This window comes from Papio anubis, chromosome 18 (assembly GCF_008728515.1).
Source record: "Papio anubis isolate 15944 chromosome 18, Panubis1.0, whole genome shotgun sequence".
Classification (NCBI taxonomy): domain Eukaryota; kingdom Metazoa; phylum Chordata; class Mammalia; order Primates; family Cercopithecidae; genus Papio; species Papio anubis.
Window position 1 is genome coordinate 45,743,290 of NC_044993.1, and position 124,986 is coordinate 45,868,275.

General features: G+C 50.9%; 7 protein-coding genes and 3 non-coding genes across 17 annotated transcripts; 5 read left to right on the plus strand and 5 right to left on the minus strand.

Moving 5' to 3' along the window:
* The first annotated feature begins 7,145 nt into the window (after nt 1-7,145).
* ZNF629 (zinc finger protein 629) lies at nt 7,146-15,995 on the plus strand. Its single transcript, XM_003916771.5, has 3 exons — nt 7,146-7,389; nt 9,929-10,034; nt 10,190-15,995. The coding sequence occupies exons 2-3, from the start codon at nt 9,962-9,964 to the stop codon at nt 12,733-12,735; spliced, it is 2,619 nt and encodes an 872-aa protein (XP_003916820.1). The 5' UTR covers nt 7,146-7,389; nt 9,929-9,961; the 3' UTR covers nt 12,736-15,995.
* Nucleotides 15,996-19,956: 3,961 nt separating this feature from the next.
* RNF40 (ring finger protein 40) lies at nt 19,957-32,613 on the minus strand. Of its 3 annotated transcripts, none has more exons than XM_003916768.5 (20): nt 32,503-32,613; nt 32,186-32,388; nt 31,588-31,755; nt 31,314-31,455; nt 30,475-30,681; nt 29,800-29,921; nt 29,535-29,681; nt 29,363-29,437; nt 28,581-28,700; nt 28,305-28,484; nt 27,987-28,122; nt 26,858-26,979; nt 26,346-26,773; nt 26,140-26,257; nt 25,889-26,038; nt 25,478-25,690; nt 25,276-25,401; nt 23,206-23,346; nt 22,990-23,091; nt 19,957-21,236 (listed from the first exon to the last, which is right to left on the minus strand). In XM_003916768.5, the coding sequence occupies exons 2-20, from the start codon at nt 32,315-32,317 to the stop codon at nt 21,060-21,062; spliced, it is 3,006 nt and encodes a 1,001-aa protein (XP_003916817.1). In that variant the 5' UTR covers nt 32,318-32,388; nt 32,503-32,613; the 3' UTR covers nt 19,957-21,059. The 3 variants fall into 3 exon arrangements, with proteins under 3 accessions (XP_003916817.1, XP_003916819.1, XP_009194544.1); XM_003916770.3 differs by having other exon boundaries at nt 32,465-32,566; XM_009196280.4 differs by lacking the exon at nt 32,503-32,613 and having other exon boundaries at nt 31,876-32,304.
* A 174-nt stretch (nt 32,614-32,787) lies between these two features.
* On the plus strand, nt 32,788-37,314 carry CCDC189 (coiled-coil domain containing 189). The gene is made up of 9 exons (XM_021931883.2): nt 32,788-33,308; nt 33,626-33,657; nt 34,202-34,267; nt 34,422-34,591; nt 35,478-35,548; nt 35,746-35,862; nt 35,957-36,026; nt 36,103-36,192; nt 37,083-37,314. Exons 1-9 carry the CDS (start codon nt 33,102-33,104, stop codon nt 37,259-37,261), a joined length of 1,002 nt encoding a protein of 333 aa, XP_021787575.2. The 5' UTR covers nt 32,788-33,101; the 3' UTR covers nt 37,262-37,314.
* Nucleotides 37,315-37,373: 59 nt separating this feature from the next.
* On the minus strand, nt 37,374-46,944 carry PHKG2 (phosphorylase kinase catalytic subunit gamma 2). Of its 3 annotated transcripts, none has more exons than XM_003916772.3 (10): nt 46,832-46,944; nt 46,331-46,443; nt 44,245-44,420; nt 43,912-43,966; nt 41,739-41,804; nt 41,479-41,642; nt 38,457-38,547; nt 38,209-38,362; nt 38,014-38,139; nt 37,374-37,925 (listed from the first exon to the last, which is right to left on the minus strand). In XM_003916772.3, exons 2-10 carry the CDS (start codon nt 46,423-46,425, stop codon nt 37,632-37,634), a joined length of 1,221 nt encoding a protein of 406 aa, XP_003916821.2. In that variant the 5' UTR covers nt 46,426-46,443; nt 46,832-46,944; the 3' UTR covers nt 37,374-37,631. The 3 variants fall into 3 exon arrangements, with proteins under 3 accessions (XP_003916821.2, XP_009194546.2, XP_009194547.2); XM_009196282.4 differs by having other exon boundaries at nt 46,760-46,879; XM_009196283.4 differs by lacking the exon at nt 46,832-46,944 and adding an exon at nt 44,562-44,722.
* A 3,174-nt stretch (nt 46,945-50,118) lies between these two features.
* TMEM265 (transmembrane protein 265) lies at nt 50,119-54,913 on the minus strand. 2 transcript variants are annotated; one of them, XM_009196274.3, is made up of 3 exons: nt 54,587-54,913; nt 53,387-53,557; nt 51,011-51,507 (listed from the first exon to the last, which is right to left on the minus strand). In XM_009196274.3, exons 2-3 carry the CDS (start codon nt 53,552-53,554, stop codon nt 51,346-51,348), a joined length of 330 nt encoding a protein of 109 aa, XP_009194538.1. In that variant the 5' UTR covers nt 53,555-53,557; nt 54,587-54,913; the 3' UTR covers nt 51,011-51,345. The 2 variants fall into 2 exon arrangements, with proteins under 2 accessions (XP_009194537.2, XP_009194538.1); XM_009196273.3 differs by lacking the exon at nt 54,587-54,913 and having other exon boundaries at nt 50,119-51,507; nt 53,387-53,676.
* Nucleotides 51,011-98,642, minus strand: SRCAP (Snf2 related CREBBP activator protein). 3 transcript variants are annotated; one of them, XM_009196276.4, is made up of 35 exons: nt 98,536-98,642; nt 96,968-97,041; nt 95,749-96,011; nt 92,555-92,806; nt 89,242-89,427; nt 88,890-89,030; nt 86,871-87,093; nt 86,478-86,755; nt 85,756-85,849; nt 85,515-85,604; nt 84,858-85,031; nt 84,442-84,767; nt 84,159-84,336; nt 83,796-83,932; nt 83,230-83,399; nt 82,897-83,089; nt 81,026-81,162; nt 80,749-80,935; nt 76,863-77,032; nt 76,217-76,482; nt 75,719-76,006; nt 74,909-75,073; nt 74,447-74,632; nt 73,962-74,228; nt 72,110-73,608; nt 66,716-66,981; nt 66,377-66,579; nt 62,174-62,343; nt 61,826-62,022; nt 61,616-61,730; nt 60,991-61,110; nt 58,908-59,102; nt 58,674-58,757; nt 53,387-58,250; nt 51,011-51,507 (listed from the first exon to the last, which is right to left on the minus strand). In XM_009196276.4, exons 3-34 carry the CDS (start codon nt 95,800-95,802, stop codon nt 55,572-55,574), a joined length of 9,690 nt encoding a protein of 3,229 aa, XP_009194540.2. In that variant the 5' UTR covers nt 95,803-96,011; nt 96,968-97,041; nt 98,536-98,642; the 3' UTR covers nt 51,011-51,507; nt 53,387-55,571. The 3 variants fall into 3 exon arrangements, with proteins under 3 accessions (XP_009194540.2, XP_031514163.1, XP_009194542.2); XM_031658303.1 differs by lacking the exon at nt 98,536-98,642 and adding an exon at nt 98,248-98,358; XM_009196278.4 differs by lacking the exon at nt 98,536-98,642 and adding an exon at nt 97,765-97,902.
* On the minus strand, nt 85,938-86,066 carry LOC116271370. Its single transcript, XR_004179932.1, has one exon. It is a non-coding gene; the product is annotated as a small nucleolar RNA SNORA30/SNORA37 family (small nucleolar RNA).
* Nucleotides 95,188-95,289, plus strand: LOC116271436. Its single transcript, XR_004179987.1, has one exon. It is a non-coding gene; the product is annotated as a U6 spliceosomal RNA (small nuclear RNA).
* Nucleotides 98,643-98,663: 21 nt separating the features above from the next.
* Nucleotides 98,664-99,299, plus strand: LOC101019631 (protein Tob1). Its single transcript, XM_009196279.4, is given in 3 exon segments — nt 98,664-98,811; nt 98,814-98,866; nt 99,072-99,299. Coding segments are annotated over 3 exon segments (351 nt in total). The 5' UTR covers nt 98,664-98,688; the 3' UTR covers nt 99,247-99,299.
* A 22,969-nt stretch (nt 99,300-122,268) lies between these two features.
* LOC116271430 lies at nt 122,269-122,370 on the plus strand. The gene has a single exon (XR_004179982.1). It is a non-coding gene; the product is annotated as a U6 spliceosomal RNA (small nuclear RNA).
* Nucleotides 122,371-124,986: the final 2,616 nt, after the last annotated feature.

Sequence of the window (124,986 nt, forward strand, 5' to 3'; positions counted from 1 at the left end):
TGGCGGTGAGGAGAGGGCCAGGGGCTGGGCGGTGGACATCTAGGGATTTTGGAATTGGCCACACTGAGATTTTTCAGGAAGAGAACATAAGGGAAGGGCTCAGGTCTGAGCCTTGGGAAATGCAGCTGTTAGCAGGCACCAGGAGGACAGGAAGTCTGATGTGTGAAGCATTAGGGAGACATGGTAGGTTTTGGGGCAGTGAGTGACTGATCATGAAATCCCAAGGTGGGAGGGGCCTGCTAGCTCCTCAGCCTCAGCTCTTGCTCCACATTTAAGGACTGCAGTCCTGAAAAGCAGCCACCAGCACACCTGTGGCTCACACGACTCCAGGAAGGAGGCCCACCCTGGCCTGACAGCGGCCTTCGTAGCCTCCCCTGGCTGCGGTGAGACCTTCTCCAGGTGAGGGGGTGCCTCAGGTGTGGAACAGCATAGGTCCCTCCAGCATCACCATCCTGCCCTCTAGAGTATCCCTGGCCAGACAGCAGAGCTTGGAGCTTATGATGGTGAGTCCTCACAGGTTAAACACTCCCTGTGTCATCTCAGGACGTGGCTTTGAGAATCCTCCATCTCCTACCTACCCGGCCAAGGGTTGTGAGCTCAGACAAGGAAGTGTGAGGCCAACCCGGCTCCGCTGGTCACCACCTTTGGGAGAGGGAACACATTCTTCCCAAGTGCTCAGACACACATTATCTCATTTACCCCTCTGCCCCTTGGGTACCAAGGCTCATCTTCTTCCCAAGAAAGAGGAAGCTGAATCTCCAAGAGTTGCCCAACACCACACCAGCCAGTGAGGATGGTGCAGGGTTTGTGTTGGGATTCAATCAGGCTGGTGGGAAAAATATTAAAGAGAGATAGACACAAATCTTGGAAGGCCAAGAAGTTTGCATTAGCTTCAGTAATAGATATGGTTGAAGGCAAGCTGATCTTTACCTTTAAACAAATTAAAGTAGTAATAAAGGAAGGCAGAGTAGTTTACCTAGCTAGCTTGTTTACTCATACTATCTTAAAACTAACCTATGATGTACCAGGTGCTTAAGTGCTTTTTACTCAGGAAGTCCACAATGTCAATTACCTTCTAATGATGTTGACTCAAGCTTTTGTTAATTAATATTACTGAATAAATGTGAGTTTGACTAGCTGATCAGGGCCGCAGTCGCAACTGTTTATAGGACTCAGCAGGCAGCCTGTAAGCAGCTTGGACCCTCAGCTGGACTGGCAGAGCAGAGTATCTGTGTGCCATTATACTTTATTCATCCATTGCCAGGTCAGGGGTCTGCAAGGGACAGACTGCCCACAGCCAGTGCCCCCTCGAAAGGAGTGCTGCTGCAGGTTTGGACCCGGGTCTACCTCCAGGACCTCACTTTTTTGTTTTTTGTTTTGAGATGCAGTTTTGCTCTGTTGCTCAGGCTGGAATGCAGTGGTGCGATCTTGGCTCACTGCAACATCTGCCTCCCGGGTTCAAGTGATTCTCCTGCCTCAGCCTCCCAAGTAGCTGGGAATACAGGCACCCGCCATCATGCCCAGCTAATTTTTGAATTTTTATAGAGATGGGGTTTCACCATGTTGGCCAGGCTGGTCTCAAACTCCTGACCTCAACTGATCTGCCTGCCTTGGCCTCCCAAAGTGCTGGGGTTACAGGTGTGAGCCACCAAACCTGGCCAGGAACTAACTGTTACTGCAGCCCCTCGGGGTACAAGGCCCATAACTAAGAAGAGCATTGGGCCGGGTGTGGTGGCTTGCGCCTGTAATCCCAGCACTTTGGGAGGCCGAGGCAGGCAGATCATGAGGTCAGGAGTTCGAGACCAGTCTGGCCAACTCCAGAAACCCCGTCTCTATTAAAAATACAAAAATTAGCTGGGCGTGGTGGTGTGTGTTTGAAGTCCCAGCTAGTCGGGAGGCGGAGGCAGAAAAATCCCTTGAACTCAGGAGGCAGAGGTTGCAGTGAACCGAGACTGTGCCACTGCACTCCAGCCTGGGTGACAGAGCAAGACTCTTCTCAAACAAACACAAAAAGAGAAGACCATTGGGTGAGTTGTTCCTGACAGGTGTGGGGGTGGGATCCTCTACATCCCTGCAAGAGCAGGTTGACGCCATGGCTGCGATGCCAGCTGACTGAGGGCAAGAGGACATGGCAGCCTTTATGTCCCTAGGAGCAGGACACCCAGACTCTTCCTGGAGGATGTATTGGCCCAATGGGGGTGCCCTGCCCTTCCCAGCTCCTCTCTCCAACTCTGAGGGAGAGGACAGAGGGACTGAGAGGCTCATCCTTGGGTCCCAGACACGCTTGGGCCCATCTGAGCAGGAGAGGTGTGTTTAGGATCCACGGTGGCTCTGAAGTCACCATGCGTGGTTTTAATCCACTCCTGCCACTGGTGACCTGTGTGCAAGTGACTTACTCTTTCTGTCCAGGGATGATGATAATGTTGGTGCCATGAGTTGTGGAAGTTTAAGGGGTTGTTACATGCAAACACTTGCAACAGTGCCTAGTGCATAAGTGCTCAATAAATGTAACTATGTCAGCAGGCACCACCCTCATGTGTTACTCTGGAGCTGGGTGTGGTGGCTCATGCCCACAATCTCAGCACTTTGGGGGGCAAAGGCAGGAGGACTGCTTGAATCCAGGAGTTGGAGACCAGGCTGGGCAATATAGTGAGATCCTATTTCTACAAAATAAAAAATCATTCAGGAAGAATTAGGAACAAAATATTTTTAAATTAAGTTAGCCAGGCATGGTGGCATGCAACTGTAGCTTCAGCTACTTCAGAGGCTAAGGTGGGAGGATTGCTTGAGCCTAGAAATTCAAGGCTGCAGTGAGCTATGATCGTGCCACTGCACTCCAGGCTTGGTGACAGCAAAACATTGTCTCTAAAAATAAAAGATTACTCTGAACCTTGGAGACACAGACTAAGGGGTCCAGAATCTATACCTACAGTTAAACAGGGGTTGGAACATCAGCAGTGAAGGACCATTCATATCATGAAGCCACCTTGGCCTCAGGGTTGGGGACACAGAGGAGTGACAGGGATGGTGACCGGCTGGCAGGTCAGTGCCCTGTAAAGACACAAGCTGCCCAGCAACAGCCAGTTACTGACATGTGAAAATGTGGATCATGTTGCCACATCTTTGGATTTTCCAAAGAAGCAGGAAATTCAGGCTGGGCACGGTGGCTCAGGCCTGTAATCCCAGCACTTTGGGAGGCTGAGGTGAACGGATTACCAGGTCAGGAGATCAAGACCATCCTGGCTAATACGGTGAAACCCTGTCTCTACTAAAAATATAAAAAAATTAGCCAGGTGTGGTGACAGGCACCTGTAGTCCAAGGTACTCAGGAGACTGAGGCAGGAGAATGGTGTGAACCCGGGAGGCAGAGCTTGCAGTGAGCCGAGATCGCACCACTGCCCTCCAGCCTGGGCGACAGTGGGAGACTCTGTCTCAAAAAATACATAAATAATAAATAAGCAAGAAATTCAATTTTTAGGTTTTTTGTTTTCTTTTTGAGATAGAGTCTTACTATGTCACCCAGGGTGGAGTGCAGTGGCGTGATCTCAGCTGATTGCAACCTCCGCCACCTGGGTTCAAGCAATTCTCGTGCCTCAGCCTCTTGAGTAGCTGAGACTACAAGTGCATGCTACTACGCCCAGCTATTTTTTTTTTTTTTTTTTTGAGACAGAGTCTCACTCTGTCACCCAGGCTGGAGTGCGGTTCACTGCAACCTCCGCCTCCCGGGTTCAAGCAATTCTCCTGCCTCAGCCTCCTGAGTAGCTGGGATTACAGGTGTGCACCACTGCGCCCAACTAATTTTTGTATTTTTAGTAGAGACGGGGTTTCACCATGCTGGTCAGACTGGTCTCGAACTCCTGACCTCGTGATCCACCCACCTAAGTGCTGGGATTACAGGCATAAGCCACCATGCCTGGCAATTTTTAATTTTTTTTTTTTTTCGAGACGGAGTCTCACTCTGTTGCCCAGGTTGGAGTGCAGTGGCGAGATGTTGGCTCACTGCAAGCTCTGCCTCCCAGGTTCACGCCATTCTCCTGCTTCAGTCTCCTGAGTAGCTGGGACTGGGACTACAGGCGCCCGCCACCAAGCCTGGCTAATTTTTTGTATTTTTAGTAGAGACGGAATTTCACCGTGTTAGCCAGGATGGTCTCGATCTCTTGACCTCGTGATCCACCTGCCTCGGCCTCCCAAAGTGCTGGGATTACAGGCGTGAGTCACCACGCCTGGCCTAATGTTTTTTGTTTAATTATTATTACTATTAATTTTTTTTTTTGAGTCAGTGTCTTGCTCTGTTGCCCAGGCTGAAGTGCAGTGGCACAATCTCGACTCACAGCAAGCTCCGCCTCCTGGGTTCACGCCATTCTCCTGCCTCAGCCTCCTGAGTAGCTGGGACTACAGGCACCCACCACCATGCGCAGCTAATTTTGTTTTTGTATTTTAAGTGGAGACAGGGTTTCACCATGTCAGCCAGGATGGTCTCGATTTCCTGACCTCATGATCCATCTGCCTCGGCCTCCCAAAGTGATGGGATTACAGGCATGAGCCACCACGCCCGGCCAATTATCATTATTATTATTATTTTTTGAGATGGAGCCTCACTCTGTTGCCCAGGCTGGAGTGTAGTGGTGCAATCTCGACTCACTGCAAACTCTGCCTCCTGGATTTTAAGCGATTCTCCTACCTCAGCCTCCTGAGTAACTAGGATTGCAGGTGCACGTCACCATGCCTGGCTAATTTTTTGTATTTTTAGTAGAGACAGAATTTCACCATGTTGGCCAGGCTGGTCTCGAACTCCTGCCCTCAAGTGATCTGCCCACTCAGCCTCCCAAAGTGCTGGGATTACAGGCATAAGCCACCTCGCCCAGCCATCTTTTTTTTTTTTTTTTTTTTTTTTTGAGACGAGAGTCTTCCTCTGTCACCCAGGCTGGAGTGCAGTGGCATGATCTTGGCTCACTGCAGCCTCCACCTCCCAGATTCAAGAGATTCACCTGCCTTAGCCTCCCAAGTGGCTGGGACTACAGGTATGTGCCACCACCCCTGGCTAATTTTTTGTATTTTTCGTAGAGAGGGGGTTTCACCGTGTTAGCCAGGATGGTCTTGATCTCCTGACCTCATGATCCGCCCGCCTTGGCCTCCCAAAGTGCTGGGATTACAGGCATAAGCCACCGCGCCTGGATTTTTTTTTTTTTTTTTTTTTGAGACAGGGTCTCACTCTGTCACCCAGGCTGGAGTGCAGTGGTGCAATCATGGCTCACTACAGCCTCCACCTCCCAAAATTAAGTGATTCTCCTGCCTCAGCCCAAGCAGCTGTGACCACAGCCATGTACCACCACACAAGGATAATTGTTTGTTTTTTGTTGTTGTTTTTCTTTTCTTTTCTTTTTTTTTTGAGACTGAGTTTTGCTCTTGTTGCCCAGGCTGGAGTGCAATGGCGCGATCTCAGCTCACCACAATCTCAGCCTCCCAGGTTCAAGCGATTCTCCTGCCTCAGCATCCCAAGTAGCTGGGATTACAGGTATGCACCACCACGCTGGGCTAATTTTTGTATTTTAGTAGAGATGGGGCTTCTCCATGTTGGTCAGGCTGGTTTGGAACTCCCGACCTCTGGTGATCCACCCACCTTGGCCTCCCAAAATGCTGGGATTACAGGCATGAGCCACCGTGCCCTGCCTGGCTAATTGTTTTTAAGTTTTTCATAGAGGCGGGGTTTCACTATGTTGACCAACCTTCAAACTCCTGGGCTCAAGTTACCATTCTGCCTCAGCCTCCCAAAGTGCTGGGATTACAGGCATGAGCCAACAAGCCTGGCCTTTAGCAATTTCTTTTTTCTTTACCCCTTCCTTCCTTCCCTTCCTTCCCCCCCCCCCCCCCCCCCTTCCTTCCTTCCTTCTCCCCCCCCCTCCCTCCCTCCTTTTTTTTTTTTTTTTTTTGAGACAGGGTCTTGCTCTCGGCTCAATGCAACCTCTGCCTTCCGGGCTCAAATGATCTGCCTGCCTTGGTCTCACAAAGTGCTGGGATTACAGGCGTAAGCCACTGCACCCAGCTAATTTTTGTATTTTTAGTAAAGACATGGTTTCACCATGTTGTCCAGGCTGGTCTCGAACTCCTGACCTCAAGTGATCCGCCTGCCCTGGCCTCCCAAATGGTTGGGATGACGGGCGTGAGCCACCGCGCCCAGCTGCCTGTAGTAGTTTCTGACCTTTGGTTTACTCTTCCCCCAGGCCCCTCAGTCTCTGGACAGAGCCCTCCACACACTCCCAGGATTCCTCTGTGTCTGTAACACATACACAATACCAAACTTCCCAAGGGTAGAAAGCCCAATTTCCATGCATCTCTGAAGTACGCCCGCCTTGGTGTTAACCACAGTGTCCAGGAATAATAATGCAATGTGTCGAACTGAAAGAATTAGGTGGCCTTAAGTACACCACTCACTTCTCACACCTTGGTTTCCTCACCTGTGAAACAGGGATGATAGGCAACCTTATCCCATGGGACTGTGATAAGGAAGACGAGAAAGAAAGGCTGTAAAAATTGCGAGCATAGATAACTTGGACCTTGGGAGGCCACCAGTGTTCCTGGGTTTTTAAAGGTTTCTTCTGCTGTGAGCTGGATGCCTTCTGAGCTATGAGGAAAGCGGTTCTCCCTCCTTGGCAAGGGAACCCCCACTGATTTCTTTCCTGCCACCGTGAGCCTCAGTTTCCTCCTCTGAGGGGAGGTGTCTGGGGAAAAGGGGCTGGGACACAGGCTATTGCAAATCCTTCCCGGCTGTGTTTGTCCCTGCAGCCCCAACTCCTGCAGCCATGACTTCCACCAAGCATTAAGGCCATGTTTAGTGCATAGGGTATTCCCCCTCAGGTCTGCCCTGCCAGCTCCTGCTCCCACCCCAGCCCCATCCCAGGGTGAATCCAAACAAAGGCTGGCCTCAGGGGATCAGCAGCCGCCAAATCTGAGATAGGGCTTTCCTGGCCCTGCCGGTGGAACCTCTGCGAGATGAAGAGCGGCCAGAAGCCCAGGGACCCTCGCAGGCATCGGGGCTCCCAGATGCCCACGCTGCCTGCTCCCACTGGAGACGGGGACAGGGGCGTCATCCCAGCCTCCTTCCTGCTCCCACTGCTGTCCCCTTTTTTCCCCAGGCTGCGGGAGGCAAAGGGTTAAATCCCATAGAGCTGATGCTCTGACTCCAGGCTAGAGGGGCCCGGGAAGCTGGGGTCACTTCCTGCTCCGTCCCAGTCACCCTGAACTGGTCCCCGGGTCCTCAGCCTGGAATCACCCCTTGAGAAGGACCCTAGAGTCCTCGGCGCCTAGTCCGTCCCCCAAGGCAGGGCACTGAAGGGGTTAAGTCCCCTGGGGCTGGATTCCGCCTTCCGGCTTTTCCCAGACCCCAGAGCCGTGAGTTGGGGACGCCTGGGTTCCCAGGGGGTGGCCTGGAGGGCCCGGGACGGCCGCCGGGGAACAATGGGGCCCGGGAGGGGGGTGCCGGGAGCCCGGGCCTGAGCCCCCCACCCGCGCCCGAGGCTGTGGCCGGGGTGGGGGCGGGTGGGGGGCGCGGAGGGCCGAGGATTCTGGGAAGCGCGGGGGTCGGCGGCGGGGGAGGGGAGCCTAGGGATTCTGGGAAGAGGGATCGGCCGGGGCCGGGGGCCGGCGCTGCCAGCGCAGCCCTGGAGGAACCTGGCAGTGCTTGAAGGAGCCAGGACCCCGGGGGCCAGGGCGGGGGCGGATGCCCACGCTCTGGATCAGCAGCGGGACGGGGGTCGCGGCTCCGGGGGAGCAGAAGCCCGGGGCCGACGGTGCAGGCGGTGGGGGGGCCGGGCCGGGCGGCCGCATTCCCGCCGCCTCCATGTCAGGGTCACCCTGGGCCGTTCCCCACATCTCTCGGGAGGCGGCTCCTCCTTCCCTCCCTCTGCAGCAGGGCCATCGCGAGGTCTCAGGCTGGCGTGCCTGGCGCCTGGGCTCCCAGCGACTCGGCCTCCCTCGGTCTTCCCACGTCCATGCTCTGTGTCGGCCCTGTCATTAACCCTTTCCCTCCTACTCTGGACCACTGGGGGAGAATTTTTTGGAGACCATCGAGGTCCACAAGCTCTTACCTGTCCCCAGCAAACACAGCAGGGCATCCTTCCCGGACCGGACATCAGGCAGCCCCCAGTGTGGCAGAGGTCTCCGCTTCCACCACCTCAAAGACACTTACAGGCGGGGAGGGGGGATTCTCGGAGCTTAAGTAGCTGCAGAGATGAAGAAATTAATTTACTTCCTAAACGCTAACTTCTGTCTCTCCTACCGCTCTTTGGCAGGGTGCAGCCAGTCTTGCTTCACCTTGGTCACCTCTCGGCTGCCTCCTGCCATGTCTCTCTTGCCCCACTGCCCCTGTGCACACAGCACCCACCTCACACAGCCATCCAAAGTTTCCAGGCCACACCCAGGGATTCTCTGCAGGGTGTAAATGGTGTGGGACCTCCTTCTAGTGCTTTGTTCATGTGGCCCCGTTCCCTCACCCTGGACTCATCTCACCATTTTTGGAGTGACAGCTGGCTGTTTTTTTGTTTGTTTGTTTTTACCAGGGGGCCACTTGGAACTCCTGCTCTTTTGCTGCCATCCCCTTGCAAACTGATCTTTAAAGGCATTAGACCAAACAGGTGTTCCAGGGGCCAGGGACATCTCATTCATTCATTCATTGATTCATTCATTGATTCATTCATTCAACAAAGTTCCTGGAGCACCTATTCGGTGCCAGGCGCAGTCCTAGGCTTGGGAAACAGCCTCAACAAAGCAGAACAGAAGGAGTAGAAGGAGGGTCCAGGCGGGAGTGGGAATAGGAGGGCTTTGGTGAGGAGTATAGTTCCAGCTCATTGGTGCAGACCAGCAGGCCTAGTCCCTGGGTGCAACTCCTCCTTTTCTAGCCTGGGAACCCTCTGGGTCCCAGGAATTTCTCCAGCCTATTCTCACTGCCAGCAGGCTCCCCATGAGCTGTCCTCATCACCTGTTTCCTGCCAGCCTCCCACGAGCATGAGTCTCACATGACTCCCAAGGTCACCTCGTGCTCTAATAGACAGGGGTGAGCCAGACACGGAGCCCTGCTTTTGTCATCTTAGCTCTGCCACTTCCCAGCCTTGACCTTGGAGAGGTCTCCCCAGGCGTCGATGTACTAATCTGTAAAATGGACAGCCAGATTTCTGGGTCTCCTCACCATGCTGTGGGAGGACTGGGTGAGAGAAATGACACCATGGCAGGTGCTGGGTCCGCTGCAGGTGTTCACACAAGCATCCATTCTCCCCTTCTCCTTACTTTTTCTCTTCCTCTGGGCGGTTCCTGCAGATGCTCCTGGCCGCTTTAAACTGCCCCTCCCCCCACCTCCAGCCTGACCTTCTTTCTGTGCTTGGATAACGGAAAGTGCCCCCATCCTTTTAGAGGGCCCCTGTCTCCTCTGGGAAACTGGGGTATTTTTTCTTAACCCTTTAAGTGTCTCCGGCAGCCTGCGTTCACTCTGGGGCACAGAAAAGTTTATTGGTCTCAATTAGCAGCCCCATTAGAAGGAAAATTAGAGTCTTAATGAGCTTCCTCTGATTAGCAAATAACAGGTTTCCCAGCCTCTGGGCATCATAGGTGTGGGGTGAAAACCTCCTTCCCCTGTGGATGTCAGAGACCGTTCCAGCCCCCAGTCTGGGTTCAAAGGCTTATGAGTGATGAGTTTTTAATTACGCTCTTAAATTCACCTGCTTGCTTAGTTGTGCTCTTAAGATCTGGAGCGAGAATCAGGCCTGCAGGGGAAAGGGGCCACAGCAAGAACCCGTGCCCAGAAAAAATGGGGTTGGAGGACACTGAAGCTCACACAAGGAGGACTGGGGTGGGGCAGGGCGGGAGTGAGGTTCAGGGGGAATAAAGCAAAGTGCGAAATCAGCTCCCAGTGTGCGCTCATCGCTCTCTTCCCCCGCAGGGTCCCTGGAACGCTGCAGTCCTGAGCTCTGGGATGGAGCCCGAGACTGCGCTGTGGGGCCCGGATCTGCAGGGTCCGGAACAGAGCCCCAACGATGCTCACAGAGGTGAGGGGCACAAGAAGGGGCTGCGGTCCCGGCAAGACGGTGGCCCCAGCTCAGGGAGGGGCCTGGACTCTGGGGGACACCCAGGGGAGGGAAGAGAGACCAGACCCCGTGTTCTGAAAGGGGCTGGGGGCTGGAGACTCCCTTTCTCTCTGTAGGTGCCGAGAGTGAAAACGAAGAGGAGAGCCCTCGGCAGGAAAGTTCTGGGGAGGAGATCATCATGGGAGACCCGGCTCAGAGTCCAGAATCCAAGGACTCCATAGAGATGTCCCTGGAGAGACCGTCCCAGGACCCCTCTGTCACCCAGAACCCCCCAACCCCACTGGCTCACTCCAACCTCTTGGACCACCAGACCCCCCTGGACCCCCCAGCCCCGGAGGTTGTCCCTACCCCATCTGACTGGACCAAGGCCTGCGAGGCCAGCTGGCAGTGGGGCGCTCTCACCACATGGAACAGCCCCCCGGTCGTCCCCGCCAACGAGCCTAGCCTGCGGGAGCTGGTGCAGGGCCGCCCGGCGGGGGCGGAAAAGCCCTACATCTGCAACGAGTGCGGCAAGAGCTTCAGCCAGTGGTCCAAGCTGCTGCGGCACCAGCGCATCCACACAGGAGAGCGGCCCAACACCTGCTCGGAGTGCGGCAAGAGCTTCACGCAGAGCTCGCACCTGGTGCAGCACCAGCGCACGCACACCGGCGAGAAGCCCTACAAGTGCCCCGACTGCGGCAAGTGCTTCAGCTGGAGCTCCAACCTGGTGCAGCACCAGCGCACGCACACGGGAGAGAAGCCCTACAAGTGCACGGAGTGCGAGAAGGCCTTCACCCAGAGCACCAACCTCATCAAGCACCAGCGATCCCACACGGGCGAGAAGCCCTACAAATGCGGCGAGTGCCGCCGGGCTTTCTACCGCAGCTCCGACCTCATCCAGCACCAGGCCACGCACACGGGCGAGAAACCCTACAAGTGCCCCGAGTGCGGGAAGCGCTTCGGTCAGAACCACAACCTCCTCAAGCACCAGAAGATCCACGCGGGCGAGAAGCCATACCGCTGCACCGAGTGCGGGAAGAGCTTCATCCAGAGCTCGGAGCTGACGCAGCACCAGCGCACGCACACAGGCGAGAAGCCCTACGAGTGCCTGGAGTGCGGCAAGAGCTTCGGCCACAGCTCCACCCTCATCAAGCACCAGCGGACTCACCTGCGCGAGGACCCATTCAAGTGCCCGGTGTGCGGCAAGACTTTCACCCTGAGCGCCACCCTGCTGCGGCACCAGCGCACTCACACGGGCGAGCGGCCCTACAAGTGCCCCGAGTGCGGCAAAAGCTTCAGCGTCAGCTCTAACCTCATCAACCACCAGCGCATCCACCGCGGCGAGCGGCCCTACATCTGCGCCGACTGCGGCAAGAGCTTCATCATGAGCTCCACCCTCATCCGCCACCAGCGCATCCACACCGGCGAGAAGCCCTACAAGTGCTCCGACTGCGGCAAGAGCTTCATCCGCAGCTCCCACCTTATCCAGCATCGCCGCACGCACACCGGCGAGAAGCCCTACAAGTGCCCCGAGTGTGGCAAGAGCTTCAGCCAGAGCTCCAACCTCATCACCCACGTCCGCACGCACATGGACGAGAACCTGTTCGTGTGCTCCGACTGCGGGAAGGCCTTCCTGGAAGCCCACGAGCTGGAGCAGCACCGGGTGATCCATGAGAGGGGGAAGACCCCAGCGCGGAGGGCCCAGGGCGACGCCCTGCTGGGGCTCGGGGACCCCTCCCTGCTGACCCCGCCGCCGGGAGCCAAGCCGCACAAGTGTCTCGTGTGCGGAAAGGGCTTCAACGACGAGGGCATCTTCATGCAACATCAAAGGATCCATATCGGAGAAAACCCCTACAAAAATGCAGACGGCCTCATCGCACACCCAGCCCCCAAACCTCCTCAGTTACGATCCCCGAGGCTCCCTTTCCGAGGGAATTCCTACCCCGGGGCTGCCGAGGGCAGAGCCGACGCCCCGGGACAGCCCCTTAAGCCGCCAGAGGGTCAGGAGGGCTTCAGCCAGAGGCGGGGACTGCTGTCCTCCAAGACCTACATCTGCTCCCACTGCGGAGAGAGCTTCCTGGATCGCTCTGTGCTCCTCCAGCATCAGCTCACCCACGGCAACGAAAAGCCCTTTCTCTTTCCTGATTATAGGATTGGCCTAGGGGAAGGCGCAGGGCCCAGCCCCTTCCTAAGTGGGAAGCCCTTTAAATGCCCTGAATGCAAACAAAGCTTTGGCCTCAGCTCTGAGCTGCTGCTGCACCAGAAAGTCCATGCAGGCGGGAAGAGCTCCCAGAAGAGTACAGAGCTGGGGAAGAGCTCTTCCGTCCTCCTGGAGCATCTCAGGAGCCCCCTGGGGGCCAGACCCTACAGCTGCTCAGATTGCGGGGCCTCCTTCCTCGACCGCGTGGCCCTCACCCGGCACCAAGAAACCCACACCCAGGAAAAGTCCCCCAGTCCCGAGGACCCCCCTCCAGAGGCAGCCACCCTGTCCACAGGCCAGGAAGGTGAGGGGGAAGCCCCTACCCCCATGGGGAGCAGCAGCCATGGGGAAGGGGAAGAAGGGGAAAGCCCCAAAACCCGAGTGGAAGAAAAGCCCTATCTGTGCCCCGAGTGTGGAGACGGCTTCACAGAAGTCGCGGCCCTCCTGCTCCATAGGAGCTGCCACCCAGGTGTCTCCCTGTGAAATGGGTCTGGAGACCAGGGGCCTCGCTCTCTCCAGAGAGGAACACTGGATTTTTTTTCCCCCAAAATAATTACATGGGGAAGGGAGGATAACCCTATCAGATGGTAGTGGAGTGGAGGAGAAAGAACCCTGGGGAAAAAATAGTGCTTTTACATCAGTGATGAGAAACCCTATAAAATTGTTGGTGGGAAGCACTTATAAGGCAGTGGAGAAAAACTGTTGGGTTAGAAGCCCTATAAATATGTAGGAAAAAAAAAAGCCCTTTAAGTCTGTAGCAGAAAAACCCTATAAACCATAGTGGATAAGAGCCCTATTAATTGTAGGAAGAGGTCCCAATATGTCTCTGAACAACCCTATAAAACTGTATCAAAATCCTTAGGAAAATCCTGTAGGGTCGGGGAAGTGCTGCGATGGCACTGACCCGGGAGGAGCGACCCTCAGAAGGTGCAGAAAAACACCTGTCCCTCGCTGTTCCACAGGGTTCTCTCCCAGCGGCCCTGGACAGTTCCAGAGACGAAGACGCTCAGCTGGGGGAGTGGTGTGGGAACTGTGTGGAACTGCAAAGGAAGAAAACAGGAGAAAAATAAGTGACCAGGAGCTCTGGGGCCCCCAGAGAAGATAAGACAGAGACTAGGAAGAGAAGGTCCCATTCACTGCACTGGGGTTCCTTGGGGTTTGAGGCCAATGTTAGATGAATTGTGTGTGTTAGGGAAAGAGGCCTGTGGAATCCCTTATCAAAAAGAACCCCAAAATGGGGAAGAAAAAACAAATTGGCAAGCCTTTTTAAAGGCTGAAGTTTGGGGTGCAGAAACATGGTCAGTATAAGAATACTGAGAAACCACCGCAAAAATTAGGGGGAAGCAGGGGTCAGTTCCTGTTAGATTACTTTGAGGGGAGCAAACCAAGGTGGGGAAACTGCTCACATGGAACTCAGCTAACTCCAGGCCCCTTCTTGCTTCCGGGAGCTTGTGAAACTGCAAGTTGCAGGCAGGTCCCAGCTCTCAGGCTGCAAGGGTTCTCCCCACACCAGGCAGGACCACCCTTTCTACCTGCCCAGCCAGGGACTTCTACTCTGCAAGGCCTCCAGGGACGGCGGTTGCCTCCCACCACATTCTCAGGTCTCACCGTCAGGAGGTTTTTCCTGAAACCTAACTGCCGCCAGTGGCAGCTCATTTCCTCGAATTCTGTCCTCAGTGAAGAGGGAGAACCGCTGCTAGTCAGACCTCCAAAGAATAAAGCCCTTCAGAGACTTAGGGCCTGCATGTGGGCCTCCCTAGCCTTCTCCAAGTCAGCAGGGCCACAGAATTTCTTAGAAAGCTTTGATTAGCCAGCAACTTGATTTTAAACTTCAGCCATTCATCTTTGTTGGTAGCAAGGCTGCCTCGCAGGAGAAGGCAGCCGCCCTGGTGGGGATCCAGGCATCCCACGGACTGAGCCACAGGTCCCTGAAGAGTCCGCAGAGGCCGTACTACCCTCCTCACCCTGGTACCTGGAGCCCTCCAGGGTTGTGATGATCCAGCCCAATCTCAGCCTTGGGATGGATGGGAGGGATTCCACCCATTTGGCTTCTCTCCTTAGCCAGAAACCTTCAGAGGGAAACAAGGATGAGAAAGGCTCCCTTGCCAGGCCCATCTCACTTCCCACACCACACAGTTACATGTTCATAAACTCAGCCAAGCCTGCTCACAGGCCTGGGCGTATGTGGCGGGGGAGAGACTACTGCCCTGTGAGATGGTGGAAGAGAGAAAATTCTTGAATGAAACATCTGTAACAAGAATCCCATTCCCTAATCCTGGAGACCCCTTCAAAAGGAGAGGAGTCTGCTCAGCGCTGGGTCGGAAAGGAAGTGCAGGCCAACCCCAGTAGTGCGCTGTCCTGGAGTAAGGACTGAGATGCCAGCTGCGGGGCCTGTCAGGAGTCGTGTCTCAGACCGGGGTGACCGGGATTTTTGCAAAGCTGTGGAACAGACCTCTAATTCCATGACCTAAAGGTTCACACAACCTTTATGCAAATCCTTCCTCCTTCATCTATCGTGGCCCCAGCGGAATGACCCTAACATTTAAAAGGATCGAAATCTCAAACATTGCGGGAGGAAAACACCAGGCCTGCTGGGGAGAGGGAGAAAGCAGGCCTCAGGATTGTGCAGAGAACCTTGTTGCCATCTGCGTAATGCCCCAGCCTACCCAAGTGCCAGGAAGGGAAGCACTACTGAGGGAGGGGCTGCCTGTGGGTCTCCCTAACAGAATGCCGATGAAGGGGTGTCCCTGTAAGACTGAGAAGTCCGCCAAGTCTAAGCAGATTTCCCTGCCCCCCAAGATGGTAGCAGAAACTGAAGTTGTAGAGACAAACCCCTCGCAAAGCCAGAAGCAGATGCCCTCAGAAATGGGCCTAAGGAATCTCCCCAGAAGAGAACTGAGGAGCAGCTTTTGGGGCTCAGAGGCCAGTCCGAGGGGAGGCAGGCGGTGTGGCCGAAGGCCGGCGCAGGCCTGTTTCGGACTAGGGTGTAGCATATGTAGTAGGATGCTCGCATGTTGTAGGGATGGGTGAGGGCTAAGGGGCTTGGCTCTGGTACGGGATGGATGATGTGAGCACAGTTTGTGGGGTCAGGCATTTTGCAGTAGGAAGGGGGCAGGGTCGGAGACCTCTGGGGTGTGGCCTGTTCTTTCTTGCCTACCTCCCCAAGCTCCTTTAACCAGGGGCTTCCCTCCCAGAGTGAGCTACGTCTCGGGAGGATCGAAGCAGGGAGGTGGCAGTGGCTAGAGTTGCTCAGATCGGCTCAGATGAAGGCCCAGAGGTCAAAGCATTTGCCCACCAGAACTGAGTCTGGAAGGCACTGTGCAACCAAACCCTCTTGTCCAATCACATGCAGACCCCAGGCCCCTCAGAAACACCCTGGTGGAGGGAGGAGCCCAACAGATAGGGTCAGGGAGTCAGTGGGGAAAGCAGAGGGGAGAGCTTAGAGTGAAACTCGAAACTGCTGTGGACATGGAGGTCAGATGGGAACTTGGAACTGGGCATGAATCCTGAATGGTGGGGAAACTTGAAGCCATCACAGCCAAGAGGTGGGGTTCCGTGACCCGCCCTGAGGTCAGCAGCTCCCAGACTCCTTTGCCCCCACTAGGGAAGCCCCAGTCACCTGACTTGTCCCCTTGGAGTGAAGAGAGGCCCCACTTTTGAGTGTTGTGTGTCCAAAACAGTGTTGTGTCACCGGTGGTCATGTTGCTTAGTTGAAGAGAATAAAGGGAATAAGATTTCCTGGGTGTTTCTTGTTTTTTTATTTCAGCCTAGAGTGAGCTGAAAGAGCATGGCCTCACCTTAAGCCGGAGCCCAGGAGTGACTGCAAAAGCTCAGGCCAGCCCCAGGCCCACACTTCACCCAGGGGCCCTAAAATCCCCATCCAGTACTGGCTTGTGGGAAGCTGAGGAGTTGATGAAGTTTTAAGCTGCACACCCTTGGTATGGAGAGGGATGAATCTGATGAGATGGCAGCAGAGCCAAGCTGTCCTCATCAGTGCCTGGCCTCCCCACCAGCAAGACTGTAGAGTGGCCACCTGGCGGCTCTGGCGCTGGCCAGCTCAGGCCCAGCCGTGCAGCCCCAGGGAGGCCTCTCTGGCCACCATACCCGCACCCTGCCACGGGGAAGTTCTGAGGATCTAGTTTCAGAAGCTGGCATCCACCACTCCTGGTTCACTTGGGGACCCTGGGAGAGGTGGGTGGAGACCTGGCTTATCATCTCACTCCCAGGATGTCAGCCCTTGTGCCCTTACTGTGTGGAGAGGCTGAGGCTCAGAGAAGGGCAGCCACTTGCCCAAGATCCACAGTAAGTCCATGAAGGAAACCAGAATGGCCAGGAACTCAAGCATGTTTTGCACCCACTCCATCCCAATGTCAGGCCTGCCTCAGTGCTCAGTCTCTTGGGCTCTGGGCCTGGCCATAGGGGGTTGGGGGGGAGGGTCTGCCCCAGCCAGGAAGTGTCTCCCCACCTTTCCTGTACCCCTCTGACCACACCCCAGGGCAAGTTTAGTGTCTCCTTCCCTTCCCCACCTGGAAAGGGGGTTGGGAGGAGAGGAGAAGCAAGTAATGAAGGCTACTCCACGTTCTCTGTGTGCCAAGCCCTGGGGACAGTGAGGTCCATCAGGAGTCCCAGTGCTGGAGAAATCTGCAGAAAAGTGACTACAGCGGAAGAGCAGGCACAGGCAGTGACTGCTTCAGACATTTCACAGGTCTGTGGACCCAGAGATGGTGCCTGCCACAGCGGAGGGCCAGGAAGCTTTCCGGGGAAAGTGACCTGAAGGATGAGGGTTGCAAGAAGACCCTAGAGTAGGTATTATGGGTTGGGGGTGGGACGGGGGACAGGGGTGCATAACAGCTGGGTACGGGCTTAGAGCAGAGAGGGGACTCTGGGAAGACAGAGGCAGAGAGCAGAGCCCACAGTGTGGAGCCCCTGGAGGAGCTCGGGGAAGGTACCACTTGGGGATATTTGAGAGTGACATGATCTCTCCTCTTGCCACAAGAATAGGTGATTCTCCAGGTCTGGAACTCAGGAAAAGAAAGTGGCGGGCCGGGCGCGGTGGCTCAAGCCTGTAATCCCAGCACTTTGGGAGGCCGAGGCGGGTGGATCACGAGGTCAGGAGATCGAGACCATCCTGGCTAACATGGTGAAACCCCGTCTCTACTAAAAATACAAAAAAATAGCCGGGCGAGGTGGCGGGCGCCTGTAGTCCCAGCTACTCGGAGGCTGAGGCGGGAGAATGGCGTGAACCCAGGAGGCGGAGCTTGCAGTGAGCCGAGATCGCACCACTGCACTCCAGCCTGGGCGACACAGCGAGACTCCCGCTTAAAAAAAAAAAAAAAAAAAGAAAGTGGCTGGAGCAGTTAGGTCTTTTCAGCTTAGCTATAGCCATAACCACACCAAGAGTGGCAAAGTAGAAGGTCTAGCTTAGAGGTGGAGAAAGAATAAACACACCCAGAGTGGCAAAGTAGAAGGTCTAGCTTAGAGGTGGAGAAAGAACCAGCAAAAGACGGTATAAGAAAAACCAGGACAGGACAGCGTAGCACCGCTGGATGCAAGGCAAGTTTTGAGAAGAGCGGTCAACGTCAGGCAACTCACTGGCCAATCACAGGCAGTGCCCAAGGTCTGGCTGAAATGGGCATGTCCACCACTAATGCCAACATCTGTTCACTCCCAAGAAGACAGCCAAGGTCAGGGTGGGCCCAGGAAGAGTTTTGGTCTGCCAGTCCCTGGGCAGTGGCCCAGGGTACCGCTGCCACTGGGACCACTAGGGGTGGTAAGCAGTCAAAAAATTAAGGCAAATCCTCCGGGCACCAGAGCCTCATGGGAAATGTTTATTAAGAGTTTGGTTCCTGGCCAGACGCGGTGGCTCATGCCTGTAATCCCAGCACTTTGGGAGGCCAAGGCGGGCGGATCACAAGGTCAGGAGATCGAGACCATCCTGGCTAACACGGTGAAACCCCGCCTCTACTAAAAATACAAAAAATTAGCTGGGCACGGTGGCGGGCGCCTGTAGTCCCAGCTACTCGGGAGGCTGAGGCAGGAGAATGGCGTGGGACCAGGAGGAGGAGCTTGCAGTGAGTCGAGATCGTACCACTGCACTCCAGCCTGGGCGACAGAGTGAGACTCCATCTCAAAAAAAAAAAAAAAAAGTTTGGTTCCTGGCCAGGCGCAGTGGCTCACGCCTGTAATCCCAGCACTTTGAGAGGCCGAGGCAGGCGGATTACAATGTCAGGAGTTCAAGACCAGCCTGGCCAACATGGTGAAACCCATCTCTAAAAATACAAAAATTAGCTGGGCGCAGTGGTGCACGCCTGTAGTCCCAGCTACTCGGGAGGCTGAGGCAGGAGAATCGCTTGAAACCGGGAAGCGGAGGTTGCAGTGAGCCGAGATCGTGCCACTGCACTCCAGTCTGGGAGACAGACTCCATCTCAAAAAGAAAAAAAAGGTTTGGTTCCTGCCACATCAGTGGTTGCTGCCCCACTGACATTCTGGGATCTTCACCCCATTCCCTCAGACTTGACCTTGAGAAAGTGGTTTGATGCCGACTTTTATTAGGTATGAAGACCCAAGAGGAGAGTTTTGCCCCTCTGATAGGGAAACCGAATGGCCCTTAGAGCATATATCTAGGGAGACAATGCGGAGTTATTTGGCATTTATAAAGAGCCCAGGCGAAGGCGACTCCTGGAAGGGAACTGCGCTTAAGGAGGCCTGGCTGACCTCCACCCGTGACCCGTGCGGCGCTCCTGAGACTGGCGCTGTACAGGGGAGCAGGTGGTCGCGTCTCTATGATGCAATATCCTGCGTTTTTCCCACCCTCGCATCGCTGCCCCAGGCCATCCACGCTTCCTCGGTGGTCTGATGTCCTTCCCCGCCGCGGGCCGCGCTTCCACCAGCGTGCAGCGTGCCCGCCGCCGCCGGCAGCCCTGCCCCGAGGTCACCATGGCCCGCGTCTCCGTCTCCAGTCCGTCCTGGTCCAGCAGCGGCGGCCCCGCCCAAGCCCCGGGCGCCAGTGGAGCCCGAAGGCGGACAGAACCGCTAGTCCTCGCGAAGGCGCCACTGCTGAGAGACACGCAGCCCCTGCCGTGGCCATGGCCCTGTCGCCAGCGCCGGAAGCAACACCGCTTCGCACGAGCTCTGGCGCCCAGCCCCAGTCCCGCCTCGGTGAAGGATCCGTCCGGTGGGCCCGCAACGCGCTGAGCCCAGGGGCGCCGCTCTGTACGCGGCGCACCACTCCCAAAGCCGATTGCAAAGCAGTAAGTCACCCCGCTGAGGTGTCCCGATCTGTGCGAGTGGTGTCGGGGTGAAGCCGCTGAGAAGTGGCCCGCAGGATCCAGTTCAAGCTGGCCTTTGGCCAGCGGAACCGGGAAACCAGCTCTCCCTCCAAGAACCTCCTCCTCACGTGCGAACCAGGAACTACACTTCCCAGGATGCAGCCCGAGGCGTCCCAGCATCCCCAGGCCGATGACAGCCGGGGGCGTGGTCAGCCCGTGGTCCGTGGGAGCAAGACAGGCGGCTCCGCGGCCACCACCACCACGCTCTCCCCTTCGGGCCCAGTCCGGGACCCCTGCCGGCCCTTAAGTCTGAGCACAGCCTCGCTGTTGTGATGGGCAGAAGCGGGGTCTCATATTGGCACAGGCCCCCTCCCAGGCTCACACCAAAAAAAGCAAAGTGCTGCTCAGCTGTTGCAGCTAAAATCGGGGGACTACATTTGGGGTGCAAGGCCTGGCTACTCTGGCTGCAGGCCGAGGGTTGAACGTTTATTCATCACAATTAACAGCCTATACAAGCATCTCTAGAGTAGAGGCTGTGGGTCCAAACGGACCCCTGCAGCTCCAACCCTCTGGCCTCTCCAGGCGCTGCCCTCACAGCCCATGGAGCATGCCTGGGCAGGCAGACAGGACACAGGCTCAGTCACAGGGTGTCAGGGGAAGCTCTTCTAGCTGGAATGATTGGAAGTTGGCCCAGCAGCTGGGGCTGGTCTGTCCCTTCCCCTCCTGGGAAGTTCCACCTCCACTGTAGTTAAGGCCACCAGGATGAAAGCAGGGTTAGGTCCAGGGACCCAGTAGAGCCTTGGGATGCAAGAGGCGGGAGTAAATGGACTTGGGAGAGAAGTGGAGATTGGGAAGGGGCCCGATTAGAATAGAAACTGATGATGTTGGTTCAGCACCTGCAAGATGAGGAAGGTGACTGCAGCAACCTTAGAGCTTCCCAAAGGAAGCAAGTGATGTCCCTGTCTGCCAGGAGGGTACCTCCTTCAGCCCTTGGCACAAGAGCCAGACCAAGGTGTCCAGGGAACTCCACAGGACAGAAGCCCTGCTGAGGTGAGGGGGATGGTGGGTGAAGGAAATTCTTCTTGGGGCTTGTAGCCCAGTCTCAAACAAGGAATAAGGACGTGGCCCACAGGTCCCCATTTGTGAGCCAGTAGGCAGGGAGCGAGCCTTCTCTAGGGTAGGAGATCACAGCCTAGGGAATTTTCCTTAGGGCTAGGATGCATCCATGGAGACAGACAGGTTAGGGCCAGTTTCCAGGAAGCTCAGTCGAGTGCTCTGGGCTCCTCAGGCCTCTCAGGCAGACCTTTTCTGTAGGGCAGTGCCCCCTAGGCTGCAGCTCTGACCTTTAGGAAAGATGGAACGAAGCTTGGCTGATCCCATGCCCACTAGCACGCACCAGGGTCCCCAAACCAACTAGGTGGGCAGGGGCTGGGCCCATAGGGTCCGGAATGGAGGGTGGGGTCACTAGACCTGGGGTAGGGAGGGGCTGGGGGCACAGCCCCCAGGGTCCATGGTGTTCCAGAGTCCCGAGTTTCAGGTTCAGCTGATGTAGATACGATGGAAGTCGTGGGCACCAAAGGCCGCGTTGCACTTGGGGCACTTCCTCTGGCGGGCCTCATAGCGGCCCCGCACACACTCGAAGCAGAAAACGTGGAAGCACTTGGTAAGGACTGCATCCTTCTTGCGGGTATTACAGCAGGGGCAGGTCAACCGCGCCTGGGCCAGGCAAAGGCATCAGCTTGGGAACAACTCTGACAGTGCCCAAACCCCAAGCTGACAGCAGGAGTCCAAGCCAAGCCCACCACACAGGAGACTGCACCTCATCCTCCCATAACCCTGGAGGTAGGGACGAGCACTCTATGAATGAGCAAACTGAGGCGCAGAGGCCAAGGTCTCAACACTAGAAATCAGCAGAGTCCGGATTAATCACTGGGCAGTGATGCCCATCATGTGTCCCCTCAAAAGGACAAGGACCCACAAGCCCAGCCTGGACTCTGCCTTGGGGCTTCATCTCCTGCCCCACTGGCCTTCTCTGGTAAAATCTCAATCTTGTCTACCTCTTCACCTGCACTTACAAAGTCACAGCTGGAATGGCAATGCAACTAGAAATCTGTTCTCTCTACCCTCAACTTGGCCCAGCCTCGGCACTGGCCAGAGACCGTGCTGTGAGTCCCTTCTTAGCCTGAGACCTCTCTTCTGCTACCAGGAGGGTCTCACCTCCAACTCCAGACATGGATTGACTCAACTCAGCATATCCCAAGAGTCCTCCTCCAGCCTGTTAAAATCCCAGCCCAGCCTGCTGCCTCAGCAGCCTCCCAGCCATCACTCCTGTCTCCCAGGACCCTACGCTCCAGCACTGAACAGGCTCCCAAGCCTGCCTTTACCCCGTGGCTGCCTCCAGCTGCCTCTGCCCTTCAAGGTTCAACTGCTTCTAAGGGGTGACCAAGTCATATGTGGCTTCCACCTCTGCCTCTACTGACATTCCCCAAGCCCATTCTCCAGCCCAGCCCTTCTGCCTTGAGTACCTTCCCAGCCTCCCAAGGGGTCCCACAGGCTCCTTCTCAGCATCCTTTAACACCATCCCATAGACCCTGCTCCCCTGCAGGTCTCCTAACCCCCTAAATGGTACTGGCCATCCACCTAGTTTCTCAAACCAGGAACCCAGGAGTCCTCCAAGTGTTCCCTTCCCCTCACTCCATGCATTCAATCCATCCCCGAGTCCAAGCAATTCTGCCTCTGAAATGTCTCCTGAACCTATCTACTGTGGTTTCTGCCTCAGTGACTGCAACACCATTAACAATTTCCCTGCCTCCAGTCTACCTCTTCCAGATCAAATCCAACAACGAATCCAACTACATCACTCTCCTGTTTAAAACCCTTTGAGGTCTCAACCTGGCGTACCACACCCTTCAGGAGGTGACACCACCCAACCTCTCCACATTGGCTCCTCCGATTACAACCTCCGGTGCCGTGCCCCCAGCAACCCCTCTGCTCAGGCCTCCACATCTGCTGTTCCCTTTGCCTACAGCCCCTCACCCTCATTCCTCACAGCCACTTCTGGCCTATTCTTCAGGTCTGCTGTGGTGACACTCACTCCAGAAAGCCTGCTGACCCCAGGGCCAGGGGAAGGGCCTCCCCTGAGTCCCCTCAGCCCCTCTGGCCTCTGCCATCACATTACACATCTGGGATGAGAGAATTACTTGGCTGCCTCCTCCTCTGTCAGTTTCAAGAGGTCAGAGACCAGGGTCAGTTCCTAGTTTCCCAACCCATACCCAGCCAAGCACTGTGCCTGGCTCACGGTGCATGTACAGCAAACACTCGGTCAGCATTTGACTCTGCAACCACTGTGCTGCCCCCTTTGTGCTGCCCTACATTACTTCCAGGGTTCCCAGACTCTCTACTACAGTCTCAGCAATCCTGTATCTACAATTCCCAGGTGGACAGGGCACAACTTGGCCCACAGCCCCACCTTATACTCCTTGATCTCCTCCTGGAGGATTTCGTCAGCATCTGCATAGACCTCCACCTTCCTCTGCTTTTCCAGCTTGCGCCGCAGCCGTGAGATGTCCTCCTGGGGTAGGAGAGGCCTGGCTAAGGGCAAGGGTCCTCACCCTTGAGCCATCTGCCCCCATGATAGGTCCGTGACCGTGGACCACCCTAGCCTGGCCCCTCACCCTGCACGCACCTGAGCCCTCTTGAGGTTGAAACTCTCTTTCTCACGAGCAGCCCGGCTCTCTGCCAGGCAGGGCTGGATCTCCCGCAGCCGAGTCTGCACGTGCTCCAGCTGCACCTTCAGGTCCTCGGCCAGCTGGGCGGCTTCTACAGCCTGAGTGGAGTGGAACAGGAAGGAGGCACTGGTATGAGCCTGGTGACAGGCATGTGGAGCCATGGCCCAATGCTTGTGTCCAGTGCCCCAGTGACACCTGCCCTGGAGCTACTCCTGCCTCCTGATCCCTGAGCCCTTCCCTCCTGTTCTCCCTCTCAAGTTCCTCCCCTGTGTGATGCTGTCTGGTTTTTGAGGCTTCACAAGGCTCTCCTCTTTGCTCCCCTCAACTTCCCCAACACACGCACAGCTCCCCGGGCCTCAGCTCAAGACTCACCTCCTGAGAGGCTCCCCTTTTTTCTTTGACAGCACCTCAGATTCCTGCATAAGGCATACTGTGACCTGCACTATTTTATTTGGGGGATTACTGGCCTGCTCTGCCTGCCAAGACCTGAAGTTACAGCTTTGACTGGAAGGCAGGGACCTTCTAGTTCCCACCGTCTCCACAGCAATCAGCACAAGGCCTAGTACATAGCAGGGGTGTAAAATATACTGCTTAAATGGGCTGGACGCAGAGGCTCACGCTTGTAATCCCAACACTTTGGGAGGCCGAGGCGGGCAAATCATGGGGTCAGGAGTTTGAGACCAGCCTGTCCAACACAGTGAAACCCTATCTCTACTAAAAATACAAAAATTAGCTGGGTGTGGTAGTAGGTGCCTGTAGTCCCAGCTACTCGGGACACTAAGGCAGAAGAATTGCTTGAACCTGGGAGGCAGAGGCTGCAGTGAGCTGAGACCAAGCCACTGTACTCCAGCCTGGGCAATAGAGCTAGACTCCGTCTAAAAAAACAAACCAAAAAAAAAAAAAAAAAACCCCACAAACACACTGTTTAAATGAATGAACTAACTGGAGAAGAAAACAGCTTCAGAGGAAATGGAAATCAATGTTAATCTTAAGCTTTTAGCCAAAGCTAGACATTTCTTATATTTAATATAACTATGTGACAGGGCACATCATCCCCAGTTTACAGTTCACCAGTGAGTGGTTAGAAGGTAGAGCCTGGAGTCAAGGAGGCTTGGACCCACATACCAGGGCCACTCCCTCTTGAGCATATCAGTCCACCTCCCTGAGCCTCAGTTTCCTTATTTATAAAATGAGGTTAAAAACAAAATTCGGCCAGGCGTGGGGGCTCATGCTGTAACCCCAGCACTTTGGGAGGCCAAGGTGGGCGGATCACAAGGTCAGGAGTTTGAGACCAGCCTGGCCAACATGGTGAAACCCCGTCTCTACTTAAAAAAAACACAAAAATTAGCCGGGCACGGTGGTGCGCACCTGTAATCCCAGCTACTTGGAAGGCTGAGGTGGGAGAATTGCTTGAACCTGGGAGGTGGAGGTTGCGGAGCCAAGATCGCAACACTGCACTCCAGCCTGGGCGACAGAACAAGACTCCATCTCAAAAAAAAAAAAAAGTCCACCTTTTATTTTTTTCCTAGGGACAGAGTCTCATCCTTGTCACCCAGACTGCAGTGCAGTGGTGTGATCATAGCTCACTGTAGCCTCAACCTCCAAGTGATCCTCTCACCTGTCGGCCTGTCACTTGAGAAGCTGGGACTACAGGCACATACTACCACAATCAGCTAATTTAAAAATTTTTTTGTTGAGATGGGAGTCTCACTATGTTGCCCAGGCTGGTCTCCAACTCCTGGCCTCAAGCAAACCTCCCGCCTCTGTTTCCCAAAGTGTTGGGATTACAGGCGTGAGCCCCCAAACCCGTAAACACCATCTTGATAGGATTAATGAGACTGAAATGTGACCAAGCATGTCAAGCACTCAGCATGTGGCCTGGCGCATGTAAATGTTCAGGATGTGTGAGCTGTTCTGTGACAGCCTGGCTTCATCTTAGGCTATCGCATCGGGTGCTCTGAGCAGAACCGGAAGGTGAGGAAGTGAGCCAGCAGCCCAAGTTGTGTGTCCCCCTGGCCCAGCCTCACCTTCCGCTTGTTGAGCTCCAGGGCTTGGCTGCGCAGCGTCAGCTCCTTCTCCACACCCCCAAGGCTGCCCTGCAAGGCCCGCTCCTTCTCCTCCAGCTTCTGCACAGTCAGCAGCTGGGCATCCACCTAAGGACCAGAGGAAGACTCAGGGGCATGACCCCCGCCTCTCCAGCTCCACCCTATAAGCTGGGGGCGGCCATACCTGGGACTTGAGGCCAAGGACCTGCTCGCCCAACTCATCCTTCTCCTCCCGCAGCAGCTTGTGAATCTGATTGGCCTTGATCCGCTCTGACATCAGCTTAAAGTTGGCATCGTCCTTTTCCCGCAACTGCTGTAGCAGCCGCCCATTCTGTTCCTGCATGTCCTCAAAAGCCTGACCTGTCACATCCATCTCTGAGAGCAGAGCCTCCTCCTCCTGCAGCAAGTGGGAGGAGACAAGATGGAACGTGGGAAGTGGACAGGATGGCTGTGGGGGAACCATGGGAAAACACAGCAAAGCAAAGAACCACAGAGGGGACCCAGATCATCAAGGTGCTGCAGGCACTACAGGCACCCAACAGGGTTTGAAGGGATCTCTCTGCATTCAGAGGCGAGGGCAACACAGGGGCCGCACCTGCTTGGTGGCACCCAGCTTGCGCTGCAGGTGTTCTATCTGCTCCTCTGCCTGCCGAATGCGCCGCAGGGCATCCTCATCCGCGATCTTCTTGCTCTCCCTTCGATCCCTCTCCTCCAATTCCCGGATGCGGCTCCGCAGCTCATCAACCTACAGCACAGGGAAAAAGGAACTCTCTTGACACTGCTTCCTGCTGACCTAGGACTCTGTTCTGCCTTTCTGCATGTCCCACAAGCCCCAGCTGCCCTCACCTCGGCCTTGGCCTTGCGTTCTGCTGCCATGAGCTGCACCTTATCCCGCTGTTCCTTGGGTGCTGACTTGTACATATCCAGCAGCAGTTTCATCTCCTTCTGGCTCTCCTGGGCCTTCCTGGCAAGGAGGTACAGGAGGAAGTCTTGGTGAGTGGGACTGGAGGCCACCTGGCAGGGTCAGGAAGGAGACAGGAACACAGCCTCACTTGAGCTCTGCTCGGAGACCCTTGAGGAGTTCTGATTCCTTCCTCTTGGCTTCTTCCACCTTGGCCTTCTCCCGATCGGCCCTCGAGAGAGCGGAGGCTACAGGTGGAGGACCCAAGCCAGGACCTTCTCGTTCCCGAAGCTCCCGCTTGGGCCTGGCCTCGGGTTCTCGGCCCCGGGAGGAAGGGCCCTGGGCCCCAAGGGTTAAGCCCTGGACATCCTCTTCAGAGGGGACCAGCTCCTCCTTCTTCACTGAAGTGGTAGTGGTGGTGGTGCCAGGCACTGGAGCCATTTCCTTTCTGTTGTCGGGGGTACTGACAGAGCCTGGCCCACCCTCCTCTTTCCCTGGGGCTGGGGCACTGAGGCCAGAGTCCTCTGGGTGGCCCAGGTTGGGGGTGGAGTGGGTAGAGCCACTGGCCTGGGCCCGGAGCTGCAAAGGCAGAGAGGAAGAGGGATGAAGTCAGATGTTCACTGGAGTCTAGCCAAAGCTTTTCCCAGGCAGGCCCCTTCTTACCTTGCCAATCTCAGCTTGTACTTCTCGAAGCTTCCGCTTGTATCGCTGGGCGTCCCCTTTTAGCTGGTGGTTGTGGTTTTGAAGACTACTAATCAGGTGGCGCATCTCACGGTTGATGGGCCCTGGAGGAGCACCAGGAATTAAGGGTGTCAGAACCAGTTCCTGGGTTAGGGCTCCAACCCCTCAGTGGGGGAAGAGGCTATGCCATCATTCCCACTGTGCAGGAGGGGAACACTGCAGCCTCAACTGAGCATGAACTCACCAAAGTAAATAATGCTGACTTCAAGGAAACTCACCCAAAAGTAACTTGACACTGCCTATTCAGATGACTTTTGCTAATGTAGAACATGTTTTTTGTTTTTTTAAAATAGAAACAGTGTCTCACTTTGTTGCCCAGGGTGGTCTCAAATTCCTGGCCTCAAGTGATCCTCCCACCTTGGCCTCCCAAAGGGCTGGGATTACAGACATGAATCACCATGCCTGGCCTATGTTTTTTCTAATACATCCAATTCCCTTTAATAGAGAAGGTAACTGTAACATTCACAAAAGTTAGTCAACTTTTTCTAGATTCTTAAACATCACCTTCCCAGTTGCATTTCCCTAGCCACCTATCCAAAATTGCAACACCGTTTCTCCTGATACTTCCTATCATCCTTTTCTGCTTTACTTTCCTTACTGTATTTGTCAGAAACTAACACATTTTCTACTTTTCTTCTACTAGTTCATCTTTCTCTAGTCTGTCTTCTATCAGAATGTTGCTCTACATGGTAGGAATTCTGTTTTGTTCACTGGCATAACCCCAAACCCTAGAACAGAGCCTGGCTCATAGGTGGCATCTGATAAATCTTTGTAACACAGGTATCTGAGAAAGAGACATCATCAGACCAGAAGACTGTGGACAGGGCTGACAGCTCAAACTCTGCATGTGCCTGCTCCATCAGCCATCCCAGCTGGCGTGACCCTCACTGTGCCTGGGAGCCAAGCAGTGCAGGCCCTGTTTTGCATAGGAAGCCCAGGCTCTGTGAAAAAAAAAGGCCTTAGCCTCTTGCATCTGGATAAGCAGCAGCCCCACACCAGGGCCCAGCACTCCCAGATAAGGCCCCACCTCCGCCCTATCCTCAACACATACCCGCCTGCTCGTTGGCCGCCAGATTCTGCTCAAACTCGATGCGCAGCATCTCGTACTCCTTGCGTACCTGGGCCAGCGTGTCCTCCAGCTGAATGACCTCTGTGCGCAGCTTCTTCTGCAGCCCCAGCTCGTCGCTCTGTGGATTGACGTGTTAAGGACCCACACAGTCCCTCGGTCCCACCTCAGGATTCAGTATCTTAGGAAAAATCTATTCCCCAGGGACCCCTGGCTGGCACACAGGGCCTCTGAAGCCACCAACACCTCAACACTAAGGGTCTGGCCCTTAGCCCAGTCCCCACGCCTGTTCCAGAGCCATACCTCCATGTGCTCTATATGTCGCAGGTGGGAGTTTTTGGTGGCCAGCAGCAGGCCCCGAGCCTCGTCCAGCTGGGTCTTCACTTGCAGAGACTCGTTGTAGAGCAGTGAGAACTGGGCCTGCAGCATGCGGTACTCCCCTGTTTCCCGCACTACCTCCTCGGGAAGGCTCCGCAAGGCCACCTGGGGCAGGGATGCCCAAATGGGATCAGCAAGAGGATTCAGGGCTCAGTCCCTCCCTTACAGGCACAGGCCTTCTCAGCCCCTACGGCAGCCCACCTTGAGGCGCTCATTGGTCCGCACAGCCCCCTGAAGTTCAGCCTGCAGTTTCTCCAGCTCTGCCATGCGGCTGTTGGCCAATTCCTGGTTTTCCTCCAACTCTGCATTCAGCATCTCAAACTAAGGAGTGGGAGGCGGGGCCATGGGAGGCAGGGCCAGGTGTGGCAGCAGGCTTCCCTTACATCCCCAGCAAACACTCCAGCCCAAGCACTCCGTGCAGGGCAATGACCGATTCTGATGCCCCAAACCAAGTACTTTCCTAAGGGCTCCCAGACAAATGGGAGAAAATTCAATACTGCATGGTTGGTGTTGAGAACTAAGGCTCTTAACTGATGGGGAATCACGGAAGCATTCCAGGAAGGCCTAAAGTGCCAGTAAAGGGAAAAAGGGCACAGTGACCACCAGATGCCAACTGACTCCAACTCACTCCTCTCTCGCTCTTCTGTGCTTTATCTTTGTGGTACTCATAACACAATGATAGGCTATTTTACTGATTTCTTGTTTGTTACAACAAGCAGAAACTAAAGATATATTCTTTTATTTATTTCTTGTCTGGTCCATGAAAGTTTTAACCTCTATTTTGTTCTCCCCAATATGCCTAGTGCCTAGCACTAAGTGTTCAAAAATGTACTCAAAAAGTATATGAATGCATGAAAGAAAGAGCAGCAGGAGTGACCAAGAAGGGCCTTGGAGATGGACGTTTGTCCTTCGTCTCAAGGGGAATTTCAAGAGCGCAACACAGAAGAGGTCATGAGAAGGGGTGGGAGGAAGACGCCGCTCACCTTCTGCATGCTGAGTGTGATCTGGCCCCCCTGGAAGCCTGAGGAGCTCCCAGACACATAGTAGCCAGAGTTCAGCTGTGGAGAGAAAACAGACAGGCAAGGGAAGTGGAAGGGAGGAGCTAGGGCCCAAGGGCCCAGCCTTGCCTCATTTGCCCCAGTACCCCTGCCCCACCTGCTCTAAGGCCTCTGCCAGGTGCTTATTGAGCTTTTGCTCTCGTTTCCGCAGCTTCTCAATGTCCCACTGCAAGTCCTCCACTGTTGTCTCCATCTCCAACACCTTGGTCTCTGCCGACGTCACTTTATCCTGGAGCTCGGAGTACTGGGAACAATGAGGGAGCAGATGCTTGGATGGGGGACTTGGTCCCTGAGGGCCCATCTAACCCAAATCCTGCCTGATTCTAATCCCACTCCCACTCCCAAAGCCCCTGGCTCCTCACCTCCAATGAGATGCGGTGGTGTTTCTCCTGCAGCTGGGTGGCCAAGTCCTGCAGTCGCCGGTTCTCACGGCCCAGCTCTCGGGTGCGTGCCCGAGCCACCTCACTGAGGGGCTCACTGTCCCCTGGGAAAGCAGGGCCCAGGTTAAGAGTCCAGCTCAGGGCAATGGGGCAAAGAACTAACTCATTCTGGAGTCTGCTATGTGCCCAGTGTGATCCCCCAGCTGTCTTGCCAATTTCTCATGACAAAGCTAGGAGTCTTTATCTCCACTGCACAGAGGAGGAAACCAGCTCAGAGAGGGGAGCCACTTTCCCAGCATGTCCAGGTGAGGGTGGCAGAACTGAGGTGGGAGAAGCCTGTCAATCTACAAGGCCTGAGCCCTTGAAGCTATGCCTTGTGGATCTGCAACCCACACAAAGTGCTCCAGAGGGGCCTCTGGACAGGAGGCTCTACCAGCATCAACAGCTCCTCCAACCCATCTCTCTAGCATTCAGTCCAGGAATCAAAGTTGGAACCCCCATCTACAGCCTAACCTACCCCTCCCAAGAACGTGGCTGATATATTCCTTGGGGAATTCTGGCCGCCCTTGGACTTGGGCATTAGGGGAATTGGGAAGGGGTGCCATCAAGATGCAGGTAGGGATGGACACCTCTTGGGTATGGGCACAAAGAACCCACCTCGGCTATACACTCGCTGACAGAGTTCCTCCACCCGGCGCTGTAGGCGGTCTGAGGCCTCTACCACATGAGACACAGCTGCCTTAGAGAACTCCATTCGGCCTTGCAGCTCCAGCTCCACCTCCTCACTGCTGCTGGCACCCAGTGCCACCACAAAAGCCAAGGCCGGCTCACTGAGAGGGGGCCGCAGCTGCAATGGCAAGGGCTCTGGAAGGAATGGACAGACCCTCATGAGGATGATAGCAGCAGTTACCACCACTCTGTACTAAGTTCCAGACTGAGCCCTTCAATATTCATGGCTCACTTAATCAACACAACCTACAGTGCACTATTATCTCCATCCTGAAAGTGAGACAAATGAGGTTCAGGGAAGTAAAGTAATTTCCTCAAAGCTACAGAGTTGCATATCACATCCTCAGGGATGCCTCCTGTACTTTCCCAATAAAAATTAGAATCTCACATACACACACGTGTGCACACACAATTATTCCCTTTCAGGAGCCCCAGTACTTTCTGCTTACTATGTTTGTAATTTCCTTCCTCATAGCAAATGCAATGAGCAAGTACCCATTTCTAGAAAGCGTCAAATACATAGTTAACACTCAACCGTAATACTGTTTTCAAACAAATGGGTGTCAAAACATGAATTGCTCTATAAACCAAGTTAGTCAGAGTCCAAAGCCTGTATTTTTGTGCACTGCACTTTACCACCCAAACATGAAATCCATTTCGTGGGGAGTAGTAAGGCAGGCAATTCAGAGGCCCAACACCAAAGTCCCCTCCTCCCCAGGACTTTTCCCAGTACTGAAGCTCCCTAGATTTCAGAACTCTAGTCTCACCCCTCAGCTCTGATGTCCCCGGCTCTGGGAGAGGAGTCCCATCACATGTGGGCCCCTCCTGGGTCCCAGGTGCTTCAGGCGCTGAAGACAGCTCGCCCTGGCCCTCATGGCATCGTAGAAGGGCTTCCACAGTTTCATCCAGCTGGAAGGAGAAAGCATCAAAAATGTTATGAATCCCTTAGTGCTTTCCAACATTATACTCCTTTTCCAGCAGGGGAATCTGGGGATTGGCAGCTGAATCAAGGCCTGGTCTTGGAAAGCAGAAGGCATCCACCTGGGCCCAGTAGCGATTGACGATGAGGAGTGTGGCATCATCTGTGGCCTGCCGCTTCTCCAACTTCTCAATTCGTTCTCGGAGTTCATCTTCACAAGCCTGCCGTTGTTCCAGCCGCTCTGCCAGTTTTTTGTTCTTGAACTGTAGTACCTTCAGGTCCATCTCCTCCTACCAAAGGAAACAAAGGGGCCGACGAGAATATCAAGCAAAGCCCAGAAACCAATCACACAGAAAGAGAGGAGCAGAGCATCTGGAATGCATGGGAGATGGGGGTATTCCCACACTAACCGCTAACAGAATCTAAGGAGGCTCAGACAACCCACAGCGAAAGTGTCTTGGTTGTGAGGAGGCTCACGTTGTTTCTGCCTGTCCCCTTCTAACTCCTTAGTCTTTGACAAGTCACACGCCCCCTGGGAACCTGTTTTCCTATCTGTAAAGGGAAGACAGGCGTCGTGTTCTCGGCTTCTTTCAACAGAGTATCCTGTAACGCGGACCTTGCTAAACTTGGGGAAGTGGGTGTAAGATTCTGGACAATTTGGCCAGAGAACAGAGGGAGGGCTCTGGGAAATTCTGAGGGTTAAGGCAAGAGCCCAAGAACCGTGGAAGAGATGCCTCCAAGACGAATGGGCTCGATAAGAGTGGTGGTGGTCTTCTCCTCACGACTCAGCTTCTTCTCCGGGGGCCCTGAGCCCCCGTCGCCGGCGGCGCGTTTGTTGCCTAGCCCAGACATGGCCGCGGCGGCTGGAGCGGCGCAGGGTCCCCTGAGGGGCGTCAGACGGGAGGAGGCGGTACTTCCGTCACCTGCATAAGACAGAGAGCAGAGATGTGGGAACGGCTGGTGTTCCACAGCCCCAAACACCCTCCACCCCGCACACACCTGCTGGATCCCGTCCCCGCCGGCGCCAGAGCCCTCACCAGCAACGGGTTCAGCCTAGCGCCGCCATCTTGGATTTCACCGGACGTCACTGGACGTCACTGGCCCCCCAACGGTGCGCAGGGCGCAGGCGCCGGAGGCAGCCCCGGATGTGAGGAAACTTCTTTATCTTCTGCTTCTATTGGTTACGCTTGGTCCCGCCTCTCGGGTCCTCTGGCTTCTTCCCAAACACCTTCTCTTTCTCTCGGTGATTGGCCAAGAGGCAGTTCCCATAGTAACTGACACCAAGCTCCCACTTCCCGGCCTTGAGGACAGCGCCGGCCCTCGTATTAACAACTTGGAAAAGAGGGTGCTCAGGTGGGCACTCGCAACTTCTTACGTATCTGCGCGTTCTCTTCGCACCCACTGGCGTGAGCTTGCGGTTCCCGCCTTCCTTCCTTCATAAGCCCCCTTGGCAACCGTCGCCGTTGAGACGGAGGGAGACGCCCCCACGGATTCGCTCCGCCGCGCCTCTCGGCGCGCAGATTGGCCGGAGCAAGGCGAGCGGGCCCGGCCTTGGTAGCCGCAGACCGAGCGCTGGCTGTCCTGGAACCGAGGCGGCGGGAGCCCGGGGCGCGCCGCGGCACGGAAGAGCGGCGAGATGCTCAACCGCAAGACCAGCCACTTTTTGGGAATGAAGGTGCAGTCGGAGCTTGAACATCTCTCCGAGCTGCGGCGGGAAGCGGGGAAGGATCGCATCTCAGTGCGTGGGTCGGCCGCGCGGACGCGAGCGAGTGTGCGGACCCAGTCGACGGCGGCGGCGGCGGCGGCGAAAGCGGATGAAGACCCCGGAGCCAACTTGTTCCCGGTGAGGGCGGGACAGTCTGGTCCGCTCGTGAATATTTATAAACGGGCTCCCCCGCAGGCACCAATCGTCATTATGCTTACTAACGTTCGGGACGTCTCCCGCGCTGCTTGGGCGAGGAGAGGCAGGGGTGTGTGACCCTGGTGGTTATTGTGCTCGCATAGAGCACCTAGGGCCTCCTGAAGCCCGCCCTCGCCCGCGCCTCTCCTTCTTAGTCGTTGAGATGAGATGGCAAGTTACAGCGAGTTCTGGGGCCCGCTGCAGATTCGCGACGGCCAGGACACCACAGCTGCCTTCCCCAATTCGCTTTCTTTCCGCAGCCGCCGCTGCCCCGACCCCGGATCTGCATGTGGTGAGTGTGAAGAGACTTGGGGAAGAGTTACACTGAATATTTGCGTTCTTCCTTTATTGCCTCCCCAACAGTCCTGTCTGTGGCCAGGGCATCCCCATTTTTACAGATGAGGAGACTGAGGCCCAGAGATGCAATTACTCCAGGTGACTGGAAGCCAGCTTTCCAGCATCCCCAATCCAAAGAGGAGACAGTGTGAGAAAAAAAGAGCCAAAGACAGGATGTAAAGGGAGTCTCATGACTGCTATGGAGTATTGTACAGAGGGGGACACTGAGGGCCACAGGGGGATTTGACCAAGGTCATACAAGGTAGTGGCAGAGCAGAAAAAAAGAATTCAAGTTTCCTAACCCTAGGCTTTAGAAATGGAGAGGCTCATAAGAGTTCATTTAGGCCCAGAGAGCTAACGATTTGCATAGTTAAACAGCAAGTTGGCAAAAGAGCCCAGCTTCACACCAGTGGCCCAACTCCCAGTCCCACGCACTAGCTGTCACAGCCCTGTCATGATAGATAATGGCCACCAATACTCTTTTTCTTTTCCTATAACAGGAAGTACCTGGACATCCATTCCATGCACCAGCTGGAGAAGACTACCAGTGCTGAGGAGATGAGGCAGTAGGGACTGAGTGGGGGCGCGGGAAGAGCTCTTGGCAAAGGTCGAGGGGTCAGGTTGGGAAGACATGAGGAATGGCTGACTCCAAAGCATGTGGTGGGTTTAGGGTGATGAAAGGAGGCTCCAGTTGTCACTCACTACTCTCTCCCTCCCAAGGGTGTTGGCTGAGCTGCTGGAGCTAGGGTGTCCTGAGCAGAGCCTGCGGGACGCCATCACCCTGGACCTCTTCTGCCACGCGCTCATCTTCTGCCGCCAGCAGGGCTTCTCACTGGAGCAGACTTCAGCAGCTTGTGCCCTGCTCCAGGATCTTCACAAGGCTTGTATTGGTGAGAGGGGGCAGCTACCAGGTTTGAGCCCCAGGGAGAAGAGGAACTGGGGCTGGCACAAGTGACGATGGGAAGCAGAAGCAGGGGATTTCTGCCTGGAATATGTCATTATTAACAGCATTATCACACATAAGCCATCACCTTTCCAATCCACTGCTTCCTTATCTAGAAATTAAGGATAGAGGCCAGGCATGGTGGCTCACGCCTGTAATCCCAGCACTTTGGGAGGCTGAGGCAGGCAGATCACAAGGTCAGGAGTTCGAGACCATCCTGCCTAATACAGTGAAACCCTGTCTCTACTAAAAATACAAAAAAAAAAAAAAAATTAGCCAGGCGTGGAGGCGGGCACCTGTAGTCCCACCTACTCAGGAGGCTGAGGCAGGAGAATGGCATGAACCCGGGAGGTGGAGCTTGTAGTGAGCCCAGATCGCGCCACTGCACTCTAGCCTGGGCGACAGAGCGTGACTCTATCTCAAAAAAAAAAAAAAAAAAAAAAAAGAGAAATTAATGGTACAGCACATTTTACAGGACTGTTCTGAGAAATAATATATGCAAATATATGCATAGTGCACAATAAAACCTGCTTTAGAATATTTAATAGCTCATGCTTCAGAATGTTTAATAGCTGAAATGAGCTATTTCTTGGTTTATTGTGTCACTTCTCCTAGAATATAAGCTTCGTAAGAACAGGACCTTGTCTGTCTTGAGTGCCTAAAACAGTGGGCATATAGTGGGTATTCCATATTTGTTACATGAGTTAAGGAAACAAGCCAGGGCTGAAACCCAGATCTGCCTCTGAAGCTCATGGTCATAAAGAGCTATTGAGTGAAGTGAATGAATGGATACCAGAGAGGGCCTCACTGCCGCATCTTGCTTTCCCTACCAGCAACCCCCTTGGGCAACGTGGAGGAGTGCTACCACTACTTCACCAGCGTTCTTTTTTGCCATGGAGTCAGGGTCAGTTCCCCTGGAACATTCTGGAACCTTTACCCATCCCCAGACAAGGTCTAGCCCAGTTTCTCTCACATTCATCACCCTTATCTTCCTGTGAAGACCCCAGTGGGCTCCCCTTGCTCCTAGATTGCTAGGCTTTTGGAGGCAAAGCCAGGGCTCCAGGAGGTAGTCAGGGTTCTAATTCCCAGTCACCACCACAGCGGCCTCCTTTCAGCATCGACCTCTTCAAAGAGGAACAACTGCTGGCCCTGGAAGACTACGTGGTCAACACTTACTTCCGCCACTTCAAACTCTATAAATACGTCTTCACACCCCAGGTAGGGGGTGGTGGACCATGAGGAGCCATCCTCAACTCCACATCCCCTCAGCGCAGGTGCCCTCTTTTCAGCCTCCCTCTTCTTTGCTTCTCAGGTGCGGCTGGATCTGTCTTTGACTTACATGGGGCTACAGCCACCCAAACTGTGGCCAGAGAGTGAGACGGGTAAGGGAGAGTGCCAGGGCAGGGCTGGACTGGGCCAGGCCTGGGGCCACAGTCTCTTCCTGCTTCTGGTTTGCAGAGAAAGAAGCAAGCAAGGAGGTGGAGGAGCAGGCAGTTACGCCGCAGGAAGAGGAACTAGAGACAGTAGCCCCGCCAGAGCCGGAGCCAAGTGAGGATCTGGAGGGGGCAGGCTGCCCTGTCCCTCTGAGTGGGTGTAGAATGAAGGGTTTGGATCACATCAGGACTTCAGACTTTTTGTTTTTAGTTATAGAGTCCTTTCTCTAACTGATCCCTTATGCAGAAGTCCAAGATGACAGATAAAAGCATAGCTGTAGGCCCGGTGCGGCGGCTTATGCCTGTAATCCCAACACAATCTGAGGTGGGTGGATTGCCTGAGCTCAGGAGTTTGCGACCAGCCTGGGCAACACTGTGAAACCCCGTATCTACTAAAATACAAAAAAAACAGTCAGGCGTGGTGGTGCGCTCCTGTAGTCCCAGCTACTTGGGAGGCTGAGGCAGGAGAATTGCATGAACCTAGGAGGCGGAGATTGCAGTGAGCCGAGATCTCACCGCTGCACTCCAGCCTGGGCCACAGAGCGAGACTCTGTCTCAAAACAAAAAAATGCACAGCTGAGGTGGCTCCAGAGAAATGATCATTAGAAAGCCAATGACAGTAACAGCCAGCACATACTTGGCAATAGGTGTGCAGTGCATGCCCTGCTCTAAGCATTTTATATAAATTAACTCATTTAATCCTCCCTCAATCCTATGTGCTAGGTACCACTATTCACATTTCACACAAGGAAACTGAGGCATGGATAGGTTAAATAACCTGCCTAAGGTCACACAGCTATTGAGTAGGGATCAGAATTTGAATCTGCAAAGTCCAGCATAGCCACCCTACCCAACTACCTTTCATACAAGGGCTGGCTGACATTTCCTAAAGGGAAACAACATTGCCACCTGTATATCCCCCAGGGGAAATTTGGGGGCTGTGTTTGCCCAGCTAGGGACCATCCCCATTGCCAGACAGCATCTCTCCTCACCCTGCCCCTTCAGGCCACGTCCACATCCTCCGAGCCTACATCAAGACCCAAATGAACAAGGAGCTGGAGGAGCTCCAGCGGCTGGTGGAAGAGCAGCTCAAGGCCAGCGAGGAAAGGCTCAGCAGCAAGTTGACTGCACTAGAGCGGCCCTTCCAGCTACCTCCGGGTAAAGGCAAGAGCAAGACCAAGTGACCCCCAGCATTTTCCCCAATAAAGGTCTGGGCCAGAATGGCCCCATCCCTGCACCCTGGTATCTTCTGGGCTTTCCTGCCCAAGCCAGACAGCAGACACAGGACACCCGCTCTCCCTGGTGTGTAGTGGGTTTTATTTCATATGCAGCGCAGGCAGCACTGACTGGGCCAGGCGTGGCGTTCAGAGTGGCTCCCTTCCACCCCAGCTCTGATCTCAGAGCCCTGGCTGGTGGGAAGACAGGTACCAGGCTGGTCTTTAAGAGGGTAGCAGGATCAGTGGTAGGCCTGAGGCTAGAGCCCAGAGGAGCTGGAATGATCAAAGCCCTTCTTCTGGAGAGTTCTGCTTCCTGAGAATCCCTGGGGTTGAGGTCCTAGCCCAGTACCAGCACGGCCTCATCCTCAGTTATAGCAGCAGAGTCTCCCTCCTCTTCAGGGCCCATGATGGGAAAAGGCCCAGGGGGCCGGTGCTGAAAGAGAGCTGCCCGGTTCTGCTGCTCCCCTTTCTTCACCCAGTGCCCATAGAGCCGGAAGGCACAGTTGTCGATGAGGCGCCGCACTGACCGCAGCGCATAAGGGTCCCTCAACAGTGCGTTCTTAGTCAGTGGCCGTACACGATGGGTGCTTAGGGCCACTCGTCCAGCAGCCAGCACTGTCCACACTGCCACCTAGGAAGGGGGGCAGGGTGAGCTCTAGTGCAGGGGAAAGATCACGGGACAGAGGAATGGGCCCAGACCCTGACACTCTCAGGCTTACCCGGAACCGCTGGCGGGGGTTGAGGTTCCAGGATTGGCTGCCTTCACAACGCTCAAAGAAGGGGTGCTGTAGGGCCTGCTCAGCTGTCAGGCGTGCTTCAGGATCCACCTGCAGCAGCCTGGAAATCTAGGAAAGACCCAGAGCATGAGGGGCAGCTCTTGGGCCTCCCCTACTGTCCTCTCAGCCCCAGCTCACCAAGTCTTTGACAGTGCTGGAACGGTCGTCCCACTCAGGGGAACTGAACTGGTACTGGCCCTCCATGATCATGCGTAACATCAGGATCTGCCGCCGGTGCCAGAAGGGTGGCGAGCCAGCCAGGAGTGTGAACAAGATCACCCCACAGGCCCAGCTGGGAAAGAGACTGGAGTCAGGCGGGACTGGGTGACAGGCAGACCCGGCAAAGGACAGCAAGCACAGGAGGGAGAGGGAGACCAGGAACTCACAGGTCGACCTCCTTGCCGTAGCCTGGGTGGGTTTCATCCATGGAGCATTTAAGGATCTCTGGCGCTAGATACCCTGGGGTCCCACACAACTCTGGGGAGAGAGGACCAAGATTGAGGGGATGCCACCAGCCCCTCCAGGGCCCCTAGCACTGGATCTCTGCTGAAGCCTCCTCAACACCACCAGGACTACCAGTGTTCCCATCCTCCTCCTGCCTGCCTTCTGCCAAGTCTCCGCTGAGGCACTATCCCTGCTCAACAGTTCAGATACCCATCATGGCTCCTGGTGGTCTTCCTAGGAAAACCTGGGTTTTGGATTGATTTCAAGGTCCTTGTTCCACCATATCATTTGCCTCCTCCAACCCTACCTACCCACTATCCAAGTCAACCTATCTACTCCTCACAACTTGTTACCTTAGTTTTATATATATCATAAAGCATATGGAAAGATTATGTATTTTTACATACATCACAATACATATGTAAAAAAAATTTTCTGCATTCCTATCTGCCCAAACCTTTCTCCTCCTATAACCTCCAACCATCACTCAACCCAAGGGGAACAAGCGGAGATATGGAATTTCTTTTGTTTCTTTTTTTTTTTTGGAGATGGAGTCTTGCCCTGTCGCCTAGTCTGGTGTACAATGGCATGATCTCAGCTCAATGCAACCTCCGCCTCCCAAGTTCAAGCGATTCTCCTGTCTCAGTCTCCTAAGTAGCTGGGATTACAGGTGCGTGCCACCACACCTGGCTAATTTTTTGTCTTTTTAGTAGAGACGGGGTTTCACCATGTTGGCCAGACTGGTCTTGAACTCTTGACCTCGTGATCCACCCGCCTCGGGCTCTCAAAGTGTTGGGATTACAGGTGTGAGCCACTGCACCCTGTGAGCTATGGGATTTCTTAAAGCACATAGTGGTTAAGTCCCTTGTTTAAAACCCTTCCCTGATTCCACATCATGACACATGATCAAATCTACAGTTCTAAAGCCCAGAGCCCTCCAAAACTTTATGCAAGTCTGTATTTTTATATTTATTTATTTTTAAAGACAGGGTCACTATGTCACACAGGCTGGAGTGTGGTGGCACTATCACAGCTCATTGCAGCCTTGGGCTCCTAGGCTCAAGTGATCCTCCTCCTTCAGTCTCCCAAGTAGCTGAGGTGACAGATGCGTGCCACCATGCTTGGCTCAAGTTTGTATTTTTAGTTTTTTTCCACCACTCGGGCACCAATTCTTCCAGTAATTTCTGAACTGTGTTCCATGGCACACTTCCAGGAGATTTTAACAGCCCCGAATTGAAACTGACTTTCTTGGGAAATTCATTCCTATACCAAGTATTTATTGAATGCCAGTGGCATTGATTTGCCAAGTGGCAAATGAGATGTGTCCTTAGCGAGCTCACTGTCTACCTGAAGGCAAGCGGGAAGTAACAATAGAGTAAGAGGTGTTGTAAATGAAGAAGATAGGAGAACAAAAAGCAAAGGGACCTAAGCTGCCCTGGAGGTGTAAAGTGAAACTTGAATTACCCAAGCCAAGAAGAGGATGCAGTGGGCAGAGGCAAAGATGATTCCAGAAAGGGGAAAAGTACATGTGGAAGCCCAAAGGGTTTTAAAGCACAACATCCACCAGACATGTAAGTCCACAGGTTAAGAGTATGAAATTTGGGCTCAAGCCTGTAATCCCAGCACTTTGGGAGGCTGAGGCGGGCGGATCACAAGGTCAGGAGATCAAGACCATCCTGGCTAACACCGTGAAACCCCGTCTCTACTAAAAAAATACAAAAAACTAGCTGGGCGTGGTGGTGGGCGCCTGTAGTCCCAGCTACTTGGGAGGCTGAGGCAGGAGAATGGCGTGAACCCGGGGGGCGGAGCTTGCAGTGAGCCGAGATTGCGCCACTGCACTCCAGCCTGGGGCACAGAGCAAGACTCCGTCTCAAAAAAAAAAAAAAAAAAAAGGAGTATGAAATTTGAAGTCAGACTGTCCAAGTTCAGTCCTGGCATTAGGACCCTGGAGAAGTCATCTCACCTCTTTGAGCCCTTCTGTAAAAACAGAGACACAAATACTATCTGTCACACAGGGCTGTGGAGAGGATTTAGGGGAATAAGCCATATAAAGATTGGTGCCGGCCAGGCACAGTGCTCATGCCTGTAATCCCAGCACTTTGGGAGGCCAGGGCGGGAGGATCACTTGAGGTCAGGAGTTCGAGACCAGCCTGGCCAACATTGTGAAACTCCATTTCTACTAAAAATACAAAAATGAGCCGGGCATGGTGGTGGGCACCTGTAATCCCAACTACTCGGGAGGCTGAGGCAGAATAGCTTGAACCCAGGAGGTGGAGATTGCGGTGAGCGAAGATCATGCCGCTGCACCCCAGCCTGGGTGACAGAGCAAGACTCTGTCTCAAAAAAGAAAAAAAAAGACTGATACCTGCCTCATAGGTGAATGCCCAGTAAACGGTAGCTTTTCATAAGTCTAGTGCAAAGCCATTGAGGGAGAGAGTCAGTGGCAGACTAAAGGCTCTGAAGAATCCCACAGGTGAATTTTATTTGAAGTTTCCCATTTGCAGTAGAAATATTACTGTCCCGACAAATGTATTCACATCAGGTGAACCTGAGGCCTAGGGCCCAGGTGGGAAGTGCAGTCTGGACACATCACATCAGGCTCCCGTGGTCCTGCACTCCAGACCCCAAACATGTGGCTGAGCATGACTCTGCCCTGCTCCCTTTTTTACCTCTTCTGTGGGGCTCAGGCTGAATTGGGGTTCCTTCCTCCGGGCTCCCCTGGCATGGCCCTCTGCCCACCATGCACCACTGTCTGTCAGCCCACTTGTCTGTCTCCATTCTCCCCAGGTCAGAATGCCCACTCTGAGGTAAACACAGGTTTTGCGCCCACAGGGTAATTGGCAAGTACCCAATGACTTCTCCCTTTTTCTTGGCACCAGGGACTTGGTACTCAGACCCAGCCAACCAATCTCATCAGGCCTAGGTCTCCCCTCCCAAGCCTATAAGGGCACTAGATCCCCTCACCTCGAAGCTTCTCGCCAGGTTCCAAGTGGCAGGAGAACCCGAAATCTGAAAGTCGGATCTGCATATTGTCATCTAGGAGAATATTCTCGGGCTTCAGATCTCGATGCACAATGTTGTTGGCATGGAGAAAGCTCACTGCTTCCAGCAGAGACCGCATGATGGACCTGAGGGAAGGGAAGGCGGGTGCAGTCTCCTCCTTGGCTCCTTCCTGCCCTGTCCCACCCCCTGCTCACCCCTGGGGCTGCAGGCTCAACCCTTACCTGGTTTCCTTTTCTGAGAGGGCTACCTTCTCTGTGAGATAGTCAAACAGCTCTCCCTTCCGCATCCTAAGGGAAGGAGGGGCATAGGAGGCAGCTGCACCCCACATTGGGGGTTGAGAAAACAGACCAGTGCTCATACAAGATATCATGGAAGAGGCCACTAAAGACAGATTCCTCTGCGGACAAACCAAAGGGTCTAGAGACACAGCACTCCAACAAGGCAGTTTGGCCTGGTGTGTTGGCAGCTGAAATACCTGCATTATGCCATGATGGCAATTATAGCAAAAATAAGAGACTTCTTGTGGCAATATAATTTATAGGAGTTTCTTGTTGTTTGAGAATAACTATGCCTGAAAAAGGCCTCTCAAAGTGAATCTATAAAGAAAATGGACCAAAATTTCAGTTTTTTTGTGGCACAAAGGTTGAATAGGACCTGATTTTGAAATTTTGTCTTTAAAAGCTGAGGTTATGATTATGTGTCAATTAAAAATAATACTTTCAAAATTGAGTTATACTTGCAACTCTGCATCAGTCCTCAAAGTAACTTATCAGGTACTGTTTTGGGGAGTGTAGTCACTCTGCACAGCTGGAGGATGGCATAATAGACATCCTTACGTCCCCTCTGACTTTTGCAGAGGGCTATTTCTGTAAAAATATGGAAGCCTTCATGAATTTTTTCCAAGGGCCTCTCTTAAATCTTTGGAATTCAAATCATTCTCTTTTGAAATACCTTTGCAATTGGTTTACATTATACCATGTAACATCTGACATTCAGATTCTGACCAGAAAAAGAACAGATGGGCAGAGACAGACACCAGAGTAGTTAGTGTGTTAAACAGCACGAGAGGCTGATGAGCAAGGATCTATTTTCTTTTTCTTTTTTTTGAGACGGAGTCTTGCTCTGTCGCCCAGGCTGGAGTGCAGTGGCGCGATCTCTGCTCACTGCAAGCTCCGCGTCCCAGGTTCGCGCCATTCTCCTGCCTCAGCCTCCCGAGTAGCTAGGACTACAGGTGCCTGCTACCACTCTCAGCTAATGTTTTTTTGTATTTTTAGTAGAGATGGGGTTTCACTGTGTTAGCCAGGATGGTCTCGATCTCCTGACCTTGTGATCCGCCCGCCTCGGCCTCCCAAAGTGCTGGGATTACAGGTGTGAGCCACCGCGCCCAGCTGCAAGGATCTATTTTCTAAGTGGTCAGTCCACTGCTGAACACTTTTTTTTTTTTTGGAGATAAGAGTCTCGCTCTGTCACCCAGGCTGGAGTGCAATGGCACGATCTCGGCTCACTGCAACCTCCACCTCCCGGGTTCAAGTGATTCTCCTGCTTCAGCCTCCCAGTTAGCTGGGATTACAGGCACCCACCACCACGCCTGGCTAATTTTTTGTATTTTAGTAGAGAGGGGGTTTCATCATGTTGGCCAGGATGGTCTCGATCTCTTGACCTCATGATCTGCCCACCTCGGCCTCCCAAAGTGCTGGGATTACAGGCGTGAGCCACTGCACCTGGCCACAATCTGTTCAGGCCGGGCGCGGTGGCTCACACCTGAAATCCCAGCACTTTGGGAGGCCGAGGTGGGCGGATCATGAGGTCAGGAGATAGAGACCATTCTGGCTAACATGGTGAAACCCCGTCTCTACTAAAAAAATACAAAAATGAGCCGGGCATGGTGGCAGGCGCCTATAGTCCCAGTTACTCGGGAGGCTGACACAGGAGAATCGCAATAGCATGATCTCGGCTCACTGCAGCCTCTGCTTCTCGGGTTCAAGCGATTCTCCTGCCTCAGCCTCCCGAGTAGATGGGCTTACAGGCGTGCACCACCACACCTGGCTAATTTTTGTATTTTTAGTAGAGACGGGGTTTCACCATGTTGGCCAGGCTGGTCTTGAACTCCTGACCTCAGGTGATCCACCCGCCTCAGCCTCCCAAAATGCTAGGATTACAGGCATGAGCCACCAAGCCTGGCTGGTCACTATTACTTTTAAAGAATTTGCCTTAATGATGGCACCGAGGGAGAAGGCCAGAGCCATGGGCTAGCAGGCAGGCCCAGGTGATAGAGAGCCCCAGCTGGAGCAGGAAGGTGTAAGCAGGGTGGGTCCAGCCCACTGAGCAGCAAATGCTGGGCCATACATGGAGGTGGGGAGGAGGCTTCTCAGATGGTGGCAGGGAGATACTCACAGGTCAAACACCAGGAACATGAAGCTAGAAGACTCGTAGGAATCGATGAGGGTGACTAGGGAGAGAGGAAGAGAGGCAGAGAGACAGAGATGGAAAGGAGTGGATACACATTGATGGGGCTTGGTCACCCTGGGACAGCAGCGGGCTGTTACTGGGAAGAAAGGAGAACCAGAGGAGGCAGTGGGGGCCCAACGGATGGCCACTCTTTAGTGGAATGAAGCCAGGAGGAAGGGAGGAGAGGCATGGAGGCAATGTTGGGGGAAGTGGGCTGTGGGCAGGGTCAGCAAGAGGTGGGGGGTCGTCTGCTAACAGGAGCAAGGAAGACAGCCTCACTGATGTGGGGGTGGCCGGCGACCTGGCGAAGGATGTGTGTTTCTCGCCGTGTGGCTTCCCGCACCTCCTCCAGCTGCTCAGGACTCAGTCGCTCAGCTGTCACTTCCATAATCTTCACGGCAAACTCGTGGCCAGTAGCTCGATGAACACAACGGCGGACCACAGAGCTCACTCCTCTGCAAGAGCCAGAAAATAGCACAAGTCAGGGCATCTGTGCTCACATTTCTGCACAGGCTGGGGCTTCAGCATCCTCATGCCCGCTGTGCCAGACCATGAAGACCCATCTGGATCACAGGGCAACAAGCTTAGGAGCTCACCCTGGCTTCACAGCAGCCTCAGGAACCTGGGTACCCAGCAAGGCACAACACAAAGCTCACAGGGAAGGCAGGTAGGGCCTGGGTTCAAATCCAGGCTCTGCCACTTCCTCCATGGGAAAGCCTAGGCAAGTCCTTCCCACACTGAGCCTCAGCACCTGCTCCTTGAAGGAAGGGGGAAGAAAGATTTAAGTCTCCCTCCATATTCCACTTGCACTTCCCTGATTACCCCATCCAAATCCCAAAGTTCCCTCAAGTGTAGGAAACTCCAAATAAATATGAAGCCATTGACTAGAAGACCAAAGCTGAAAATCAGACCTTAGAGTAGACCCCAGATTTGCTACTAATTAACCTAAGTGGTCCCCTGACATAAGGTCCTTGGGCTTCAGCTCCTGCAACTGTGAAATGTGGCCAACAGCATCCTGAAGGGATGTTGAAGGGCATTCATGAGGCACACACAAAGTCCTAGATAAGGATTTCCTTGCTCAAGCTATCACCAACTCCATATGACCCTACACATTCCTGAGACTAAGGAGCAAATCCCTCCAGGATCAGGCCTCAAATTCCATTTCTTATGCTGGTTCCCTCGCTGCCCTTCACAGAGCCTTACTACTATGCTCTGTGGGGCCTCCTGGCCTCACATAACTCACTTGGGAATTCGGTCACCCACATCTAGTTAAATCAAGGGATGTAAACTATTGATCCATAGGTCAAACACAGCCCTCCGATGTGGTACGTTTTGGCCAGTGCAATTTTTTTTTTTTTTTTTTAACAAATCTGAATTCACACATCATAGGTGGGACATGAATCCTCCACCTTACACAACACTTCCTACTCTGTTACTCTTGGCCACGTCATGGTTTTAATTTCCCGCGCAACCACTAAGGGCATCTGAGTTTGCAGCCATATTTTAATTATGACCCAGCTTTAACGAGCCTCTTTGAGAATCTGATGAAAGTTGTAGACATCTACCACACGCATACATTTTTATGATTTTAAAGACCCCCCTGAACTCCTACTCATACCTCAAGACCCAGCCCAAAGGTGACTCCTGGGAAACTGTGTTTTTCTGGAATCCCATAACACTTGATACAGACCTCTACCTATCTAGCCTGATGCCTTTTTAACGTTCACTTCAGGTGGAGTACCTCAAGGGCATAGGTATCTTTTCTACCCTCCCCGTGTTGAGCTTTGTGTCTGGCACAGTAGGTGCGTCAACCATCGGTGTGTGTTGAAGGCATAAATGAATGAATCCGTGAAACATATGGGGTTGACCCACGGTAACAGTCTAGTCACCAGGTGTTCTCCACTTACCACTGATTCTTCCCATTTAGAACTATTCAGTCATCCGGGCGCGGTGGCTCACACCTGTAATCCTAGCACTTTGGGAGGCTGAGGCTGGCAGATCACGAGTTCAGGAGTTCAAGACCAGCCTGGCCAATATGGTGAAACCTCCGCCTCTACTAAAAATACAAATTAGCCGGTGTGGTGCCGCACGCCTGTAATAGCAGCTACTAGGGAGGCTGAAGCAGGAGAATCACTTGAAGCCGGGAGGCAGAGGTTGCAGTGAGCCGAGATCTCGCCACTGCACTCCGGCCTCGGCCACAGAGCGACACTCCGTTTCAAAAAAAAAAGAACTATCCAGTCCTCTCCTGAAAACCTTGACACACACACACACACACACACACCCCTACCTCTCCAGCCCTCAAACGGAAGCGGGACTGCTGGGGCCCGACCTCTCTGGACCTCCGTTTCCCTGGCCGCGGTCTCACCTGCCGATGACGTCCTTAGGGTCGTACTTCTGGTAAAACTCCTTGGCGGCGGCCCAGTCGGGCAGCTCATCCTCCGGCCCCACGTCCAGCGTCATCCTGAAGGAGGCGGGGGCCTGCGCGGAGGAGGACGGCAGTGAGGGCAGGGAAGCCCACAGGCTCTGAGACGATCCGCATCGCGGCTCCCGGGGGCGCAGCCCTTGCGGCTGGGGCGCCGGGGGCGGGGGGGGGGGGGGGGGGGGGGTAGGGGAAGGACCCGGACTGGGGAGACCCCGCAGAAGAGCCTGGGGGCGGGAGGATGGCAGGGCAGGAAAGGGAGTGGGGAGAGGTGCCCAGGAAGCTGGGGGAAGGGGCGCAAGGGCAGGCGGCTGTTGCCGCGCAGGCGCATTCGGGCGGGCGCAGGAAGGGGACGGGGGTCTAGCGCAGGCTCACCCGCTGGGGCAGGCAGAGGAGCCAGGGTTGACGCGACCTGCGCTGTCGCCGGGTTCGCCTGCAGTCACTCACCTTAACCTCGGGCAGCAGGCGACGACCCAAGGCTCCGCCTCCATCCTGCCCGCCAATGGCCAGCGCCGCCCGAAGACTGAGGCTCAGAAGCTCTTCCGATTGGAAACCGGCCGCCCAATAGGGGCTGGTGCGGGCGTCGGAGCTCGGCGTGACCTAAGGACGCGACGCGACGCGACGCCGGGGCGCGGCTTCAGACACGGCCAATCACCGAGTGGCATCTACGGGCCAGCGGAGGGCGGAGCTTGTTGTCAAGTGGGCTTGGAGGCCTGGAATGGGACCCGGAAATTGGGTTTACTGGGAAACGTGATCGTTGGGTGGCGGGGAAGCAGGACCTTCCCGCGCCTCTAGTTCCCAGACTTGAGCAGGGGAATTCCCTCGGTCTTCTCCAAGCATCCCTAACTGCATTCAGCATTTTCTCTTTTTTTAGACAGGGTCTCGCTCTGTAGCCCACGCTGAGGCTGCAGTGTAGTGGCGCGATCATAGCTCACTGCAACCTTGAACTTCGGGGCTCAAGCGATCCTCCCGCCTCGGCCTCCCAAAATGCTAGGATTACAGGCTTGAGCCACAACGCCCAGCAAGCTCTTTTCAATATTAGCCTTGCCCAAAGCGCCTGTCTTGAGTACACTCCAGCCCTTAAAACATTTGGACACACGCAGCTTGGACCCCCAGCTTGGCCTCTTAGTTCGGACTTAGAAGGCCAGAAGCAGCCTTCTCTTTCTGTGGCCGCTTCAATCCCTCCTGAATACATCCAAAGCCCTAGCGTTTACTATCTGGGATTGTTTATACACTTTCTCCATCTTCCACCCTCTCCCAAAAGCCTTGTATCACACTGTTCTAAACCCACAAGGTTCTTCTGCCAGGAGCTTTTGCCACCAGTCGCTTCTGCCAGGAGCGACTCAGTGCATAGCTCAGACCTGGCATTCACTAACAAATTTTTATGACCATCTAAGACCTAGGGACTAGACTGAGACAATGAAACACACACACACCCCTACCTTGTGGAGGTTATGTTCCAGCAAAGAGGAAAAGAATGAACTTATCTTCCAACAGCTATCTTAGAAATGACACTTTGGGATTACAATTATATGAGGGAAGAAAAATGAATTCAGGTAACTTTTTATAGAGTACTTTGACTCTATATCATCAATCTAAAGGCAAAATTGCAAAGAAATCTTTAACTTTACTTAGATTTGTTGTTTGGTAATATAATGGAATGATTATTCTGAAGCTGAGTAATCAACATATTGACGTGACTGGAAGCCAAGGTTCTTACTGTGGGAATCTGGAATCTGGAAGGGGAAAGTGGAGAAAGAACCCTATGATTGACTAGAATTTTTCAAACGATTTTAAAAATATTTAAAATAGATAACATTAATTATTTACTGGCTCTCAACTCTGCTTTCAGAATGCCCCAAGCAGTAACATCACAGTAGAACGCCTAGTGTCTAGATGCTGATTTCTCAACAACAGTCCCCGATAAAAGGAACCAAGGCTGTTCAGGAGAAATGGCCAATTTCTAGGCTTCAGCAGGGAAAGTACAAGGTGAGTCTGGAGCGATTGGTGCTAGAAATTACTAAAGAGGGGGCTTATCACAAGGACACAGGAACCAGATTGAAGAGGTTTCCCTTAAGTCAGTATCAGGGATAAAAATAATGAGGAGTATGAGGGAGCTTGCTGATGTGCTGCAAATGTTATATTCCTATAGGTGGTGAGTGAGTGACTACACAGGTTTATTTATGTTAAAACATTCATCGGCTGGGCACGGTAGCTCACCCCTGTAATCCCAGCACTTTGGGAGGCCGAGGTGGGCGGATCACGAGGTCAGGAGTTCAAAACCAGCCTGACCAACATGGTGAAATCCCATTTCTACTAAAAATACAAAAATTAGCCAGGCGTGATGGCACGTGCCTGTAATCCTAGCTACTCAGGAGGCTGAGGCAGAAGAATCACTTGAACCCGGGAGGCAGAGGTTGCAGCGAGCCGAGATCGCACCACTGCACTCCAGCCTGGGTGACAGAGTGAGACTCCATCTCAAAAAAAAAAAAAAATAATAATCATCAAATTGAACACTTAAGATCTGTGTGTTGGGCTAGGCACAGTGGCTCACGCCTGTAATCTCAGCACTTTGGGAGGCCGAGGTGCGTGGATCACGAGGTCAAGAGATCTGACCAACATGGTGAAATCCCGTCTCTACTAAAAATATGAAAATTAGCAGGGCGTGGTGGCTTAAAACCTGGATGACAGATTGATGGGTGAAGCAAACCAGCATGGCACACATATACTTATGTAGCAAACCTGCACGTTCTGCTTGTATCCCAGAACTTAAAAGTTAAGAAAAAAAAAAAAAAAACGAACAGGTCGGGTGTGGTGGCTCACACCTGTAATCCCAGCACTTTGGGAGGCCAAGGCGGGTGGATCACAAGGTCAGGAGATCAAGATCATCCTGGCTAACACGGTGAAACCCAGTCTTTACTAAAAATAGAAAAAATTAGCCAGGCGTGGTGGTGGGTGCCTGTAGTCCCAGCTACTCAGGAGGCTGAGGCAGGAGAATGGCATGAACCCAGGAGGCAGAGCTTGCAGTGAGCCGAGATCGCACCACTGCACTTCAGCCTGGGCAACAGAGCGAGACTCCATCTCCAAAAAAAAAAAAAAGAACAAAAAACAAAACAACATTCTAAAATGTGTTACCCTTTTTTCCTGATTTAGAAATTTCACAGTGAACCCCATCAAATCTTATCTGTAGAGCAGTAGTTCTCAAACTATGTGCACTAGAATCAATGGAGAAACTGTGAAATCCTAATGCCCAAGTTGTACCTCACACCAATTAAGTCAGAATATAGTCTGGGCAAAGCCCAGGCCTAACTACTTTTTAAGGCTCCCAGGTGTTCCATTGTGAAGCTATGTTGAGAACACTGCTCTGTATATGGCTTCTACCCACTGTTGTAATTCTAACTTCTGAGACCACCAATCAATTCTCTTCCTTCTTCCTGGAGCACTTGGGAACACTGAGGACAGCCATCATGTGCCTCTCTTTCCCCTCTAGTCTCTCTTCAGTGTGCAACATCTCCAATTCCTTTAGGCGCTCTTCTGGACTCTGAATTATGGTAAGGTGCTTGCCAGGACACGTGCACTCCAAAAGGCATGACTCATAATAACCCCAAACTGCAAATATCCCAAAGTCCACCAACAGAAAATGGACAAATTGTGATACATTCATATGACTGAATACTGCACAGCAATGAAAACTACACCTATGCCAAATATTGACAAATTTCACAACATTGTGAAATATGAAAAGAATACATGATTCCATTTATATAAAGTTCAAATGCAGACAAAATTAAACGACACTGCTAGAAGTCAGAATGGTGGTTACCTGTGGGAAGAAAGGAAGTAGCAGTGATTGGGAGGAGTATAAAGGAGGCTTTGAAGTGTTGACAATGTTCCAATTTCTTTACTGAATGTGGTTATTCATGTTTGCTTTGTGTTAATGAACTGTATACATACTTGTTTGGGGTATTTTCCTATATGTATGATATACTTCATAATTTAAAAAAAAATTTAAAATATTATGAGGTCCAAGATAAAAGATATGAAAATCCATTTTAATCATTCAAATCTCCATGTACAGGATGGTTGTTGCTGTTACCCAACTCTTTCACTCCTCTCTCAGCTCTGGAACCAAAATTGTTTGGGTTCAGTCTCAGCTCTACCATTTAGTAGCTGAGGACCTTGTGCAAATCTGTCTTATTTCCTCAAGTATAAAATGAGAACACTGTCATTTTAGAACACTTCCTCCAGTTTTCACTCAGATAGTTGATACCTATCATATGTGACATATTCATATGATGGATATGATAGTATAGATACCTACTGAGTGACTGAAAACTGGAGGAAGTTAAGAAATATAAAGTGCTTAGAACACAGCCCGGAATATAGTAAGTCATAAATAGTAGCAGCTGCTACTGCTCTTGGCCTCAGAGTCTCTGTGGACGTACAAGAGAGAAGCTGGGGTCTTTCCAAGAAGGAAAACTTCCAGAAGAAGAAAATAAAAATTGTTTCCTTCTCTTGAAGCTCCTGGATGAGGTGGATGCTGGCTTCTGCTATCAGTCAGATGTTCAGGCTGGCTCTCACCAAGGGCCCAAAGTAAAGCAGGGGGAGAACAATTAGACAGGAGTATTTCACCACTAAAAAAGGCTTTTATTACAAAATGAATTCTAATAAAACCAGGCCTGGTCTTCAACCCCTCCCGCTGGGTAGAGGCCTAGGGTGGGCTTGGGTGGGGGAGATAGGGATGGGAGGCCCTGAAAGAACAGAGCAGGCTGCCCTCCTCTCATCAGTCTCAGCTGCTGCCCTCCTTTTACAAAGGGCTAGAAGAGCTCTTCCGAAGCCCCTTGAGAGTCCCCATCCTTCCAACCAGGATCCTTCCAACCACTGCTGTCACAGGACCTTAGCAATGCCGCATTGCAGGATCCAGGAGGTCTCAGCTGGCTCTCAGCAGAGGCCATCCAGGGTCACTCAGCCTGAGCGATGGCGTAGGAGAGCAACCACAGCAGCAGGGGACCCAGAGTGAGGACAGCAAGCCAGACAGCAAAGCTGGCCAGGATGAATTTCCGGGCCCGGGCCCCCCAGCGCACTGCCTCCTCGGACCGGCCTGCTTTATGCCGCTCTTCTGCCTGTGGGGGCAGGTTCTTGGTTAGGTTCTCCCACTACTTCTGCCCCAAGGTGTCCATTTCCCCACTTCACTCCCCCTTCCCTGTCACAGATGAAAATCTCACATCCAAACCCTCTACCTCCTTTCCAGTTTCTGATTCTAAACTCTCATCTGCAAAATAAGGTACCCATCTCTGCGCCCTGCCTACTTCTCAGAGTGGCCACAGTTAGCTCACAAGATCGCATATGGTAAAGTACTTTCCAATTCTTTTATTCCCCATTCTTTCCAACCATCCAAGATTGATTCAGAATTTGTAACTATTGGCAAGAAATAGTGAGCCTGGAGTATTTCATTCATGCCCAAACACCACCTCATTCTCATAGCCTGATGGGTATCTTTTCCATCTTTTTTTTTCTTGAGACAGTTTCACTCCTGTCGCCCAGGCTGGAGTGCAATAGTGTGATCTCACTGCAACCTCTGCCTCCCAGATTCAAGCAATTCTCCTGTCTCAGCCTCCTGAGTAGCTGGGATTACAGGCGCGTGCCACCACACCCAGCTAATTTTGTATTTTTAGTAGAGATGGGGTTTCACCATGTTGGTCAGGTTGGTCTCGAACTCGTGACCTCAAGTGTTCTGCCCACCTCGGCCTCCCAAAGTGCTGGGATTACAGGTGTGAGCCACCGTGCCCAGTCTCTTTGTCATCATTAAGGGCCCTTTTTAGGATTTTGCCCTAATGGAACCCAGGAGTTCTTACAGTAAGTTTCTGACTGTTAAAATATGTCTAGGGTTGAGAAAATTCCAGCATGAAGTTTAACTTAACCTGTGTAGCCTTTCCTAAAGGACATGTGCTGTTTCTTTTTCTTTTTTTTTTTTTTTTGAGACGGAGTCTGTCACCAGGCTGGAGTGCAGTGGCACTCCACTGCACTCCTCGGCTCACTGCAACCTCCGACTCCCTGGTTCAAGCAATTCTCCTGCCTCAGCCTCCAGAGTAGCTGGGATTACAGGCACGCACCATCACGCCCAGCTAATTTTTGTATTTTTAGTAGAGACAGGGTTTCACCATGTTGGACTGGATGGTCTCAATCTCCTGACCTCGTGATGTGCCCACCTCGGCCTCCCAAAGTGCTGGGATTACAGGCCTAAATCACCGCGCCCGGCGGACATATGCTGTTTCTAATAGGCTTTTTGAAATGGTGAAGCCCTCTCAAAAACCCAGTAGTGTCTTTCAGACTCCTAAAGATTGTGCTTATCACCGTTCAGCAGCCTCTAGCCTTGCCCCCTCCAAGTCACCCTCGATGTAGGCCTTGAGAGTGGATCTTTCTAAAACTCAAATCTAACCACGTCACTTTTCCCTGCAGGAACCACTCAATGCCCCCCTAGTACTTTCCAGATAAAGTCAAAACTCTTAAGCACAGAACTGGAGGCCCTTGGAAATCTGGGTCCTCTAGCTTCATCTCTCACTATTCCTCACTGGTCCAGTCGTGCCCCACAGGCCTTTGTACACACTGCTTCCTTTATCTGGAATGCCCTTCCACCCTTATTCACTCACACTTTAAGGTTAATTCCCGTCACCTCTCCTAGGATGCCTTTCCAGTTACCTACTCTACCACATACACATATATAATTATATACATAGATCCTCCCTGGCTCCCAGACTGTCGTGTGCTTCCTGTATTATGGTACTGATGAACTGCATTCTATTAATTATCCTTTTTCACTGTCATCTCTTTCATTAGACTATGGGTCCTCTGATGGCAAGGAACCGTGTCTTACTCTTATTTCTGGCACTAGGCCCAGAGCACTGATAGGTATTCAGTGACTAATCAATGTAGATAGATCAGATACATGAAACCATTGCCTTATACCCACCCCCCTGTTCCCATGGGAATTGCACTCCTCACCTTGATGGCAAACACCAGAGCCACGACTCCCAGGCAAGAGCAGCCACAGATAATGCTAGTAGCTGCCAAGCAGCGGAGGCGGAGCCAGCAGCAGCGGATGGGGGATGGAGGATGAGCAGCTTCCGTGTTGCCCATCAAGATCTCCACTGCCTTCTCCTCGTCCTCCATCACCTGTGGGCGATAGTCAAGGTACTTGTGAGCCCAACTACTGAGCCCTTGGCCTTGCTTGCTCAGACTCCACCCCTCGGAGCACTCTGTTCTCATGGCATAGCCTGGCACTCAGGAATGCTGCCTTACTGGGGAATTCCTCTAGTGACTCACAGAGCAGAAGAGGAAATGTGATGTGTGGCTGGAATCCTTTTACCTGAGTTTGAGGTTCTGAGTCTTTGAAAGCAAGCCAATGTAGACAAGGCATTATCTGTATTATTTAGTGTTACAACAAGTGGGAAGAGGCCAAATGACAGGTGCACACCAAGAAGCAGGAGAAATACAAACTCTTGAAAGCTGCTATGAATCTGTTATTTTAATCTGTATTTCAAAGGACCCTACAATTCCCCCAGATTCCCAAGAGGCTGCCCCTTGAGTACTATAGATGTCAGAGAGCAGAACCCTAGGTACTGCACCCCACTTCAAGCAAAGCAGCCATTTTACATGAAAACAGTTATGGGAATGGAGAAAGGTAAGGAAAATATACCCGAGTAAGCCCTTTTTTACCGCTGAAACCAAACACCAAAAAGACCTTACTTCCCTAAGTCAGGTCTTCCTCTGCTATGCTGCCTCCCTGCCACCTCCTCTATTTTAACCCAGGCCACACAACACAATCAGACTAGTACACTGAGTCCAAATGATCTCATTATCACACAGAAACCTGCATAATGATGCCCTACTTAATTATTTCTCGTCTCCCTACTTCTCAGGTCCTCTAGGCCCTGGCATCAAACCACCTTTCTACCCTTATCTCCAACCATTCTCCTACAACCCATACAAAATGAAACCACAATGGCTCCCTGAACCCAAGTAACAAAGGATAGGAAAGGTGAAAGGGGTGAGACAAGCAGAGAGCAAAGAATGATGTGTGCCAAGAAGCTGCAGGGAAGTAGATACAAATAAATAACTCGGATGAGGTAAACAGAGTCAACAGGAAGACACAAGGAGGGCCCAAGGAGTAAACAGAGAATATAAAATGAACAGGGCTCTTACCTGGCTATAGGCTTTGAGGGACTCTGAGTTTCGGCTCCTGCCTCAGCTTTGGTTTGGCTTGGGTGGTGATGGAGCTGACTCAGGGCTCCAAGCCAAGCCCAGGGGTGGGGTTGAGTGGCCAGCCACCACCTGAAGAGCTCAGGGAGCTGGGAAGGGGTGTGGCTGACTCAAACCAGTTTGGCTAGATGAAGAGCAGGGGAGGGCCCAAGGGATGGACCAACTGGAGCTAGGACACCTGCCCTCTGGAAAAAGGAGTGAAAGGAAGCACCTGAGCAAGAGGGATAAAAGGGAAAGGTCTGAGGCATCAAAGAGCTCTGAGGAACGTCTAGGAACCGAGGGAAAAGAAAGGAGGAAAAGGATGTCTGTGACTTCAAACTGACTAGGGAAAGGCACCCTACCACATCAAATTCACCAATCTTCCCTTTTCTTGGGTAGGTTTCGACTTGGAATATACAGTCCTAGGCTAGAGATCAGGTGCTAGGATCTTTGCAAGAGCAAAAGGGAAGAGAAAAACGATGCCCAAGTTCCCACCCAACCCTCCACCAGACCAGAAAATCAGAAGCCTCCTTACGCGGATGCTCGTACAGAAACTAAGTTTATTATTTTTTCTTCTTAAAAAAAAAAAAAAAGAAAAAAAGAAAAAAAGAAAAAAACCTCATTGTAGAGAAGCCCCTCCCCTTTCCCCTAAGGGTGGGGGGCTGTGAAAGACAGCTGGGGAATCAAGTACAAGGGGGTGGGGACAGAGACTATCTTGCCACCCTTAACACTGCCCAGCCACGTGGGGTGAAGGGGAGGGGGGCTGTGATGATCCCCATTTCCATGACAACCAGTTGCCTACCCCCTACTTTGGTGGGAAGAAGGGAGAAGGCCCCTATGTCTCCCTGGAGGCTTTCCCCCTCAAGACTTCAAGTAGTGGTTAACAGAGTCAGGCCTGGTCATGGAGGGAGCGGCCACGGTGGAAAGCCTAGGTGGAGGGGCAGCCCACTCACGTCTTGGCCTTGCGGCCTCTGTAACTAACAGTAGGGCCAGCCAGGGAGGGAGGGGCACTGCTGCGCAAGATGCGCTGGTCCCCTTGGTTGGTGGTCCCAACAAGCCGGCGGGGACCAGGACGTCGGCGTGGGGTCCCATCCCCTTCCTCCTCCTCACCTGAGGCTTCAGCCTCAGACTCCTCTACCGAACCCTCAGGCCCCAGGGGACTTGGGGGCTGCAGGCGGCCCCGCTTTGCCAGCCCAGGACCCCCACCAACTGGGGCCCCTGCTCGTTTGCGAGGCACCTTCTCAGTCTCTAGTGGGGGGACTAGAGACCCTGGACGCAGCCGGGTCGAGCGCAGTTTTGGGGCTAATGAGACCACAGGAGGTGTCATTTCCAACCCGCCTGGCCCGCTATCTGCTAAGTCCAGGTCATCCTGAATTACAGCCACCACCATGGACCCTCCACTCTTCCGTCCTCGCATTCCTTCTGCTTCAAGCCGAAGGCGGGCCAGGCGGGTGAGGGGGCGGCTTCCATCCTCATCAGAGGAACTACCCTCACTCTCCCCTTGGCCCTGCGGTTGCCGTCGCCTCCCCAATCCACAGCTCTCGAGGACAGAAGTGCTGTCACGGTCCAACACAGGGAGCTGGCTGGGCCGAGGTGATGGAGGATTCTTGGGAGGTCGGCCCCTCTTCCGTTTGGGTGGGGACGTTGAAATGGTGACAGTGGTGACAGTGTTGGCAACAGTAGCAGTGGGACAAGCTAGCAGTGGTGGGAGTGGGGTTAGGGGTGATGGGTGTGGGGGTGGCTGTGTCCGACTTTCGGAGTTGCCATCCCCTGGAGAGGAAATGGTCCCAGGGATGGGCAAATCTCGTGCCTTAGGGGGTCGCCCTCGCCTTCTTTTCTCCACAGGTGACAGGATAGGATTGGGTCTGTGAAGTGGCTGGGGTCCAAGAGGCTGGGGCCCAGGAACAAACTGTGGTTCCAGGACAGGCTCTGCAACAATTAGGGTCTCAGGCCGAGGGACTGGGTCAGCCCCATTGGTTTTTCCCTTCAAGGTGGATGAGGGTGCCTCATCCACACCTCTCCCAGCATCTGCTGGAGACCTGTTCTTCTTGGGGGGCCTCCCCCTCCGACGTTTCACAGCAGGTGGGGTGATGGCAAGCAGTGCTCCGTCTCCATTCTCTGGGGTGCCACCACCAGTCACCCCCAGCTCAATGTGACGGCGAGCAATGAAGGGCTGCTGGGGCGGAGTGGGCAGTGAGGATGAAGGAGCAGCTTCACAAGGCCCACCAATGGGAGGGGAGGATTCTGGCCCTGACATGCTGCGGACAGACGGGCTTCCTGGGCTGGCGCTAGTCTCAGAGACCCCAGGCACTAGGGTGCTGGCAGCTCCCCGCTGCTGCCGCCGCCGCCGCACCAGTTCCTTTTCCTCTACCACAGTTACTAGCCGTCCTGGCAGCTTTCGAAGCACTTTGGGGCCTGGTGGTTGTCCTGGCCGACCAGTCCCTTGACCCCTAATTTCCACATCAGCACTGGTGCGACGCCGAGGAGGTCGGGCAGGTGAAGGACCCTCAGGCGAGGAAGTGGCTGAAGATGAGGTGGATGGAGCTGCAACCTCAGGTGTAACAAGTTCCTGTGGCTTCTCTGGGCTGGAGGTTGGGGTCTGGGCCTCTGCCAGCTCTTCCGAGGTCCTGTCAGCTTCCAGTGGCTCCTGAAGTGGCTCATCAGATGCTGCTGAGGGTGGGAGCTCCAGGCCATTGCTCTCACTCACACACAGGGGCAACTCCTCACCTTCAGGCAGCACTGTAAGGGTGGTGCCCTCAGCAGAATCTGGTGCCTCCTGTTCTTGACCGTTAGGGACACTGCCAGCCTCCAAGGTCGGGCTGGGTGCAGAAGGGGTGAGAGAAAGGTTCTTCTCTGACACAGGCAGGATCTCCACAGCAACTGGCAACAGATCTTTAGGGGGCACAAGAGTAAGTGAGGAGGTTTCTGAACTGGCCACAGAAGCCAGCTCCAGGGACTCTGGAGATGCCAACGCCTGGGCACACAGTTCTGCCTCAGGCCTCAAGCCCAAGGGGAGGTTGGTGACTGGGGGAGAAATGGGCACAGAAGGTGGACCAAGCAAGAGAGGAGAGGAAGGAGTTAAAAGACAGGTTTGGGCTGGAGGCGGTGTATGAGCTGGTGGAGGGGTACAGGCGGGAGGAGGGGTGCAGGCAGGAGAACAAGGAGGAATCTGTGGAGGGGGAGGAGAAGGCAATATATGGACAGGGAGAATGGTTATTGGATTTGGGGTTGAAATGGGTACTGGGGCAGAGACTGGGACAGGAACAAGGGCAGGAATTGCAGCTGGAGCTGAAGCTGGAGTGGGTCGAGGCCTAGGTGCTGGCCTGGAAACTCTCTCCCTGGCAGGACTGCAGCGGGGCGGTGTGGTGGTGCTGCGAGTTTGATGGGCGGATATGACAGGAGTGTGGTTTGCCCCTTGAGTCTCAGCCCGGGCTCCACGAAGACGCTCACTGACACGAGTCCCTGGCCTCTCAGGGGCCTTGGCCTTTTTACTGCGCCGGTGGGTGCCTCCACCAGTCCCACAGGAACTCTCATCCCCAGCCCCCGGCCCCTCCTCCTCCTCTTGGGGTAGGCGGAACACCTCCTCCTTGGCTTGGTCCAGGTCTTTGCGGGCAGCTTCCACTTGCTCCTACAACAACAGGGCCCACAAGTGGTCAGGAGGAGGCAAGCAGAGTAGAGAGTGAGTAGAAATTAGCAGCTTCCAGGCCAGGCGCAGTGGCTCATGCCTGTAATTCCAGCACTTGGGGAGGCTGAGGCCAGCGGATCACCTGAGGTCAGGAGTTCAAGACCAGCCTGGCCAACATGGTGAAACCCCGTCTGTACTAAAAATACAAAAACTAGCCAGGTGTGGTGGCACACGCCTGTAATCCCAGCTTCTCGGGAGGCTGAGGCAGGAGAACTGCTTGAACCCAGGAGGCAAAGATTGCAGTGACCTGAGATTGTACCAATACACTCCAGACTGGGCGACAGAGTGAAACTTTGTCTCAAAAAAAAAAAAAGAAAAAGAAATTAGCAGCTTCCAACTGCCAGCCCCATCCCTGGAAATACTCACTTCTGCCTGTTTGAGCTCCTCTCGGCTCACCTCCTCCAGTGAGGCCTCCAGGAATTTCATGGCATAACGCTCAATGGGGGTCAGCTGCAAGGAGGAGCAGTGATGATAAACGTAGGAAGCTGGTACCCAGGGACCCACCACCCTTATTTATTCCCAGCAGGGAAGACAGAAGGAGGGTCACAAGCCTAGGGGAAGCAGTAAAGTCAAGAACTAGTGGGTCCAACACTGACTGACCTGTTCTACGAGGGCAGCAATTTCCTGCTCAGCCCGGGACATCTCCTCATCCTCAGCCCCAGGCCGGCCAGCCTCCTCTCCCTCACAAGCAGGAAACCCATCGTTCTCATTAAATTCTGCAAGCTCAGCCACCTGTTCAGCCTTGGCCTGGGTGGCTGCACGGATATCCTCTTCATCTTCTGCCCGACACAATGCCTACCAGGGTGTATAAAAGGAAACAAAAACATGGGACTACAAGTACTTTACATCATGTGATTTGATTCAGGCAAGACCAGGCATACACCAAACTAGGTTTGCAATAGAACTCAACAACCTCCTAGGCCTCCAGAGTTACCACAACTCAGTGGTCCACAAAGGATGGAACGGATTTTACCAGGACACCCACTAGGGAAAAATGAGTATTTTAGAGATTGCTCGCTCTACCTCCCTTCCTTTAAAGCCAGCCTCAGCTCTCAAAAAACAAAAAAACAAACAAACAAAAAAGCCATCACAGAAAGATGTGAATAGAAATGCACAATTCACCTGGGCACGGTGGCTCACTCCTGTAATTCCAGTACTTTGGGAGGCAAAAGCAGGCAGATCATGAGGTCAGGAGTTCAAGACCAGCCTGACCAACGTGGTGAAACCCCATCTCTATTAAAAATACAAAAATCGGCCGGGCGCGGTGGCTCAAGCCTGTAATCCCAGCACTTTGGGAGGCCGAGATGGGCGGATCACGAGGTCAGGAGATCGAGACCATGCTGGCTAACACGGTGAAACCCCGTCTCTACTAAAAAATACAAAAAATTAGCCGGGCGAGGTGGCGGGCGCCTGTGGTCCCAGCTACTCGGGAGGCTGAGGCGGGAGAATGGCGGGAACCTAGGAGGCGGAGCTTGCAGTGAGCTGAGATCCGGCCACTGCACTCCAGCCTGGGCGACAGAGCGAGACTCCGTCTCAAAAAAAAAAAACAAAAAAACAAAAATCTGCTGGGCGTGGTGGCACGTGCCTGTAATCCCAGCTACACAGGAGGCTGAGGCAGGAGAATCGCTTGAACCCAGGAGGTGGAGGTTGTAGTGAGCCGAGATCGTGTCACTGCACTCCAGCCTGGGCGAAAGAGCGAGACTCCATCTCCAAAAAAAGTAATATAATGTCAAAAACTGCAATTATTTTTGCATCAACCTAAATACTTCTCTTAAGTGGAAATGCTAATGAAAAGGAAATAATTTTGAGGATTAAATGGTGAGGTGGATATGCTTTGTACTTAATGCTTTTTTTTTTTTTTTTTTTTAGACGGAGTCTCGCTCTGTCGCCTAGGCTGGAGTGCAGTGGCGCGATCTCGGCTCACTGCAAGCTCCGCCTCCTGGGTTCCCGCCATTCTCCTGCCTCAGCCTCCCGAGTAGCTGGGACTACAGGCGCCCGCCACCTCGCCTGGCTAATTTTTTTTGTTTTTGTATTTTTTTAGTAGAGACGGGATTTCACCGTGTTAGCCAGGATGGTCTCGATCTCCCGACCTCGTGATCCACCCGTCTTGGCCTCCCAAAGTGCTGGGATTACAGGCTTGAGCCACCGCGCCCGGCCACACTTAATGCTTTGTACTTAATGTGAAACGCTGTTTCAAACACTTATACATAATTAAATCACATTTGGAAAGGTTTTTAAAAGATTTATTCCTTGGCCCTCTCTCAAAATCTATCATAATTTTGGGGTGCTGGGTTTGAGCATTTGTGTGTTTTCAAAGCTTTCCAGTTGGGAGCCTCAGCCTCCCAAAGTGCTGGGATTACAGGTGTGAGCCACCCACCATGCCCTGCCCACATTACTTTTAATAGGAAGTGAGGTTCAAAAGAGTGAGGATTGTAACTTGTCTTAACACTAAAGAAGCATTACTGAAATTCAAACCTAAAACTAAGGACTCCAAAATCCTGTCTTTTTTCCTACTAAATCATGTGAACCAATAAGCAATGTGCTTACAACTATCAAAGGCTGACTGTAATCTGGGAAGCAGAAAAAACATCTCTTTCCCCTGGACAAGTTCAACAGACTAACAAAGGACAAGATATGCTGTAAGAATTAGCTCAACTTTAGGAACTGCCCACTCTTTTTTCACCTGCTCCAGAATATGAGTCTGCTTGCTGGCCACAGTCTCTTCTTCCTCTTCAGGGGCAGAGGGCACAGATGAGCTAGAAGGTTCCTCCAGGGGCATATCAAACAGCTCTCGGATGGTCTGCTATCAGATAGAACAGAGGGAAGTGTCAGAATCAACAGAATGCTAGTCTTAGGTCTAAGCTGTAAGGCTCTAAGTTGTAAGGCTGATGGTTCTTGGAACTATCAGGGGTGCCACTGGCTGAAGACACAGGTCTGTGAAGGCCAAAGCAGTCCTTTTTGTTTTTTCTTTTTTGAGACACTTTTGCTCTCGTCACCCAGGCTAAAGTGCAATGGCGCCATCTCAGCTCACTGCAACCTCCGCCTCTCAGGTTCAAGCGATTCTCCTGCCTCAGCCTGTCAATCAGCTAGGATTACAGGCACCTACCATCACGCCTGGCTAATTTTTGTATTTTTAGTAGAGACGGGGTTTCATCATGTTGGCCAGCCTGGTCTCGAACTCCTGGCCTCAAGTGATCCGCCTGCCTCAGCCTCCCAAAGTGCAAAGCAGTCTTTTTTAATAAACAGGAGGAATTCCTAAAGGCACAGCAGTTTTCTCCTGCATAGGCTAAAAGATCTTACTTAAGTACCTGTTTAAAATAGGCTGTGGTGAAGTTGCCTCCCTCAATGGCCATGTCTCCCAACATTCTCTTCTGATTTGCCTTTTTTAGGATGTTCTCCTCCACTGTCCGTTCACTGATAAGCCTAGGGGGTGATGAAGGCCATGTGTAAGCAGCCAAATATATCCAGGAAACCCCATCAGTAAAGGGGAAGTAAGGTGAGGGAAGACTAGGCAATACCTATATATGTGAACATCCCGGGTCTGGCCAATTCGGTGACAGCGGTCCTGGGCCTGAGCATCCATGGTGGGATTCCAGTCGCTGTCATAAAAAACAACAGTGTCTGCTCCTGTCAGGTTCACGCCCACACCCCCACTCCGAGTTGAAAGGATGAAGCAGAATATGCGTTTGTCTGCATTGAACCGTTCCATCAAGGCCTAGAAGGAAAGGGAAAAAAAGATGATACTGGGAGACTTATCCCCCGAAACAGGTCTAAGGCTTAGTGGCACCCCCTCTGGAAGCCCAAATCCTGGGAAAAGAAGAGAGAAGCAGAGGTGAGCCTCTAAGGGCTGCAGAAACCTGGGTTACCTGTCTCTGTTCAACTCTAGTAGACCCATCCAGGCGCAGGTAGAGATGGCCATGGTAGGTGAGAAACTGCTCCAATACATCCAGCATTCGGGTCATCTGGGTGAAGATGAGCACTCGGTGGCCCTCTGCCTTGAGCTGCCGCAACAGCACTGCCAACGTCTGCAGTTTTCCTGAAGAGACATTAAGGGATACAGGGAGCTAGCTACAAGCTGCAACGGGTAGAATGCTTAGCAATGTAAGGCTGGGGTTAAAAGGTAATCAATGCTCTAGGCCAAAGTTTCAATTAGCCTAGCGGATCAAAAATGTTTAATTACAGCGGGACATGGTGGCTTACGCTTGTAATCCCTGCACTCTGAGAAGCCGAGGCAGGTGGATCACTTTAAGTCGGGAGTTCGAGACCAGCCTGGCCAACATGAGACCCTGTCTCTACTAAAAATACAAAAATTAGCTAGGCGTGGTGGCAGGCACCTGTAATCCCAGCTACTCAGGAGGCTGAGGCATGAGAACTCAGGCTTGAACCCAGGAGGCAGAGGTTGCAATGAGCTGAGATCCCACCACTGCACTTCAGCCTGGGCGACAAAGTGAGACCCTGTCACAAAAAATACATATCTATATTTAACGCCATACAAGTTCTTCCTTTAAGGGCTTCACCTCTTCGGTCTGCTCCGGCCTAGAATCTAACTTCTTTGAGTCTAACTAAAAGAGTAGGGGAATACACAACATCGAGGGAAGAACAGAATCCTCAATGCTTTATGAGCAAGGGATTCTTAAGTATTACAACAGTCATACCACCTGAAATCCAGAACAGATTCACAAGATAGATGTCAATAAATCCATTGTCACAGCTTACAGACAGGGATTTAAGGTCACAGTCAGAACCATAAAGGCTCTTAGAAGGTTATCTAGTTCAACCTTCCATCAAACACAGAAACAACTTCAACATTTCTGGTAACTCAGTTTGAACTTTTTTTTTTTTTTTTTTTGAGATGGAGTTTTGCTCTTGTTGCCCAGGCTGGAGTGCAATGGTGTGATCTCAGCTCACGGCAATCTACGCCTCCTGGATTCAAGCGATTATCCTGCCTCAGCCTCCCGAGTAGCGGGGATTACAGGCATGTGCCACCATGCCTGGGTAATTTTGTATTTTTAGTACAGACAGGGTTTCCCCATGTTGGTCAGGCTGGTCTCGAACTCCCGACCTCAGGTGATCCTCCCGCCTCAGCCTCCCAAAGTGCTGGGATTATAGGCCTGAGCCACCATGCCCAGCCTGAACACTTACTTTATTATTTCATTTTTTGAGACAAGGTCTGGCTCTATCACCCAGGCAGGAGTGCAGTGGTGCGATCTCGGCTCACTAAACCTCTGCCTCCCGGGCTCAAGCCATCCTCCTGCCTCAGCCTTCCAAGTAGCTTGAACTACAGGCGCGTGCCACCATCCTGGCTAATTTTTGTATTTTTTTGTACAGACAGGGTTTTGCCATATTGCCCAGGTTGGTCTCCAACTTGTGAGCTCAAGTGATCTGCCCACCTTGGCCGCTCAAAGTGCTGGGATTATAGACATGAGCCACCGGACCCAGCCTTATTTTATTTTTGAGACAGGGTCTCACCCTGTCGCCCAGGCTAGAGTGCAGTGACATGATCACAGTTGACTGCAGCCTTGACCTCCCAGGCTCCTGCAATCCAGCCACCTGAGTAGCTGGGACTATAGGTGTGCACATCCAACTAATTTTTCAATTTTGAGGAGAAAGGGTTTCGCCACGTTGCCTGGGCTGGTCTTTACTTGCCTCAAGTAATCTGCCCACCTCAGCCTACCCAAGTGTAAGCCATCACACCCGGCCTTGAACACTTTTAACCAAGACTTTCAGTTTATCTATTCTGAATAGTTTCAATTGTAACAAAAACACTTTTTTTACCAAAACATTTATTGAACACATATTAATAAAAATTTTGATTTTCTTCTATTCTAGAAAATTTAAGAAATCCTGACACATGTTACTATAGAAATGTCTGTGCAGGGTTGTGGAAGAAACAAGTCACTTACCCAACAGCCATTCTTGGGTAACAGAACCTGATTAACACTGGACAGCTGGCAGAAGTTCCTTGCTCCCAGGTGAAGGAGGCCCCAACCCAACCCCAGAAAATAAATAAGTTGTAAATAAGCCAGAGGCCTTTTTTGCTATTCCCCTTTGTCAGTGATTGTTCTAGGTATGGGCATATAGCTCAGTTTGAGCCAATGAGTTATGAAGCAAAGTCAGCTTGGAGGTCTTTTTTTTTTTTTTTTTTTTTTGAGACAGAGTCTTGCTCTGTCGCCCAGGCTGGAGTACAGTGGTGCGATCTCAGCTCACTGCAAGCTCCGCCTCCCAGGTTCACGCCATTCTCCCGCCTCAGCCTCCCGAGTAGCTGGGACTACAGACGCCCGCCACTACACCCGGCTAATTTTTTGTATTTTTAGTGGAGACGGGGTTTCACCATTCATAGGATGGTCTCAATCTCCTAACCTCGTGATCCGCCCGCCTTAGCCTCCCAAAGTGCTGGGATGACAGGCATTGAGCCACCGCGCCCGGCCAGCTTGGAGGTCTTTTGTTCCCAGAAAACTTTCTCAGACTGTTTTGTCTCAACCCCTTGTTTCTTGTTTAGAGGACTGGTGTATACCCTGGAGTTATGGCAGCCATCCTAACATGAAGAAACAAAAGCATGAGACTAAAAAGATAAAAGCTAAAGATGGTACAGCAGGGTAGAAAGATAAGGTCCTGGTCCCTTAAGGCTGGGTGCAGTGGCTCACGCCTATAATCCCAGCCCTTTGGAAGGCCAAGGCAAGGGGATCACGAGGTCAGGAGTTCGAGACCAGCCTGGCCAACATGGTGAAACCCTGTCTCTACTAAAAATACAAAAAACTCACCCAGGCGTGGTGGTGGGCACCTGTAATCCCATCTACTTGGGAGGCTGAGGCAGGAGAATAGCTTGAAACAGAGCAAAACTCTGTCTCAAAAAAAAAAAAAAAAAAAAAAAAAAGGCCGGGCGCAGTGGCTCACGCCCGTAATCCCAGCACTTTGGGAAGCCAAGGCCGGCGGATCACGGTGTCAGGAGATCAAGACCAGCCTGACCAACATGGTGAAACCTCGTCTCTACTAAAAATACAAAAATTAGCTGGGCGTGGTGGTGCACGCCTGTAATCCCAGCTACTCAGGAGGCTGAAGCGGGAGAATCACTGGAATCTGGGAGGTGGAGGTTGCGGTGAGCCGAGATCGAGCCACAGCACTCCAGCCTGGGTGACAGAGCGAGACTCCATCTCAAAAAAAAAAAAAAAAAGAAAGAACGAAGCACAGGTCCTAGTCCCTGAAAATATCGTTAAGCTACTGAAACAGCTACACACCACTATTCTCAGACTGGCTCATTAAGTAAACAATAAATGCTCTTGTGGTTTAAGCGACTGTTAGTTGGTTTTCTGTTACCGCCAAATAATTTTAGCCAACACAAAAAGGTCATTGTCTTTTCCAAGACCAAAATTTACTGTTCACTTCCTGTGCAGTCTTGTACCACCAGACATCTTTTTCCATACACCTAAATGAAAACTCTATGCTGCACTGTCTTACTTCCTATTGTATCCCAAATGATCAGTAAAATGTAACAGATGTTCACAAAATGATCACTGAATGAATGAGTTAGCAGCACATTTTCAACTGTCATGAAAGTCAAATTCATGGCCGGCATGGTGGCTCATGCCTGTGATTCCAGCACTTTGGAGGCTGAGGCGGGAGGATCACTTGAGATCAGGAGTTCGAGATCAGCCTGGCCATCACGGCGAAATACAAAATTTACTAAAATCTACTAAAAATACAAAAATTAGCCAGGCATGGTGGCACATGTCTGTAATCACAGCTATTCTGGAGGCTGAGGTGGGACAATCGCTTGAACCTAGGAGGCTGCAGTGAGCTGAGACTGCACCACTGCACTCCAGCCTGGGCAACTGAGTGAGACTTTATCTCAAAATAAAAGAAAGAAAAAAGAGAAAGTCAAATTTATGAATGTCAAGAATCTAACATGAGGCTTACATTTCTCTATCTTGCCCATAAGCATAACCTAAAAAACCATCTAAACCTTTACAGAAATAGCGAGAGACCTTAAGCGCAGCATCCCTCTGATGTAACAGTCTTACTAGTAAGAAAGGAAGAGAAGCCAAGGGTCCCACATTAGCCAACAAACTCACCGCAATCATACTGGATGAGTCTCAAGTCGGGGAACTGGGTGCGCATGTTACACACAATACGGTGCAAAGGACGAGCCCGGGGCCAGAGCTCAGAGGCCAATTGCTCCTGGAAGGCTGCCTGACGTGGGGCCAGCCAAGGAGGTGGGTGGCAGGCATGCAGGGAAGGGGGAGGTGCCTCCACAGGAGGCATGACAAAGATGAACCTGTGGAAGGAAGGCAGGCAGTGTAAAAGATGGCACTCTGAAATGCCCCAGAAGTTAACACCTTCATCAGCCCTAAGCACTACATCCACTCTGAGGCCCCAAGACCCACTCCCCATTAGCACTTAGCCCTGCCAACCTCTCAATGATTTCTGACAGCTGGTCTAGTCGCTGCTGGGGAAACAGTACAGCCCGGTGGGCAGCCTCGGTATAAGTCCAAAAGGTGGGGTGGCTGGGGCCAGGAGAACGAGGGCCGATGGGGCTGGCAACAGGTTGGGGTAGGGTACAGAAATCCAGGACTTCAGTCCCATACACAGGTGCCAGGGCCCCATGAGCCTCACTAAGTTGGAAAATCCGTTCCAGGCGTTCAGATCGCTGCCGCTTCCGCTTTTCCTCCAGGGAGTCCTGGAGGTGAGAGAGAAACAGAGAAAGTAATCAGGGCCCTCAGAGTCCACATCAAAACCTGACTGTTCTTCCCAGATAGAAATATACAGAAAACATGAGATCCAAAAATACACTATGCTTTTTGTAGTTTTCCAAGTTATCAATGACAACTATTCTTTTCACAATATTAAGTAACTTCTCTGTAAGAGAAAACTGATCTTTCCTTGCATGCTACCAAAGCAGAATGACTGAATATTCAAAATTAAGATCTATAATTCCAACAAGTTTACAGAATGGACAATTTATGGGTATTTTCCTATGTAACACTCAACTCCAGGACTACAGCCTTCTTCAAATCACTGACCAGGATACAGAAAGGCCAATCAAATCCAGACGAGGTTTTTGCCAAAGGCCAGACTGGAATGGGGTGGAATGGGAACAGCTAACCAGACATCCAGGTCTCGTCACTCTGAGACAGAAAATGGGCAACCTGGCAGTAAGGAGACCAGGATGACTTTGACCCAATCCTTTCCCATCTTTGTGCTTCCAGTTTCACAGTTTGTAAAACTTCTTTGTATCACTTATTATGCTTGTAGTTACACATTTGTATGATTATTTGACTAACATCTGTCCACTACACGGTAGGCCCCATATAACATGAATTATGCCTTGCTCACCATAATCACCCAGTAACTAGCACAATTAAGCTTCCAATACATCTATCTGTTAACAAAATGAATAAATGAAAGAGACTAGACCCCAGGAGATAGTTGTGAAAAGAGGAGTGTTCCAAATCTCCTTCCTGATACCAAGTATCACCTCTTGGTTTGAAGTGCTCTAAGTGATGGAAAAAAAGTGTCCTAGCAGAGGGAAAAACCAATAGACTCAAAGAACTAGTTCCTTTTGAGGCTAGCTCTCAACAGTAACAAAAAGAGAAAATCTGGCCAGGAGCAGTGGCTCAAGCCTATAACCCCAGCACTTTGGGAGGCCTAGGCGGATGGCTTGAGCCTCCTGTTCAAGAACAGTTTGGGCAACATGGCAAAACCCCATCTCTACAAAAAAATACAAACAAGGGCCAGGCGCGATGGCTCACACCTGTAATCCCAGCACTTTGGGAGGCCGAGGTGGGCGGATCATGAGGTCAAGAGAACGAGACTATCCTGTCCAACATGATGAAACCCCGTCTCTACTAAAAATACAAAAAAAATTAGCTGGGTGTAGTGGTGCGAGCCTGTAGTCCCAGCTACTCAGGAGGCTGAGGCAGGAGAATCGCTTGAACCTGGGAGGTGGAGGGTGCAGTGAGCCAAGATCGCACACTGGACTCCAGCCTGGTGACAGAGTGAGTCTCCGTCTCAAAAAAAGAAACAAGTAGCCTGGCATGGTGGCACGAATCTGCAGTCCCAGCTACTTGGAGGGCTGAGATGGAAGGTTCACTTAAGCCCAGGAGGCTGCAATGAGCAGAGATTGTGCCACTGCACTCTAGCCTGGGTGACAAAGTGAGACACTGCCTCAAAAAAAAAGACTATTTGTAAACCATACATCTGAAAAAGGATCTGTAACCAGAATATATAAAGAACTCTTACAACTCAATAATAAGAAGACAACCCATTTTAAAAGGGCAGAGGATCTGAACAGATAGTTCTTCAAAGATACACAAATGGCCAACATAATATTTCAACCACATGAAATAAAGCTCAACATCAGCCAACAGGGAAATTCAAATCAAAATCACAACGAACTACTACTTCACACCCAGAAGGATGGCTATAATCAAAATAAGTGTTGATGTGCCTCAGCCTTTGGGAGGCTGAGGCAGGCAGATCACTTGAAGTCAGGAGTTCAAGACCAGCATGGCAAACATGGTAAACCCCATCTCTATTAAAAATACAAAAAAATCTGGCCAGGCACAGTGGTTTACGTCTATAATCCCAGCACTTTGGGAGGCCAAGGCGGGCGGATCACCTGAGGTCAGGAGTTCGAGACCAATCTGGCCAACATGGTGAAACCCTCTCTCTACTAAAAATACAAAAACTAGCCAGGCATGGTGATGCCATGCCTGTAGTCCCAGCTACTTGGGAGGCTGATGCAGGAGAATCGTTTGAGCCTGGGAGACGGAGGTTGCAGAGAGCTGAGGTGGTGCCACTTTACTCCAGCCTGGGCCAACAGAGCAAGACTCTTGTCTCAAAAATAAAATATCGGCCGGGCGCGGTGGCTCAAGACTGTAATCCCAGCACTTTGGGAGGCCGAGACGGGCGGATCACGGGGTCAGGAGATCGAGACCATCCTGGCTAACCTGGTGAAACCCCGTCTCTACTAAAAAATACAAAAAAAACGGCCGGGCGTGGTGGCTCAAGCCTGTAATCCCAGCACTTTGGGAAGCCGAGACGGGTGGATCACGAGGTCAGGAGATCGAGACCATCCTGGCTAACACGGTGAAACCCCATCTCTACTAAAAAATACAAAAAACTAGCCGGGCGAGGTGGCGGGCGCCTGTAGTCCCAGCTACTCGGGAGGCTGAGGCAGGAGAATGGCGTGAACCCGGGAGGCGGAGCTGGCAGTGAGCCGAGATCCGGCCACTGCACTCCAGCCTGGGCGACAGAGCGAGACTCCGTCTTAAAAAAAAAAAAAAAAAAAAAAAAACTAGCCGGGCGAGGTGGCGGGCGCCTATAGTCCCAGCTACTCGGGAGGCTGAGGCAGGAGAATGGCGTAAACCCGGGACGCGGAGCTTGCAGTGAGCTGAAATCTGGCCACTGCACTCCAGCCTGGGCGACAGAGCGAGACTCCGTCTCAAAAAAAAAAAAAAAAGAAAATATTAAGAATACAAAAAAATTAGGTGGGCATGGTGGCACATGCCTGTGATCCCAGCTACAAGGAAGGCTGAGGTGGGGTCATTGAACACCTCAATGACCCCAACCTCAGGCAGAGGTTGCAGTGAGCCAAGATCATGCCAATGTACTCCAGCCTGTGTAACAGAGCGACACTCCTTCTCAAAAAGGAAAAAAGGCCGGGCGCGGTGGCTCAAGCCTGTAATCCCAGCACTTTGGGAGGCCGAGACGGGCGGATCACAAGGTCAGGAGATCAAGACCATCCTGGCTAACACGGTGAAACCCCGTCTCTACTAAAAAAAATACAGAAAACTAGCCGGGCGAGGTGGCGGGCGCCTGTAGTCCCAGCTACTCGGGAGGCTGAGGCAGGAGAATGGCGCAAACCCGGGAGGCGGAGCTTGCAGTGAGCCGAGATCCGGCCACTGCACTCCAGCCTGGGCGACAGAGCAACACTCCGTCTCAAAAAAAAAAGGAAAAAAAAAAAATATGGACTCAAATGTGGAGAAACTGGAATCCTCACAGACTGCTGGTGCTAATGTCAAATGTTGCAGCCACTTTGGAAAAGTCTGGCAGTTCCTTAAACAGTTAACACCTAGTTACAATATAACCCAGCAATTCTTCTCCTCAGTATGTATCTAACAGTAACTGAAAACACCTGTCCATACAAAAACTTGTACATGAAATGTTCACAACAGCATTGTTCATAATAGCCATAAAGCAGAAGTAATACATGTTTCCATCAACTCAAGGAAGGATAAAATGTGGTATCCATACATTATTATTCAACATAAAAACAAATGAAGTACTGATATATGCTACAACACAATAAACTTCAAGGAACATTAATCTAAGTGCAAGATGCCAGTCACAACAGACCACACATTATACATTATGACTCCATAGGCAAAACTAGAGACAAAAAAGTAGGATGGTGGTCATTCAAGACTAGGAGGGATGGAGGGATTGAGGAATGCTAGCTAACAGGTGCAGTGTTTCTTTTTGGGGCCATGGAATGGTTCTGATTCTGTTGATGATTGTACAACTCTATAAATATATTTAAAAACGGCCGGGCGCGGTGGCTCAAGCCTGTAATCCCAGCAGTTTGGGAGGCCGAGACAGGTGGATCACGAGGTCAGAAGATTGAGACCATCCTGGCGAACACGGTGAAACCCCGTCTCTACTAAAAAATACAAAAAACTAGCCGGGCGAGATGGCGGGCGCCTGTAGTCCCAGTTACTTGGGAGGCTGAGGCAGGAGAATGGCGTAAACCCGGGAGGCGGAGCTTGCAGTGAGCTGAGATCCGGCCACTGCACTCCAGCCCGGGCGACAGAGCGAGACTCCGTCTCAAAATAAAAATATATATATATATATATATATATTTAAAAACTATTATACAGTTTAGGGCCAGGCGTGGTGGTTCACACCTATAATCCCAGCATTTTGGGAGACCAAGATAGGAGGATCACTTGAGGCCAGGAATTCGAGACCAGCCTGATCAACACAGTGAGACCCCCATCTCTATTTAAAAAAAAAAAAAAAAAAAAAGCTATTGTACACTTTAAATGGGTAAATTGGATAGTATATGACTTACAGCACAAACTGTTAAAAAAAAAAAAAAAGTGGCAAGAGGCTATTATCTACTTGCAGAGCAATCAAAATTCAACGTATCATCCAAGATGGGGGAAAAAAAATTCAGCACAGACTACACGTCGTCACTCTTGGCTTTTCTCCCTCTACTCTCTACTTCCAACCAGCCATGACCAACCTAGCGGCTGGTCAGGTAAAGACCAAAGGTGGAGTCAATGGCAATGGTGGAGGGTGGGGGAGTAAGCGGGAAGCAAAGACTAAGCAGCAGCTCTGATTATAGTGGGGAAAACCCAGAGGGCCTGGAGGGACCCACTGGACCTTCCTTCTCCTTAGTTCTGGGTTACTTAAGCTGAAAACTGTGAGTTTAACTCAACTACTACACAGACATGAGCCTATATACATAGTACAGGAAAGAAATGGCTACCAGAAATCATAAACGGGACAGAGAAGAGTTCCTTTTACTGCCCATTTATTACCATGCAGGTTAAAAAACGGGAAAAGAGGCCGGGCGCGGTAGCTCACGCCTGTAATCCTAGCACTTCAGGAGGTCGAGGCAGGCGGATCATGAGGTACACACCCAGGGAAGAGAAGGGACTTGTCCAAATGTCACTCAAGTACTTGGTCCATAACATTAAGCTTTGTAATTCACCAGGTTAAATGTGACATCGTTCCATCCACCCTACCAATACTCCAAAGAAACTCAACTTCCTGTTCCCTCTCGAGGAAGTAAAACTTACCAGATAAAAAGGGGAACGAGGTGGTGGGGGGGGCTGGCGTCGAGGCCGGGGGCCACCAAACGAGGTAGCAGTGGAGGGAGGGCTGGGGGGATCAGAGCGCAATGTCAGTGTGTCAGGCTCATCCTTGGAAACAGGCAGCCGGGATACCATGGTGACAGGCAAGGGAGCGGCACCAGATGCTGAAACCGCAAGGGAAGATGCCTGGGAAGCTGGGGACTGTGTGGAGGCTGGGGCCAGCGCCAAGGTCTGAGCTGCAGCCGGGCCCAGCGTAGGAACTGGGGCAGGGCTCAAGGTCAGTGTCTGCACTGAAGCTGGGGCCAGGAGTGAAGCAGATGACGATGCTGGAGTCAAAGTCAGCGTGTGAGCTGCGGCTGGGCCCATCGGAGAAGCTGGAGCCAGAGGAGGTGCTGGAGCCAGAGACAGCGTCTGAGTTGGACCCAGTGGTGGTCCTGGTGCCAAAGACAGTGTCTGGGCTGGAGTTGGTACCAGGGATGATGCTGGAGTTAATGACAATGTCTGAGTTGGAAAGGGTCCCTGGGGGTTCCCCGTGCCCAAAGAGAGTGTCTGAGATGGAGATGAGCCTCCAAGAGTGGGTGCTAAAGCTGGGGCTAGGGCCAGTGTCTGTGTAGAAGCCGGGCTCGGGAGAGGTGATGGAACCGGGGCTGGTAGCAAAGTTTGAGTTGATGATGAAGCCAACACAGGGGTTGGAGCTGGTACCAGTGAAGCTGAGGCTAAAGAGGTTCCTGGAGTAGACGATGGAGCCATAACTGGAACCGGAGTCTGTGATGAAGCCAGGACAGGAGCAGGACCTGGCGATGGTGCCAGGACTGGAAGAGGAGCCAGAGGAGGAGCTGGAGAAGGAGCCAGAATTGCTGTCTGTGGAGATGCCATAGGAGCCAGAGGGGTGGCTAGAGCCTGAGATGCAGAAGATGCTGGAGCCAGAAGGGAAGCCTGAGCTGGAGCTGGATTTGGTGCTGCCGGAAAAGGACTGGCCAGAGCTGAAGCTGGCACCAGGACAGGTGAGCATGCTGGGGCCACGGTTGAGTTCAACCCTGGAACATGTGAAGAGGTGGGAGCCAACAACAGAGGGTGACCAGGTGTCTGAGATGAAGACAGGGACGGAGCTGTGGCCAAACCTAGAGTCAAGGCTGATGCTGACGGGGAAGCACCAGATGGTGCCAAGGATGGAGGTCCAGGAGCCGCTGGGACAACAGGTGCCAGTGGTGGAGTCACACTGGTCAACAGAGCTGGGCCCGAAGCGGAAACAGGCAAGGGGGCTGAGATGGGGATGGTGAGTGGAGCCGAGGCTGGGGCAGGAAGTGTGGTGGGGACAGAGATGGGGAGTGAAGATGACGCTGGAACTGAGACTGTAGAGGACACAGGACTAGCAAGAGGAGAGGAGTTGGGAATTGGCATTGGAGAAGAGGCTGGCCCAGGGAGTGAGGATGGCACATGGAGAGGAGAAGAGATGGTCAAGGGGGCAGTTCCAGGGGTTGAAGCTGTGGAGAGAGAGAATGAGTTAGCCCCAGAATAACTTCCTGACCCTTTCCTGACTCTGTCCCACCTTTCCCTTACCCCCAAGCTTCCCATTTCCCCGAAGGCATTCACTCCCACAACATGAAGTCAAACATTCAACTAATCTGACAACTTTAGATTTTCTTTCCCTCCAAGATTCCAGCAAATGTATCTTGAAATTAGGTCAGGGCTCAGGCAGCCCAGTTCTGGGGCCCCCTACATATCAAGGCAGTATGCTGATATGAAGAAACTTGCACTAAAACTAAGAAACCTTCGGGCAACCCCATCTCATCTCCATTCCTGGCAAGGATTTCTGGCCTCAGCCACCTGGACTCACCACTGACTTCAGGTGAAGGACTGTGGACCAGCTTGAGAAGAGGCCTCACCAGAGTGGGTGTGGGCATGGGGGCTCGGGCAGTACCCAGAGTAGGTGTGGGTAGCCGGCCAGGGGTTAACGTGGGGCGTGGATTCAACACAGCTGGAAGCCCAGAGCTCGGAGGCCGGGGTGCTGGGGCCAACGGAGGAACAGGAGTCAGTCCATCCCGAGGGGCTTGTCTCACTACAATCTTCACCACGCCTGTATTATTCACCATGGTTGGTGGCACTGCAAGAGGAAGCTACACTGAGAGGAAGGTAGAAAAGAAACAAGAGACCCAAAGGATGGAAGAAGTCCAGGGGCAGGAGAAGGTGGCAGACAGGTATCGTAGATATTCGTAAGGGAAAACAACACTAAGGAAAGGCTGGACAGACAGTAGCCCAGCGCATGCCTGGAAGGACCAAGGCCAGCAAGGGCTAAGGAATTAGGAAGGCCAGGAGCCTCACCCTGGTTAGCAGCAAGCGGAAGGCTGAGGCCAGTGGGGGCAAGGGTGGTGCTGGGGGTCGAAGAAGGCAGCACAGAGACAGGGGTAGGGCCAGGGGTCGGGGCCACGGCCTGGATGAGGGCCACATGGGCAGGCTGGCTGATGAGGTGGTGCTGCCCCCCTGCTGACACGAGGTGCACCACATTCCCTGGGTTAAGGGAAGAGAGAAAGAGAGAGAGAGAAGCAGCTATCAGCCTGAGGAGGGCAGAGGCAAGGCAAGAAGAGAGGGAAAGAACAGAGGGAATAAATTCTCTAGAATGACCTCTTCCCTATCTTTATCCAAGATCCCTCCAACCATGCCCGTTGGCCCCACCCACCAAAAGCTTGGGAAAGAAACATTAAGGCTGACATTTAAAAAAGTCACAAAAACAAAGAGACAGGGAAGAGGAGGAAAAAGGCAGGACAGGGGGTGGGTTTTACCTACTTTGCAGCGGGCGGGGCTGCCCCACAGCAAGCTGGCGCACCTGGGCACCAGTCAGTGTCAGCTTGTTGCCCTGGATTTGGAAGGTGAGAGGTTTGCTTCCCCCTGCATTAGCCACTGGACGTTGTGCCAGTGAGGCTAACTGCCCGATGCTGACCACTTCACCTGCTAAAAACAGAGGCGGCCTTATTGTACACAAGGTTCATCCTGCTCAACACCACTTCACAGACTCCATGAAGCACACCTCTCCCCTGAGTGTCCAGTCCAACCAACCACGCCTTTCCCACAATTTACTGTGTCCCAACAAACTCAGTCTCCACCTACAGCCTTTGAGCTTTTGATGTGCTACTCCTTCCAATCCCATTTGCTTAGCAATCTCCTTTATATTCTCTAACACGGCCTGCCACAAGACTGAGTTAACCACCACCCTCTGCTCTACACTGTCCTTTTACCCCAAATACTTTTCTACCGCTAGGCTTACCACTATTTATTCACCTATGTGTCATCTCCCTATGTCAATTCCTTAAGGGCTCTTAATTATGATCTAACAACGTCTGGTGTAATACCTAACATGCTAGCTGCCTCAATTTTTTTTGACACAGGGTCTTGCTCATGATTGCAGTGGCACAACCATGCCTTACTGCAGCTTCCAAACTCCTGGCTCAAGCAATCCTCCAACCCTGGCCTCCCAAAGCGCTGGGATTATAGACATGAGCCATTATGCCTGACCCGGCTGCCTAAAATTTGATGTTGTCATAGTCCTGAGCTTTCCTCCCATCTCAAGTCCCTCACCACAGAGCCCTGGGAACTTACAGGGCAGGCGAGCTTGCATATCGGGAGATAGAATGAGGCGCTGTGGTGCAGGAGTCGGAACTGGCACTGCTGTCGTGGTAGCAGTTGCCGTGGTGGTAGAAGTGGTGGTGGCAGCAGCAGGAGGGAAGGTGTAACCTGGTGGCACTGTCAGGGGCTTCAACAGGCTAGAGGAGCCTGGAGGTGGGGCTGGGCTCAGGCGAACTGGGGCAGGTGGTGTTGGCTTTAGGGACAAGGTTGGCGTGGGAGGCCGTGAGGTCCCACTCAGGACTCCCAGGGGGGATGGCAACACTGCAGACACAAAGCAAACACCTGTCAGATATACCCTGACTAAAGCCTTGGCCTAGTCCCAGAAGCCTCCATCCTCCCTTCCAGCCCATCAAATACTAGACCCCTGTCCCCAGCCCAGCTCCTCAAACCCTTTAATTTCACTACTTCTTCCTCAGTCTGAACAACTTTTCTGAAGCACCACGCATCATCCTTGGCTCCCTTTCAACTTACCCTGAGTGAGAGAACCACTGTTTGGCTGCAGTGGAGGCAAGATGACAGGGCCAGGAGGCCGAGATGCAGGAATAAGTGGGGGCCCAGCAGGTGAGGCTGAAACCATCAGTGGTGCTGGCAGCACTGAGGGGGCTGGGCCAGGGGTGGGCTGGGCTGAGAGCTCAGGACCTGGAGGGGGTCGAACCGGGACAGGGCCCAGGGGCGTCCGTGGGTTGTTCACTACGACCACTGTCCGGCCTTCTTGCTTAGGTACTGGCTGCAGCATCCTATGAGGAAAAATTTAGGGAGTGGGTAGGGAGAGAAGGAGAATAAGAGGTAGCAAAATCAAAGAAAAGAAGAAAATGAAGCAGGGAGACAGATTATAAAAGCAAAGGAAAGGAAAGAGACCCAAAGGAGAAAGAGGAATAGGAATTTAAGATAATCAGAAAGCACAAAACAGACAGAATGGGAGAAAAAGTGACTAACACAGAAGCCCATCCCAGCACCCTCTTCTAGTTATTCTCTCCCCGATTCCCTCCACGTGTCTGCACTCCCATACAAATATTCCAGTCTTGTATCCAACTCTTTTCTTCCCATCCCAGGCCCCTCCGGCCAGCTTTCAGCCACTTATTCTAGGAACCATCCCCTCATTCCTTAGTCCTTGTACCTGTTGACCTTCATCTTGACTGGCTTGGGCCGGGGTGGGGGATCAGGAGCAGTAGCCACCTCTAGCAGTACCCGGCGAGAGAGGCGGTGCCGGGGCAGAAATGTGTCTGTCTCATATCGAGAGACACGACCTTCCAGGCCAATAAGGTCAAATCGACCCATGTCTATCCGCTGCCACAAGAAAGAACACAAAGCACAGTCACAAAGAACAAAATCACACATCCTTTGAAATGTAGATGTAGCTGGAGGCCATTATCCTTAAGTGAATTAACACAGAAACAGAAAACCAAATACCACATGTACTCAGACACAAGTGGGAGCTAAACATTGGGCACGCATGAACATAAAGATGAGAACAAGACACACCAGAAACGACTGAGTGAAAGGGCTGAAAAACTACCTGTTGGGGACCATGCTCACAACCTGAGTGACAGGATCAATTGTATCCCAAACCTCAGCATCATGCAATATACCCCATGTAAGAGACCTGCACATGTACACCCTTACTCCAAAATAAAAGCCTGGGCGTGGTGGCTCAAACCTGTAATCCCAGCACTCTGGGAGGCCAAGATTGGGGAACTGTGTGACCCCAGGAACTTGAGATCAGCCTAGACAACATAGTAAGACCCTGTCTCTACAGAAAATAAAAAATTAGCCAGGCATGTTAGCACGCACCTGTAGTCCCAGCTACTCAGGAGACTCAGGCAAGAGGATTGCTTGAGTCCAGGTGGCTGAGGCTGCAGTGAGCTATGATCATGCCACTGCACCCCAGCCTGGGCCACAGAACAAGACTCTGTCTCAAAAGAAAAAAAAAGTAAAAAAATAAATAATAGGCAGGGCACTATGGCTCACACCTGTAATCCTTCTACTTTAGGAGGCCAAAGTGGGCAGATCACTTGAGGCCAGGAGTTCGAGACCAGCCTAGCCAACACGGTGAAACCCCATCTCTACTAAAAATACAACCAGAGTGGTTGTGCACACCTGTAGTCCCAGCTGCTCAGGAAGCTGAGGCACAAGAATCGAGAATCACTTGAACCCAAGAGGCAGAGGTTGCAGTGAGCCGAGACTGCACCATTGTACTTCAGCCTGGGTGACAGAGTGAGACTCGGTCTCGAAAAGAAAAAAAAAAAAAAAAGTAGTAATAACAACACAATGCACAGTGTCAAAGATGCCAATTTTACAATAATTTATTGGATATGATGCCAAAAGCACAGCCAACAAAAGAAAAAAATAGATAAATTGGACTACATCAAAATTTGTAACTGAGGGCCGGGTGCAGTGGCTCACGCTTGTAATCCCAGAACATTGGGAGGCCAAGGCGGGCAGATTACCTGAGATCAGGAGTTCCAGACCAGCTGAGCAACATGGTGAAACCCCATCTCTACTAAAAATACAAAAATTAGCTGGGCATTGTGGCACTCACCTGTAGTCCCAGCTAGTTGGGAATGAGCCAGGAGAATCACTTGAACCCAGGAGGTGGAGGTTACAGTGAGCTGACACTGCACCACTGTACACCAGCCTGAGCAACAGAGTGAGACTCCATCTCAAAAAAAAAAAAAAAGGGGTGGGGCCAGGCACAGTGGCTCATGCCTGTAATCCCAGCACTTTGGGAGGCCGAGGCAGACAGATCACCTCAGGTCAGGAGTTTGAGATCAGTCTGGCCAGCATGGTGAAACCTCATCTCTACTAAAAACAAAAATTAGTTGGGCATGGTGGCACATGCCCGTAATCCCAGTTACTGGGGAGGCTGAGGCAGAAGAATTGCTTGAACCCGGGAGGTGCAGGCTGCAGTGAGCTGAGATCGCACCGTTGGACTCTAGCATGGGCAACAAGAGTAAAACCCAAAAAAAAAAAAAAAATTTAAAACGAGGTGTGGTAGCTCACGCCTATAATCCCAGGACTTTGGGAGGCCAAGGTGGAAGGATCACTTGAGGCCAGGAGTTCAAGACCCATCTAGGCAACATATCAACACCCGATCTCTACAAAAAAATTAAAATAAAAAATAAAAAAATCACTCAAGTATAGTGGTACATGCATATAGTTTCAGCTACTTGGCCCAGGAGTTTGAAACCAGCCTGAGCAACATGGTGAGACACCATCTCTACAAGAAAACTCAAAAAAAGGCCGGGCGCGGTGGCTCAAGCCTGTAATCCCAGCACTTTGGGAGGCCGAGATGGGCGGATCACGAGGTCGGGAGATCGAGACCATCCTGGCTAACACGGTGAAACCCCGTCTCTACTAAAAAAATACAAAAAACTAGCCGGGCGAGGTGGCGGGCGCCTGTAGTCCCAGCTACTCGGGAGGCTGAGGCAGGAGAATGGCGTGAACCCGGGAGGCGGAGCTTGCAGTGAGCTGAGATCCGGCCACTGCACTCCAGCCTGGGCAACAGAGCGAGACTCCGTCTCAAAAAAAAAAAAAAAAAAAGGAAACTAAAAAAAAAAAAAAAATTAGCGAGGCCGGGTGCGGTGGCTCATACCTGTAATCCCAGCACTTTAGGAGGCTGAGATGGGCAGATCACGAGGTCAAGAGATGAAGACCATCCTGGGAAACATGGTGAAACCCCATCTCTACTAAAAATACAAAAATTAACTGGGTGTGGTGGTACACGCCTGTAGCCCCAGCTACTCAGGAAGCTGTGGAGAATTGCTTGAACCTGGGAGGCAGAGGTTGCAGTGAGCCAAGATGGCACCACTGCACTCCAGCCTGAGGTCAGAGCGAGACTCCGTCTCAAAAAAAAACAAAAACAAAAACAAAAACCAGGCATGGTAGTGCATACCCATGGTCCCAGCTAGTCAGAAGGCTGAGGTGGGAGGACTACTTGAGCCCAGGAGTTCAAGGCTGTAGTGAGCTATGATTGTATCACTGAACTCTAGCCTTGGTGACAGAGATAGACCTTGTCTCGGAAAAAAAAAAAAAAAAAACCGCCAAAAACAAGTGTTTGCGCATCAAAAAACACTATCAACAGAGTGAAGACAACTCATGGAATGTGACCAAATATTTGCAAGTCATACATCCGGTAACGGGTTAATTTCCAAAGTATATAATGAAGTCCTACAGCTCAACAACCACCACACAAACACCCAAAATAAACAAGTCTTCAATAGACATTTATCCAAAAATATAGACAAGGGGCCAATGAGCACATGAAAAGATCCTTGACAGCCCTCATCATTAAGGAAATGCAAACCAAAACCACAATGAAATACCAATTCACACTCATTAATATGGGTGTAATAAAACAAAGAACAGGTAATGGCAAGGATGTGGAAAAATTAGAACCCTTGTGCCCTGCTAGGGTGGAAATGTAAAACATGCAGCTACTATGGAAAACAGCGTAGAGGTTTTCCCAATATGCAGAAATCGAATTACTGTATGTTACAGCAATATTCCTTTTAAGTAAATACCCAAAGTAAAAAGCAGAGATATTTGTACATCCATGTTCACAGCCTTATTCACAAGAGACAAAAGGTGGAAAGAATCCAAGTGCCCACTGATAGATGAATGGATAAACAAAATGTGATGCAAATGCTCCCAGACTTACGATGAAGTTACATCCCAATAAACCCTCAGCAAATCGAGAATTTAATGCCCTTTAATACCCTTGACAAGCCCATCAAAAAGCAAAAAACTGTAAGCTGAATCATTCTAAGTCCAGATGCTCCTCAATTTACAATGGGGTTACATCCTGATAAATTCACAGTGAAGCCAAAAAAATATTAAGTTGAACCATCGTTAAGTCACATGACTAGAGTACAATAAAACTAAGGGAACGATACTTAGGGGAGTAATAAGGATGCAAAAGTCAGACCCCAGTCTAATGAAAAGAGGTACATTGTTGGGGTAATGCCAATAACCTTTATATTTCACATTAATGGAATCATACTTACCTGGAGGGGATGGACATCCGTGGCCCTTAGCACCAGAGAGGCGGTGCTGAAGCAGATGCCTGGGGTGATGAAAGGGGAGGTAACCGGTCGAGGGTCGAACAGATTTGGATGATTGCAAACTTTTCTCAGCTGCATCAAAATGTTGATGACGCTCATGAAATGGCCTGTGGCTAGTGTCTCCTTAGTTCTAGGGAAAGAGGAAAAATAAATGGGACGCCCTAACAGCCACCTACACTTCAATCTCGAGTCCCAGGGCCCACCCTCCTTCCTCCCTTACGTGGTTTGTGCCATGAAGTCATCATAGAGACAGCGTTGACGCTTGGAGAGCCTGCAGCGGATAACATGCTCATACTTTTTGGGCATCTGCTTCTCAACATCCACCTTAACTCGGCGCAGTAAAAAAGGCCTCAAAACCTAAAAGCAAATTAAGCAGGAGGCTAAACAGGAGAACTCAGGCACCAAACCCCAGCCTAAGCCCCTCAGTAAACACGAATGGAGCCATACGGCACACCATATTAGACACCAACCACACAGAGATGAGTCAACTGCAAGCCCTCAAGGGATCTGCCGTCTGCTGAAGGAGACAGACACAAAATGATACCACGACATAGGAAGTGATATAAGGAAGCACTGTGGGCAGACCAACTATGCAGGAGAGAAAACTCAAACTAGATTTTGAGGAGTGATTGTAAGTTTACAAGATGATGCAAATAAATCTAGAAGATGAGGAGAACAAAAACTGTGGCCTTGACGGGAAATAAAACGAAAGGCAAATCTGAAATCTCAGAAGATAAAATCCGATAGGACACAGTCATCAATGTCTACAGTGACATGGAAGAAGGAAGGGAGGTAAATGAAGGAAAAGTAACAGTTAAGGAAGACTTCCTGTTTTCTAGCTTAGTTTACCAAATGATAGTGATTGACCAAGATGGCCTTATAACAGGCTATAAGGCCAGAGATGTCTGGCTTAGAACAGTGTTGAGTTCAAGAGGAACTTTCAATTAATGATACCAAATCAGAAATCTAAATACAGGTCAAGTGATCTAGAAAGTCAAGGACTTTTAGCACAGATTGGAGAGTCTTTATCACATAAGAAATAGTCAAAGCTTTAGGAACGAGAAGGCCTGTGAGATATGTAGACTGAGAAGACAAAAAAAGTAAAGATTGGAATGCTGAAAGATGTTGTGATTTAAAAGCTGGGCAAAAAAGGAGAGCCAAAGAAGACCAGAGAGAGAAACACCAACAATATGAAGTTGACGAAATCCAGGTAAAGAGAAATCCAAGCAGGGACCAATCAGCAGTACCATTCTACTCAAAGACAATAAGGACAAAAACATCACCATTAAAAAAAAAAAAAAAAACCAGGCTGGGAATGGTGGCTCACGCCTGTAATCCCAACACTTTGGGAGGCCAAGGGGGACAGGGCGGATCATTTGAGGTCAGGAGTTCGAGACCAGCCTGGCCAAGATGGCGAAAACTGCCTCTACTAAAAATAACAAATATTAGCTAGGTATGGTGGCGCAGACCTGTAACCCCAGCTACTCAGGAGGCTGAGGCAGGAGAATCGCTTGAACCCGGGAGGTGGAGGCTGCAATGAGCCAGATCACGCCACTGCACTCCAGCCCGTGGGACAGAGCGAGACTCTGTTACCAAAAAAAAAAAAAAAAGGCCAGGCGCAGTGACTCACGCCTGTAATTCCAGCATTTTGGGAGACCAAGGCAGGCGGAACAAGAGGTCAGGAGATTGAGACTATCCTGGCTAACACGGTGAAACCCCATCTCTACTAAAAATACAAAAAATTAGCTGGGCGTCGTGGCGGACGCCTTTAGTCCCAGCTACTCGAGAGGCTGAGGCAGGAGAATGGCGTGAACCCAGGAGGCAGAGCTTGCAGTGAGTGGAGATCGAGACACTGCACTCCAGCCTGGGCAACAGATCGAGACTCCGTCCAAAAAAAAAAAAAAAAAACAGAATGGATGACTAAGATGAGGTCATTCAATCTGGCAATGGGTAGTCACTAAAACATTGCAGCTTGACAACTGAGTGAGTTCAGCCTGGCACTGACTTCCCTCTCCCCAAGGGTTTCCTGGGCATGCCCAGGAATGGTTCCTCACCATTCCCAATACTCTGACAAACTGTTGCAGGCCCTACCTTGTGGAGGCGTTTGACAAGACCTTCATTATACTCTTGGCTGCCCTCAATCATGCCAGTTAGGGGATTAGAGAACCACTCCTTGAACTCGCGATGAGACTGGAAGACATGGGGCATCAAAAAGTGCATCAAGGACCACAGCTCCATGAGGCTGTTCTGCAAGGGAGTTCCCGTCAGGAGCAGGCGCCTCTGGCTGCAAAGAGACAGAGAGAATCAGAGGGAGGATGGTCAGCAGCTCCCAACCTTCTGAGCATTCTGATACATTCCTCAACCCAGGCAGCCCTCCCTTCAAGCCAAGTCAACCCTCCCATGAATCCCCATCTCCATCTCCACCTGTTGAAGTTGAGGAGTGACTGCCAGCGCTGTGACTTGAAGTTCTTGATGTTCTGCGCCTCATCCAGAATGAGATAGCGCCAGTTCTTGCGGCGGAAGGCCTGGTGGTCCTGCAGCACCAGCTTGTAAGATGTGATACAAACATGGAAGGCATTGGGCTTGGTCCAGCCCTGAAGGATCAAAGACAGAAAGTAGCAGATAGTGGGATGAAAAGAAAAGAGAGCCAAGGGAAGACATGCTAAACTCCTCAAAGGACAGAAATCAGGTTGGAAGAAAAGAGAAAGTCCCAGCAAAAGAATGGAGCGACAGAAAGAGGAGGGGCCTGGGCATGGTGGCTCACAGCTATAGTCTCAGTACTTTGGGAGGCTGAGGTGGGAGGATCTCGAGCCCATGTGCTCAAGGTCAGCTTGGTTAACATAGACCCATCTCTATCTTTGCAAGAAATTTAAAAATTAAAAAAAAAAAGAAAAGAAAAGAAAGTGGAGGGAAAGGAATTCAACTGAAAAAAGGGCTTAAAAACAAAGGAGGCATCCATGGGGGGAAAGTGACCACATGAAAGATCGAACCTGCCGCTTGAGCTTCCTCTCTTTCTGGGCTCCATAGTAAGTGAGGATTTTAAAGCTGGGGCACCACCGTTTCAACTCCATTTCCCAGTTCAACATCACACTGGTGGGAACAATGATTAAATGGGGACCCCAGTTACCTGTTTGACAAAAAAATGAGAGATGGTAAGGAAATGTAAATTCTGTGGTTCCGACTCCTCAGTTATAACCCTGACCACCCTTTGGCCCTTCCTAGGAATCCCTCCTCTCTATACAGTTAATGACCAGAGTCAATGAAGCAGGAGTCAATGAAGCCGGAGTCATCACTAACAAGCTCCCCAGGGAGCTAGACTAGGGGGCACAAAAGAAGGGGCCTTGCCTACTTACCTTTCTCACAAGCCAAGTGGGCAAGCAGGGAGATGGTCTGGATGGTCTTCCCAAGCCCCATCTCATCAGCAAGAATGCCATTAAGCTTCTTCTCATACATGGTAACCAGCCAGTCTAGGCCAATGTGCTGGTACTCCCGGAGCTGGCCCCGCAGAAGCAGGGGGATGGGCGTCTTTACCTGGCAGAGAGGAAAAAGAGGTAACACAATGGAAATGAGGCATTTATCACGGGAACATGAGAAAAGTCAAGACAAGAGAAAGGAGAGGCCAGAACCTGGGGATACCTGGGTAGTGGCCAGCGTGTAACCCTTGGGCTGGAGACTTTCAGCTGCTGCAGCAATGTCAGTAATTTCTTTCTTTGGACCTAGAGTAGTGGTGGGCCCTGGAGTGGGAGGCCCGCTGCCTGCATCTGCCTCACTCCGCTCTTCATCCCTGGCAAGCAAGTACTCCACCCCAAAATCATCATCTTCCTCCTCTTCATCTGCTTGGCTCTGTGATTGGGCATCCTCAGACTCTTCAGACTCAGATTCCTCTGATGCCGAACTTCCACTTGTTTCTTCCTCTTCTGAATGTTCATCTTCCTCATCCTCACTCTGGTCCTCCACAGAGTCTAAAGTGTAAGACCAAGGCTTACTGCTCACAATACCTGCTCCTCCAATGGCCACCCTCCCCGGCTCCTGCTTCATGACCACATATTCACCTGACTGACTGCTACTATCCTCCTGAGGAGCTTCTTCCGCTTCCACGGCCCCCTCTGGTTCACAGTCAGAGCTATTAGCATCAACCTCATCTTCATCCTCATCATCACTGCTCCCAGAGCCTGGGGCATAGGCTCCTGCATACTGCTGCAATAGCTCCTCCATGGAAAGCTCACCTGGAAGAGAAATAAAAGTGAAGCTTTTGGCTACTCTGACGGGAGGGAGACGGGGAGGTCTGAGTGGTACCAATTAATTTTACCTAAGTCTCTGTAGATACTGCTAGGCCCAGGTCTGAGGGGAGGCAAAATAGCTTACTTTCAGCATCAGCTAGCAAAACCAAGCCCCACAACCTGGGGGATGTACCATGGGAAGTGGGAAGAACATTATCAACCTGGTGAGCCTCTCAAGGTCCATGTCAGATACTGCCAACATCTTCTTACATTAGCTCTTCCCTCCATTTCACTCCCACATCACCATTTAAACTTCTATCATAATCACTTATCACTTTCTAATCATTATTCGTTTACAAGTCTGTCGTAGTCATTAGACACAGAATTCCTCCAGAGTGGATACAAACTGCCTTATTCATCTCTTTATCCTTGGTACTGCACAGGGCAGACACCAAGTGGATGCTTAGTAAAATGTCTGGTGAATGTCACCTTCTCGAGCCAACTCGCTCAGCTCCACGGCATGATCCACCTCCCCTTCCAACTGTTCCTCAGCTGCTATAGTGTCCTCTTCATCCTCCGCTAGGAAAGAGACAGAAGCAGGATCAACAGGGATAGAGGCTAGAGGCACAGGACACAGTCCAAATGAAACAGATGAGAAAGCCTGAAAGGTTAGGTCCAGACAATTCATTCAAGGGGTAAGTGGCAATAGGACAAACAGAACAGCCCTGACCTTCCTCCTCATTGGCAGTAAACTCTTCATCATCTTCATCTGGATGCCAAGGCCGTTTGTTTCGCTGTGTGACAGCAGAGGGTGGGGGCTTTACCTGTATGGCAAAAGATAAAAAAGGAAAGGGTCTAAGGTTAGAGTAGCAGAAGAATGGCACAAACTTGAAAAAGATGTCACAGGAGAATCTCTATCCCATTGAGTGACAGCTGCCACTGGTACAATCCCAGGGCAAGAATACAATCAAGGGTTTTCTCTCAGCACCAACTACCAAATCCTGGCCCCACCGCCTGGGGAAAGACCTGTGAAAGTACCAGGTAACAAAGAAAGGTACCCAACATATCTCCATGCACTTGGGACATATGGAGAAAGAGAAAAGATTTAAGGGTACCATGCCAGCTTCCAACCTATAAGGCCAATGAGGGAATATTAGGGCACGTTCAGAGAAGTGGCAAGAACAGTCAGAGCAAGTACTTTTTCAAGACCACATAGCAATTTAAAGAGTAAAGTACAATACACTCTTCCACTATAGTGCCAAAACCTGCCAATCATAATGTGCAACTTGCCCCAAAGATTCTTCCCCAGTCATCCCCAAAGAAGAGCCCAAATGTCCATCACTAGGTAGAACTCTCAAAACCCATAACCAACCTCATAGCGCCGAACTCAGACCCTGAACCTCTCCCTCTGCTCCCCCTCTGAACCCTCCCCTCTGCTCCTTCTGCCTATACCTCCAACACCTGAGGGGGCTCTTCTTCAGCACCTTCTTCAGGCCCATCTCGGGTGTCACTATCATGAGATGAGGGGGTTTGAGAGGGGCTGGAAGGCCCTTCCAGTAGTTGAGGGGGAAGGGAACGGAGCAGCTCTTCCAGTGGCAATTCTCCCTCACGGCGAAGCAGCTCAATCTCACGCCTCTGGGCCTCTGCATCATTGCCCTCCTGTTGTTCTTCTACCTCAATCGTTTCCTCATCATCCTCTTCCTCCTCCTCTTGGGGTTGAAAGTCCCCATCTATAGCAGGAGAACAAGGTCACAAAGTCCACGGGCCCTGCAAGCCACAGGGTGGGTTTTTCAGCTCTGGAAAGGGTACACGAGGAAGAGTAACAGGGCCAAAGAGAACACACACCTTCATCATCCAGGCGGGAAGCAGGGGGTGGAGGACTGGAGGCAGCTGAGGAAGAGCCGAGGCAAGGGGAAGAGCCTGCTTTGCTGCAGGCTAACGGCTGGTTGAGGCTCTGAGACAGAAGGTCCGAGTACTTTTCAGTTTGCCCGACAATGAAGTCCAAATGCAGGTCAAGGGCTTTTTTGCGCTTTTCCTCAAGCCGGGACTGTTGCTTGAATTGCACCACCTGCCACAGATGTGAAAGGGACTGCTCACCAAGATAACCATTTATTTAGGTACTTTTACCCGATGTTTAGGGAGGCCTTCTTTAACCAGATCCTGGCTGGCCTCTTGGGAGAGTAAGGCTAAATAACCTTCGGGGCTTATTATGGTCTAAAGGAAGCACAAAGGGAGCATGCAGGAAGAAGAGCCAGCTTAGCCTCAGTTGGAGGGAAGATTTGCAATCTGATTTTTTTTTAAGAGATGAGGTCTCACTATGTTGGCCAGGTTGGTGTCAAACTCCTGGGCTCCAATGATCCTCCTGCCTTGCCCTCCCACACAGGTGGAACTACAGGCATGTATCACCACACCCAGCTGGAATTGGATCTCAAAAAGTAGTCAGGTGGGCTGGGCACAGTGACTCATGCCTGTATTCTCAGCACTCTGGAAGGCTGAAGCGGGAGGATCACAGGAGGTCAGGAGTTCGAGACCAGCCTGACCAACATGGTGAAACCCCCATCTCTACTAAAAATACGAAAATTAGCCAGGCTTGGTGGTGGGCGCCTGTAATCTCAGCTACTCGGAAGGCAGAGGCAGGAGAATTGCTTGAACCTGGGAGGCAAAGGTTGCAGTGAGCCCAGATTGAACCACTGCACTCTAGCCTGGGAACAAAGCGAGACTCCATCTCAAAAACAAAAAAAAAAAAACAGGTAGGTGAAGCCAGGCATGGTGGTTCACACTTTGGGAGGTCAAAGCGAGAGGATCCCTTGAGCCTAGGAATTCAAGATCAGCTTGGTGTGTAACAGCGAGACTTTGTCTCCACAAAAAAATATTTTTAAGCCAGCTGTGGTGGCTCACGCCTATAATCCCAGCACTTTGAGAGGCCGGGGCAGGTGGATAACCTGAGGTCAGGAGTTCAAGACCAGCCTGGCCAACATGACAAAACCCTGTCTCTACTAAAAATACAAAAATTAGCCAGACATGGTAGCACATGCCAGAGTAGTAATCCCAGCTACTCTGGAGAGTGAGGCAGGAGAATCACTTGAGCCCAGGAGGCAGAGGCTGCAGTAAGCCAACATTGCGCCACTGCCCTGGGTGATGGGGCGAGACTCTGTTTCACAAAAAAATTAAAAAAAAAAAGAAATTAGAAAAAATTTTTCTTAATTAGCAAGATGTGGTAGCACGTGCCTGTAGTCCCAGATACTTGGGAGGCTGAAGCAGGAAGATCACGTGAGCCCAGGAGGTTGAGGATGCAGTAAGCCGTGATCGTACCACTGCACTCCAGCCTAGGCCACACAGCAAGACCCTGTCCAAGACAACTAAAAAATAGGTAGCTGTTCCCTAAGTACACATGAGGAAAAAGGCATTCTCAGCAGCATAAAGTCCATGTGTAAATGGCCAGAGATATACAAAAGAAAAATGGGTGTGGTGTGAAAGGGAGAAGGAAAGAACATGGCAGGAGGCAAGACCGAGAATATAGACGGAATCCAGGTAGTACTTAAGAAATAATTACAACTTACTATACGGGCAGTGAGAACTTTGGCAGAATTTAAGCATGTAAGTGGCACAAATATATTTTAGTAAACACATGCTAAATGCCCTGCAAGGGACAGGTGGCCTAGAGCTGTCAAGGAGAACTATTAACAATCCCCAAAGAAAGAACTCATATTTTGCCACTATACTTTTTTATCCACACAACATAAGCATCATTAGAGTTGCCTGAAATTATATTTACTCCCTCAAGAAGTTTTGATAATTCCTACTACCATGCCATCTACCAATCTAATCCAAGGCCATTTCCCTTTCCTGATCCCCACTGTCCACCTTCTCCACATTGCTCCAGAACTGCCTGACATCCTTGGCCATGGTGGAAGCGATTCGACGCAGCTTGGCCTGCTCCTCCCTCCGCGCCCGTTCCTCTTTCTGCCGCTGCTCCTCGTGGTGCCGGATCACCATGCGCACCACCTGTGGGAATGAAAACCCAGGGTGAAAACACTCAAAGCCAGACTTCCCCACCCAAAGGCAAAGAAAATAATCAAGGCCAAGAAATCTGGAAAGTCAAGAGCTTGCCTCTTAATGCCTACATTCTGTTTGGTCACCTTCCAACTAACTCACCTTTCAACGGAAAGCACAAACCTGAAAAGGAAAAGGAAGGCAGTCCCAGTGGAAGACCTACCTTACGGGCCACACCCCGTTTCCAACGGCGCTCCTGAGCAAAGTCAGCAGAGAGCCACTGCATCTCTTCGCACAGATAGTCCCAGTGACCTTTGGGGCGAGGGGGCTCTGGCACCTTAGGCAGCCTCTTCAGTGACCAGAAACCCTCCTTCCGCAGCTCAGCAATCCGAGTCTCGATCTCAGCCTCCTAATCAGGGAGAGCCAGATCAATCAACAGTTCTAAACACACAATCCGTCTCACTGCCACGGCTGAATTCCTGAACAATAAGTGGGCTGATTGTGTTATGCTTATGCTTAGTCCACATACCAAACCTACAGGGAGGTACCATACTCTCTTCAGAAGAGGGAAAATAGATCAGGGAGATTAAGTGATTTGCCCAAGATCACACAGCTAGAAAGTAATAGAAGATGGCAATCAAAAATAGGTCTGACTCCTCCAGACAGCAAATTTCATGCGCTTTCCATTATTTAACACAATCTCCACACCCCATAGACATAGAAGAGACTTGGGAAAACATATCCCAAGGAGAGCTTCCCAGAGGAGTAAGGAACACATACTTCCCTCTTGATTCTAGATACAAGGGATTATCATCATCACAGAATTCTACTTAGAGTATGTTCATGATGCATTAAGCTTAGAAATACGCTATAACTGGCACACTGTTGTTTATAAAAATACTACTTTTGTAAAAATGCATGTGTTTATGTAAAAAACATGAAACATTATACATGAATTGTTTAACACTGGTTAGGTGTAAAAAATTGGTCATTTTTACTAAAGTTTCTACACTGATTGTCTTTTATAAAAAAAGCATTTAAAATATTTTTGACAGATGACTCAAAAAATTTAGGACAACTGCCTTATTTCTTTTTCTGAAATCTCACTCAGAAATCTGAGTGAGATTTTTCTGGGTCTCACTCTGTTGCCTAGGCTCAGGTTATCTTCCCAACTCAGCTGCCCAAGCACCTGAGACTATAGGCATATGCAACCCATGCCCAGCTAATTTTTTTTGTATTTCTTGTACGGACGAGGTTTCACGATGTCAAGGCTGGTCTGGAACTCCTGGGCTCAAGCAGTCCACCTGCCTGGGATTCCCAAAATGCTCAGATTATAGGCAAAAACCACCGCACCCAGCCTCTGCCTTTGTTATTCTGTCCTCTCCTGATAAAAACTAAATCAGAGAAAATGACAGCCAGAGATGAGACAGAACTAAATGGCCTGATAGTGAAGGAAACATCAAGAAAGACGTGCATATTAGACCAGCTGCTCTCAAACTTGAGCAGACACCAGAATCATCTGGAGAACTTTTAGAAACAGATTGCACTCACGCCTGTAATCCTAGCACTTTGGGAGGCCAAGGTGGGCAGATCATTAGGTCAGGAGATCAAGACCATCCAGGCTAAAACAGTTAAACCCCATCTTTACTAAAAACACAAAAAATTAGCTGGGCGTGGTGGCAGGCGCCTGTAGTCCCAGCTACTCAGGAGGCTGAGGCAGGAGAATGGTGTGAACCCGGGAGGTGGAGCTTGCAGTGAGCCGAGATCATGCCACTGCACTCCAGCCTGGGCAAAAGAGCGAGACTCCATCTCAAGAAAAACAAAAGAAAACAGATTGAGGCCAGGTAGAGTGGCTCACGCCTGTAATCCCAGCACTTTGAGAGGCCGAGGCTGGCAGATCACAAGGTCAACAGATCGAGACCATCCTGCCAATATGGTGAAATCCCGTCTCTATTAAAAATACAAAAAATTAGCTGAGTGTGGCAGTGCACGGCTGTAGTCCCAGCTACGAGGGAGGCTGAGGCAGGAGAATCACTTGAACCCAGGAGGCAGAGGTTGTAGTGACCCGAGATTGTGCCACTGCACTCCAGCCTGGAGACAGAGCAAGGCTCCATCTCAAAATAAACAAATAAATAAAATAAAATAAAATAGGCCGCGCATGGTGGCTCACGCCTGTAATCTCAGCACTTCGGGAGGCTGAGGTAGGTAGATCACGAGGTCAGGAGATTGAGACCATCCTGGCCAACATGGTGAAACCCTGTCTCTACTAAAAATACAAAAAAATTACCCGGGCTTGGGGGCGGGCGCCTGCAGTCCCAGCTACTTGGGAGGCTGAGGCAAGAGGATGGCCGTGAACCTGGCAGGCTGGACTTGCAGTGACCTGAGATGGTGCCACTGCAGTCCAGCCTGGGTGACAGAGCGAGACTCCGTCTCAAAAAAAGTAAATAAATAAAACAAAATAAAAAATAAAAACAGATTGCTGGGCCCTACTCTCATAGTTTCAAATGGGTCAGTGGGTGAGGAGTACCAAGAATTTGCGTGCGTTTTTTGTTTTTTTTTTTTTGAGGAGGAGTCTCATTGTTACCCAGGCTGGCGTGCAGTGGCATCATCTCAGCTCACTGCAACCTCTGCCTCCCTGGTTCAAGCAATTCTCCTGCCTCAGTTTCCTGAGTAGTTAGGACTACAGGCCTGCCCCACCACGCTAGCCTAATTTTTGTATTTTTAGTAGAGACAGGGTTTTGCCACGTTGGCCAGGCTGACTTCCGGTGATCCACCCACCTCAGCCTCCCATAGTGCTGGGATTACAGGCATGAGCCATCACGCCTGACAGAGAATTTGTGTTTTTAGTAAGTTCCCAGGTGATGCTAATGCTGCTGGCCGAGACCACACTTACCACTGGATAAATGTAACACACTGCAGGACAGAAATAAGTAGAAACCAGCAAATCTTAAGAGCATCACAGCTTACAAAGTGCTTTCATGTCTATTTTCTCCTTTTTTCCCTTTTTTTTGAGACAGGATCTCACTTGGCTGCTCAGGCTGGAGTGCAGTGGCATAATCATGGCTCACTGCAGCCCTGACCTCCTGGGCTCAGGTGATCCTCTCAACTCAGGCTCCTGGGTGGCTGGGACTGCTACAGGCATGTGCCACTATGCCCAGATAATTTTTTGTACTTTTTACAGAGATGGGGTTTTACCACATTGCCCAGTCTGGTCTTGAACTCCCGAGCTCAAGAGATCTGCCTGTCTCAGCCCCCTAAAGTGCTGGGATTACAGGTGTGAGCCACTGCACCCGGCCTTGCTCCTATAATTTAAACCTCCTAATAGCCTACAAATTATTATATCATTCCTTTTTTATTTACAGCAAGGAAAATGAGACTCAGTATTCAAGCAATCTGCTTACAATCATATACGTTAAGGCAGAACCTATACCCTAAATCCATGACAAAAAAGAAAAGAAACCTAAAATACTCAAGAGGATGTGGGAGTTTAGTGAAGATGACTCCCAAGAATCTTCATGAGCCTTCCTAGTACGTACATGCTTGGCCTGTTCCGCGATTTCGGCATGGCTCTTCTCCCACTTCGGGCCCTTGTTAGCCAGGTCAGCAGCCTGGGATAAGCTGAACCCCTCCAGGGGCACTGTGGCACCATCTGGGGGTCCTGGAGGTCCATCCAGGGAGGAATCTTGAGCTATGTGCTGGGGGGAGATGCCGCCTGCCCCACTAGAGGCTGGGGAACTGGATGAGGCAGGGGACACAGGATTGCTGCCTGTCATGCCGTCCGACACCATCTAGAAAAGTGGAAAACGATGGCAAAAATAAATGCTTAGCACTGTGCTGAGTGTTTCAGGTACATTATTTCATTCCATCTTCACAAGAAAAAACTATGTAGAATAACGTGTAAATCTTATTTTCATAAACACAAACGTTTGGGATAAAGTTTTAATAAGGGACTCCGATGGCAAAGCCAAGTTTATAGATGCTTGACATGAAAGAATTATGTCCTGACATTTACACAGTCCCCAAACTTAAAAACATGTATATATGTATGTATATGTATATACGTGTACATGTACATGTATGTATATATACACACACACACACAAACCCATATAGGCCGGGGATGGTGGCTCACAATTGTCATCCCAGCACTTTGGGAGGCCGAGGCGGGTGGATCATCTGAGGTCAGGAGTTTGAAACCAACCTGGCCAACATGGCGAAACCCCATCTCTACTGAAAATGCAAAAATTAGCTGGGCATGGTGGCGGAAGCCGTAATCCCAGCTACTCAGGAGGTTCAGGCACAAGAATCGTTTGAACCTGGGAGGCGGAGGTTGCAGTGAGCCGAGATCACGCCATTGCACTCCAGCTTGGATGACAGAGTAACACTGACTCGAGGGAAACCCCCCCACACACACACACACAGCATATGATTTCAAATTCTGATCCTTTCAGAGCCTCAGTGATTTCATTCACATAAACAACTCCCTATTTTCCCTCCATTTTCACAAGTGTGGCAAATTCACTTATGCAATAAATGTGAGCTACCACTAAATTCAACAGCCACCAACAAAATCCCAAGCCACCTTAACCTCTTCACTGGACAGGCAAGGGCTGGAGGCATAGCCACTGTTCTCAAATACCCAACACGTCACTTTACAAGGTACTCCAAAAGCATTAAGAAATGGAAGCCAGGCTTAGTGGCTCACGTCTGTAATCCCAGGACTTTGGGAGGCCGAGGCGGGTGGATCATGTGGTCAGGAGTTCCAGACCAGCCTAACTAACATGGTGAAACCCCGTCTCTCCTAAAAGTACAGAAATTAGCCAGGCGTGGTAGCGCGAGCCTGTAATCCCAGCTATTCACGAGCCTGAGGCAGGAGAATCGCTTGAACCAGGAAGCAGAGGTTGTAGTAAGCCGAGATTGTGCCACGTTTGGACGGACGGGCGGATGAAAGGAAGGCAGACATGGCTGGGCACGGTGGCTCACACCTGTAATCCTAGTACTTTTTGAGGTTGAGGCGGTTGGATTACCAGAGGTCAGGAGTTCGAGACCAGCCTAACCTACATGGTGAACCCCATCTCTACTAAAAATACAGAAAATTAGCTGGGCGTGGCGGCGGATGCCTGTAATCCCAGCTACTCAAGAGGCTGAGGCAGGAGAATCACTTGAACCCAGGAGGTGGAGGTTGCAGTAAGCCGAGATCGTACCACTGCACTCCAGCCTGGACAAGAGTGAAACTCTGAGCCAGGCGCAGTGGTTCACACCTGTAATTCCAGCACTTTGAGAGGCTGAGGCGGGTGGGGATCACAAGGTCAAAAGATCGAGACCATCCTGGCAAACATGGTGAAACCCCACCTCTACTAAAAACACAAAAATTAGCCAGGTGTGGTAGCGTGCACCTAGAGTCCCAGCTACTCGGGAGGCTGAGGCAGGAGAATCGCTTGAACTGGGGAGGTGGAGGTTGCAGTGAGCCGAGATCATACCACTGCATTTCAGCCTGGTGACAGAGCAAGATTCAAAAGAAAGACAGAAAAAGAAAGAAAAAGAAAAAAAGAAAGAAAAGAAAGGAAAAGGAAGGAAAGAAGGAAGGAAGGAAGGAGAGAGAGAGAGGGGAAGGGAGGGGAAAAGAAAAGAAAAAAAAAAGAAAAGAAAAGAAAGGAAAGGAAAAGACAAGAAAAGGAAAACAGGCCAGGTCCGGTGGCTCACACCTGTACTCTCAATACTTTGGGAGGCCGAGGTGGGTGGATCGCCTGAGGTCAGGAGTTCAAGACCAGCCTGGTCAACATGGTGAAACCCCATCTCTACAAAAATATAAAAATTAGCCAGGTATGATGGTGGGTGCCTGTAATCCCAGCTACTCGCGAGGCTGAGGCGGGACATCTGCTTGAACTTGGGAGGCAGAAGTTGCAGTGAGCTGAGATCGTGCCATTGCACTCCAGCCTGGGTGACGGAAAGAGACTCCATCTCATTAAAAAAAACAAAAGAAAAAAATGGAAAACAAAGTCCTACTAAAATGTGGATATTCAGGGAATTCACAAATTCACTCCAGGACATAAGCCTTACACTGCGCCACTCAAATTCCAACCTCAGCTAAACGACAAGACTGTCACAAATTTCCCCAATTTCTCAGAAAAATTATAACTATCAAATTTATAAACATGAAAAGCTTACTGTACTGCTTACTTTAGCAACACATATACTAAACCTGGAAGGATACAGAAAACATCAACATGGCCCATATGCAAGGATGACACAATAAAGAAATCCTTTTTATAAAAAAGTTTAAAAAATTAAAACAAAAAGAAAGCTGATTGTACACACACCTAGATGTGTGTTTAAAAGCCATGCTTTTTTTTCCTACCCCACACCCTTCCTTGGTATGAGAAAGGAATGAACACTACACATCATCCATAGGCTTATCCTACTCCAGTTCTGATAGAAGTTAAACTATTCTCAAAGTGTATGGTCTTAAAAGCATGGTGCCCAGACCTCCATTTCCAACCTAGCCTAATTCAACCTCTTTCAGGTAATGAGGAGTTTTTGCACTCTTGGACATATTACACTAATGTTAAATGGAATATGAGTATCCAACAGACCTGACACACTACAGCCCAGCCCCGAGTACCAAAGATTCTCCAAAACTCTCCACAAATATTCCCGTCACATTTCTTCTGCCTCACACCCAACAATCCACAAAGCAGAAGCAGAAAAGGACCTCTCCCCACTTTCAAACCTGTGTCTGTAGGACTGGGAGCTGAGGGTGAGCAGGGGAGGGGCTGCTCTGCATGGTCCCACTCCCAGGCTCCTCCTTGGATGCCTGAAGAATGACTGGGTCGTTATCACCACTGCTGCTGGCCGAGGGGCTGGCGTCCGGCTGCAGGGCATGCTGGGAGCTGGCCTCATTCTGGGCCACCGGCCACCGGGACCCGCCTTCCAGGGCCCGGGGCCCACCAGGGCGTCCCAGCCTCCGCTCAGGTCCACCAGCCTCTGGAGCACCTAAATAGGATAAGACGACGACAGAAATGCAGTTAAAGGGGATGCAAAATTATTTTTAAAAAACCAGAAATAACACTGAATAAAGAGAAACACAAAAATTACAGGCTACATTTCTTCAGCACTTAATATGTATGAGATACTTTTAGTACCTGTTTGATGTATTCTATAATCCTCATATCTACCTTAAAAACCAAGTGCTGGCTGGGCGTGGTGGCTCACACCTGTAATCCCGGCACTTTGGGAGGCCGAGGCAGGTGGATCACGAGGTCAAGAGATCGAGACCATCCTAGCTAACACGGTGAAACCCCGTCTCTACTAAAAATGCAAAAAATTAGCCGGGTGTAGTGGCGGGCGCCTGTGGTCCCAGCTACTCGGGAGGCTGAGGCAGGAGAATGGTGTGAACCCAGGAGGTGGAGCTTGCAGTGAGCCGGGATCGTGCCACTGCACTCCAGCCAGCGTGAGAGCGAGACTCCGTCTCAAAAAAAAAAAAAAAACCAAAAAAAACAAAAAACCAAGTGCTTCTCACAGCATAACAAATATTTACTTCCTCCTACACACAACGGATAAAGCCACGCAGAAAGGATTCCCAACCTAAACGGAGCTTACATTCTAATATAATCTGTTTTATAAGTAAAAAAGTTTTAAAACCTTATGATTTGCGGAAGGTCACACAGTAAAAAAGTGGTAGGAGGACTTCAATCCACATAATCTTAATGCCAAAACCATGGAAAACCTGCTATTCTTCCTGGTAGAGCCAGGTTGACCATGTTTTCCTTAACCCACAGCCTCAGTAGTTGTTGCACTACTATAATCAAACCCTCCACAGAAAAATCACATGCAAACATTCCCGTGTTTCTCTAGAGTGAAAACCCCCAATACTGACCTATAATTGTTTTCATTATCTCAAACATTTCTCCCATTAGCATCAGCACACAAAATGGTAGCAGATCCCTCACCTGTGTGAGCTGAGACCACACCCCCTGTGAAAGTCTGCACTTCCACGGTGCCGCCGTACTGAAGGGAATCACACCTGAAACAGAAGAACGGTGAGGAACTCTTCCACATTTGCCAACATCCATCAAAGCGTATTATGTACTCCAGTTTTTTTGAGACATTTAAACATACCCAAATCAGTTCAAAGACTAGAAACAGAAAAACAACAGTAGGAAAAGCACATATTTCAGGGAAATGCAAATCATGTTTTGTGAAGACGAATCCTGTTTTGCGAATTCTGTAGGGACATACGATCCTGCCTAGGGGCAGGAGCAGGAAAGGAGTTAAGCAAGAAAGTTCAAAAATTTTAAGTGTGAAGGCTCCAACCATAGAATGGAAAACAAAACCAAAAAAAATTACAGCAAAAAAAAGCTGTCACATCCAGAACCTCAGAAAGGTGCTACCTGCCTGCGTCTTTCCAGTGAGGGCTGGACGCAGAAATGAAGAGTGGAACTCCCGGGAGAGTCAACAAACATGCAGGTGACAGGAAAATCCGCCCAGGATTCAGGGCAGAGCACTGTGAATCCCATACCTGCGCCATTAGACACTTCCCCAAACACAAGAACCACAGCAAATGGGAGACTCAGGAGCAGTCAAAAGCGAGAAGCCGCACTGCCAAGAACCACGCGCCGGAAACAGGCAGTGTGAACCCGCAGGAGGCCCGGAAATGCTTCCCCTGTGTTTAAGGAAATTCCTAAACCACGGTGCCGCCTTTGATTCACTCCCTCCTCCGCCACACGTTCCCAAGACCCGAGCTCACCAGAAGCCAACAAGCCTGAACTCTTGACTCCAGGTTTCGTGACCGTCTCCTTAGCTCTCCCGGCGGACTGACCTCGCGTGACCCCTGACCTCAGCCCAAGTTGCCACTAGCCCTGAGATAGCCCCGCCCCCTCCAGACTCCCACCCCACCCAACGTGCGCGCCGGGCGGGGGAGGGGCCCGCGCGTGCGCGGCTGGAGGCGGAGAGAGCCGGCTGCGCGCACGGCCCGGGGGCTCCCGCCAGAACCCGAGCCCACGCACACAAGGGTCGCGGGGCTGGGAAGCCCCTCATCCGAGCCCGTCAGGGAGCCCCCCCCCATCACCCGACCGCGAAAGGCTGAGAGAAGGGAGGGTTCGTGCCACCAGGTCCTGATGCCCCGGCTGGATGTGGTGGGCGCGCGCCCCGACTACTCGTCCCACGCCCCCCTTCCTCTTCCCGCGCGCCCCTGAAGGGTGACTGGGTTGGTGGGCGGGCAGGAGCGCACCTGGGTCCGTCCTCTCAGGGCTCGCTCGCTCGCTTGCTCAGGCACGCGTGCGCAGAAGAGCGGGAAGGGAGAGGAGACGCGGGGCCCAGCGCCGGCCGGCCTGACCCTCTGTCTCTATGGGCGCGCGCCGACAGCCTCGCGCACCGGCCCCGGGGCCCCGGCTGAGGGTGCGCGCGCAGCACCCCGGGAAGGTGGGAGGGGAGGCGGTGGCGGAAAGATGCGCGCGCAGTCAGCCGTCAGGGGAGGGGGAACTGTGGGACGTCCGCCATCTTGTCTCCCTCTCCTTACCTGCGTCCTCGGGGGCGTGCGCACCACCCCCCCTCCCGCCGAGGAGGGGGGAGGGCTCCCTCTTGGCCACCGCCTTTGCGGCCTTTAAACTCCCCTGGAGACTGCAGCTACTGCCACCGCCTTGCCTCCACTGCCTCTTCTCGGAGCACACAGATGCGGACGGTGGGTGGGAAAAAGGGCAGACGCTACTCCCAGCGAACCGCCGCCGTCGCTCCCGAGGCCTCACCAAAATGGCCGCCGCCGTCTCGGCCGCCACCACCACCACCACCACCACCGCCGCCACCGCTCGCTATCGCTACCGTCGGCGCGGCCCGTCTTCTCGCGAGAGACAGTAACTGGAGGGTGGGGGTACGGGGAGGCTCGCGTGCTAGCGTAGGGTGCCGCCCGGCGCGCAAGGCAGCCTGGGAGGTGTAGTCTCCCGGTGGCTGCGCGCTCGCCCCTCCTCGGAGCGCCTTTACTGTCTGCCCCTAGAGCTACCTGGGGGCCGCATTGCGGCTGCCAGCTCGGACCACCGCCACCTCCCTTTTTATTTACAGATCACCCAGTGAGCTGAAACAAGTTAGCAGTGGAACCTGGGCTTCCCTGTTCCCAGGGCAGCCCATTTCTGTAGCGCTGCTTCGTTTTACACGAGGATGGTTTCCTGATAGCTTTCAAACACCTTTGCCATCTGTTCGAAAACGTTCTAGGTTAAGAACCCCTTTGAGAATCTGATACTTTTACCCCAGAATAGAACAATAAATAACAGCTACCTTCTACTGACACTACTTTATGCATTGATTATTTCTTCTAATTCTAACAATGCTCCATTTTACAAACGAATTGAGGCTCAAGCGTTAAACACAGTGACAGATCCCGAAGTCAAGATTCCTAGCCAAGCAGTCTAAGCCACAAGAATGCACTTGCTGTCACAAAATTTTACCACCTAAAGCCCGCCCTAAAAGGCCAGATTAGGAAGCCCTGAGAAGCTCCCCTTCCTCCATTCAGTTTAGCTCTTCCCTGCGAAGAGGACTGTTGGTCGTGTTTTACAGATGAAGTTTGGGTTGAAAGAAAAGTGGATGATGCCTATATTTTCTAGACCCTCCTCCCATCACCCCCAAAAGAGGGGATCCCAGGCCAGAGTCTGAATGAATTGGCCCTAGCCTTGTGCCATTAACTCCTTGATATGTGACCTTGAGCAATTAACTTCACCTTTCTGAGCTTCAGTTTCCTTTGTAAACTGAGGATAGAGTTGCTGATGTAAAATTGCTTTGAAAGATCTGAAGGGCCAGGGGCGGTGGCTCATACCTGTAACCCCAGCACTTTGGGAGGCCAAGGCAGGAGGACCACTTGAGGCCAGGAGCTCAAGACCAGCCTGGGCAACATAGTGGGATGTTCTCTCTACAGTAAATTTAAAAATTTTAAAGTATGGAAAAAAAAAAAAAAAAGCTCTAAAGGACCACCTAAATGCAGAGTGTATTTCACTATAATTCAGTGTCTCGGCCGGGCGCGGTGGCTCAAGCCTGTAATCCCAGCACTTTGGGAGGCCGAGATGGGCGGATCACGAGGTCAGGAGATCGAGACCATCCTGGCTAACACGGTGAAACCCCGTCTCTACTAAGAAATACAAAAAATAGCCGGGCGAGGTGGCGGGCGCCTGTAGTCCCAGCTACTCGGGAGGCTGAGGCCGGAGAATGGCGTGAACCCGGGAGGCGGAGCTTGCAGTGAGCTGAGATCCGGCCACTGCACTCCAGCCTGGGCTACAGAGCAAAACTCCCTCTCAAAAAAAAAAAAAAAAAAAAAATTCAGTGTCTCACATCCATGATCTTAAGGTCAAGGTTAGCCTTCTGGTGTGCTTTACATAGTGTTTATGTATGTATTCATTTATTGAGATAGTCTTGCTCTGTCACCCAAGCCGGAGTGCAGTGTCACAATCTTGGCTCACTGCAGCCTCTGCCTCCCGGGCTCAGGCAATTCTCGGCTCATCCTCCCAAGTAGCTGGGATTACATGTGTGCACCACCACACTCAGCTAATTTTTGTATTTTTAGTAGAGACAGGGTTTTACCATGTTGCCCAGGCTGGTCTCAAACTCCTGACTTCAGGTGATCCACCCACCTCAGCCTCCCAAAGTGCTGGTACTACAGGCTTGAGCCACCACGCTTGGCCGGTTTACGTAGTGTTTTAATGTTCTGGGTATTATTAATACTTCAGGAAGCCAGGCACGGTGGCTTACGCCTGTAATCCCAGCACTTTGGGATGCTGAGGCAGGTGGATCACCTGAGGTTGGGAGTTCGAGACCAGCCTGACCAACATGGAGAAACCCTGTCTCTACTAAAAATACACAATTAGCCAGGCGTGGTGACGCGTGTCTGTAATCCCAGCTACTCGGGAGGTTGAAGCAGATAATTGCTTGAACCCAGGAGGCGGAGATTGTGATGAGCCAAGATCACGCCATTGAGCTCCAGCCTGGGCAACAAGAGCAAAACTCCATCTCAAAAAAAGAAAAAATACTTCAGGCAAGAGAATGACGTCTCCAATGTACCATAGGTCCCACCATTCCCAATTGTCTTGCACCAGGCAACTTAACAAATTTGTCATATCTGGCACCTAAAGGCAGTTAAACTTGTGACCTCTTGTTCATACACAAGCATGTCAACGAGCATGTTCTCCTAACCAGCATTTCCTCTGCCTGTTTCCTATCTGGCCCTGTGCTGCGTGCAGTGGGAGAGACAGGAGGGAAGATGGCACAGTCCCTGCTCTTAAGAACTTAGTCTCATTGTGGGATAAGCTGTGAGCTTGGTAAAAGGCATGGCAGTGCTGTGGTATCTCAAAAGAAGGGTGGTCAAGGAACTCTCCAAGGGTCAGGAACTCTCCAAGGGTCAGATTGGATACCCAGTGGGGTATCAGGGAAGGCTTCCTAGAGAAGTATCATTTGAACCTGACCTTGAAAAATTTAGGCATGAAGGCAGGCACTCCAGGAATATGACACAGCCTCCACAAGGCTGATGGCTCGGCGGTGGGGGGAAGGGGGACAGTGAATCAGCTTGTGCCCCGGGCTGGAGTACAGTGGTGTGATCATAGCTCACTGCAGCCTCGACCTCCTGGGCTCAGGTGGTCCTCCCACCTCAGCCTTCCAAATAGCTGAGACTACAGGTACACACCACCAGGCCCGGCTATTTTTTATTTTTTTGTAGTGAAAGTGGGAGGTCTCTCTATGTTGCCCAGGTTGGTCTTGAACTCTTGGCCTCAAGCAGCCCTCCTGTCTCAGCCTCCCAAAGTGCTGGGACTACAGACATGAGCTACCACACCCAGCCCTAGCCTGTCTTCTTTATGAGGGGGCAGGTTAAGTCACTGTTGGAGAGATCACCTGGCTCCAAGTGGTTAGGGCCCAGCCTGCCAGGCGAGGTTTGGGGCATTCGCTTGGAAGTGACAGGGAGCTATTGAAAGTTGTTAAGCAAAAGATTGGCATGACCCAGGCTGGGTACGGTGGCTCACGCCTGTAATCCCAGCACTTCGGGAGGCCGAAGCGGATGGATCGTGAGGTCAAGAGATCGAGACCATCCTGGCCAACATGGTGAAACCGTGTCTCTACTAAAAATACAAAAATTAGCCTGGCGTGGAGGCGTGTGCCTGTAGTCCCAACTACTTGGGAGGCTGAGGCAAGAGAACCGCTTGAACCTGGGAGGTAGAGGTTGCAGTGAGCTAAGATCACACCACTATACTCCAGCCTGGCAACAAAGCCAGACTCTGTCTCAAAAAAAAAAAAAAAAAGATTGGCATGACCCATGTTCCACTTTACAAAGGGTGATGTATGTAACAAGATGCATGGGATGTCTGTAAGACTGGAGACAGGGAGGATACCAGCAGTCACCTGTGTGTAATGGGAGCTGTTGGCCAGAAGGTGGCAGTGGAGATGGGGGGAGAGACTAAGAAGGAAAAATTAGCAGAACCTGGCCATTGATTGCCAGTGATGATGATCCGCTAAACATCGTTCCTTCTGTGATTCCAGTCTTTCCCAGGCTCCTCCCACCTCCCTGGCCACTCCGTTTCTCCCTCACCCCTCAGGACACTTCTGGACCCCTCCATCAGTTGGTGGGGCTGCTAAGGATTCTTGCCTCAACTGCCCCCTCTCATCCAAGTCCTCAAGGGCCGAGGCAGATACTGTGAAACTAATGAAGCTTCAGCTTCCAGGACTTCTTCCTTTAATGGACCTTCCATTGCTATTAGTGGCTGGGGGTTACAGAACCATCTAGGTGAGGTGGAGAAGCCAGGTTGTAACCAGAAAGCACTCCCATATAAGCATTTCTGGTGATTTGCCTAAAGACATCTCAGGGGAAAAAAGGGGCGTTAATCTCTAAGGCTCCAGTAACTTTTCATGATTTCCATGTTTATTCCAACCACCATCTCTTAAGTCAAGACTAGCCCCAGCTCAGAACCCTCTAACTCCTGGAATCCTCCTGCAGGAGGCTCCCTAGGAACCTTGGACTCCTCCATCCAAAAGTAAACTCACAGCCAGGTGTGGTGGCTCACACCTGTAATCCCAGCACTTTGGGAGGCCAAGGCAGGCAGATCGCCTGAGGTCAGGAGTTTGAGATCAGCCTGGCCAACATGGTGAAACCCTGTCTCTACTAAAAATACCAAAATTAGCTGGGCGTGGTGACTAATGCCTGTATTCCCAGCTATTCAGGAGGCTGAGGTAGGAGAATCACTTGAACCGGGAGGCAGAGGTTGCAATGAGCAGAGATCACGCTACTGCACAAAAAAGCCTGGGCAAAACAAGGCTGGGCGTGGTGGATCATGAGGTCAAGAGATTGAAACCATCCTGGCCAACATGGTGAAATCCCATCTCTGCTAAAAATACAAGAATTAGCCAGGTGTGGTGGCAGGCACTTGTAGTCCCAGCTACTCGGGAGGCTGAGGCAGGAGAATTGCTTGAACCTGGGAGGCGGAGGTTGCAGTGAGCCGAGATCGCATCACTGCACTCCAGCCTGGTGACGGAGCGAGACTCCGTTTCAAAAAGAAGGTGAACTCACCATCTGAACCACAAAACTTGCTCCTCCTCCCTCTGCTCTGAGGAGATGGCACCATCCATTCAGTTGCTCAAGCTAGAAATGTAGGCATCACTTTCCCTTTTCCTCATGCCCCACATCCAGACACCAAGTCCTGTGCATTATATCTTAAACATTTCTCCATTCTATCTGTTTCTCTTCACTCCTGTGAGAGATCCTAAGCCCTTGATGATTTATAACCCGAAGAATGGCTGGTTTGAAACTTCAGCAACACCACCGTGGTCTCCAATAGCTTCCCCGCCCCATTCTTTGACATGGACAGTTGATGTTTCTCAGTCTTATGTAAAGTGCTATGCAAATGAAGCTTCCAGATGAACTGAGTCCTCCAACCTCCTGCTTTCTTCCATCCCAACAGCTGCTCCTAACCCCCCTGGCAAGTCAAAAATCTGGATCTGAAGCAGTCTGTACCACCCTCCTAATGAATCTTTGTGTGGCCAGTCTCTCCTGCCCCACCCTAGTTCCCATGTAGTATCCATTGCAGTGGGAGAATCGGAACAAGCATTTGAGAGCGTGACATAATGTTAGGGACGGGCGAGAGCAATTACATAATAAAGCAGGTAGAGAGGGGCAGGGGAGGGGCTCTTTTAAACCAGGGGATCTCTGGTGAGGTGGAAGTTGGATGGAGACCTGAAGAAGACATCTCCACACAGCAGCCAGAGGAAACTTGTCTCACCGCAGATCAGACAGAGTTGCTCTCCTCCTTCAGGTCCTTTCATGGCTCCCGTGAAACCCCTTTCCGAGGCCCCTGGGCCCTGCGTGATGAGCCCTTGGCAGATTCTCCAGCCTCATCTCTCCCAGTACCCTGCACTCCAGCCACTGCTGTCTCTCTGCAGGTTCTTTGCTCTGTTCTGGACTTTCTCACACTTGCTTCTCTCTTTCCTTCCACGCAGTTACAACCTACACATCCTTAGTCCTAGGACAATGTCACTGCCTCCAGAAGCCCTCCCTGCCCTCAGACTACACTGTATCTCCTGTAACAGTCTGTGCTTTTCCTTCCTTCCTTCCTTCCTTCCTTCCTTCCTTCCTTCCTTCCTTCCCTTCTCCCTTTCCTTCTCCTTCCTTCCCTTTCTTCTTTCTTTGTTTCTCTGCACCTCTACAAATAATTCCCTTTGGTTTTAGTTTGTTCCTACTCACTTCAGTGCATGCCCATCTATGTCCATTGTCTGAGGGAGTGCCATGCACATCATAAATATCAACACTTTGGGCTTGGTTGATGCCTGCATGTTGCATGATGGCAATAAATCACATGTGCTATTATTATTTTTTTTGAGACAGAGTTTCTCTCCCTCACCCAGGCTGGGGTGCAGTGGTGCGATCTCGGCTTACTACAATCTCCACCTCCCGGGTTTAAGCAATTCCCCTGCCTCAGCCTCTAGGGTAGCTGGGATTACAGGCACACACCACCATGTCCAGCTAATATTTTTGTTTGTTTGTTTGTATTTTTAGTAGATACAGGGTTTCGCCATCTTGGTCAGGCTGGTCTCAAACTCCCAACCTCAGGTGATCCACTCGCCTCGGCATCCCAAAGTGCTGGGATTACAGGCGTGAGCCACTGTGCCTGGCTACTATGTGTTAAATTCACTCAACAAGTATAGTAATGACAAGCACTAAGCACCAACCTGTGTATTTACATGAATGAACTCACTTAATTCTCACAATTATCGTATTAAATAGATTGTTGGCTGGGCGTGGTGGCTCACACCTGTAATTCCAGCACTTTGGGAGGCCGAGGTGGGTAGATCACCTGAGGTCCGGAGTTCGAGACCAGCTTGACCAACATGGAGAAACACCATCTCTACTGATAATACAAAATTAGCTGGGCGTGGTGGCACATGCCTGTAATCCCAGCTACTCAGGAGGCTGAGGCAGGAGAATCGCTTGAACATGGGAGGCAGAGGTTGCGGTGAGCCGAGATTGCACCATTGCACTCCAGCCTGGGCAACAAGAGTGAAACTCTGCTTCAAAAAAAAAAAAAAAGATTACCATCCTCCTTTTATAGATGATAAAAAGGATGGTTAAGTAACGTGTCGCAAGTTACAAGCTGATAAAGAACAGCACAGGGACTGCTGTCAACCCAGAGGGGCTTCACTCATATTTGTGCTTTTTTTTTTTTCCCCCCCACAAGAGATGGTCTCACTCTTTGTCCAGGCTGGAGCTGGAGGGCAGTGGTGGGCATCATAGCTCACTTTAGCATCAAATTCATGGCTCAAGTGATCCTCCTGCCTCAGCCTCCTGAGTAGCTGAGACCATAGGTGCCAGCCACCGTGGCTGGCTAACTTGTCTTAAGAGATGAGGTCTTGCCATGCACAGTGGCTCATGCCTGTAATCCCAGCACTTTGGGAGGCCGAGGCAGGTGGAATCACCTGAGGTCAGGAGTTGGAGACCAGCCTGGCCAACATGGTGAAACCCCGCCTCTACTAAAAATACAAAAAAAATGGCAGATGTGGTGGTTTGTGCCTATAATCCCAGCTACTTGGTAGTCAGAGGCAGGAGAGTCACTTGAACCCAGGAGGCGGAGGTTGCAGTGAGCCAAGATTGCGCCATTGCACTCCAGCCTGGGTGACGAGCAAAACTCCATCTAAAAAAATACATAAATAAAAATAAAAAATATATATAGAGATGAGGTCTTGCTATGTTGCCCAGGCTAGCCTTCAACTCCTGGCCTCAAGCAATCCTCCTGCCTTGGCCTCTTTCAAAGTGTGGGGATTATAGGCATGAGCCACTGTGCCCAGCTACATTTGTGCTGTTAACTGCTGTGCAGTACAGCTTGTCAAATCCAGGTCTACCATCTGAGTCCATCTACCATGTCCCAGGCATTATTCTAGGCACTGGGGAGATAATGTTGGGAAAACAAACAAGTAAAACACTCAAGGTTTCAGTTTTTATCAAGCTTCCATTCTTGGTGGGATAAGACAAAGAACAAACATATAAATAAGTACGAATATAAAATAATGATGGCTGGCTGGGCGTGGTGGCTTACACCTGTAATCCCAGTACTTTGGGAGGCTGAGGCGGGCAGATCACAAGGTCAGGAGTTCGACACCAGCCTGGTGAATATGATGAAACCCTGTCTCTACTAAAAATACAAAAATTAGCGAGGCATGGTGGCAGGCACCTGTACTCCCAGCTACTTGGGAGGCTGAGGCAGAAGAATCGCTTGAACCCGGGAGGTGGAGGTTGCAGTGAGCCAAGATCACGCCACCACCACTGCACTGCAGCCTGGGCAATAGAGCAAGACTCTGTCTCAAAAAAAAAAAAAAAAAAAAATTAGGCAGGCATGGTGGCCCCCGCCCGTAGTCCCAGCTACTTGGGAGGCTGAGGCAGGAGAATTGCTTGAATCTGGGGGGTAGAGGTTGCAGTGAGCCCAGATTGTGCCACTGCACTCCAGCCTGGGCGACAGAGCAAGACTCCGTCTCAATAAATACATAAAATAAAATAATAATGGCTGATATGTGCTACGAAAAAATAACGTGGGGTGCTCGGGTGAGGGGCAGAAGAGGTGCTATTTTAGACAAGATCGTCTGGGAGGGCCTCTCTAGTGTGGTGACATTTAAACAGAGATGCTTTGGGAAGAGCATCCTAAGCAGAGGTAAATAAGTACAAAGGGGCCAGGCACAGTGGCTCATGCCTGTAATCTCAGCACTTTGGGAGGCTGAAGCAGGTAGATCCCCTGAGATCAGGAGTTCAAGACCAGCCTGGCTAACACGGTAAAAACCCATCTCTACTAAAAATGCAAAAATTTTCTGGGCCTGGTGGCGAGCACCTGTACTCCCAGCTACTAGGGAGGCTGAGGCAGGAGTATCACTTGAACCCAGAAAGCGGAGGTTGCAGTGAGCCATGATCGTGCCATTGCACTCCAGCCTGGGTGACAAGAGCAAAACTCTGTCTCATAAAATAATAATAATAATAATAATAATAATAATTGCCAAGTCCCTGAGGCTAGACCCAGCTTATCCTGCCAGGAACCCACCAGGAGACTTCAGGGGAAGGGGAGCACTGGGAGATGCAGTCTGAGAAGAGGATCAGGCCTGTGTCTGGCAGGGCTTTGAAGGCCAAGTTAAGGAGCTTAGATGGAATGTAAAGTGTAGCAGGAGGGCTTTGAGCAGAGGCCGGATACAATGTGCTGACAACGGACTGTTGGGATAAGAGCCTAAGGTGACTGCTGTAGTCTAGATGCAAGGTGATGGAGATTGAAATCTTTAAGTAGAAAGGAAATGTGGTGGTAGGGTTGACAAATTTAGCAAATAACTCTTCTGGGGAACCTCTGCGAGGAAACTCCAGAGGGCAGTTGTGGGTGGCTAAGGTCCCAGGAGGGAAGGAGAGGGTAGGGAGATGCTAGAATACCTCTCCCCTCCACAAAGACTGGGAACTTCTCAGAACACAGCCAAGCACTGAGCCTTCATGGATTGAACCCAGCACATCTTAAGCAAACACACAAATCCAAAACACCCCAACCCTACAAGAAGGAAACTGTAACTGTGACACCCAATTCTAGGAAGGGTACTGGCAGCTAGGTGCGCACACTGCTGTTGGAGGGACTGTAAGCGTGCCCAAACTTTTTTATTTGAATTAAAAAATTCAGGCCGGGCGCGGTGGCTCAAGCCTGTAATCCCAGCACTTTGGGAGGCCGAGACGGGCGGATCACGGGGTCAGGAGATCGAGACCATCCTGGCTAACACGGTGAAACCTCGTCTCTACTAAAAAATACAAAAAACTAGCCGGGCGAGGTGGCAGGCGCCTGTAGTCCCAGCTATTCGGGAGGCTGAGGCAGGAGAATGGCGTAAACCCGGGAGGCAGAGCTTGCAGTGAGCTGAGATCCGGCCACTGCACTCCAGCCTGGGCGACAGAGCAAGACTCCGTCTCAAAAAAAAAATTCTTCGGCCGGGCATGGTGGCTCATGACTGTAATCCCAGCACTTTGGGAGGCCGAGGCGGGTGGATCACAAGATCCAGAGATTGAGACCATCCGGATCAACAAGGTGAAACCCCGTCTCTACTAAAAATACAAAAATTAGCTGGGTGTAGTGGCCTGCGCCTGTAGTCCCAGCTACTCAGGAGGCTGAGGCAGAGAATTGCTTGAACCCTGGAGGCAGAGGCTGCAGTGAGCTGAGATCACGCCACTGCACTACAGTCTGGGCGACAGAGCGAGAGTTCATCTCAAAAAAAAAAAAAAAATTATTGAACCCAGGAAGCTGAGTTTGCAGTGAGCCGAGATTACGCCACTACATTCCATCCTTGGGCAACAGTGAGACTCCACCTCAAAACAAACAAACAAAAAACAAAAACAACAACAACAACAAAAAGAGTATTGGTTGAGGTCACATGACATACAATAAATAAGAAAAGCCTTGATCCATTAAGTGACTCACAAAAGAGTGACCATTAAGTACTATATTCTAAAAGAAAAATTAAAATTAAAAAAAAAAAAAGGTGTATAGAATAAAGTACTTTCTGTTTTGTTGTCTTGTTAGAAAAAAAAGGAAACAAAAAAAAAATTAGCAGAATATGTTTGTTAATTCCTGGAGAGTGGTACACAGGTGCTTTTGGTGTGTTTTTGTTGTTGTTGTTTGAGACGGAGTTTTGCTGTGTCACCAGGCTGGAGTGTAGTGGTGCGATCTCAGCTCACTGCAACCTCTGTCTCCTGGATTCAAATGATTCTCCTGGGCCGGGCGCGGTGGCTCAAGCCTGTAATCCCAGCACTTTGGGAGGCCGAGACGGGTGGATCACGAGGACCCGGGATGGGGAGCTTGCAGTGAGCTGAGATCTGGCCACTGCACTCCAGCCTGGGCGACAGAGCGAGACTCTGTCTCAAAAAAAAAAAAAAAAAATCAAATGATTCTCCTGCCTCAGCCTCCTGAGTAGCTGGGACTACAGGCGCAGGCCACTACACCCAGCTAATTTTTGTATTTTTAGTAGAGATGGGGTTTCACCTTGTTGATCAGGATGGTCTCAATCTCTGAACCTTGTGATCCACCCGCCTCAGCCTCCCAAAGTGCTGGGATTACAGGCGTGAGCCACCACACCCAGCCTTGGTTTTTTTGTTGTTTTGTTTTGTTTTGTTTGTTTGTTTGTTTTGTTTTTGAGACAGAGTCTCACACTGTTGCCCAGGCTGGAGTGCAATGGCGTGATCTTGGCTCACTGCAACCTCCACCTCCTGGGTTCAAGTGATTCTCCTGCCTCAGCCTCCCGAGTAGCTGAGATTACAGCACCCACTACCACACCCAGCTAATTTTGTATTTTTAGTAGAGATGGAGTTTCACTATGTTGGACACGCTGGTCTTGAATTCCTGACCTCAGGTGATCTGCCTGCCTCAGCCTCCCACAGTGTTGGGATTATAGCCATGAGCCACAGCGCCCTGCCACAGGCCCGTTTGTTATACTTATTTATTTATTTATTTGAGACGGAGTCTCACTCAGTTGCCCAGGCTGAAGTGCAGTGGCGCCAACTCGGCTTACTGCAAGCTCCGCCTGCCAGGTTCACGCCAGTCTCCTGTCTCAGCCTCCCGAGTAACTGGGAGTACAGGAGACTGCCGCAATGCCCGGCTAATTTTTGTATTTTTAGTAGAGACGGGGTTCACCATGTTAGCCAGGATGGGCTCGATCTCCTGACCCCGTGATCCGCCCTCCTCAGCCTCCCAAAGTGCTGGGATTACAGGCATGAGCTACCGCGCCGGGCCTGTTATACTTTTTTTTAAACTTAAAAACAACTGGCTGGGAGCAGTGGCTTACGCCTATAATCTCAACACTTTGGGAGGCTGAGGAAAGAGGATTCCTTGAGCCCAGGAGTTCCAGACCAGCAGGTAAAACATAGTGAGACCCTGCCTTTACAAAACAATTAAAAATGTTTTTAAGGTAGAAGTAATACAAATGTTTGCTTTATAGTTACTATTTATTTATTTTTGAGACAGAGTCTCCCTCTGTCCCCCAGGCTAGAGTGCAGTGGCATGACCTTGGCTCACTGCAACTTCTTCCTTCTAGGTTCAAGCGATTCTCCTGCCTCAGCTTCCCGAGTAGCTGGGATTACAGGCATGAGCCACCATGCCCGGCTAAATTTTTTTTGTATTTTTAGTAGAGACAGAGTTTCACCATGTTGTCCAGGATGGTGTCGGAACTCGTGACCTCAGGTGATCCGCCTGCCTCGGCCTCCCAAAGCGTTGGCACTATCGGCGTGAGCCACAGCACCTGGCTTATAGTTACTTTTTTTTTTTTTCGAGACAGAGTCTCGCTCTGTTGCCCAGGCTGGAGTGCAGTGGCGCGATCTTCACTCACTGCAAGCTCCGCCTCCCAGGTTCACACCATTCTCCTGCCTCAGCCTCCCAAGTAGCTGGGACTACAGGTGCTCACCACTGCGCCCGGCTAATTTTTGTATTTTTAGTAGAGACGGGGTTTCACCGTGTTAGCCAGGGTGGTCTCGATCTCCTGACATCGTGATCCGCCCGTCTCGGCCTCCCAAAGTGCTGGGATTACAGATGTGAGCCACCGCGCCTGGACTTTTTTTTTTTTTTTGAGACGGAGTTTCACTCTTGTTGCCAGGCTGGAATGCAGTGGCGTGATCTCGGCTCACTGCAACCTCCGTCTCCTGGGTTCAAGCAATTCTCCTGCCTCAGCCTTTCGAGTAGCTAGTATTACATGTGCCCACCACAATGACCAGCTAATTTTTTGTATTTTTAGTAGGGACGGGATTTCACCATGTTGGCCAGGCTGGTCTTGAACTCCCAACCTCAGGTAATCCACCCACCTTGGCCTCCCAAAATGCTGGGATTACAGACGTGGGCCACCGCGCCCGGCCATCTGGTTACTTTTTTTTAAAAATGCATGTATTTTATACACTCTGCTGGTGTGTTATAGTTTACAGTTTTTTACAGTGTGTGTGTGTGACGGAGTTTCGCTGTTATCGCCCAGGCTGGAGTTCAGTAGCATGATCTTGGCTCACTGCAACTGCCGCATCCTGGGGTCAAGCAATTCTCCTGCCTCAGCCTCCCGAGTAGCTGGGATTATAGGAGTGGGCCACCACTCCCAGCTAATTTTTGTATTTTCTTTTTTTTTTTTTTTTTTTTTTTGAGACGGAGTCTCGCTCTGTTGCCCAGGCTGGAGTGCTGTGGCCGGATCTCAGCTCACTGCAAGCTCCGCCTCCCGGGTTCCCGCCATTCTCCTGTCTCAGCCTCCCGAGTAGCTGGGACTACAGGCGCCTGCCACCTCGCCCGGCTAGTTTTTTGTATTTTTTAGTAGAGACGGGGTTTCACCGTGTTAGCCAGGGTGGTCTCGATCTCCTGACCTCGTGATCCACCCGTCTCGGCCTCCCAAAGTGCTGGGATTACAGGCTTGAGCCACCGCGCCCGGCCTAATTTTTGTATTTTTAGTAGAGACGGGGTTTCGTTATTTTGGCCAGGCTGGTCTCGAACTCCTGATCTCAAGTGATCCGCCTGCCTGGGCCTCCCAAAGTGCTGGGATTACAGGTGTGAGTCACTGCGCCCGAACCAGGGATATATTTTATAATTAAAAGCTTTTTTTAAAAAAAACAGGATTATAGGTAGAGGGGGAAGAAAGGACAAAAAAAGAACTTAAAAAGTAAACTGTCCAGGCACGGTGGCGTACACCTGTAATCCCAGCATTTTGGGAGGCCTGAGGCGGGTAGATCATCTGAGGTCAGAAGTTTGAGACCAGCCTGACCAACATGGAGTAACCCCATCTCTACTAAAAATACAAAATTGGCCAGGCGTGGTGGCACATGCCTGTAATCCTAGATACTCAGGAGGCTGAGGCAGGAGAATCGCTTGAACCCGGGAGATGGAGGTTGCGGTGAGCCAAGAACAGCCACTGTACTGCAGCCTGGGCAACAAGAGCAAAACTCTGTCTCAATAAACAAACAAACAAACAAACTGGGCCAGATGCGTTGGCTCACGCCTGTAATCCAACACTTTGGGAGGTTGAGGCAGGCGGATCACGAGGTCAGAAGTTCCAGACCAGCCTGGACAAATGGTGAAACCCCGCCTCTACTGAAAATACAAAAAATTCGCCAGGCATGGTGGCATGCGCCTGTAGTCCCAGCTACTCAGGAGGCTGAGGCAGGATAATTGCTCGAACCTAGGAGGTGGAGGTTGCAGTGAGCCAAGATGGCACCACTGCACTCTAACCTGGGCGACAGAGCGAGACTTCGTCTCAAACAAAAACAAAAACAAAAAACTGCAATAGTTAGGGATTGTTTGATTCAGTTGTGCTGTAACTGTAAATGGCATATGTGCAACCTTTAGAAAGAAAGGATGATGAGCCAGGCCCAGTGGCTCATGTCTGTAATCCCAGCACTTTGGGAGGCTGAGGCAGGCAGATCACCTGAGGTCAGGAGTTCGAGACCAGTCTGGCCAACATAGTGAAACCCCTTCTCTACTAAAAATACCAAAAAATTAGGTATGATGGTGTGTGCCTGTATTCCCAGCTGCTCCGGAGGCTGAGGTGGGAGAATCACTTGAACCTGGGAGGTGGAGGTTGTAGTAAGGTGGGATTGCGCCATTGCACTCCTGCCTGGGCGACAGAGCAAGACTCCATCTCAAAGTAAATAAATAAATACATAAATAAATAAAATGTAAAAAATAAATAAAAGATATAAATGTAAAAAATAAAATAAAAGATATAATGGTGTATGTAATCCTCTAGCTGTTTCTTTTTTACACTCAATATTGTATTGACAAAAGTCATTCATACTTTTATGTGTGCCTGTGGTTCATTGAAATTTCACTCTTTTATAATATTTTATTTTGTCATGGTACTCCATTGTATTTATCCATTCTCCTGTTGAAGGGCATTTTGGTTTCTTTATGGGTGTTTCTGCCATATGTTGACTGCAGTCATGAATATTCACGTACATGTCTCCTGGAACACTTGAGCAAGACTTGCTCCTGGATATTTGCCCAAACATGGAACTGCTGGGTTTTAAGGCATGTAAATGTTCAATTTGACAAGAGAATGATAATTTTTGGCTGGACGTGGTGGCTCAGGCCTGTAATCCCAGCATTTGGGAGGCTGAGGTGGATCACTTGAGGCCAAGAGTTCAAGACTAGTCTGGGCAACATGGTGAAATCCCATCTCCACCAAAAAATACAAAAGTTAGCCAGGTGTGGTGGCATGCGCCTTTAGTCCCCAGCTACTTGGGAGGCTAAGGCAGAGGTTGCGGTGAACCGAAATCGCACCATTGTACTCCAGCTTGGGGGACAGAACAAGACTCCGTCTCAAAGAAAAAAAAAAGATAATCTTCAAAATGGCTGTACAGATACATATTCCTCCCAGCAATGTACAGAAGATCTGTTGATCAATACTTGGTGTTATCTGACTTCTTAATTTTTGCCATATACTGGTTATAAAATAGTATCTCATTATGATCTGTATATTTCTTTGATCACTAATGATGTGAGCATCTCTTCATAAGCTTTTTAGCCATGTTTCTTCCTTGTTGAAATTAATGTTCAAGTCTTGTATCTATTTTTCTACTAGCTTATTTTCATTTATTGATTATGTTATTTGAGACAGGGTTTTGCTCTGTTGCCCAGGCTAGAGTACAGGGGCATGACATAGTTCACTGAAGCCTTGAACTCCTGGGCTAAAGTGATCCTCTCTCCTCAGCCTCCTGAGTAGCTGAGACTACAGGTGCGCACCACCACACCTGACTAATTTTTTTCTTTCAGTAGAGACAGTCTTACTATGTTGCACAGGCTGGCTTTACTGATTTTTACAAGGCCTTTAGATTATCTCAGTATATATTTTTGAATGGCTATATATGTTTACACATATCTTCTTCAAGTTTGTAGCTTATACTTTCATTCATTTTAGTATAGTTTCATTCATTACTATTTCCTTTTATAGTTAGCCTTTTGTGTTTTGAGTTTTCATTACCGCCAATGTCAGAAATAAATTATCTTACTTTTCTCCTAAAAGTTTTTGTTTTGCTTTTGATAATTAAGTCCTTATATCTTGAGTTGACTTTTGTATATAGTGTGGGTCACTGATATTTTTCACTGATTTTTTTCTTTTGGAGACAGAGTCTTGCTCTGTTGCCTAGGCTAGAGTGCCGTGGCACGATCTCGGCTCACTGCAACCTCTGCCTCCCGGGTTCAAGTGATTCTCCTGCCTCAGCCTCCCAAGTAGCTGGGATTACAGGCGCCCGCCACCGTGCCTTGCTAATTTTTAGTAAAGACAGGGTTTCGCTATCTTGACCTGGCTGGTCTCGAACTCCTGACCTTGTGATCCAACTGCCTCGGCCTCCCAAAGTGCTGGGATTACAGGCATGAGCCACCGTGCCCAGCAGGTCACTGATTTAATTTCATCTTCTCCCATATGGATGACCTTTCTTTCCACCTCCATTTATTTATTTATTTATTTATTTATTTTATTTATTATTATTATTATTTTGAGACGGAGTCTCGCTCTGTCGCGCAGGCTGGAGTGCAATGGAGTGATTTCAGCTCACTGCAAGCTCCGCCTCCCGGGTTCACGCCATTCTCCTGCCTCAGCCTCCCAAGTAGCTGGGACTACAGGCGCCCGCCACCTTGCCCGGCTAGTTTTTTGTATTTTTTAGTAGAGACGGGGTTTCACCGTGTTAGCCAGGATGGTCTCGATCTCCTGACCTCGTGATCCACCCGTCTCGGCCTCCCAAAGTGCTGTGATTACAGGCTTGAGCCACCGCGCCCGGCCTCCTATGCATATTTTTTAATTGGCTTGGCAAGTTTCATGAAAATCCCTGTTGTGATTTTTGTTAGCATTGCATTGCCTTGTATGGAACAAATTGAAGAAAATTGACATTTTTACAATATTGAGTCTTCCTATCCATGAATACAAGATATCGATATTTACTAATTAATAATAATTATTGAAGACTATTTCAGATCTATACATTGTGATCAACCTCACAGGATTTATTTAACCAGTCTCCTACTTTGAACACTTGAGTTGTTTACGTTCTCTGCCTCTAGAAACAATATTTCATTTTATTTTTTATTTTATTTTATACATATATTTTGAGATGGAGTCTCGCTCTGTCGCCCAGACAGAAGGTAGTTTGAGGTATGGGGGAAGCCTGTTCAGCTATCCAGAAGCTCACTGAACTTGTCCTTTTGGGTCTTTTCTCTTTATTTATTTATTTTTTTCCTCTCCCGAGATGAAGTCTCACTCAAACCTCCTCCTCCTCCTCCTCCTCCTCCTCCTCCTCCTCCTTGTCCTTTTGGGTCTTTTCTCCCCCTCCTCCTCCTCCTCCTCTCCTTTTCTTCTTCTTCTTTTTTTTTTTTTTTCTCCTGAGACGAAGTCTAGCTCTGTCACCCAGGCTGGAGTGCAGTGGCGTGATCTCGGCTCACTGCAACCTCCACCTACCTGGTTCAAGTGATTTTCCTGCCTCAGCCTCCTGAGGTAGCTGGGACTACAGGCACACGCCACCACACAAGGCTGATTTTTGTATTTTTAGTAGAGATGAGGTGACACCATGTTTGCCTGGCTGGTCTCAAACTCCTGACCTCAGGTGATCCTCCTACCTCGGCCGCCCAAAGTGCTGGGATTACAGGTGTGAGCCACCGCTCCTGGCCTTCTTTCTATCTTTCTGTTCTGTTTTTTGAGGCAGGATCTCACTGTGTCACCCAGGTTGGAGTGCAGTAGCATGATCATGGTTCACTGGAGCCTTGACCTCTTGGGACAAGCGATCCTCCCACCTCAGCCTCCTGAGTAGCTGGGACTAAAGGCGTGTGCCACCACGCCTGCCTACTTTTTTGTAGAGATGAGGTCTCCCTATGTTGCCCAGGCTGGTCTGGAACTCCGGGGCTCAAACAATCCTCCCACCTAGGCCTCCCAGTTTGCTGGGATTACAGGTGTGAGCCATGAATTTCTTTAGTTTTTATGGAAGCTTCACAGCATCAGCATTCCTGCCCTCAGGGTGTAGGGTGGGACCCTTTTCTGGGAGAGTTTTAAAACCCATAATCAGAAAGGCAGGAGTAGATTAGAGTCTTGCCTTGGGGCAGGTGAAGGTGAAAAGAGGGCTGGAGAGAGACTCTTGTTTCCTGAGGCCTAACACACCCACATCGTAACAAAAGACTGTAATAAGGGATACAGAAGTCAGGAGCCAGGAATCATGGATGAAAACCAGTATATATCATAACAGCATGTACCCTTGTAGTGTGTATCTTCACGTGTAAGGAAACACTGTAAGGTTTTTTTTTCTCTAAATATCTCTCCAGGCGAGGTGCGGTAGCTCACGCCTGTAATCCCAGCATTTTGGGAGGCCGAGGTGGGTGGACCACTTGAGTACAGGAGTTCCAGACCAGTCTGGCCAACATGGTTAAACCCCATCTCTACTAAAAATAAAAAATCGACCGGACGTGGTGGCTCACGCCTGTAATCCCAGCACTTTGGGAGGCTGAGGCAGGCAGATCACGAGGTCAGGAGATCGAGACCATCCTGGCTAACACAGTGAAACCCCATCTCTACTAAAAATACAAAAAATTAGCCGGGTGTGGTGGTGGGCGCCTGTAGTCCCAGCTACTCGGGAGGCTGAGGCAGAAGACTAGTGTGAACCCGGGAGGCAGAGCTTGCAGTGAGCCAAGATCGCACCACTGCACTCCAGCCTGGGTGACAGAGAAAGACTGTCTCAAAAAATAAATAAATAAATAAATAAATAAATAAATAAATAAATAATAATTAATTAGCTGGGCATTGTGGTCCACACTGTAATCCCAGTTACTCGGGAGGTTGAGACAGGAGAATCGCTTGAACTCGGGAAGCGGAGGCTGAGGTGAGCCACGATCATGCCACTGCACTCCAGCCCGGGTGACAGAGCAAGACTGCATCTCAAAAAATAAATAAATATAATTAAAATTAAAATTAATTAATTAACTAAAAATAAATAAATAATATGAAAATTAGCTGGGTGTGGTGGCAGGCACCTGTAATCCCAGCTACTCCGGAGGCTGAGGCAGGATAATCACTTGAACCCAGGAGACGGAGGTTGCAGTGAGCCGAGATCACGCCACTGCACTCCAGCCTGGGTGACAGCAAGACTCTGTGTCAAATAAATAAAATAAAATAAAATATAAAAGTATCTCTCCACCAGGCATAGAGGCTGACTCCTGTAATCCCATCACTTTGGGAGTCCAAAGTGGAAGAATTGCTTGAGGCCAGGAGTTCAAGACTAGCCTGGGCACTGTAGTGAGACCCTGTCTCTATTTTAAAAATACTTACACATATATATTTAGATATCTGTCTATTGCTTGCCTAACTAGCCTGTTCTGCACCTAGCACAATGGCTCTAGGCATCCTGTCTTTTTTTTTTTTTTTTTTTTTTGAGACGGAGTCTCGCTCTGTCACCCAGGCTGGAGTGCAGTGGCCGGATCTCAGCTCACTGCAAGCTCCGCCTCCCGGGTTCACGCCATTCTCCTGCCTCAGCCTCCCGAGTAGCTGGGACTACAGGCGCCCGCCACCTCGCCCGGCTAGTTTTTTGTATTTTTTAGTAGAGACGGGGTTTCACCATGTTAGCCAGGATGGTCTCGATCTCCTGACCTCGTGATCCGCCCGTCTCAGCCTCCCAAAGTGCTGGGATTACAGGCTTGAGCCACCGCGCCCGGCTCATCCTGTCTTTTTTAAATTTATTTTTTATTTTTTGAGATGGGATCTTGCTCTGTTACCCAGGCTGGAGTACAGTGACAAGATCTCGGCTCACTGCAACCTCCTCCTCCTGGGGCAAGCAATTCTCCTGCCTCAGCCTCCACAGTAGCTGGGTTTACAGGCGTGCACCTACTGCGTAGCCATGCCCGGCTAATTTTTGTATTTTTAGTAGAGACTGGGTTTCACTGGGTTTCACCATGTTGGCCAGGCTGGTCTCAAACTCCCGATCTTAGATGATCCACCCGCCTCAGCCTCAGAAAGTGATGGGATTACAGGCATGAGCCACCACGCCAGGCCAGCATCCTCAGTATTGATTCCACACATTATTCCTCCCTCCTGTCTTCCCCCAGGAAACTGAAAGTGGCTCTGTGATGCCAGAATTAAGGATCAGAATCTAGGGGAGTCTCCTACACTTCTGAAGTAGGAGTGAGATGGGGAGGGTTGAGGTAAAATGATTTCCTTAGATAAGAAAAATTGCCTTGTTTCTATTAAGTGCCAAGCTCTTCATACACATTTCACCGAAGCCCCAAGAGGTCAGCCTCATTACTTCCCTGTTTTCCTGCATTAACTTGAAACACAGTGACCTCAAGTAACAGGCCCCAGTTCACACAGCCCTTAGGGCCCTCGCCTGGATTTCAATCTTCAGGCTTTGGGAAATGTTTATTGACAAGTAGAGCTAGGTGTGAGTGTTATCAGTAAGCACTTGTTAACTGATTTCTCTCCTTTCAAAGTTCTAAACATTTCCATTGTATACTTCTAAGGGCTCATTGTTTTGTTAATAAAACAAAAGTCAACACTCATTTGCATCACCGAGAGCGCCTCCTCCTTATTCCCAGTGGGGTTTAGTGAGCAGAAGCTGGTTTTGGGTAAAGAGTTAGGGACTAGAAGATCTCCCCTGATGTGGGCGCCTAACAGAGCTTGACATCTAGTTCTATACATGTTAGTGGTATTATTATTCAGAGTATTTACATAAGAATCACCCTGATAGCTACTGTTTTGTGGACCTCAGTGCTGTGGGAGGCTTTTTCATTTGCAGCAGCTTTTACTCATCACCGCCCAGTGGAGTCCAAGGCTCTTTCCCTTTGTAATAGGTGTGCTTCACTCTCAGGCTCTAAGAGTTTAGGCAACTAGCCTAACATCACAAAGCAAACGGTTAGCAAAGTGCGGGTTTAGGGGCCAGGCGCGGTGGCTTAAGCCATTCATAAGTCTTACCCATCACTGCCCACCACCTTGGGGCCTAACAAAGTACCCATCACGGGCTGGGCGTGGTGGCTCACACCTGTAATTTCAGCACTTTAGGAGATTGAGGCGGACAGATCACCTGAGGTCAGGAGTTAAAGACCAGCCTGGCCAATATGGTGAAACCCTGTCTCTATTAAAAATACAAAAATTAGCTGGGCATGGTGGTGCACACCTGTAATCCCAGCTACTTGGGAGACTGAGGCAGGAGAACCATTTGAGCCCAGGAGACAGAGGTTACGGTGAGCCAAGATCACTCCACTGCACTCCAGCCTGGGCGACAGAGTGGGGAAATTGAGTGAGGCTGGAACTGTGCAGGAATCTGTTAGGCAGACGAAAGAGCATTGTGAGGTCCTCAAGGTGGGCATGTGCTGGGTGAGCTGGAGGCCCCATCAGGAGGCCAGAGGGGCTGGAACAGAGTGAGTGAGAGGCCGAGGGCTGGGAGAGGGGGCCTGGGAGGTAGGCAGGAACCAGATTGTGTTGGGCTTTGCAGGTCTTTGTAAGGACTTGGCTTCTACTGTGAGTGAGATGCTAGCCATTGCAGAATTTGTTTATTTTGGCTGTACTTTTTTCCTTCCTTCCTGCCTTCCTTCCTTCTTTCTTTTGTTGTTGTTGTTGTTGTTGTTGTTGTTGAGACAGAGTCTTGCTCTGTCGCCCAGGCTGGAGTGCAGTGTGCACCATCTTGACTCACTGCAACTTTCACCTCCTGGGTTCAAGCGGTTCTTCTGCCTCAGCCTCCAGAGTAGCTGGGACTACAGGCGCACACCACCACACCCAGCTAATTTTTGTATTTTTGTTTTTTAGTAGAGACGGGGTTTCACCATATTGGCCAGGCTGGTCTGGAACTCCTGGCCTTGTGATCTGCTCTTCTCAGTCTCCCAAAGTGTTGGGATTATAGGTGTAAGCCACTGCGCCCGGCCACTTTTTTCCTTTTTTGGGGAGTTTTGAAAGCAGAGGAAGACATCACCTCACTTAGGTTTTTTTGTTTTTGTTTTTGTTTTTGTTTTGAGATGGAGTTTAGCTCTTGTCGCCTAGGATGGAGCGCAGTGGTGCGATTTCGGTGCTCACTGCAAGCTCCACCTCCTGGGTTTATGCCATTCTCCTGCCTCAGCCTCCCGAGTAGCTGGGACTATAGGTGCCCGCCACCACGCCTGGCTAATTTTTTGTATTTTTAGTAGAGACGGGGTTTCACCGTTTTGGCCAGGATGGTCTCAATCTCCTGACCTCGTGATCCACCCACCTCAGCCTTCCAAAGTGCTGGGATTACAGGCGTGAGCCACCGTGCCCGGCCTGACTTAGGTTTTAAAAGGACCACACAACTGCAAGGTCTGTGAATTGAGATATCACAACTCCCATGTTACGGGGACATTTCCTATCATTAGCCTGTTCTAACTGGAATATTTAGGGGCCTACCTTGCTTGAAGGAAATCTGATGTGCAAAAATCCGGATAGAACTAACTTTCCCCGAGGGACTGGCGGTCATTGCAAATTGCTCAGTGTAGCAGAGGTAATGTGGTGATCCCAAGCCTCTGGGCCCCACTTTCTTTCCATTGGAAGGACTCATTGCCCCAAAGCCCATCAGCTGCAGCTCCACAGGGGCCTTCTGCTTGCACAGGCACACATAGCCATAAAAAATGGGTGTTTCTGAATGTCTCCAGGATTAGATAATGGCAATGGTTGTACAACCCATCAGCTGCACCTTCAAGAGCGCCTTCTGCTGACACATGCACACGTGGCCATAAAAAAATGGGTGTTTCTGAATGGCTCCAGAATTAGATAATGGCAATGCTTGTATGACTTCGTGAATATACGAAAACCACCAAATGGCACACTTTAAAAGGTACGTTTTATGATATGTGAATTTTATCTCAGCAATAATAATAAAATAATAAAAATACTCCCAGAAATCCTGTTTGTCATAACACAAATGCTGGAAACAACCTAAATGTCTATCCACAGAGATCTGTGTTGTTTTTGTTTTTGTTTTTGAGACGAAGTCTCACTCTGTTGCCCAGGCTGGAGTGCAGTGGCACGATCTCAGCTCACGGCAACCTCTACCTCCCATTTTCAAGCGACTCATGCATCAGCCTCCCAAGTAGCTGGGATCACAGATGTGCACCACCATGCCCGGCTAATTTTTATATTTTTGTAGAGTTGGGGTTTCGTCATGTTGACCAGACTGGTCTTAAATTCCTGATCTCAGGTAATCCGCCTGCCTCGGCCTCCCAAAGTGCTGGGATTACAGGCGTGAGCCACAGCATCTGGCCATGTGTTTGGTTTTGTTTTTACATAAAGACAGGTCTTGAACTCCTCAACTCAAGCGATCCTCCTACCTCAGTTACTGAAGTGCTGGGATTAAAGGCAGGAGCCAATGTGCTCAGCTCCCATCTCTACTTTTAAATAACAAACATGTATATGTATAACTTTCATCTTCCTTTCTCTCTCTCTCTCTCTCTCTCTCTCTCTCCAAGGTCTTGCTCTGTCGCCCAGGCTGGAGGGCAGTGGTGCCATCATTGCTCACTGTAGCCTCAACTTCCTGCTTCCTGGGCTCAAGTGATCCTCTTGCCCCAGTCTCCCAAGTAGCTGGGACTACAGGTGCGGGCCGACACATCCTAATTTTTGTATTTTTCATAGAGACAGGGTTTTACCATGTTGCTGAGACTTGTCTCGAACTCCTGGGCTCAAGCAATACGCCTGCCTCGGCCTGAGTGAAGAAGGGACTGCGGGGTTTCACTGTGTTGCCCAGGCTGGTCTCGAGCTCCTGCACTCTCAGGAAATCCACTCACCTTGGCCTCCCAAAGTGCTAGGATTACAGGCATGGGCCACCGCGCCCGGCCACATATACTAAAACATTATACAGAGGTTAGCATGGCCCCTGAGCAAGGATGACATGCAAATTCATGAAGCTTTCCATATTTTTGTGATTACACAATTGCATGTTTGTATCAAAATGCCTTGCAACACATAAATATATACACTTACTATGTACCCAGAAAGATTAAAAATGATTTTTTTTTCTTTTGAGACGGAGGCTGGCTCTGTTGCCCAGGTTGGAGTGAAATGGCCAATTCTGGCTCACTGCAACCTCCACCTCCCAGTTTCAAGTGATTCTCCTGCCTCAGCCTCCCGAGTAGCTGGGATTACAGGTGCACACCACCACACCTGGCTAATTTTTGTATTTTTATTATAATAGAGACAGGGTTTCACCATGTTGGCCAGGCTGATCTTGAACTCCTGACTTCAGGTGATCTGCCCACTTCAGCCTCCCAAAGTGCCGAGATTACAGGCATGAGACATCACGCCCAGCCCTTGGAATTCTTTGTCATTAGCTTCTGTAATTGTCCTCTTTCATAGTCCAATGTAAGCTCCAGGATGGCTGGGGTTTGTTTTGTGTACCTCTGTATCACCGGCCGGATGAAGTCAACAGTGGTTAAAAGAATCAAGGGCAGCTCAGAAACTATATCAAGTGAGGGAAGAGGGAGGTTTCTGACTTGAGTGCTGATGACACAGAGATGGAAACCTGGGGGAAGCAGGGCATCAGATCTCGAAGATGACTTAATTTCTGGGATATCTGAGGTGCTTGGGGAGAGATCTAGGAGAGGTGGGATAGGCATGTCTAGAAAATATTTAACTGTGCAGGGCGTGGTGGCTCATGCCTGTAATTGCGGCATTTTGGGGGGCTGAGGCGGGTGGATCACCTGAGGTCAGGAGTTCGAGACCAGGCTGGCCAACATTTAGTGTGACCCATCTCTACTAAAAATACAAAAAATTAGCCGAGCATGGTGGTGCATGCCTGGAATCCCAGCTACTTGTGAGGCTGAGACAGGAGAATGGCTTGAATCCGGGAGGTGGAGGTTGCAGGGACATGAGATTGCGTCATTGTACTCTAGCCTGGGCAACAGAGCAAGACTGTCTCAAAAAAAAAAAAAAGAGAGAGAAAGAAAATATCCTGAGAGTCACTCTCAAATGCCTATAGGGGTCAGAGAGGTAGCCTGAATAGTGACTGTGGTGTACTCCAAGACAACAGAGTGGAGGGAACAGTGGCAATCTGGTGAGAATATGCCCCATCTCAAAGGAAAGAAAGGAAAGCCATGGGAGTAAGCAGGTCTAGTGACCATAGATTTTTGGATTTTTCAAGGGAAGCTGAAAACAAGGACTTCCATGTGAAATCTTGTCTGCAGGCCAACTTTCACCTTCTGGTCACCTGTTTCTGACTTCTGTTGGAGCAATCTAGGCTTGAGCCTTCCCTAGACGTCCTGGGTATGTGTGGTGGTGGCAGGGAATGCTGGCTGCATATTTCCTAAGGCAACAGGTACACTTATGGGCCAGGCACAGTGGCTCACACCTGTAATCCCAGCACTTTCGGAGGCTGAGGCAGGAGGATTGCTTGGGGCCAGGAGTTTGAGACCAGCCTGGGCAACAAGGCAAGAACCCTGTCTCTATAAAAATTTAAAACTAGCCAAGTGCGGTGGCACAGGCCTGTAGTTCCAGCTACTCAGGAGGCTGAGGCAGGAGGATCATTTGGGAATAGGAGTTGGAGGCTGAAGTGATCTGTGATCGCACCACTGCACTCCAGCCTGGTCAACAGAACGAGATTGCCTCAAAAGCAAAACAAATCTGGGTGTGGTAGATCACACCTGTAATCCCAGGACTTTGGGAGGCCCAGGGGGTAGATGGCTTGAGTCCAGGAGTTTGAGACCAGCCTGGGCAACATGACAAAATCCTGTTTCTGCAAAAAGTACAAAAATTAGCTCGGCGTGGTGGTGCATGCCTATAGTCCCAGCTACTCAGGAGGCTGAGGCGGGAGGACTATTTGAGCCCAGAGATGGAGGTTGCAGTGAGCTGAAATCATACTACTACACTCTAGCCTGGGCGATAGAGTGAGACCCTGTTTCAAAAAAGAAAAAAAGCAGGCATACTTAGAATAAGACCATGCAGTTAATTCTATAGGAGCTCAGGTAGGTGCCAGCTGGGGCAGCCCACCTTAGTAGTGACTTGCTTTTTTTTTTTTTTTTTTTTTTTTTTAAAGACAGAGAGAGTCTCACCCTGTCAGCCAGACTGGAGTGCAGTGGCACGATCTCAGCTCACTGCAACCTCCACCTCCCGGATTCAAGTGATTCTCCTGCTCAGCCTCCTGAATAGCTGGGATTACAGGAGTCAGCCACCATGACCAGCTTTTTGTATTTTGTAGTAGAGATGGGCTTTCACCATGTTGACCAGGCTGATCTTGAACTCCCGACCTCAGGGATGCACCTACCTCAGCCTCCCAAAGTTCTGGGATTACAGGCATGAACCACCACGCATGCCCTTACTTCGTGTTTGTGTCACATTTTGTTAAATCTCACATTATCTTGAACTTTTCCATTATTGTATCTGTTACAATGATCTGTGATCTTTGACGTTACTATTGTAATTGCTTCGGGGTGCCACAAACAGTGCCGATGTAAGAGGGCGAACTCAATGAATAAGTGTGTGTTGACTGTTCTCTCTCTCTGCTTGGGCCTCCCTCTTCTCAGAGACAATATTCAAACTAGGC

What these genes read in the sequence shown, in the direction of transcription:
- SRCAP (XM_009196276.4), bottom strand. Translation starts at nt 95,802, where the DNA reads ATGCAGAGCAGCCCCTCCCCTGCTCACCCTCAGCTCCCAGTCCTACAG. An exon ending in GAGCGAGTTGGCTCGAGAAG is followed by an intron (nt 85,032 to 85,514) that starts GTGACATTCACC and finishes TTTCTCTTCCAG; the next exon opens with GTGAGCTTTCCATGGAGGAG. An exon ending in AGAGGAAGCTCAAGCGGCAG is followed by an intron (nt 83,400 to 83,795) that starts GTTCGATCTTTC and finishes TTGATCCTTCAG; the next exon opens with GGCTGGACCAAGCCCAATGC.
- PHKG2 (XM_003916772.3), bottom strand. Translation starts at nt 46,425, where the DNA reads ATGACGCTGGACGTGGGGCCGGAGGATGAGCTGCCCGACTGGGCCGCC. An exon ending in CCTAAGGACGTCATCGGCAG is followed by an intron (nt 44,421 to 46,330) that starts GTGAGACCGCGG and finishes TGGCTCTTGCAG; the next exon opens with AGGAGTGAGCTCTGTGGTCC. An exon ending in ATGTTCCTGGTGTTTGACCT is followed by an intron (nt 41,805 to 43,911) that starts GTGAGTATCTCC and finishes TCCTTCCCTTAG; the next exon opens with GATGCGGAAGGGAGAGCTGT.
- RNF40 (XM_003916768.5), bottom strand. Translation starts at nt 32,317, where the DNA reads ATGTCTGGGCTAGGCAACAAACGCGCCGCCGGCGACGGGGGCTCAGGG. An exon ending in TTGGAGGCATCTCTTCCACG is followed by an intron (nt 31,756 to 32,185) that starts GTTCTTGGGCTC and finishes TTCCTTTGGTAG; the next exon opens with GAGGAGATGGACCTGAAGGT. An exon ending in TCCTTGGCCTCAAGTCCCAG is followed by an intron (nt 25,402 to 25,477) that starts GTATGGCCGCCC and finishes TCTGGTCCTTAG; the next exon opens with GTGGATGCCCAGCTGCTGAC.
- CCDC189 (XM_021931883.2), top strand. Translation starts at nt 33,102, where the DNA reads ATGCTCAACCGCAAGACCAGCCACTTTTTGGGAATGAAGGTGCAGTCG. An exon ending in AGTGCTGAGGAGATGAGGCA is followed by an intron (nt 34,268 to 34,421) that starts GTAGGGACTGAG and finishes CTCCCTCCCAAG; the next exon opens with GGTGTTGGCTGAGCTGCTGG. An exon ending in TTTTTTGCCATGGAGTCAGG is followed by an intron (nt 35,549 to 35,745) that starts GTCAGTTCCCCT and finishes TCACCACCACAG; the next exon opens with CGGCCTCCTTTCAGCATCGA.
- TMEM265 (XM_009196273.3), bottom strand. Translation starts at nt 53,650, where the DNA reads ATGAGAACAGAGTGCTCCGAGGGGTGGAGTCTGAGCAAGCAAGGCCAA. An exon ending in CTCTGGTGTTTGCCATCAAG is followed by an intron (nt 51,508 to 53,386) that starts GTGAGGAGTGCA and finishes CTGCCCCCACAG; the next exon opens with GCAGAAGAGCGGCATAAAGC.
- ZNF629 (XM_003916771.5), top strand. Translation starts at nt 9,962, where the DNA reads ATGGAGCCCGAGACTGCGCTGTGGGGCCCGGATCTGCAGGGTCCGGAA. An exon ending in CCCCAACGATGCTCACAGAG is followed by an intron (nt 10,035 to 10,189) that starts GTGAGGGGCACA and finishes TTCTCTCTGTAG; the next exon opens with GTGCCGAGAGTGAAAACGAA.